Source organism: Lepidochelys kempii, chromosome 3 (assembly GCF_965140285.1).
Source record: "Lepidochelys kempii isolate rLepKem1 chromosome 3, rLepKem1.hap1, whole genome shotgun sequence".
NCBI lineage: Eukaryota > Metazoa > Chordata > Testudines > Cheloniidae > Lepidochelys > Lepidochelys kempii.
Window position 1 is genome coordinate 134,723,226 of NC_136382.1, and position 144,179 is coordinate 134,867,404.

At 41.9% G+C, this 144,179-nt stretch overlaps 2 protein-coding genes across 13 annotated transcripts; one reads left to right on the forward strand and one right to left on the reverse strand.

Annotated features, from left to right (window-relative positions):
• The first annotated feature begins 5,959 nt into the window (after positions 1–5,959).
• COA6 (cytochrome c oxidase assembly factor 6) lies at positions 5,960–9,597 on the forward strand. Its single transcript, XM_073338128.1, has 3 exons — positions 5,960–6,038; positions 6,935–7,086; positions 7,911–9,597. The coding sequence occupies exons 2-3, from the start codon at positions 6,943–6,945 to the stop codon at positions 7,998–8,000; spliced, it is 234 nt and encodes a 77-aa protein (XP_073194229.1). The 5' UTR covers positions 5,960–6,038; positions 6,935–6,942; the 3' UTR covers positions 8,001–9,597.
• TARBP1 (tRNA guanosine 2 -O-methyltransferase TARBP1) lies at positions 9,544–110,789 on the reverse strand. Of its 12 annotated transcripts, none has more exons than XM_073338120.2 (31): positions 109,877–110,789; positions 108,173–108,270; positions 105,472–105,538; positions 99,816–99,964; positions 97,779–97,831; positions 94,442–94,539; positions 85,203–85,338; positions 73,797–73,893; positions 71,443–71,532; positions 68,529–68,696; positions 67,938–68,076; positions 67,538–67,634; positions 67,122–67,297; positions 62,978–63,030; positions 58,196–58,357; positions 55,577–55,770; positions 54,888–55,149; positions 54,606–54,794; positions 46,653–46,852; positions 46,368–46,439; positions 43,874–43,994; positions 38,857–38,967; positions 37,406–37,555; positions 34,031–34,117; positions 31,991–32,187; positions 30,104–30,185; positions 25,946–26,117; positions 25,459–25,650; positions 19,229–19,353; positions 12,135–12,271; positions 9,544–9,943 (listed from the first exon to the last, which is right to left on the reverse strand). In XM_073338120.2, the coding sequence occupies exons 1-31, from the start codon at positions 110,772–110,774 to the stop codon at positions 9,778–9,780; spliced, it is 4,938 nt and encodes a 1,645-aa protein (XP_073194221.2). In that variant the 5' UTR covers positions 110,775–110,789; the 3' UTR covers positions 9,544–9,777. The 12 variants fall into 12 exon arrangements, 10 of the variants coding, with proteins under 10 accessions (XP_073194221.2, XP_073194219.2, XP_073194223.2 ...); XM_073338118.2 differs by having other exon boundaries at positions 62,978–63,075; XM_073338122.2 differs by lacking the exon at positions 68,529–68,696 and having other exon boundaries at positions 62,978–63,075.
• Positions 110,790–144,179: the final 33,390 nt, after the last annotated feature.

Here is a 144,179-nt window from a genome sequence, read left to right on the forward strand (position 1 = left end):
GCCTAAAGTGGTAGTTAGGCACCTAAGTCCTTTTGTGACTCTAGTATCAAGTGTCCCCAGTGGAGAAATGTAATGCTGTACTTGTAAATCTTAGACTCTGCTTTTAAGGTGTGGTGCTGAGGAGTGCTAGACACCTACCAGCTCCCACTCACATCATTCGGAGCTGCAAGTGCTCAGTATCTCTCAGGATCAGGCCCCTGTTACAAACTTGTCTCTTGCTGTCAAAATTCCAGACTGTTCAAAATTGCAGCTCTGTGGGTTCCCATGGAAACAAACTCCACTGCTTTTTAGGCTGCCACCAGTAAACAGCAAAAATGTTTAGAGTTTACAGGCTTCTGGTCTATAAAATGAAAGCCATGATTCTTCTGGGTACAAACATGGAACTCTGCTAGCTTATTCCCAAGCCAGAAATAAAACCATTAAATAGGATTTACTATTCTGTATTTCTCACTAGTATTTCCACTGTGATTGTGTTTTCAAGCTGAGCTGACCAGTCACCCGAATAACCAGATCTTAAACTAGATGTATTACCCTATAAAGGTGCTAAGGGTAAGTTCTCATCATACTAAAAAAATACTGTTTATTCATTCTTGTTTTGCACTGGTCACTGGCTTAAACCCACCCAGAAATCAGTAATGACAAAGATATTTGTGGTAATTATTTGAAGGCTGCTGGGGAGGTCTATGTGAAACGAGCTGGTGGGCTCAGTCAAGCTGCAATTCACAATTCACATAGGCACCAGCACACAAAAAACACTTCCCCAGTTGTTATTAATTGGCACCGTAGTGAACAGTCATAGCAAAGTAAGAACCCAAACTATTCTGTTACATTCGGAGATGGTTCCTTTCAGCTCAGGGTTAAGTTATAGTGGCAGGGCCTCATGGTGGAAGCTCGCTGCCCCTGGCAGTGCCCTACCAGTCCTATTTATAAGCACAGGTCTCAGAGCTGTCAATCAAACTCCCTTCCCAACTGCTATACGCATTCAAACCCCCACACAGACAGGGACTTCCTTCTCCTGTTCTTCACTCCTGATACATTTTGCAGACTGGATGAAGACAACAGAAACACAAAAAGAAAAGGAGTACTTGTGGCACCTTAGAGACTAACCAATTTATTTGAGGATGAGCTTTCGTGAGCTACAGCTCACTTCATCGGATGCATACCGTGGAAACTGCAGCAGACTTTATATACACACAGAGAATATGAAACAATACCTCCTCCCACCCCACTGTCCTGCTGGTAATAGCAGGACAGTGGGGTGGGAGGAGGTATTGTTTCATATTCTCTGTGTGTATATAAAGTCTGCTGCAGTTTCCACGGTATGCAGGACAGTGGGGTGGGAGGAGGTATTGTTTCATATTCTCTGTGTGTATATAAAGTCTGCTGCAGTTTCCACGGTATGCATCCGATGAAGTGAGCTGTAGCTCACGAAAGCTCATGCTCAAATAAATTGGTTAGTCTCTAAGGTGCCACAAGTACTCCTTTTCTTTTTGCGAATACAGACTAACACGGCTGTTACTCTGAAACCTAACAGAAACACAGACGAACAGGAACATAAAATGTTCTGTATCCATCTTGTGCAACAACAAAAACAAAACAACCCTCCAATATCACATAGAAACATTTAAATGAAAATGACATCCTGTGACCTACTTTAACCTTTTTTTAACTTAATATCCTCCAGGTTTTAAATATTCTCCCTTTAAAAATTCACTGATTCCCTGTAGATGAGAAAAATCAATGATATTGGTGCATATGTACAGGAAGGAAATTTAAGGAGCTATGTAAATTTTTACTCCACTGAAAATACAAGTGGGAAAAAAGTTGGCAAAATGAAGTTCTATACTGATATGCAACAACTACTGAGTGTGACCTGGGATGCCTGACGGAGCCATCATTGAAGAAGCAAAGGTCAGGGCAGGCTGCAAAAGGGAGAGCAAATACTCACAAAACTGGTGGTTAACACTAAAGTTAAACTCACCTACCAGCCAGACTGTACTTTTGATCTCTCACACTGGTTATCAAGAAGTTTAAAAAAAATCACACAGCCTCCTTTTACTGCATTCCAGTTCTCTTGCTCCTAATCAGCACGCAGGTCCAGTACAGTGAGAAGTGATTTAAAACACTCTGCTCACTATACAAAATGTTCTTCTGCACCCGAAAGGGCCAGCCACATTGCCAGGTCAATAATAGGTTGGATCTTACCCAAAATACCACGCTGCCAGCCAATCCTTTAGTATGTAAAACTAAAGGTTTATTATAAAGAAAAAAAGAAAGAACAAGAAGATAATTGTTAAATGGTAAAGCACTCAGATACAACAGAGACTTCAAAGTCCACCTATCAGGTTCTTAGCAATACTGGTGAGTCTGCTGACTTGAAAGTCCCTCTGGAACACGTCCACCGCTTGGATCAAATACAAAATGGAGATGATGCAGCTGCCCTTTACATTTCTCTTGCCATGTGGCTTGTACTTCCTGTGTCCCAAACACAAACTTTACAACACATGGGCATGGAAAAGGCTTTGAGTTTTCAGTCCATAGCCATGCCCCTACAAGTCACGCTGACTCATAAGGTGTATTCCCTGGCTCCTTTCAATGGGTTCATTGTACCGCTGACGACCCTTGATGGGCCATCAAGCAGGCTTACTGCTGATGCCAATCGGTCTAGGATGTCACCGAGAAACATAGCACAAGTTTGGAAACATAGATATACCATACATATCTATAGCTTACAATACAAGGTGATACAAACATATGAACAAGATTATCACGCTCGGCAAATTATAACATTTTCACAGATACCTCACTCGGCATACCTGGAATGATTCATCACACTTTTATAATATTGGTATCAACAATATCATAAAGTGTCCCACATATTCCATACCATACAGCGTCACAAGTATTACAAACAGAAGCACAAAGAATTAAAACTGACTGTCACAGTTAGACTGAAACAACTTAAAACCTGCTAGAACATATAGATTATAGTTGTGACCAGGTTTTTGAGCACCATACAAAGCAGTACTAATGTGTAAGCATATACATCAGAATTCATATATTCTACAGTGTATGTTTCTACATAATTATGATATTGCTTACTATGTGCTACACCTTCTAGGAGTCTGCTGTCTGCAGTCAGCGGCCATTTTTTGGCACTTAAACCACAGCCCTTGAGACCAGTGGAACTGAGCACGTTGGGCAGAAGCTAGAGGATGGGCACCACTGTTGCAGCCTGACGCTCTATGACTGCAGCCACCACCAGCCCGAGCGTGGAAAGGGCAGTTGAGGGACCTAATCCTCCTCTTTACCTCTGGGTCATCTTTCACTGTGACTGAGGAACAGCGGCTGTGCCATGTGGCCCCAGGTGGAGTGGGGAGGAGCAGGGGAGATATTTGGGTTGTTTTTTCTTGTCCCTGTCAGACATGGCCTGAGTTGGGGCCGGGGGACAGGTCTGTCCAAGCAATAATCCCCACTTCTGCATGGGAGATGAAGGGGTTCAGGAAGGGCGAGCTCCACGAAACCCCCTGGTCAGAAGGAGCCCAGGAATATTGGGTACAGTAACTCCTCACTTAACGTTGTCCCGGTTAACGTTGTTTCATTGTTGATCTATTAGAGAACATACTCATTTAAAGTTGTGCAATGTTTGCTTATAATGTTGTTTGGCTATGGGGGGTTGAAACCAGGATAGGCCGGCAGCACCCCATCAGTTCCCCTCCACCCACCCAGCGCCTCCGGCCCACCGGCAGCCCCACAGATCAGCAACTCCCCCCTCCCTCCCCACACCTCCCGCTCACAGCAATCAGCTGTTTCAGGATGGTCTGGGAGGGGAAGGGGGAGGAGCAAGGAGGCAGCGCACTTGGGTGGAAAGAGATGGGGTGGGGGTGGAGTGCAGGCAGGAAGAAGCGGGGTGGGGCCTTGGGGGAAGGGGTGAAGTGCGGGGCAGGCCTTGGCAGAGCCAGGGATTAAGAAACCCCCCCGGCACTTTGGAAAGAACAGCAAGAGGAGCAGCTGGATGATCCACCCTCTTTCACCCTCTGACTCCACCACCTCAATTAAGCTTCACAATCATCATTGCTGAGTACAGTATTAAATTGTTCATTTAAAACTTATATAGTATATGTATATAATGTCTTCTGTCTGGCAGAAGAATTTTCCCCGGAACCTAACCCCCCATTTACATTAATTCTTTAGGGAAACTGGATTTGCTTAACATTGTTTTGCTTAAAGTCGTATTTTTCAAGAACATAACTACAATGTTAAGCAAGGAGTTACTATATTTTGCTTTCAATAAGTAAAAATGTCTTTTCCTTTTCGGAAGGGGAAGGTGGTGGTGGTAGGGGACTTAGAAAAACTCCCCAAAGCTCTGTCAGAAGCAGAGGCTCTTGGTCCACTGCCCATGTATGTGTGGTGGTAGAAAAGTCCAGGAAGGGGTGGTTCCTAGCCCCTACAAACAGCCACATTTATTGGTAGGGCACTGCCAAATTCACGGCCATGAAAAACATGTCACAGACCATGAAAGCTGGTCTCCCCTGTGAGATCTGGCTATTGTAGGGGGGTCATGGTATTGCCACCCTTACTTCTGTGCTGCTTGAAGAGCTGGGCTGCCGGAGAGCAGTGGCTGCTGGGCACCTATCCCAGAAGCCTGCGCTGTTGCCTGCAGCAGTGCAGAAGGGTGACATGGTATGGTACTGCCACCCTTACTTCTTCACTAATGTTGGTGGCAGTGCTGGCTTCAGAGCTGGGCACCTGGCCAGCAGCTGCAGCTCTCTGACTGCCCAAGCTTTAAAGGCAGTGCCTCTGCCGGCAGCAGCACAGAAGTAAGGATGGCATGGTACGGTATTGCCATCCTCACTTCTCCACTGCTGCTGGTGTCAGCACTGCCTTCACAGCTGAGTTCTTGGCCAGTAGCTGCCAGCCTCCGGCCACCCAGCTCTGAAGGGAGTGCAGAAGTAAGGGCAGCAATACCATGACCCTCCTATAATAGCCTTTCGACCCTCCGCTATGACCCTCTTTTGGGTCCGGACCCGTACAGTTACACCACCATGAAATTTAAGATTTAAATATCCAAAACTGTGAAATTCAAGATTTTTAAAATACCATGACCATGACATTTACCAAAATGGACTGTGAATTTGGTAGGGCCCTAGTTATCCATCTGCCTCCACACTTCAGAACAGAGGGGAACACCCCTCGTTTGGACACTGGTCGCAGGTGTGTCACTCTAGCTCTCTACAGCTCGTCAGTATCTCCTGAGAGGTAACCGGGTTGCGACAGTAAACCTACATACTAGTACCTGTGCTCCTATCACGTGCCTACAGACCCCCAGCTTCTCCTCCACATGCCCGTGCTTGGCTGCCTCCTGAATCCCGCGCCCCAGCAGCGTTGGCTGGGAGAGACCAAAGACCAGCCTCGGCCCAGGAAGCGGCGACACGCGCCTGGCTCAGCACTGGCAGGGCCGGGTGCTGCGCCGTGTGTCAATGGGGCCAGCCGAGCAGCCTGAGAGGAGTCGATCGGGAGCAACAAAAAGCCACGTTCAGGATTCACACTTCGGCCCAGCCAGGTGCAACCTCCCCCCGGGGCTGCAGCCCGAGGCCAGGACTCGGCTGGGCACCAGCGAGCGGGGCTTTGCCGGACCCCAGCGCCCGGCCTGACGGCTGGGGAGCCCGCAGCGCCAACCTGGCTCCGGCTCCGCCCCCTCGCCTAAGAACCAGGATATCTGTGCCTGGGCCAGACGGGTCCGCTCCCACCCCGCCCCGGGCCCCAGCAGCCCCCGCGGGCCCTCAGCGCCCCCTGCCCAACGCTGCAGCCGGGAGCGAGAGTGACAGGAACAGGTGACGCTACTAGGCCCGGGCGTGTCTCCAAGCAACGCGGAAACGGCAGCCCCGCCCCCCCGCAGCCTTGCGCACGCGCCATCTCGGTCCCCCTCCAGGTGTTGTCTTTGCTACCGTCACTTCCGGCTCTGTGGATCTGTATCCGGTCCGGGTCGGGGTCACGGCCTCAGCTGGGCGGACGCTGGAGGGACGCGGCGGGGGCGGGTGAGTGAGTGAGTCAGGTGCCGGGGGACAGACGCCAGAATCCCCCCTTCCGGCTCTGCCGGAGGAGACGGCACCGGGCGCGGGGCTTGCCCCGATCCCGTGCGCGCGGCGGGGCCGTGGCCGGCCCCTCTCTGAGTTCTCCCGTCGCAACGCGGGGGCGGGGGCGGGGGCGGGGGCGGGGGTTAATCCGCCTCGTGGGGCCAGGGAGACGCTCCGAGCCCCCGTTTCCCTGCAGGCGCCCCCAGAGGGGTGGGCTGACTTCAGCCGCTCTCTCACGGGAGTGGTGGTTTCGCTGTGCAGGCGCCTCGTTTTCACCACCCGATCAGAGTTTCTGTCAGTTTGGGGCCTGCGGAAATAACTTCAGATTCCTGTTATTAAACTGTAGCATGTACCAGGGGGCCAGGGAAGGGGGGCGGGGGAGAGGATTAATGCAGTTTGTCATGTCACTAGACTGATTTAAAGTGTGGTTTGGTGTTTCCTCTTGCTATTTAAAAGGGAGCATATGCCCTGATTTGTAATTTGCGCTGGTATTCAGTGAAAGTGCAGACCCTTTCTGGTTCCTGTAAGTGGAAGCCGGCTGATGTGAAGCACCTGCCCTCTTTCTAAAATTAAATTTTGGTGGCTATAACTTGTATGGTTAAGCTTCTCAGACGTACAGCATCTGCATATCAGCAATATGATTCATTTTATTTAGCTCTCCAGTTAACTGTGGGACAAAATCAAGTGGCACACGCAAGGTTATTGAAGCCATTACAAATGAAGTCTCACACCTTGCCAGTTCTTGGACCTTTTTCACTAACCAGTGCAACATTTGTGTGTGAATAAACTTGAGGCAATAGGCAGATCAAAGTGTTTATCAGGGACAAGACATTTACAATTTTATTTTATTTTGCCAGTAATAAAAATGTCAGCACCATCAATGGAGGAAAGGAAGGCTTGCTGGGGAGCCAGGGATGAATACTGGAAATGCTTAGATGAAAATTTGGAAGATGCATCTAGGTGTCAGAAGCTTAGATGTTCTTTTGAATCTAGGTGTCCACAACAATGGGTGAGTGCTAGTAGTTTTTTCACCAGTCATAAGATGCAACCTGACAGTTGTGTTGTATCAAAAATGAATTTCTTCTGCAAATTAATTCATATAAGCATTCTCAAGTAATGCCACAATCTACATTATTCATAATGCCTTAATACCTTACAGTAATATTTTGTTTTTTCGTTTGACACTGCTTCCCTTTAATTTTTCCAGTTATGTAACTATCCAGAATATTTGTACACTGGCAAAAACACAAATGTAAGCAATGCCCTACAAATAGTTAACTTCTGCTGCACAGCGAGCAACGCGTTACTGCTGTAGATCCTCTTAAAGATTGGGTATTCGTTTCATGGAGTAGTACACCGAAAAAACAAAACAATGAGTATTAAATCCAGAAGACTGCCTAGCCAGATAATTGGTGAAGTAGATTTCACTCTATCTATCTAAGTTATGTTGCTATACCACTGGAAAGGTATTTGGGAAATGTCCTGTCAACTCCCAGAAACAGGGAAATTAATGGATAATATCGCAGAAGTGAAAACACAGATCTCAAGGGGAGAACGCTCATGTAATAGTGGCAGGGCTTGCAATTGCATGGCACTTTGAGACCAATATTACAATGTGCTACATCCCATTTTTTCTGCTCCAGTGACGGAGTTCACATTCTAAACCATTAACATACACAACTTCAGTATCAATCTGGTCAAGTGTGTATGTGATCGAAGACTGTTCTTTCCGTAATCCCGTTAGATGATGTGTGAATAAGAACATTTCATGTTGGAGTCCCATACTACACCAGTTTGCTTTGATGAACATAAAGTGATCTCTTTTTAAAACAGGTAAAATACTTTGACAAAAGAAGAGACTTTTTAAAATACAAAGAACAGCTTCAAGCAGGAGAATTTCCTGGGACTACTGAAAAGTCATAGCTACGCATCAATTTATGAAACACAATCAATGAAAGAATAATCTTATGGAAGAGAAGTACTGAAATGCAAGGAGAACTCCTTGAGTTAAAAGTAACTGGTAACTTACACTGTATCTCTAGAAATTCATGCTGCTTTCCTTGTTGCAATGTCTCACTTTTGTGCGAGAACAGTAATTAAATGAAAAAGACTGACTGTCTGTAAGACTGTATATCAACGAAATATGGTATATAATTTTTCCTATACCTGAATTTTTTTATTGTGTAACTAGGATGAAAAGCAGTGTTTCCCAGAAATTAATGCACTGAACTATACATCTATATTTTTGGGAGAATATTAAACTGTTTTCAAACTTGACAAGTTTTTCAATGCACGTGAACTAACTTTTCTAAAAAGCTCCTGCATCTTCCCCCCTTCTCTATGAAGATAATGTGTCAGTGTAAGTGAGCAGGTACACTCTATGCTATTTCTTTGAAAATTTTGTGAATCAATTAATTTCTGCTGTCTTACTGTATGGCCACGTTTTAGATAAAGATCAAGAGGTATAAATAACCACTGTATCTCATTTCTTATGTAGCTGGTTTTCATTTATGTATTTTTATAAATATCCGCACAATTATAGTTGAGATTCTTATGCCACTAATGTAGGTGAACAGTTTCTCAGTCATTAAGTATGTCACCAAAATATTTGAAAAATACAATGCTACAGGTATGATTTCTTATGTCCTTGTTTGTATAATTTGGTGGCAATGATATAACCAACTCCTGTATTATTCACAATGGATTTGCTTCAGTAAAGGTTTGTTTTACGTGAGGTAGTCCTTAGGCAAAATAGCAGCTGCTTTAAAAATGGCATTTTCCAAATTGTCAGTGAAAAAGGCTTAAGAAAGTGTTGTGTATTAGGACAGGGCCCTACACTGAACAATTCACCCTGATAAATTACCAAGCATAGAGTTTACTGGGATCAGCAAACATTGTTTAGGTGTTTAAAACCTGTGTTTTAAAAATGGGTTCACTAACATTTATAGACATGATTTATCCCATACTCCTAAACCACCACCTCATTTCCTGATGTAAAAGACCCTAACTGGTCCTCTGCCAAAACTTCCAGCTTCACTTCTAAAAATGTTATCAATTCAAAATCTGCAGTATGTTGAAAATTTAGGGGGAGTGTAAAAAACTGGATTTAATATGAAAATGACCATCATGAAGGAATAATAAGATATTTCATACTTAATGTCAGTTTTTAAATTCACCTAAGACAGCTGCAGAATTTCAGGTCTGCTGTACCTAGATGCTGCAGAAAACAAAGCATCTTACCACAGACTACACAAGGGTGTTAGGTGTGAGTATGGGCGATCAAATTAAAACCATTTTAACCTCAACTACAGCTGTTGTGATCCGAACAACTGCTATTGTAAAAACCCTACATTTTGAAGTACACTGTATGAAACAGTTAAATGTCACTGAATTGTGTGTTCAAGGGGAGAAGAGTCTATTAACTCTGGTTGCTTCCACTGCAATAAGAGAACTATACATACGTAAGCAATACAAACAAGACTATTTATTACCAATAAAACAGTTGTATATAATCAGATAATACGTTAAGGAATTTAAAAACAATTTTTGTACTACACAACACCATTGTATGACATGCAAAATTTAAAAACATCGTCATTCACCCTGAGTCTGTAATTATTCCATGTGTTTAAAAACATATTTTACAGCACCATAAAAAGCCATCCAGCTGCATTACAAATAAGGCACAAGACTCTTGCAGTTATTTCAGTTGTTTTTGCTTGATTAGTTGTTGCCTTGTATACTCCCAAATCAGCAGAGCTCCACTTACATGAACGTTCAGTGATCGAATGATACCCTGCTGAGGAATTTCTACACAAACATCCAGATGCTGAATCAGGTTTGCTGGGATTCCCTCATGTTCATTTCTAATAAGGAGGAAATTAAAAAGATGTAAGTCTTTTACACAGAAAAGAAGAAATAGAAGCAATATCACTTCATGCTGTCTCCAATATGCACCTGTCTGGAGAAACCTGAGTGTCCCATAACAGAAAAAAACAAGAAATGAGCTTCAGTAGCAAACACCACTCACAACACTACTTGCTGCCAGCTCCACCCATCATGGGATAAGTTTCTTATCCATGCAGTTGATGCTTACTTCTTCATACGTATAACTGATGAGCACAAAAAAAGAAAACCTAAAAATTCCATAGCATTGTAATCGAAAACTTACAAAATACTAGAACTAGTGTCTTGCTTCAGCAGCAAATGTTACAGAAACACTGAAGATAACGGAAACTAGACAGTGTAGTAGTTTAGTCCACTATCTTTTTGCTTTAAGAAAAGCTCAGATTTATATTTTGGTTAAGTCAAAACCAAAATGAACCAAACGGTCTTATCCTAATAGATGTTTTCCACATCTTAAACATGAGACTATGCAGGGATCCTTGTTTAATCTTTTTGCCATGGGAAAACATGGAATTTGCATTTTTACAGAGAATCTTCAGTTTTTACATTTTGTGAAAATAGTTAATATATGTTTTTATTTTAACTAAATTTTATTGAAAGTACCAGTATCACTTATTCAGTGTATGCAACCTCTCCACTCTTATGGTTGATTTTTGAATGGGCTTTAAATTTACATAGCTAAACATACCCCAATAAACTGCTTCTGGCATACAGAGGTTACTCAGTGGCCTATAGGAGTTCATGTTTTAATGCATCTCAAATTTCACTTCAGCCTCCAGATGTAATTAAAGTTATGAAAAGATGCCAAAAACTTTAAAACTCATCCGTAAAGATCAAGTCACTGAGTTTGGCTAGGACAAATTTCACATGGATGGTAAGCTTAGAATTTGTTTGCAAATGTAAATATATTAATAAAACATTGTGTTCACCTGATACCTATATACAGATAGTGTGGTTAGGGAAAGCTAAAGTTCAGCATTTCATTTTAATCACAGAAAAGTGTGGATTTTTATGGGGTTTTTTAAATCAGAGAAGTTTGTTTGTTTTTTTTTAATCAGGGAAAACTAGGATTCCTGCTGATAACACAAATGTTGCAGATCAAGACTGAAGTTTAACAGAACTGTAGCAAAGGTTGCACTAATCTCTTCCTATAACTTTAGCCAATGCTATTAGTTGCCCTGTCACAAAAACTTAAAATCACTCAGAAATGGAAGATGCTGAATTATAATAGCATACTCAACAGAAGGGGTGGTTCACATATAACAATTACTGATCATAGTATTTCCCCATTAATGCAGAAATAAAAGCAACAAAAAGCAAGGTATCAATTTCTTTACTTTTATGCAGAAATAGAAAGTCTGATCCTGGAGAGATTTCTGGGTTTCCATGGATGGGCCAGCTAGGGGATATCCAATCACTTAAATACTTGTGAATATCTTAAGTATTACCACACTGGTCATAGGCATCCAGGTCTGCTATTTCCAGTGACAGCACCTCAGTAAGTACTGCTTACACAGACTGTACCCCCTTCTGAATGAGGTCACTGAAAATAACATCACATAGCTATGCTGAAGATAAAATGGGTTAACCAAAGTGTGCAACATAGGAAAACAAAAGTGTGAAAAAGGAGGGTGAGTGAAAGAGAGGCTGTCACATTACAAAAGAGACTCAGGGCATTTATTACTATACTGTCATGTGAGAGACTTATTACTGGATTTAACTTTAGCTCACTGAAAAGGCAACGTCTATGAAGCTCTACATTACCACTGTATTCTGCTCATGAGAGATGAGGGCACTCTCTTTGCTCTGCAGTGATTTCTGTGGCTGAGCAAATGAATTAGCATTATTGGGCTCTAAAGTCCCATCAAGAAGCCCTAGCCAAGGAATAGTGCCATGGTGTGATTCTTGAGGTGAGCCACGGAGACCACAGTTACAAAGCCCTCGTTAAAGACAAAGATATTTGATCCATGGGGGTTCTATATTTTACATCTTTTATACCAAGTGGAAGAGAAATACTGTTATATACTATCTCTCTTCTTTCCTTCCACCAACATAGCTTGATTTTCTAATCATTAAACTGCTGCTTACGAGGAAGGGTGGCTTGATGGACCACAGTATGGAAACTACAGATACAGCTTGTTTGTAACTTACCCCAGCAATAACAAGGATTTCTCTGGAAAGCAGTATTCGGTCAAGTCAGAACTTTTAGCAGTTTGCTCCACACCTATGATAGTGTAGCCTTCAGTTTTCTTCTGCTGTAAATAATTAACAAGCTGAGATGGTTTCACCTGCATGTTAAGAATAGGGGAGAAATGTTACAAATATTTAAATATTTTCTATATAAAAATATATTACCACAAAAAACGTTTACACATTTCTAAAGTTGAGAATAGAACATTCTACAGAAGAAAAAAAAATTGATATTTTAAACTAGTTTTAAGATTTTTTTTTTTCAGACTGGTGGTAATTGGTAATATACAGAAATATACTAGGGCTCTGGGCTTCACAGATATTCGTATAACACAGATCATAAGTTTTACTGGATCTGTACACGATTATATCATATGGGAGTGTTACTGCAGATCAAGTGCAGGACATTTGGTGTTGCCCCAGCTTATGTTTACAATGACTCATTATAAATACCCTTTTTAGGAGGAAGTCAGTAAAAGAATGGAACTGTTACTAGATAATGTAGTGGATAAAGGAAAGATTATGTATTAATAGCCGTGGTTCTTTGAGAGTTTTGCCTTTTCATCACTTGTGGGATGTGGTCCAATCCCCTGGTATAGCTAACCTTTGAAAACCTGCTAGAAAAACACCACCCACTGGGACTACACAAGTATCCATTCACAGCAACAAATGCTCAGGAGCTGAGGTGACAAGAGGCAGTGAGGCACACAACTGCCTCATTTCTTATTGCTAACAGCTAAGTCCTTGTGAAGATGGACGTGTAGTGTGAATATGCAGATGCACTACTCTTGAAGAATCAGTTACGGGTAAGTAAAGAACAGTTACAATAACTTTTTCAAGCGATTGGCCTGTGGATTCCCCTCTTGGTGACTAACAAAAACAAGCAGTCTGTTTGCTTACAGACAGGTACAAGGAATCCTACATAAAGAATGACTGCAGGACAGCTCTACCAAAACAGGAATGAGATCTGGAAGCCTCTACTAAAGAACAGTGTCTTGAAATTGTGTGGACAAAGTATCAGAGGTGTAGCCACATCAGTCCGTATCCACAAAAACAATGAGGAGTCCAGTGGCACCTTAAAGACTAACACATTTATTTGGGCATACGCTTTCGTGGGTAAAAAACCCACAAAAGCTTATGCCCAAGTTTGCATCTGAAGAAGTGGTTTTTTTACCCACGAAAGCGTATGGCCAAATAAATCTGTTAGTCTTTAAGGTGCCACTGGACTCCTTGTTGTTTATGTGGAGCAAGGACCACATAGCTGCATTGCAGATTTGGTTACAGGTACATTCTTCAAACAAAGGCAGCAGAAGCTGCCTGAGCAGTAGTGGAATGAGCTCTAATGTGGCTAGGTGGATCTAGTCTACCTTGTAATATGTCCTTATACAGGTGAAGCCCCATTTTGATAATCAATGGGAGGTTATTGCCTGACCCTTAATCCTATCAGCAAAGATCACAAACTGGCTAGGTGTGTTACTGAAAGATGTTGTCTCGTTAAGGTAGTATGACAATGCCCTTACTAAATCAAGCATATGAAGTTTAGCTTCCCAGGGGATTGAGTGACACTTGGGGAAGTAAACTTGGTGATTAATAAATTGGTTCATATGGAATTCCAAAACCACTTTGGGCAGGAGCTTGGGATGAGGCCTCAGAGTAAGCCTGTCCTTATGAAACTGTGTATATAAGGAGAAGCCCCCCATGAAAAACAATCTCCGCTACCTGAGCTGATGTAATGGCTACTAAAAAGGCAGTCTTCAGTGATAGGTGGTATACAAGGTTCAAAGTGGGGGAGCAATCAACCTTGTTAATACTACACTGAGTTCCCAAGAGTGAGGGTCCCAGGGCAGCTCCTGAATTGGGTGAAAAAGCATGAATAAAGTCTGTAAGGAATATAGCCAGTGTAGGGTGAGAAAATACAGTGTGGCCTGACATGCAGATTTTACTGCTAGGTAGATCTTTATGGAGCTAACAGAGAGCCCCAGAATAGAGATATTATTGCTAGGTAGACAAAATGGGGCTGACAAAAAGCCCAGAATGTTTCTGTAATAGTATATAGTTCTGTATTGTTGAAATGGGTGGTGTTAGGGGAGATGCTGGTGCTCAGATGTGCAAACAGAAAACCACCACTTGGTTTTAGAAGTCATTCTAGTTGAGGCTTTTCTGCTTTAGAGCAGAATGTTCTGAACCTCAGGAGAACACCTTATGGTGTACATCAGCCAGCCAGCATCCACGCTGTCAAACATAAGGAGACTGAGTCTAGGGGTGGATCTAGCCTCCCGGGATGTTTTGTGAGACCATGTCATTCTCAGCAGGTAAGAGATTGGGGGCTGTATTGATGGTTCATCAGATCCAAATACCAGAACTGCTTGGCCCATCATGATAATCAGTCCAGCATCTTGCCTCATTTTCCTCAGGACCCTCAGTCTCACAGGAACCAGGAGCAAAGCATATATCAGTCCCTGCGTACAGAGAGTAAGAAAAGCATCTGACGGGGGCCTAGATTGGACCCATCTGTGGAGCAGAACACTTGGGATTTCTTGTTCTGGTCTGTGGCAAATATGCTATTGATTGGTATCCCCCCTTGCAAAAGATGCTCTGCAGCACCAGGTCCTTGACTGACCACATGTAGTTGTCTGAGAACCACTTGCTGAGGTGATCTACTAGTAATTTCTGTCTGAATGTCTGCCAGGGCTAGTGATATGAACCAGTGACAAATATGCACCATGTCAACAGCCAAATGGCCTGACAGAGCAGAAATGACTCGGCCCCACCCTGTCTGTTGACATAAAGTATAGCTGTACCTGGCCTACAGACAGGTCAGCTGGTACAAAATAGGCCAGAGGTACCGAAAACGACAGTACTGACATGCCGGCTACCAAGAGTGCCAAAGAGGTGTGTCAGAAAAAAGGAAGCCAGAGGATTTAGTCAGTACAACAAGCAATTTTTTTCATGGCCAGTAATCAGGTGCCAGAGGGACCCATCTTAGACTACTGGCTGCCCACAGACTCGTTTTAAGTTTTGCAGCCAAACATATGTGAATTCTTATTTCTCAGTCTAAAGGTCCTGGAGGGGGAGACCTTCATGTGTAGGCTCATCTCTAGAGTGATGCTCCTTCCTAAACCTGCTTGAAGAAGTCAACACATAGACTGAAGTTGACAACTGGGAGCTCACAGACATCTCAGCCCTGGAGCTCAAGGTGGAATCCCGGTGCGCGGGGACACCAGCCAGAAGGGACTGGAGGGAAGACTAGGCCTTAGCTACATCCTCCTCCATGCCCAAGGAAGGTGTCATAGAGCATTTCAGAAGTAGTGAAAAAGAGTGTCCACCACTGAGGGGCATAGAAGCAGCACAGGAGAGGCATGCCTTAAACCCTAAGGTGTTAGCTTCCATCATAAAGAGCTTGACTCTAGCCCTGCCTACTGGGGTGGGCCCTAGGCTCACCGGCAGCTGTCCCTGATCACACTAGCGTGTGCAAGCAGCTCACACGCTCCCAGACAGGAGTTCCTTCCACACAGAGGTCTGCATCTTGCACACACTAGCCCAACCAGGGCCAGCTACAGTTGCTAGGTGTCCGGTTTTTGACCGGCACATCCAGTCGAAAAGGGACCTTGGTGGCTCGAGTCAGCACTGCTGACTGGGCTGTTAAAAGTCTGGTTGGCGGAGCTGGCAGGCTCAGTACATGGCTGTGTGTGGCTCCCTGGAAGTGGTGACACGTCCTTTGGCTCCTAGGTGAAGACACGGTCAGGGGGGCTCCGCGATCTGCCCCCACCCTGAGCACCAGCTCTGCAGCTCCCATTGGCTGGGAATGACAGCCAGTGGCAGTTTTTGGAGCAGCACCTGCGGGCAGAGAAAGCACACAGAGTTGCCTGGCCACGCCTCCACCTAGGAACATGTTGCTGCTTCCAGGAGCCCCTCAAGGTAAGCGTCGCCCGGAGACTGCACCCCTCACCCCCTCCTGCACCCCAACCCCCTGCCCTAGCCCTGAGCCCCTCCTCCACACCCCAACTCCCTACCCCAGTCCTGATCCTCCTCCTGCACCCAAACTCCCTCCCAGAGCCTGTACTCCAACCCCCTGCCCCAGCCCAGAGCCCCTCCTACATCTTGAACCCCTCATTTCCGGCCCCACCCTGGAGCCGGCAGCCGGAGCCATCACCCCCTCCTGCGCCCCAACATCCTGCCTCAGCCCAGAGTAGTCTCCCACACTCCAAACCCCTCAGCTCCACCCCCCAGCCTGGAGCCCCCTCTTGCACCCTAAACCCCTCATCTTTGGCCTACCCAAGAGTCTGCACCCCAACCCCCTGCCCAGAGTCCCCTCCTCTACGGCTCCACACCAGAGCCCTCATCCCCTCCCACACTCCAATCCTCTACCCCAGCCCAGTGAAAATGAGTGAGTGAGGGTGGGGGAGAGAGAGCGACAGAGGGGTTACTGAGTAAGTGGGGGCAGGGCCTCAGAGAAGGGGCGGGGCAGGGGGCAAGGGTGTTCGGTTTTGTGCGATTAGAAAGTTGGCAAACCTAGGGACAGCTGCCAGTGGGTATGGCTGGGGACCGTACAGCCACACCGGAAGAGCTGTCCAGCTTGGGCGCTGGCTCCAGTGACCAGCAGCCCAACATCCTGTTGCTTTTGCCACTACGATTCCTGGTAGAGCTCTGCAGCTCCACGGATATCTGCTGTATATCTGCAGATATAAATTTTGTATCCACGCTGGCTCTACAGATGAGATTTAAGGGACAGAGACTGAGACAGTCTGGGAATCTAAATCAAACAATTACACAGAAAGTGCCTAAGATTAACTATTTATAATGTATTAACTATAACAATTTAAAAGGAGATTTTTCATTAAAACCAGGAAAGGTCCTTTTGACAGAGTGAAGGCCTTTTTTCTCACAACTAGTCACAGAAAGAAAGGAACAGAGGTGGCTGGGCAGAAGACTTCTTGTAACAACTCCAAATGTTCAGTGTTGCAAAGAGGCATGCTGCAATGGATATTTCTTTTTTATATAGTTCCCAAAGTTTAGCAGTACAAAGGGGTAGAGAAAGGCATCTCATAACTGGGAATATGCAGAGGCCACTTAAAATATAATGTTGTTCTACTGATAGAAAATACTAATCATTTTTGTAATCTTGATAGACAGCTAAATACATTTCCTGAGAACTGTGCTAGCCTAATGATTTTGAAGAGCAAAACCAAACAAAATATAAAGCTTTAGATTTATTCCCTCATGAACTTGTCTCTATATGAAAAAATCCTTTTTGCATATAATAATATGGGAAATTATTAGTATTTACCCTAAAATCCTTTTCTGGAACACACTGGTGATTAGCTGATGTGTAGATGGGCTTTCTTTCTACTTTATTCCTGTCTTTATAATCTCAATTTGTCAGAAACCTATCAGAAGCCAAGTCTCACAAGCAGTATAAATTTATCATTACTATCGTGTTCTGTATAGGCTGGGTGTAGAAAATGTTGTTTAAATGCAGATCTGTTATGTCAGTGAAATAGAGTATTGTATGGCTTTGTAATTTATTCTGAAAACAAAACTATTTTAAAGGATTGACAAAATTGTGTAAATACGGAGAATTTTACTCTTACATCAGAAATAAAATTTTCCAGAGATTAACTGTAAGTAGACTCAGACTGCTATGAAAATATACAAAGCTGACTTTGAAAACGTATATATCTATTAGGGCTGTCAAGAGATTAAAAAGATTAACCGCACTGTTAAACAATAATAGAATACTTATTTAAATATTTTGGATGTTTTCTACATTTTGAAATAGACTGATTTCAATTACAACACAGAATACAAAGTGTACCGTGCTCAAAAAAAAAAGTATTTTTCAATTCACCTAATATAAGTACCGTAGTGTAATCTCTTTATCATGAAAGTTGAACTTACAAATGTAGAATTATGTACAAAAAAAAAAACCTGCATTCAAAAAATAAAACAATGTATAATTGTAGAGCCTGCAAATCCCCTCAGTCCTACTTCTTGTTCAGCCAATCGCTCAGACAGACAAGAGGGCAGCATTATCTTCTGTAAATGTAAACAAACTTGTTTGTCTTAGCGATTGGCTGAACAAGCAGTAGGATTGAGTGGACTTGTGGGCTCTGAAGTTTTACAATGCTTTCTTTGAGTGCAGTTATGTAACAACAACAAAATCTACATTTGTAAGTTGCTCTTTCACAACAAAGACTGCACTACAATACTTGTATGAGGTGAACTAAAAATACTATTTCTTTTATCATTTTTACAGTGCATATATTTGAAATAAAAAATGATATACACTTTGATTTCAATTACAACACAGAATACAATATATATGAAAACGTAGAAAAATATCCAAAATATTTAATAAATTTCAATTGGTATTCTATTGTTTAACAGTGCTTTCAAACTGCGATTAATTTTTTAAACATGATTAATTTTTTTGAATTAATCGTGTGAGTTAACTGGGATTAATTAACAGCCCTAATATCTATACAAAACACTACAACCACAGGTTTGCATAGAGTGCTGAGTGTTAGACCTACAGTCTGAAGCAAGATGCCCTGATTTTGATAAAGTATAGAAAAGGCTCTGAAATCTACCTTGTAAATTAGTTTCAGACAAACTGTGTTATTAATTATTCTCATCATGTCACTAAAAGAATGGGCTAAACAAGATGAGATTAACAATATTTCAATGAATCACTAAGTTTTACAAAAGAATTTTAAATTTCAATGTACAACCATCAGCTGTAAAATACTACAATCAGAGTATGTTATAAAACAAGAGGCAACTAGTACAATCAGTTTCATTAACACAAAAAATAATCAACAAACCAACCTTTTAAAAACCGCAACAAGGATCTTCAAAAGCAGCAGGCTAATAATGCAAACATACCTTAATACTAGCATAAAACAGAGAAGCAGGTACTTGTGCCAAATGGGTAAAGCGGTTAATTTTCAGGAGAGGAAAAAAGAAAGTGAGACCCTTGACTTAGAGGGCATCAGTTTGAATGAATTTATATGTACAGTGCTCCTTTTAGCAGCTAAAATACTTTTTCCACCCACCTCGACAAGAGGAAGCCACTGTTCTGCAGAAACACTGAGATGCTGAAATTGCTTATCGTTTATATAATGAAGACTGCCAACAACTAAAGCAGATGCCCCAAATATTTCACTTGTACGACACAAACCTACAAATAAGCACAAGATTTAAAATATAAAGATTACTTTAAACAACAAAACTAAGATATTAAAGCACATGAAAAAGAGAAGACAATCTGAAAACAAATAATCTCCAGCAATATAAACATTTGTCTCTCTAGCCCTCTAGTTTTAGTCAACAGGGTTATTTCCACATGCTTTTCATGTATGTTCCAAGTCATGACTCTCGCAATGTCAGCAGAAAAAGGAAAATGCCTTCTATAAGCTATCAGTAGGTTAGAAATAGATAAATAAATAAATAAATAAAAACCAATCCCACCTTTACCACCATGTCCTATAAAGTATTCTGCAGTATTTACTTCCAATGATGTTACAGTGCAGTGGATCAGCATATATGTATGAGTTTTGGGTTACATACACACAAATGACACAAGGAGAAATCTCTGACCAGCAGGGTTAAGAACAATAAGGAGTTTTGTAACTATATTAGGAATAAACAGAATCCTCACAGTGGTATTGGTTCATTACTAGATGGAAATGGTATAATTATTAATAATAATTGCAGAAAAGGGCACTCTGAGTCCCAGTATGGGTCTCCAACCCTCTTTTTTTCTTCGGTAACTGGAAGTAACGAGAGTAGAAGCCTCTTAGAATTGTGGGCACTGGCTCTCTGGCTCCTATGCTGAGGAGATGGTTTATCTCTTGACATAGCAGCTCTTGTGAGAAGGGTCCCTGAAGAGGGTCCGGGAAGGATGTTTGGTAGGAGGAAGGAGGAGAAATGGATGGAGCGTCCATCCCAGTTGATCTCCAGCACCCATTTGTCGGAGATTATCCATTCCCAGATGCTGCGGAATGGGGTGAGATGGTCTCTCTGAAGGAATGTGGGTGGGGAGGGGCCGGGTTTCCAGTGTGAGATAACAATAAGTAGAATGTTCTACGGGCACCTCGACCAACCGTCAAAACTGTTTCTTTGAGGTGGAGGGTTGAGAGGAAATGGGCTGTGATCCTGACATCTTCCATCTGGGTAACCTGGGCTTCTTCATCTGGGGTTCATATGATCTCTGTGCTGAATATTGAGATGAATATTGTGATGAGTGGGCCTTGATTGGTGGCTGAGGACTATATCTGCTTTTGTACCCAGGTGTACAGATACTGTGAGATTGAAGAGTGGCCCTGGAATCTTTTACTTTGTGAAGGGAGGCGTTGGTCTTCTCGGCTAATAGCTTTATCCCTTCAAAAGGAAGGTCCTCCACAGTCCATTGGACCTCCTTTGGGAAGCCAGACAAAGGAAGCCATGAGGCTCATCTCAACACAATGGCAGTAGAGACTGAACATGCCACTGTGTCAGATGCATCAAGTGCAGACTCGAGAGATGTCTTAGCCAACAGTTAGCCTTCGTTGACTATGACTTTAAATTGCTCCTTATGAGAACTGGAATAAAAGAACTGAGTTTTGCATAGTTCTGATAGTCATATTTTGCCAGTAAGACTTGACAGCTTGCAACATGGAACTGGAAGATGGCCGAGGTGTATGCTTTCCTGCCAAAAAGGTCCAGATGCTTCCAGTCCTGGTCGTAAGGGGTGGAGTTAAACTGGTGTTGGCGGCCCTTAGAATTAACAGCGTCCACAATAATAAAATTTGGGAGGTGGGTGGAAGAAGAGAAACTCTGTCTCTTTTGCTGGCATGTAATATTTCTTGTCAGCGGGCTTGCATGTTGGTGGGACAGACGTGGAGGCCTGCCATATGACCTTGGCAGGATCCAGTAGCGCCTCATTAATAGGGAGGACCACTCCGGAGGATGTGGAGGGAAGAAGGAAGATCCTGGGAACTACAGGCCAGTCAGCCTCACCTCAGTCCCTGGAAAAATCTTGGAGCAGGTCCTCAAGGAATCAATTCTGAAGCACTTAGAGGAGAGGAAAGTGATCAGGAACAGTCAGCATGGATTCACCAAGGACAAGTCATGCCTGACAAATCTAATTGCCTTCTATGACGAGATAACTGGTTCTGTGGATGAAGGGAAAGCAGTGGACGTGTTGTTCCTTGACTTTAGCAAAGCTTTTGACACGATCTCCCACAGTATTCTTGCCAGCAAGTTAAAGAAGTATGGGCTGGATGAATGGACTATAGGGTGGATAGAAAGCTGGCTAGATTGTCGGGCTCAACGGGTAGTGATCAATGGCTCCATGTCTAGTTGGCAGCCGGTATCAAGTGGAGTGCCCCAAGGGTCGGTCCTGGGGCCGGTTTTGTTCAATATCTTCATAAATGATCTGGAGGATGGTGTGGATTGCACCCTCAGCAAGTTTGCAGATGACACTAAAGTGGGAAGAGAGGTAGAGACGCTGGAGGGAAGGGACAGGATACAGAGGGACGTAGACAAATTGGAGGATTGGGCCAAAAGAAATCTGATGAGGTTCAACAAGGACAAGTGCAGAGTCCTGCACTTAGGACGGAAGAATCCCATGCACCGCTACAGACTAGGGACCGAATGGCTTGGCAGCAGTTCTGCAGAAAAGGACCTAGGGGTTACAGTGGACGAGAAGCTGGATATGAGTCAACAGTGTGCCCTTGTTGCCAAGAAGGCCAATGGCATTTGGGGGTGTATAAGTAGGGGCATTGCCGGCAGATCGAGGGACGTGATCGTTCCCCTCTATTCGACACTGGTGAGGCCTCATCTGGAGCACTGTGTCCAGTTTTGGGCCCCAAACTACAAGAAGGATGTGGAAAAATTGGAAAGAGTCCAGTGGAAGGCAACAAAAATTATTAGGGGACTGGAACACATGAGTTATGAGGAGAGGCTGAGGGAACTGGGGATGTTTAGTCTATGGAAGAGAAGAATCAGGGGGGATTTGACAGCTGCTTTCAACTACCTGAAAGGGGTTCCAAAGAGGATGGCTCTAGACTGTTCTCAGTGGTAGCAGATGACAGAACAAGGAGTAATGGTCTCAAGTTGCAGTGGGAGAGATTTAGGTTGGATATTAGGAAAAACTTTTTCACTAGGAGGGTGGTGAAACACTGGAATGTGTTACCTAGGGAGGTGGTGGAATCTCCTTCCTTAGAAGTTTTTAAGGTCAGGCTTGACAAAGCCCTGGCTGGGATGATTTAATTGGGGATCGGTCCTGCTTTAAGCAGGGGGTTGGACTAGATGACCTCCTGAGGTCCCTTCCAACCCTGATATTCTATGATTCTATGAATGTAAAATGTTCACCAGCTTGTAGTGCGACTCGCTCACTTCTTGCAAAGGTATTGGCAATGTTTCTGCCATCCTCTGTGCCAAGTTCTGGCACAGTTTAAAATAATCTGCCATAGTTGGTGGAAGGGGTATCACTGTCTTGTTTAGCGGTGATGATGAGAAGCATGCTTGCCTTTTCAGGAGGTTCAGAAGCCCTCGAGGTAGCAGCTCGATGGTGTTTCCTCGGTTGCTGGTAGGTCATACTATAGCAGTGGTTCTCAAACTTTTGTACTGGTGACCCCTTTCACATAGCAAGCTACTGAGTGCGACCCCACCCTTATAAATTAAAAACACCTTTTTATATATTTAACATCGTTATAAATGCTGGAGGGAAAGCAGGGTTTAGGGTGGAGACTGACAGCTTACAACCCCCCATGTAATAACCTTGCGACCCCCTGAGGGGTCCCGACCCCTAGCTTGTGAACCCTTGCACTAGAGATAAGGGAGACCTGTTGTCTTTGAACCTGCCAAGGATCACGGTATGGCCATTGCGATGGGAAGGGGCCAGTGGTGGGTGCCACAACTGACCAAACCAGGGGGACAATATGCCTGATGTCCATAGTGAAACGGGGCCCCATACAGCGGGTGAGAAGAGTGGCGGGAAACCACGTCCTCTTGCTCACTTTCTGACTGCAACAATGAAAAGGGTGGTGCATGGTACGAAGTCAATGGCAAGTCAAGGGCTCTGGGTCCCCGGTAATGAGCAGAGGTAAGTCCGGTGCGTCAGACACCAAAAGATCCGTCGCGCACTGGAAGTCTGGCAGTGCAGAAGGCATCGGTACCAGCGGTGGTTGTCGATGCCAAGAGGCTTGTACCGACGGGATTAGAGATGTGGACCTGAGAGCAAGGTCTGTTGGTGCCCAGTGTACCACAGGTGGTACCGATGTTGACATCGGTACTGATGGAGCCTTCCCCAGGTCAGATCTTCTAGGTTTTTCATGCTCCCATGGTACCAGTGGTTTCTTGCCTGGGCCCACTGGGTCATTGGCTGGAGCAACCCAACTTACTCCATTGGTATGATACCATCCATGCCCTGGATACCAGATTTAGACAACTTCAGTGCCATTGGTCCTGATGATACTGATTGAGCCAGAGATTGTTTTTAGCTTGATCAGGGATTGCTATGGGGACTCACTGACCTTTTCTTAGAGGCCTTACGTGAGTGGCTCACAGGCAACTCCCTGGGCTCACCTCCCTTCAAAGTAGAAGGTTGCAGTGGGGGCTCCTGCCAGGACTCCAGAGGTTGAAGTGCTGACTCAGTGAAGTGGAATTTGAGCTTCAGTTCTCTGTCTTTTCTGGATCTGGGCTTCAGTTGCCGACACAAACCACACTTCTATGGAATGTGGTTCTCTCTTAGGCAGCGAACACATTGTGAGTGTCCATCAGTCACTGGGATAGACTCCTTGCAACTGAGGCGGTTTTTGAAGACTGGGGTGCAGGGCATATCTTTGTCTAGGGGGTTCCCCCCACCCCCTGGACAAGGGGTTGGCAGAAGACAGTCTTTTTTCTTCTTCTTCTTCTTTTTTTTAAAAGGCAAATGCCAAAATAAAATGTAAATGAAGTAAAGAAAGAAAAAGCGCTTTAATGGAAGCTAAAAATTAGCAATTCTAAAAGAGTTAATGATCTGCGAATGGACAGCTATAGCTCTGTCACTAGCCAGAGGCGGCTGAGAAGGAACTGAGGACGGTTCGCCTGCGTATGCTGGCTAGCCTTGTGGCCGGTGAGGAGCAGTGCATGAGCAGGCTGAACGGACACTGCTACTAAAGTTCTCTGATCGGCAGCGCGGGGATGCAGATACACGTACAATGGAGCCCCCACAGGGACACTACTTGAAGAAGCAGCAGTGATTTTTTTTTAATTTAATCAGATTTTTTAAAAAATTTAAATTAAAGAAATCTCTTTTCATAAATAAACAAAATTACATTTGATATGTAAAGGCCTAAACTTAGTATAATCTACTAAAATCATCTAAATAAAATACAAAAAATAATATTCAAGCACTACATGTTTGTTGTTAAAATTTTAAAAAAAGTCAAACTCCTGAACTGGTGGTAGACCCTGGCTAAGCACCTGGAACTAGAGCTTGTTGAAGTGCTAACTCAGTTTTTGACAGCAGTAGTTCCTTTGGCAGATGCAGAGTGAATATTTTCTTCATTTCAGTTTGTTCAACTAGTTCAGTTCAATGACTAATTCATTCAAAGTTGAGAAATGGCCTGGGAATTGAAAAAGCAGGAAAGCTTATTTTCCTCTTCCAATGTATGAATAAAAACTAGATGTGAAAAGATGTGATTACGAATTCTATACTCCTGAACGATATGAAGGCCAGAAACCATCAGTTCAATTCACTAGTTACAGATAATATTTACTTTGTTTAATAAATCAGTTGGTTTTAAAGGCAAAACATGTTTTGCTAAACATACTTTTATTTTTTATGTATCCAGCAGATTTAGGATTGTTTTTATTAGTTAAATAGAACTATTTGAAAACATTGTTTTCATAATTTATTTAATTCCAATTTCCAATCCAAATGCAGTTTAACACAAATCACAAGTAAAAAATTAATCTAAAAAATAAGAAATGTCATTTTTTCACCATTCTAACAACAAAAAATGTAAAGATTAAGAATCTGAATAAATATATGTTGAGCTATATAACTGCTTCAATAATGCCTATCTAGTGTATTTTCCTTTTTAGCAAAAAAAAGTACTAAATTATACCAACCAATAAGAACTAACTTTTCTAGGAAGATAAATAAAAAGTACAAATGCAAATAAGCTTTAAATTGATTATTTAAATCAAGATTTCCTGCTTACTGATTTAAATCATGAATAAAATCAGCTATTTAAATCACAAAGTCAATCCACCTTGCGCAAATAAAGAATTAAAAATATGCATTGAACCTTACCTCCTAAATTGGTGGGTTTATCAATAAGTGAGGCCACTACAATCAATCTACTGTTGGATTTACCAAGTTTAGCTGCACGGTCCTGAAATACCAATTCCAGGTCTAAATCAGGACTACTGTTTTTCCAAGGGATGATCTTTTTCTGAACATCTGTCCATTCTGTTTGGTTATCCGTTTCAACTAAATCTGAACCTAAGAAAAAGTGTTAGGTTTAAATTATTTAGATGTGGAAAATACTGACATGATAATGAAACTGTTTGGGAACCACTGTTTACTAGGACACCAAAGTGATACCCTTCTGAAACTATAAGGGTCACATATTATCATCAATCTCTATACATTATGCTAATAGCACAGCATAACTATATGCTCTACAGCAGTTTTTTAAAAATTATGTTTAGCAGAGCAAGTACTGACAAAATATATTGCAACTACCAAACCCAAATAATTAATCTCAGATCAAAACATATATGAATTTGTATTTTACCCATATCTTGCTGAGACCAGTCACTTGGTTTTAGATTAAGAAGTTCAGTTCGAGAATGCAACCAATGAAATGCTGCAGGCAAAGAAATGTCAGTATATCTGGTAAATTTATAGAGTGGGATCCATTCATCTTCAACAAGTTCTGAAAGGCGTGGAAGGGTGTAAAATATTGTCTGCAATGTAACACAGGACTTTTAGGATAATCTCAGAAAAAAAATAAACTTCAAAGAGATACTAAACTAACTTCAGCATAATTTTATATTACAAATATTTTATCTATCATAAGCTATAACTTACTGATCAATACATCTCCGAATACTCATAACCTGGTGCAATACAGGAACATATATTTAACATTATGGTCATTTTCCAGTTTTAAAGATAAAACCCATAAAACCCTACCAAAGCAACAATCTAAGAAAATCTAAATTACAAATATTATGCTGGAAAATGCCTCAAATGTACAACTTTTCTAATGTTAAAAATTGTTTGTTGAAGGGGCTAGAAGCAGCAAAGGAACTCGGACAAACACTGGAAGCTTATATGGTAACTCCTCACTTATCACCGTCCCGATTAAGGTTGTTTAGTTGGTGAGCAATTAGGGAACATGCTTGTTTAAAGTTATGCAATGCTCCGTTCCAAGGTCGTTTGGCAGCCGCCTGCTTTGTCCACTGATTGCAGGAAGAGCAGCCCCTTGCAGCTAGCTGGTGGAGGCTTCGAACCAGGGTGGACCGGCAGCCCCCCTATCAGCTCCCTATTCCCATAAGTTCCCTGTGTGGCAGCTGCTTAGCAGGCTATCAATTGCCAGCAGTTCAGCTGTCCCTCCCCCCACTGCCATGTGCTGCTCCTGCCCTCTGCCTTGGAGCTGCTCTCCAGAGCCTCCTGCTTGCTGGGGGAGGGGGAGAAGAGAGGAATGGGCGGCTAATGTCAGGGTGTCCCCTCCCCCCTGCTCCTGCACCCTGCTTACCCCACCTCCATAGAGCAGGGGGGACATACACAACAGGGCTCAGGACTGAGGGAGCTTCCTGGCAGCAGCTGCTGCAGTCTCAGCTTGCTGATTAACTTAACAAGGCAGTGTACTTAAGAGTGGTGTCAGTGTACTTAAAGGGGAAATGCGCATCTCTCTCTCTCACACACAGGGTGTGTGTCTCTGTCTGCAATGCTGACTTCCCTCCCTCCATTCCGGCTGCCTTGTAGAGCGTGAGGCTACAGTAACAACAATGAGTTAACCCTTGAGGGCTCAGCCAATTGCTAGTTCATCATTTAGCAGTAAGGCATTCCCTGGGAAACATCCCACCCTCTGACTTCACCACCTCAACCACGCTTCACAATCATCATCGCTGTGTACAGTATTAAATTGTTTGTTTAAAACTTACACGCTGTGTGTCTGGCAAAAAAAAAATTCCCTGGAACCTAACCCCCCCCCCTCCATTTACATTAATTCTTATAGGGAAATTGGATTTGCTTAACATTGTTTCACTTAAAGTTGCATTTTTCAGGAACATAAACTACAATGTTAAATGAGGAGTTACTGTACCTCAGAGCACAGAGTTTTGAAGGGCAATTATTTTTTAATCCTCATATTTCAACAAAATAAAAAAAACAATAAAAGATGTTAACTCCTAAAATAAGCCATAACTAACCCTAAATACAAAACATGCGGGTGGAAAGAGGAGGGGAAATCAGGAAAAAATAGAAAACCACAAATTGGAAATCCAGACCTTTTTTCAATTTCAATGGTTAGTTTTACTTAATCAGTGGAATGTTATGCCCCCCTCATATGTTGGTATAATCACTAAACTTCACAATAGTTTGGAACTAAAAAATGTATAAGTCTGAAAAAAACACAATCCTTTTGTGACGTTTCACTCTGTATTCTTTATGAAAATATGCTTTTGATATGAATATGACATAACTGAAATGTACTTCATGCAAGATGGATCTTGTAAGATATCATTGGAAAGGTTATAATTTATTGAATGTGATTATCCAATTTGTATGCCTGTATCATTTCTGTATCTGAAGTTAGGAATATGGATAATGTATCTGTATTTCAACTATACTACTTAGGGTGATGCCCACTGCTAACACTTCAGGTACAACAATGGAAATGCCAAAATAGGGCTGATGACCCTCAGCGAGGACAATGGACTGTGAAAAGGCTTGGCCTTCCTGCAGACACTCTATAGTTCCACTGACTCATGGATGCTGTGATACTACAGAATCAGCTGGTCTTATCACCTGATACTAAAGATTACTGGGATACTCGGACTCCTTGTAACTTTCCACTGGAAGGGAAGGGGGGGTCAAGTTTGGGAAACAAAGGATTCCCGCCTTATGTAAATCCTGTTTAAGGGTGGGGAGGAAGGCAAGCAGACTCCTCCTCTCCATGGCCTGTCTGCGCAAGGAGAAAGACTGCGAAAGCCACCTGAAGGGAAGGGGTGGGGTGAGTCCAGACTGAGACAGGGTCCAGTCTGAAAAGGAATATAACTGGAACTCTGAATCACAGAAACTTTGCAGCCTGCCCAAAATAACATTTAGGGTGAGAAGCATATTGGGCTTAGCTTGCATATTTTGCTTTATTTGGTCAGTAATCTGCTTTGTTCTGTCTGTTATCTCATATATTCACTTAAAATTCACCTTTTGTTATTAATAAACTTATTTCTTGTTTACAATATAACCCAGTTTATGTAATTTCTAATGGGGGGGCAAGAAGTTGTGCATAACTCCCTCCACATTGAGGGAGGTGGCGAATTTCATAAAACCTTTGGGTTTATACCCCTTAAAGGGAGTGGGCACCAGGGTGTTGGGGTGAGCCCCTAAGGCTGAATCTTTCCAGAGTGGACTTCTGTCTCTCTGTGCAGCTGGGTGCGGCCCTTCCTGTGCGCTTGACTGGAAAAGGCTTGTGAGCCTAGCCCAGCAAAGCCAGGTAAAGGGGATCCAGGCTGGCAGAATAGGTTGACTCAGTGGCATACTAGCACATCAGGTGACACCCCAAAGGGCCCAAACCCGTCACACCTTTCCTTTGAGAAATTTGTCAAAATTTAGTCTACAGGAAAACTAAGGAGGTGATCTTAAGCTGAATCTTCCCGAAAGAAACAAGCAGACACAATTTGGACTCCAAAGAAGCAAGAAATGTAGTTCATTCAATGACTTCCTGTTACTGTTTTAGAGCAACAGATTGCAATCCTAGCTCGAGTGATTTATAGAAATGTATTGGGCCATAACAAAAAAAATTAAGATATTTAGAAAACTAACTGATCACCAATAGCATGGATATAGCATCAATTGACTATATAAACTATTATTTTATCAATTGAGATGCTCAAGTATAGAAGATGCTCCAAATTCATATTCTTATGCAATACATCTGAAAACAGGTATTTTTCCCACAGTCAACAGCAAACAAATTTCAAATTCTGCGAGGATGTTCTGTTTTTGTCAAGATAGTTGTGCATTTTTCCTCATTCTTGCCTCTTTTCTGCTTTAGGCACTCTACTCATGTTTTTCATCTTCACCTTTATTTTGCCTTTTTTCTCTTCCCCTCTTGTTGATCACTCAGCTTCCAGTTATTCTGAGCCACAGTGATGAAACTGACCTGAAGGAGGAACTGATGTGTCTGACTTCAATGCATCTTTGTCTTTAACTCACAGAAAGTGTGTACTTTAGCTAAGCCACTTCAAAAAGCAGTTTACCAGCACATCATAGAACAAGTGCAAGAGTGACAGGAATGAAAATTCTGAAGGTGGGTCATAAAAGAAAAAAAAGTTGGGTCTTATTGGCTGCAACTGAGCTACTGCAAGCAATTGATCAAGCAACAAATACAAATATAACTAGGAAGGAGTTCACTTGTCTGTTTCCTCCAGATTAACCAGTAACAATTATAATACACGCCTACATTCCTGGGTTTTCAATTTAATTGATTTAGTTTTCTAGCCATGATTGCTATAAAAAAATAATTTTAAAAATCATTTGAGTCCAAATATATTTGTTTTGGTCTAAGATGCACCAAAATATTATGAAGTCATTTTTCATGATATCCAAAAATCAGTTACAACTGATCATTACTCATCATGCAGTAGAACAATGTCCAAATTACAAATATAGCAGCAAAGCAGTGAAAAATAATTGACCATTACATACAGTATTTTATACTTGCCTCTAGACTGTAATCCTTCAGGGGATGAAATGTTGCAAAAAAGAAATGATCTTGGATTCGTTGCCAATTCTTTCTAGCATTCCTATGTATTGCAAAAATACAGTAAGATATACAAAAATTCTACGTATTTACTTATTACAGTCTCACAGTAAAGAAGTCCAGTCTAAATGCATATATTATATATTGTGTTAATGGAAAAAGAGACTACTTTAAATATATATTCACCACTCACATTTATGAGACTCATTTATGAATACAATGAACTGGAAATAAATTCACTTTGTGCCCAGGAACTGGGAAGAAACATATCTCTATGAATTATGGTAACTAAGATAACTATGTTTGATAGAGAAAGGTATCATACCCTCTCAGAGAAGGGGAACAAAAGTTCTCTCAGGAACTCAGAATAAGAGGACTTATGAATGGTGACTATACAGATGAATAAAAAATTAAACAAACTAAACTGCTTAAGACCCCAAACCAGTAATAGGAGGAGTGTTCATGTTGAACTAATTACAAATAAATACAGTGCAAAAATAACAGATAATCAATTTCTCTATTATTTCAACCTTCTCTTTCTCTTGCCGTTGTTAGTGAAATTACGAACACCTAAAACAGTGCACAGAGTTGCATTCAACATTTTATTTCTTTGGATTTCAATGATACCACAAATATTTGCAGGAGGATCCTGATTCTCAAGTCTTGGCAGATAAAAAGATCCAAGTCTGCACACATTTGATCAGATGTGGAGTAGGGAGATAAATGAACAGATTATTAGCAGTGTTAGTAACATGTCAACATATTCACTGTAGATTTTCTGATGTGATCCCACACCCAGGAAGGGATTTGTAGTGCTCACTAAACACTACTCTTTGAACATGGATCTCCTATGTGAATGATCCTTTAAGCCAAGTACAGGTGAACCTCAATTTTATGAACACCAATCTTATGAATGGCCATTTATACGAACCATTTTTCCTCCACAGAAAAAAACAAAAGGTCACATAATGAGAGAAATGTTGATGAAAAATAAGTCAACATCCCTTCACATTCCAATGCTTTCAATGCACTGAAAATCACTTTGGAGTGGTTTGATTGACAAGATGACGGCTATGCAGTACACCATCTTGCAATTTATACACCATACCTACTGTAATGTTCAATGTTAGGAACTTTTGAATTTTACAAACTCATCAATCTATGATTAGTTCATAAAATAGGGGTTCTTCTGTAACTCCAAATGCAGGGGACACACAAGTACTGCCATTTCTTTATATATAGTTAAGAAATGCAAATCTTCTGGAAATCAATCTGTTAGCTTAAATATTTAAACACCAGTACTTTGTAAACATGTTATATTGACAAACTAGCCCCAATTCACAATGCAAGGAGAACAAATAAACATTTACTGTAGATTTATTAGCTAATAAGCTTTGTTCATTTTTCAATCTGGGAGGCAAGATGAGAAAATTCAGGACAGACTACAAAAAATTATAAGCCCTATTCCCCAAGCCACTAAACTCATCTCCATTGCACTGCTGATAGTCTGAATAACATAGTCTGCTCACATTCTCAGACAGGCACTGTAGTTATCAGATGAATGCAGAACTTTCTACTGAGGATTCATATTAAAGGAAACCTTTTAATTCTGAAACACAGAGAAGGAAGGAAGTTTTCTATAATTTCATTTTATCTGCTGATGACGTCTTTAAATTCCATTTTTAAGTGTTCTACTTAAATAGATGAAACACATCAAAATCACAAAGATTATCAAGTGCTACTTTACAAGATTAGACAAGTGGTTTAAGAAGGTCCTTAGACACTACAAATGATTCCAGCAAAGACAGATGGAAGAGCTGCATTCTAAATCAGAAGAATTTTACTAACCCTGTACCATGCATGTTTTCCACTTGATGAAGACTCGATTCAATAACTGGTGTCAAAGCTTCAAATTCTTCCACAAACAATGCTTTGCACATGCCCCAGATTTTCTTGAGAGCTACTAATGCATAAAGTCGAACACTGAAATTGTGGTTAAAACACCACTGTAGAACAACAAGAAGGGCTTTCTTCAAAATTGGTTTCTAGAAAGGGAAAAATATTCTTTAGTTTACATATTTGACTCATCACAGCATTTTTCCCCTGGAGAGCATAAGAAACAGTTTGGGATTGTGAGATAAGAACAGTGTTTTGCTAAAATGGTCAGCACTGAAATACCTAACACAGTTTCATTGAATTGCAATCTTTAGGTTTCAGACTTAACAACCCATTCACATGAATGGAACAGTTCACATCTCTCAGAACCAAAAGCTTGTCTGTACATGTAGTTATTCAGAAATGAATTAACTCCATATGTGGACACTTTTATTCCAGAAAGAGGGTGCCTTTCTCCTGTTTAGCTTAATTAGCTTATTAAAAAACAAATACAACTCTTATCTATAAATGTTTAAACTTCATGTTGGCTTTCATTTTTAAACACACCAAAATATTATTTACTATTTGTATTACCATGGTACCCAGAAGCCCTAGTCACGGGCCAGGAGCCCATTGTGTTAGATGCTTACACAGAAAGAATGTGCAACATAAGTATAAGACAACAGATAGATACATTCAGCTAGACAGGAAGTACCAGGAAACAATGAGACAATATTGGTCAGCATGATAGATAGGCTGTGATTTCAGCACACCACTGGCCTAACCATTGTCACGTTTCTTTGCAGACATCACAGGAAAGAAGAATTTTGAAGGAAAACAATGAGGTTGCTTTGAGGGTGATTATGGGGAACTCCTCACAAGCCTGCCATCTTCTCCTGGAGGTCTGCATCAAGCAATTAGTTAAATGGACAATGTCAACTTGAAATCTAATCAGTTTAAAAAAAATGAGTTAAAAATAGTCTCAGGTACTATACCATTCACTAAGTTCTCATGCGATTGTGGTTTTAAAAATCACCTTTTTCTATTTTTTAAATAAACGTATCTCTCTCCCCTCTTGCTGTGTGAAAACTCTCACACAAACTATAGAGGAAACCAACGTATTACTGAGGTGTGTGGAGGGGTGTGTATGAGAGTAAAACTGACTATACACAAAGTGACCAAACTGGAAAAAAAATACCCCAGAATGTATGTTTTTCCTTCAACCAGTTTCAGCTCAGTAATCTGAAATGCCAACTGTAATATTAGTTAATGTTTTTCAGACATAGGTGTGATTCTGAAGTTGACAATGTTCCTTTAATAAGCACAATTACTTTTACATATGGTCCAAAACAGAGAAGAGGACAGAAGGCAGAAGTGTGTGTAGGTTTCTGCTCCATAAGAAACACAAAAGGATGGGGTAGGGCAAATAGCTAAGCTAGGCTCAGAAATTTAATGGAACATCACACAATACTATCTAAAACATTAAACCATAAAACTGAAAGGGCACAATCAGATATTAACAACACACTAAACACACACGTTAAAAAAAAAAAAAAACTTTCACAACCATATCTTCAGGGTTGATTTCGTTTTTCTCTGATTTCCTTTGGCCATTTCTTCCTTAAATTTAATATTTAGGACAATAAGGGAAGAGCTTTATTTAAGTTTGATAGTCTAACACTGATTAACTTGATCCTGACAACTTATACAAACAGGCCACTGAAGACAGCAGGATTACTTATATGAGTAATGGTTTGCAGGGTTGGTCTGTACATGCATTTGGACTTTTATCCTGTACAAAAGACTCCAGAAGTCATCTAAACTAGTGTTACAATGAGCACAGGAAAAGTTAACATTTGACAATTTTAGAGAGAGACTGACTAAATTACTAGGGAAATAAACATTTCCAAGATTCCAATAAACTATTACAAACAATTTTTTAAAATCCCTATATAATGCAATTGTGAGCATCCCTTTAAATGTCTGTTCTGGTTTTCTGTAATTTGAACTTACCTTCTCAGAGGTATTTTCAAGAATAATGTCAAAGTGAGACAACACAGATAAAAATGTACAGATGCTAGTTTTAAGCTTTTCTTCACCCTGAAGTGAACACAATGTAATCAATGGAAAAACGTTATATCTGTACCTTTTTGTATTTCACGAAGTGTTCTATAGACTCCAATTATAGCTACAGGCTTTGTAGCCACAATGACCATTATACTGGAAAAACATGTTTCCATTAGCAACACTTATTACAAAAATTAAGTAATTTTGTACAAGAATATGGTTTTAGTTATTCATATTGTTATCACTTTTGTAAAATATCTTAAGCAATAGTAACTATACTATGGTATATATGAAATAGGCTGCATTCCCAGTTAAGTCTAGATAAAAAAATATCACATCAATTTGTCCCTCTGCAAAGAAAAGCAAAGAGTGAAAACAACTCATCGGAATTGAATGAGCTAGGAAACTGAACTGTTTTGTTACTTGCAGTGGTAGTTGCTGTGTAATAGGGTGGAAACACATTGATGAGACAGCATAGGAAAGCTTGCGCTACTGTTACTTTTGGTATACCTGTTCTGTGGAAAAATAAGGAGGATTTGGTTTCCTATGTGGTCATTCCAGTACCTTTCATATTCCACTAGTAAGGTCAATTTCAAAAAATAAATTAATTGAAAAACATTCAAAAAAAGAAAAATGCTCCCAAAGTTTACTTTGTCAAATTGGGAGTCTTGGAGAAGAACTACATCATGCTTCACAGATGTAAGTGATATACAGTGCTAATAATTCAGAGTTTAAGGCCAGAAGAGACCAGTAGATCCCCTAGCCTGACATCCTGTATATCAAAGTTCCCTACATTTCATCCAGTTACCCCTGTCTTGAGCCCAATAACTCATGTTTGAATAAAGTATTACTTATATTTTGCTAAAGCTTATCTTATAGAAAGGCATCCAGACTGGATCTGAAGACTTCAAGAGAAGGAGAATCTATTACTTCCTTTGGTAATTTGTTCCAAAGGTTAATCATCCTCACTGTTTAAAATTGTCTGGCTTCAGCTTCCAGCCACTGGTTCCTGCCTTACTCTGCTACATTAAAGAGCCTCATGGTACCTCATATTTTCTCCTGTAAAAGTACTTATACATAGTAATCAAGTTGCCTCTCAATTGCCTTACTGATAAATTAAACAGATTGAGGTCTTTAAGTCTCTCAGTGTGACGCATTTTCTCCAGTCCTCAAATAATTTTTGTGGTTCTTTTCTTTACCATCTCCAATTTTTCAACATCCTTTTTAAAATGTGGACACCAGAATAGCATACAGTATCACAGTATTGGGTTTTATCAGTATTGTGTACAGAAATAAAATCACCTGCATATTCCTACTCCCTGATTATACTTCCAAGGATCACATTAGCTCTTTTTGTCACAACGTCACATTGGGAGCTCATGTTGAGTTGTTTGTCCACTAAGACCCCTAAATCCTTTTCAGAGTCTCTGTTTTCCGGTCCCCCATTCTGTAGGTATGGCCTGCATTCCTTGTTTCTAAATGTACAACTCTGCATTTGGAGTATTCAAATATATTTTGTTTGAACAGGTCCAGTTTACCAAGCAATCCAGATCACTCTGTATGACTGCCCCACCCACATTATTTACAACTGTGCCAATCTTGCACATTTTATCAGCAATGATTTTATATGTATTTCTAGAGCACTGACTAAAATGTTGAGTAGTGTCACACATGCAAAAACCCACTAGAAACACCCCCTTTCAATGATGATTCCCCAATGACAACTACTTTTTGAGATCTCTCAGTGAGCCAGTTCTTAATCAATTTAACATGTGCTTATTGTATAATATTAATTTTTAAATTCAGAATGTCATGCAGTACTAAGTCAAATGCCTTAGAAAAGTCTATTATATCCACTCAGTTATGCAGCTACCATTGTCAACCAAGTTTGTAATTTCAAAGAGTGAAATCGGGTTTGTTTGACAAGCTCTATTTCCCATAGAAACATTGTGACTGGCATTAATTACAGGCCTAGTCTTTAATTCTTTGTCAGTTAAATCCTGTATGAACTTTTCCATTATTCTGCCTGGTATTGATGTCAAGCTAACCAACCTATGGGTTATCCCACTTTTCCTTTTTTATAATGGCACATTAGCACTCTTCCAGTTTTCTGGAATTTCTCTGGTACTCCACAATTTATTATAAGTTAACATCAGTAGTTCAGAGATCTCCTCAGTCAGCCTTTTGATGATTTTTGGATGCAAATTATCTGGGCCTACTAATTTAAAAATGTTTATCGCTAATAGATGTTATCTAACATCCCCTTCAGCGACGAATGGACTAGAAAGTATGTCTTCATCCCCATAGGATACAAGTACATCCTAAAGGTTTCAGAGTAACAGCCGTGTTAGTCTGTATTCGCAAAAAGAAAAGGAGTACTTGTGGCACCTTAGAGACTAACCAATTTATTTGAGCATGAGCTTTCGTGAGCTACAGCTCACTTCTGAGCTGTACATCCTACTTTTCCAAATATAGAACAGAAATATTTACTGAACACTTCTACCATAGATCTACCATCAAGATTAAAATAAATATTTACTTTATTTGTACATTTTGTTTGTTAACTGCTTTTTCCTTCCCTCAAGATGGTGAATTTTAAGAACTTTTTTAGCAACACATGAAAATGCAAAATATCTTGAAAGACAAAAAGTGAACAATATTCAAAATTGGTCTCCAAGACTCATAACTGGGTAACATGATGCTGAGCAAAAACAGCCACATTAAAAGCTGTAATTTATAAATGAGAATATTACTTATATGACACTTGCACTTCAGAGATGACACAACTTAGATGGGGAAACAAATTCGACTTTTTAACCCCTTTGTACTTCCAAGATTTGGGTCTTGTCCAAAGGCTGGCATGGCTCCCACAGTAAAACAGAGGCATGGCTCCCACAGTAAGACAGAGGAGTTCCTATGTCTGTTTTAATTTACAGTGCCTTCTATGACTTTTTGTGGAGCCATCCCACGTCCCGTCATACCCCTGAAAGCCCCTATGTTGGTGGCTGCCAGGAGGGGTGTTACTGGGCTGTTACACCAACACTAGTCTTCCTGGAGAACCACAGCGAGCATGGGGATTTCCAAGCTGGAGGCATCCATGCGAGTTACAGCCCCTTTCACACCAAAGTATCATATCAGAGTGCATCACAGAATCAGGTTCTGTGGGTTTGATCCTGTGTTCTTTAAGCACTCAAAACACGTACTGACTTTAAGGAAAATTATGGATGCACAAGAAATATTGCACTAGATCCCATGTATGTGAGAAGACATCTTATATTTGTTCAAATTAGACACATTATGAATGTCAAAATTCTTACTTACATGGCAGAAACAATTCCAGAATTTTTCAAGAAACTGGGGGTATCTGTTTAGAATCAAGATGATAATCCATTCTATTAAGTATTTTATGGATGCTTGATTGTTACCAAATCCAGCCTGAAAAATCTTGTCAAGAGTCCCAGTCAAAAAATTCTGAGCAAAATAAAATTAACCCCCCCATTGATTAGTCATCTAAAGTTTCATCAATAAATTTCAAAATCTTGCTAAACTACAAAAAACAAAAACTTTACTGTCATTTGTTCCTCAAATCTTGTTTGAAACACTTTGGAACAATCAAAGCAACAATATTTAATAGGTACATTTAATATATATATATATATGCTACATGTTCACCAATGTGGGAAAAACTCTACTTTGTAGGGAGATGCTGAAATATCTGGGGCCAAAAAGAAATACGCTGTAGAACTGCTGCTTTTGTCCCCCCCTGCCCTATCCTGCCAAACATGTTAATTTCAACACACAGCAGAAGGTGGTCCTTTATTTTTCACTGAGAGGTAGCAAGGAAGTGCTGTGGTTTTTTAAAAAAATTACTACTGTATTAACAAAATACCTTATTTTCAAAACAATTGTTTTAAATAACCAATTCATATGAAGTGGGAATAAAGAGAGAGTATCTTTTGAACTTTTATATTATTAAAGATTATATTGCTGTGCCAGAATTTAGGTCATCACTATAACTGTTCTAAGAATGAATATAACACCTGTACAATTCTTTCAATGGCTTCTTTCAATTCATTCCATGCCAGGCACTGTGTTTTTAAGTGCATTATGACAGATTATCCAAACAATGCAATAGATTCCATTAGGAAGAAAAATAAATGAAATTCAAACAAGCACCAAAGGTTTAGAAAAGTAAATCCTAAACATTCTGAATATTTTAAATAGTAATATTTTTATTAAATGAAAACTAGAATCAGCAATCTGTCCATGATATTTAAGGGCACAAATCACTATTGTATCTAGGTGTTGGCTAGACAGAATTTAAGGACTAAATGTTGCAAATGGATCCAACCTGTTCACATCCAGACCTACTGAAGTCAGTTGGGCTTTCATGTAGGCACAGGGGTGCACCCATGTGGATCCATTTGCAGGATCCAGCATTAAGACAGCACATACAGATAACTGTATTAGTCAGCCTTCATGTAAATAAATTAACAATCAAATCTGTTGTAAGGTACATAAGTGTTACAACTAATATTTTGTCTTTCTAGAAAAATTTATCTTACATGAGAGTTCACGTTGCAGGAATGAAGTTTATATTACACTGGACTTTTGGATGCCAAGTGCAAATATAGATCAAATATTTATGAAATTGCCTATTCCATTTAATATATTCAATTTTGTGTAACAAAATTCCTATTACATAATTAGATTCTATTAAAAATAAAAGCAATTATATAATTATATATATAATTATATAATAAAGGTAATACCTGATCAAGTTTTGGAAAAATAACTAGTAGCGTTTGCCACAACCGATTTTTAATTCTGTGTTGTAAAGAGTTCACATAGTAGCGTGTTCTAGATTTGGACACCAATTCATCCTGAAAACAAATTCAAAATACATGTAACAAGTCTTTAAACTTTTAAAATTTAAAAATGGATTAAATGGTAGGTATAAGTGGTCTCTTCAATAGCTCTTCAAGTATTATTCTGAAATGTATTGTTTTTTTAGAATTAATTTTGAAATCCACACACAAAAAGTAACTGAACTTAGCAAGGATACTAAGTAAAATTAGAAGGTCATTCTTATCTTAATGTACAAGCATACAAATCTTGTGTGTTGAGATGAGACTTCATTAACTTGAAAGAATGTGTCCAAAAGATTATCCAAAAACAGCACTTCCAGCATACAAGAAATTAACAGAAAATGCAGCATAAACAGAAACATGGATCCCAGTTTTCAAATTAGATTGCCTAAACTAGGGCATTCAAATTGACATTTAGTTGTATAAAATAAGTATTAAAGCTCCTACTTGCAGATATGAATATCCAAATGAAGAAACATATGCTCTAACTACTTAGTATCCAAATTGAAATTTGGGATTAGTGTTTTGATAATACTATAAACACTGCAATAATTCAGTTCTGGAGTTTGGCTCAGCTTGTAACTGCAGTTCTAGACAACAATAGATACAAATTGGAGTTCAGCAAAAGAAACATGTTTGTATGAGAGAAAACAGGTCAAAAAAATCAAATATTAAGCAGCTGTCAATACAACACACACTAATTTAACTTTAGATCAGGCAGGTATTTCCCTACATATTCTTCTTTCCACTTATCAAAATATTTGACTGCAAGTATTTCCTTAACTTTTTTGTTAGTGCGTGTAGTACTCTGGAGGTTCAATTTGGATGTTATTATCATAACATGAACAAACTCATAATTTATTTACGGTTTTGTTTGTTCGTTTTGTTCTATTTTAGATTTAAGAAATAAAGAATGCCTATATGAAATCTGTAGGCACCCTAGAGATTAAACTAATGTCATTAAACTCACAACAGAATTGTAATATGTGCCCCTTGGTGTGTCTACACAGCAAAGAAAAACCCATGGCTGGCCTGTACCAGCTGACTCAGGCTTGTGGGGCTCAGGTTGTGGGGCTGTTTCATTGTTGTGTAGTAGACTTACAGGCTCAGACTGGAGCCTGAGCCCTGGGACCTTCCCACCCTGCAGGGTTCTAGAGCTCCAGTCCAAGCCTGTAAGTTTACACAGCAATGAAAGAGCCCCACGAGCCCAAGTCAGCTTGCACGGGCCAGCCTCAGGTGTCTAGTTGCTGCACAGACATACCCTTAGTGGGTCACTGGCAGTAGGGATTGAATCTGACACACCTGTGGACCTAAATGCATGAGCAGCCTCTACTGTCTGAGCTGAAAGACCCATCTCTGTTAGCTCAAATTTCAGTGTGGTTCAGCCACTAGAAGTGGACACAGAGGCACACTATCAGTTATGTAATGACTACCATCCAGCAGCATTAAATATTCATACAAAATAAATTCAGCCAGCCAATAAATCAAAGGAACTGCCCCCACCCTCTTATGCCCTTAACTTTCTTCCCAATCCCTCTGTGTCAAATAAGTGGTTTTTCTGCATGTCCAGATGGTCATAAAATTTGGGCTCTTTCAGATTTTGGGAAGGAGCAAGCTGAGTCTTGAGACCCTCAAGCAGCAGCCCTCCTCTTTTATAGCAAGGGGAATCCAGGTCATGTGCCTCTGCTGACTGCAACTGTGGCAGTATGTCAGAAGAAGAGAGCTGTCTCTTCAGATAACATAAGAGTTGAATACAGACCAAATAAATACAAGCGAGCCCTATGCCAAATGGGATTTAATTCTGGCACAAGGGTCCTTGGAATCTGCGGCAAGTTCTTTTCATTTTCTATAAAACATAAAACTAATTGAATTAAATATGAAATTATGGAATACAACCAGGGCAGTAGCCTGTGTATTATTTATTTTGATATTAAATTCACTTTATTTTATACTGTGCTCCCATTTGCAGTTTTTAAGTTTCCATGCATTTTTGAATTCACAATGCATAATTGCTCTGCAGAAGTTGTCTATGGGGAAGGTGGTGACTTTGGCAGCTGGGTAAGGAACCGCCGAAGTTTCTGGCACGAGGAAGGAGGGGGTTTAGTACTGTGAGGTAAGTACATTAGCTGGACATGTCTCATAAAAGTGATCAGCAGTGAAATAATTAACAACTTTGACACTTAAGGCTGGGTTTTTCAAGAGACCTAAAGGGAGTTAAATGCTTAACTTCCTTGAATTTCAATGTGAATTTAACACCTAATTCCCTTAGGCTCTTTTGAAAATCCCAGCGTAAACTAACATCTTTAGATTTTATATTTAACCACCATTGAAATGAATAGGGCAACTAATATATCTCAGAACTAGTGTTTCAGCCTATCCCCAGGAAAGGAAGACAACACTGCATTGGTTGTACTTGATTTACATTTTCTTCACACAAGTGAGCAATATGATTTTTTTTAAATTGATGCTTAGATTATGGGGCACAATATTATGGCAAATATTGGATTGTTCAGCTATGTCCACAATGGTAAATGCACAGGGCTTGAGTTACAACCAAGTTAAACAAGTATTTTATGGATGAGAAAACCAGTACTTTCAGCATAAATTTTAAAATCTGAGGTCAGATTCTCAGCTGGAAGAAGTTGAAACACCTTCACTGAAGTCTCTGGAGTTATGCAGATTTCCACTAGCTGAGAATCTGCCTCTTGATTTGCAAAAATACTCACAAGCAACTTTGACATCTAGGCCAACTGCAGAAATGTTCATGCCAAGCAAATGTAAAAAGAGGCAGGATTATGGACAAAACGAGTTTATTTTAAAATCTGAATTAATATTAAGATAGTTTTTACTCTAGTAATTGAGGGGGCTAGAGGGACATTGGGACTGGAAGAAAGAAGTGGGGTTAGATGTCCCTGCCAAACGTCATTGAATTGGTAGATAAGTAATTTGTTCATAGAATCGGAAGGGACTTCGAGAGGTCTTCTAGTCCAGTCCCCTGAACTCAAAGCAGGACGAAGTACTATCTAGACCATCTCTGACAGGTGTTTGTCTAACCTGCTCTTAAAAATCTCCAGTGGTGGAGATTCCACAACCTCCCTAGCAATTTATTCCAGTGCTTAACTACCCCGACAGGAATTTTTCCCCAATGTCCAACCTAAACCGCCCTTGCTGAAATTAAGACCAATGCTTCTTGTGTTATCCTCAGAGGTTAACGAGAACAATTTTTCTCCCTCCTCTTTGAAACAATCTTTTATGTACTTGAAAACTGTTATCATGTCTTCCCCCAATCTTCTCTTCTCCAGACTAAACAAACCATATTTTTTCAATCTCATAGGTCATATTTTCTAGACCTTTAATCATTTTTGTTGCTCTTCTCTGGACTTTCTCCAATTTGTCCACATCTTTCCTGAAATGTGGAGCCCAGAACAGGACACAATACTCCAGTCGAGGCCTTATTAGCGCAGAGTAGAGCTGAAGAATTACTTCTCATGTCTTGTTTACAACACTCCTGCTAATACATACCAGAGTGACGTTTGCTTTTTTTGCAACAGTGTTGTTACACTGTTGACCCATATGTAGCTTGTGGTCCACTGTGACCCACAGAGACCTTTCCACAGTACTCCTTCCGTAGGCAGTCAATTCCCATTTTGTACATGTACAACTGATTGTTCGTTCCTAACTGGAGTATTTTGCATTTGTTCTTATTGAATTCCATCCTATTTACTTCAGACCATTTCTCCAGATCATTCTGAATTTTAATCCCATCCTCCAAAGCACTTGCAACCCCTCCCAGCTTGGTGTCATCTGCAAAATTTTCAAAGCGTACTCTCTATGCCATTATTTAAATCATTTATGAAGATATTGAACAGAACAGGACCAGAACTGATCCTTGAGGGACTCCCCACTGGATATTCCCTTCCAGCTTGACTTGAACCACTGATAACTACTCTCTGAAATTCATCTGGAATTTTAGTTTTTATGACAATTTTACAAAGCTGAAAAATAAAACAAGTGATAGTCCAAAATAACACCCCAAGGATTGCACAACAAAACTCAGGAATGGAGCTACCAAGCTGGCTTTCAATCACTTTTGCGCTGTTCTGATCTTGAACCAGCTGTGCGCTAGTCTAGTCACCTAACAGGACATAGAGCAGCTTAAAGTCTACTCTAAATTACACCAGCTGCCAATAACCCTAAAGGGATGTCTCAGTAGCCAAGGATTGCTGGAGTGCATGGAAGCCCTGGGCCAAGGCCCTACACCAGACACAGGAAAGGGATTGCCTTAGGAGCTTACATGTCCGTGGAGGATCTCCCTATGCATGGGCAGACGATCCTCTCATGACAGCTATGGAATACTTTGTGCCAGGACTGGAGGATAGAGTAACCATAGGATAGCTGAAGATGGGGCCTTCCACCCCCATCCTCCAAAACTTTATTTTTATAAGCCAAACCTCTTAGAAATGCTTACAAATAACCTAGAGTTTATTGGACATGAAATATATTAGGCAACACAGTAGAAGGCAAGGGAAACCCAGCATTTTCAACACCACCAAGCCAAATACAAATTCTCAAGACAATGATGCTTATGTTTTAAATATGTGCAATGAAAAAAACAGCCCAGCACAAATGGAGCAACAAACCTGAGACTTGCCACTGTTACTTCCTCAGTTCTGGCTGAATAAAACTCTAATCTCATCCTCAAGCAATAATATAGCCAGGAATATTCAAATCACACTGACAGGTCTTGTGGTGGTAAAAAGATATTATTTATTGGACAAGGAAGTCAAAGGTAGAGATGCTTTAAAAAAAAAAAAAAGATTTTGACCATTCTATAATACCCTTTTGAATGGTGAGTACCTTATATTTCAACTAATCAGTATGATACCAACATTGTGTATATTAAACAAAAATAAAAATTTACTTTATCAAGTAGTTTGATGACAAGGTCTTCCATAAACATCTTGTGCAATGTATTTGATCCATCCAACAAGCATAGGAATTTGACGGCACAAACTCGCACATAATGGTCATCTCTGTTTGTACTGTAAAGGCATGTTAATGATAGGTTATGTGACTACCCTGTCACTTCAGGAAATTAATTATGCCTGCAGAGTTGGGTAATAAATAGGTCCCTACCAAGTTCACAGCCATGAAAAATGCGTCACGGACCCTGAAATCCGGTCTCCCTCCACCCCACCCCACGCCGGTGAAATCTGGTCTTTTGTGTACTTTTACCCTATACTATACATATTTCATGGAGGAGACCAGCATTTCTCAAATTGAGGGTCCTGACCCAAAAGGGAGTTGCAGGGGGGTAGCAAGGTTATTTTAAGGGTTTGCGGTATTGCTACCCTTACTTCTGCACTGCCTTCAAAGCTGGGCAGCCAGAAAGCAGCGGCTGTTGGCCAGGCGCCCAGCTCTGAAGGTAGCACCCCGCCAACAGCAGCACAGAAGTAAGGGTGGCAATACCATACCATGCCACCATAGGTGTCAACTCCATGGGTGCTCCGGGGCTGGAGCACCCACGGGGAAAAATTGGTGTGTGCTCTGCACCCACTAGCAGCTCCCCGCCCTGCCCCAGCTCACCTCCGCTCTGCCTCCTCCCCTGAGCGCGCCGCATCCCCGTTTCTCCCCTTAGCTCCCAGTGCTTGCTGCCACGAAACAGCTGTTTCGCAGCAGCAAGCAGTGGGAGGGAGGGCGGAGGAGAGGGAATACGGCGTGCTCTGGAAAGAGGCGGGGCCGGGGTGGGGATTTGGGGAAGGAGTCCAACAGGGACACGGAGGGGGCAGAGTTGGGGGTAGAGACTTTGGGGAAGGGATTGGAATGGGGGCAGGGCAGGGGCAGAGTCGGCGTGGGGCCAGGGGCAAGCACCCACCGGCGCTGGGAAAAGTTGGCACCTATGCATGCCACCCGTACTTCTGCACTGCTGCCTTCAGAGCTGTGTGGCCGGAGAGTGGCAGCTGCTGACTGAGGGCCCAGCTCTGAAGGCAGCAGCGCAGAAGTAAGTGTGGCAATACCATACCATGCCACCCTTACTTCTGCGCTGCTGCCAGCCGTTGCTCTGCCTTCAGGGCTGGGCTCTTGGCCACAGCTGCTGCTCTCCAGCTGCCCAGGTCTGAAGGCAGCATCGCCACAAGCAGCTGCACAGAACTAGGGTAGCAGTACTGCAACCTTCCCTACAATAACCTTGCAACCCCCGCTCCACAGCTCCTTTTGGGTCAGGACCCCTACAATTACAACACCCTGACATTTCAGATTTAAATAGCTAAAATCATGAAATTTACAATTTTTTAAATCCTATGACTGTGAAATTGACCAAAATGGACTGTGAATTTGGTAGGACCCTAGTAATAAATTTCCATTTACAAAACAGTGACTATATATGAATTAGGGTACCCTGAGACGTTTTGAGTGAGTGATCTCAACTCCAGGTTTTCATTACATTACGGACAACCGAGTATCAGGCTGTACCAAGCACTTTGTAAACTGAGAACCTCATGGGTGAGAATGCTAAAGCAATAAGCCCCTGGAAGTGTCAAGTAAGGGCTGGTGATTGTCAATGAAGTTTTTAAGCAGCTATTGAAACTAGCTAGAAATGCTATTTGGGGGCGGAGGTGCTAGGGAGGAACCATTTCCTTGGGGCTGGGTGGAAGCGTGTGTCAAGCTGCACAAAGGATAAATGTTCTGGTGGCAATAGTTTTTCATTCAAATTCCCAGCTGCAGCAATGACGGGAGGCAGAACTTGCTGTTGAATTGTGGGTGTTAGACCAAACTGAAGAGTGGTCTACAACCAAAGGTGAACAGAGATCAAGACATACTGGTAATAATTAGGGCAGCCAAGAGATCAAAAAAATTAATCGCTATTAATCCCAGTTTTAATTGCATGTTCATCGGTGCAATTAAACTCCTGTTAAACAACTGTTACTAAGCTGGGTGCGCTCTCTTCAGCTGAGCGATCCCATGTTTGCAGAGGAGGGTGGATTTTACCTTAGGGACTCCACATGTGGCAAGAGAGGCGAGGCTGGTGCAGGGAGGCTGAGCTCAACAGGCCACTGTTCTCTATGGGATATCCCCAGAGGGGGATGGATGGGAACAATGAGGCACGGCACAAGGGGCAGGGCAGGGAGGGTCGGTTCCCGTCCCTGGAGCGAGGGGCCAGGTTGGGGGCATTGCGTGCACACGGGGGTTTGTCATCTAGTCGAGTCCCCTGCACTGATGGCAGGATTAAGTATTATCTAGGCAATCCCTGAATATGAACATAAATTAAAACATGTATGATTTACCAGTATTTGGGATAGAGTTTATGAACATGTTCATAAGAACTTGGCTTTGAAGAACATACAAATAATATAATTCCAACCCCCAGCAACTATGAAGGATGCAGTTACCATACATGTTAAATATTAAAAACATACCTTTCTGTGACAACATTGGCTGCACATTCATCTCCAAGATTTTCTACAAAGGCATGGACATCCTGAATGAGTCTTCTCATATGAAAAGTTATTCGAAAGAGGAAGAGAGAAAACACAATTAGGTGAATAAAATATGAAAAACAAACAGATTCTAAACAGTTCACTACTTCTACATTAATTCATAATCTCAAAAAATTTAACCGAGTAGCTAAAGAGCACAAAATCCTAACAAATATAATCACACATACAAAATGAAAATCTAATTAAATGCAGGGTATTTTATACCTTTGATCTCGCCTAAATACAGTTCCAAAGACACAGGCCTCCGTGATAAGTTCACTGTAATTTCCAGCATTTGAGAAGGGATTCTCTAAAGCACCTGTGTCATCAGATGTAGGAAATAACCACGACTGACAGCAATAACTAAGCACTATATTAAAGACTCCAGTTCTTGCAGTGGACATTTCAACTAGCTTGAGTATGATCTGAGGAGGAAAAAAAAGAGATTAAAATCCTAACTCCCAACAAAATATCTTATTGCAGCTATATTGGTCCCAGGATAGGAGAAAGATAAGGCAGAGGGTGAGGTAACTTATTTTATTGGAAGTTATATACATCTTTCATAGAGCAGTTGGTCCAATACAAGATATTACCTCACCTACTTTGTCTCTTTAGATTATTTAAATGTATTTGCAGTACTGCTTCAATATGTTGGGCTTGATTCCCGAGTCAGAGATTTGCTCAGCATTGTGAAGCTGAGGGTGTCTTAGAGCCAGTTACAATTCCCTAATTCTGAGGGCCAGTAGCTTGTCAACAATTCACCCATTATGTGCATTTACTTCAATATATAAGTAAGGCTACAATTTTATCACAGAGATTGTGGAAGTCACGGAATGTGTGACTTCCGAAAACCTCCATGACTTTAGCCCACAGGTGACTGCAGGGTCCCACCACCACCCAGGACAGCCAGGAGCTGCAGGGTACCTCTGCCACCCAAGACAATGGGAGCCCCAAGCTCTGAGGCGGTGGGGGTACCTTGCAGCTACTGGCTGCCGCAGGCAGCAGGGGGAACCCAGATGCCCCTGGCCACTGACGCCAGTGGGGTCCCCGCAGCTCCCCACCGCCGTGGGTGGCTGGGGGGATTCCCCCAGCTCCTGCCTGTTGTGGGTGCAGGGTACCCCACAGCTTCTAGCCACCATGGGTGCTGGGGGACTCAGAGTGGTCGCGGGGGGACCCCGCAGCTCCTGGCCAGCCTCCACAGCTCCTGGCCTCTGGCGCTGGGGGACCCCACAGCTCAGAGCTGTGGAGGAAGGGGACTCTGAAACTCTGAGCCCCCATGGCTGGTGCAAGCCCCTGGAGCTCCCAGCCAGGCCCCCACAACTGCCTAGCGGCTCCCCATTTTGTGATGGATATTTTTAGTAAGAGTCAGGGACAGGTCACGGGCTTCCATGAATTTTTCTTTATTGCCCATGACCTGTCCACGACTTTTACTAAAAATATCCATGAAAAAATCCTAGCCTTATATATAAGAAATGGTCACTCACTCTGTGCATTAACTGTGGTTCTTTGAGATGTGCCCCCTACGGCTGCTCCACTCTAGGCGCACTTGCACCCCCCTGCACCTTTGATCGGTGACTTCTCATAGCAGCATCTGTTCAGCCTGTGCGTGCGTATCACTCACGCCTCGTGCTCCGTGACATTGTTATACAGCCTGGGCAAACTGCAGTCAGTTCCTTCTCTACTGAGACGCTGCATAGCAGAGAACTCCGAAGTAGAGGGGAAGGAGGGCGGGTAGTGGAACATCCATAAGGACACACATCTCAAAGAATCGCAGTTACTGCACAGAGTGAACCACCATTTCTTCTCCTCCTTCTCCTCCTCCTCCTTCTAGAAGCGTCCCTTTGGGTGCCGCACACTAGATGAGTACTCAGCAGTTCCCGCTAAGGAGGAGGAGGGGGCTTTGGAGTTCAGTCCAATACTGATGAAAGTTTAGCCAAGCCAAATGCAACATCAGAAAGCAGAGTATTGAGTTACTGCATAGTGCTCAGCAGACACGGGTACAACGGTCCAAACTGCGGCTCTACATATTTCAATGATGGGAACATTTTTGAGAAAGGCTGTAGAGGTGGGAATAGCCCTCGTAGAGTGAGTTTGTATACCCCAGGGTGTTTGGAGATTAACAAATTATGCAGTCAGATGTCCACTTTGGAAGTCTTTCTTTAGAGAGTGCAGGCCCTCTTGAACAGTCTGAGATCAAGACAAATACTTCGGGAGTCTCTCTGAAAGGTTTAGTCTTGTCAATGTAGAAGACCAGGACGCCCCCGACATCAAGTGTATGTAATGGAGCCTCTTCTTTGCCTAGGTGAGGTTTCGGGTAGAAAATTGGAAGGGGAGTGGGTTGGTTTATATGGAACTCAGAAGAAATTTTTGGTAAAAACTTGGGATATGGTCGTAATATGATCTTGTCCTGTAAAAAGAGGATATACCATAAGGGACCTTATTTCCCCAACTTGTTGAGTCAACATGGTGGCTACCAGAAATGCTGTTTTCATGGATAAATGGAAGAGTGAGCAGGTAGCCATTGGTACAGACAGTGATCTTGTAAGGCATTTAAGAATCAGATTGGGGTCCCAAACTGGAGTAGGATGCTTAACTGGCAAAAGGAGAATTCCAAGCCCTCTAAGGAACCTCATTGTAGTTGGGTGGGTGTAATGAGAGTTGACGGTATTGTGAATCTTGACCACTCCTCGTGGAGTCCAGATGGAGCCCAAGTGGGTTTCTTCGGTAGTAGGTGAGAAGAGGTAGAGCTCTTCTTGCAACTATGGTCCACTGACAGTACCAATGATCTCTCAGAGCCAAAGACTTCACAGTCTTTAGGTTTGAGAGTTCCCTTGATACCTGAGGAACAAGCAGCCTCACTGGCACTGGGTCAAAGAGCAATGGGTGCCAAAGTGGATGGCGTTATCAGAGACCACAACTTCTTCAAGGTAGATTTCCTACCTGGAGAACTCGAGCGACCGTCTTTGGGAGTCTTATGGGTACTCCTCTGCGATGCCCTTGAGGAGTGCAGTTTGGAGAAAGTGGAGGCAGCAGACTTACTCAGAGGCTGGTGTATGGGGGATCCCCTGGCCTGCATCAGAGGCTGGGCGCAGCAACCTCTCCATCATGAGGAGATGAAGTATGATCTTCCTGTTTTTTTCTGGTTCTAGATTTTAATGTCAGACAGAAGTTGCTATTTGGGGAAATATGAGATTCTCTGAGGCAACTGATGCACTGGGAGTGTCATCGCTCTCAGGGATTGCCTCCCAACAAGACAGGAAATGTCTGAAACCAAAAGAACCAGGGACATCCTCCCAGTAACGTAAAACTCTGAGGAGTGTAGAAAAGCTATCTATCTATATATAAGTTTGAAATATATTTTTTAAAACTACTACAGCTAAACTAAACTACTACTAAGAACAACTAAACTAAGGTAAAACTCAATGCAGACAACTGTTAAGACACTGTCTCAGACCAAGGTGGCTGAGAAGGAACTCAGGGTGGTTCACTCACGCAGTGGTGTGGAGCACGAGACTGAGTAACATTCATGCGCAAGCCAAACAGACACTTCTATAAGAAATTTCTAATCAAAGGCACAAGTGCACCTAGGAAAGGAGCACCCACAGGGACACTACTCAAAGAAGAATACAACGATCCAGTGTTTTCACATGAGTAAAAATCCTTGCCTTTGTCTGACTCTCATATATTTGGAAAAAATGCATCTGTGTTTATTTTGATGGGTGTATATTTTTGGAGTTGTAGAAATGTTTCACAATTTAATGGAAAAAAATATAACTTCTATTTCCAAACTAAATTTCTTCATACATATGAAATGGTACTTTTTTAAATTTTCCCAACTGAGGATTAAGTCCATGGCAAATTTAAAGTTAAAATGGTTGTATTACCAAAGTGCAAAAGTGTGTCCGAACCATTTTTTTTAAGATGTGAAACCACCTTTCTTTGTCATTGTTCTGACCTTTCAAGTAGCTGAACAGATTTTTTTTTTTTTTTTTTTTTTAGTTTAAAAAGAACCCAACCCCAAAACCATAAATTCACTCAGCCCAAAGGGGCGTAAGTGTAAGAAATTGCAGGCCCAAAGTAGAAATGCTTCCAAAAAGTGGTAGTAAGCCTCTAAAAAACAGGGATTTAGAACACGAACAGTTCAGCTGTATTTTATACAATATCATTTGAAACAGAGTTTTAATTATGATTTCTTCTCAGAACAGTTTACTAAAGTAGAATCAAGCCCAGGGAAGGCAGAAGATTTTATGGAGTAAAATAATTTATTTCCAGAAAGATACTATTTTGCCACTATTATACAATTTTCTGACTGCCATGTGATCTGTCTTTGTAACCATAAAAAGTGCTGTGACTACTACAAACTAAAATACTCCTGGAAGAAGGATCTTTAACTGAAATTCTGGAACATATCTGATCTTTCAGATAAAAATAATTCTAGGAATATTTCTTAACATTCTTACAAAAAAATCAGACTCATGAAATTATTGTTATGAAATTCAAGGATGAGAGTTGGTAATACCACAATGAAGGAGGGACCTATACTGCTCTTCATCTATCTGTTTAACTTGCAGAGAACAAGCATGATACTTTCTGTACATTTCAACAAAATCCTAAAATCCTCTTCCACGGATTCCTTAACCAGTAGGGTAAAAATCCATCACATACAAAAAATAAATCTAAACTTGTGCAAGAGTGTGCATTAGTATGGATCCAGTGGAAAGGAGGAAAAAAGCAGATGAAATAAGACCATAAGCGCAGAGCTGTGGACACCTCTCTATGCATTCTATGGTGGGAGTACTCCATTTTTAGCTCAAAACTACCCTTGTGCCCACTTTTTGGCTAATGTTTTAAAGCTGGTACAGTCCACTGTGGTAGACAGCAGACACATTTTAGCTATATTTCTAAAGCAACTCAGTATCCCACAGTTCAATTTTTAATGTCTCTTAAGCTAAAAACTATAGGGACACTCTACAGGGGTCAATGGCAAGAGGTACTGCCACGGAGCGGGGTAAGTATGTACATAAGTAGACACCTGCTTATGAATTTTATCTTCATTTTCTTATGAAGGGACAGAAGGTAGGTTGGACTCTTAGTTGTGTATAGGAGACCTTCGTTACCTCCTTGATTCCTGCGGTCATGGTATGTCCCACTGCAGACAATGGGATAGCTGTCACAGAGACGCAAGACTCTCAACACTTGCACAAACATACCTTGGCATGAAAATATTTAAAATACCAACACTAACACAAAAACTACAAATATTTAAACAAACAGCAGCAAACAAACGATGGCTACAGCTCATACGTTCAAACAACACCGAGCATGTGATTGCCAGGTGTGGAGGTCTGTGAAGAGACAGACCAGACAGAGAGGTCAGGTACTGATTTCTACCACTTGGAATTATTTTACTTGTATATGCTAAGGCAACAACATGTCTTCTCTCAGCTGGGACACAAGCAAAGATTGCTACTGCTGAATCTGATGTAACTATTACTGAACGCAGATGCTGTTACATTTTAACATTTATTTGATGAAGTGGATTTCAAAGAGAATGCACTCAAAAAGAATGAACTGACAGAAAAGAAAATCAATGGATATTATTTTTTGAAAGCTCTAAAAAGAGGAGATTACTCACCTTGTGCAGTAACTGAGGTTCTTTGAGATATGCATCCCTGTGGGTCCACTTCAGGTGTCGGTGCGTCCCGGCGCCGTCGACTGGAGATTTACGGTAGCAGTGTCCACATGGGTCACGCATGTGCAGTAGGCATCTCGTGGTGCTGCGTCTAGCATGCACATGACCCAAGCCCTCCAGTTCCTTCTCTACTGCAGAGTCCTTACTGCGAACTCTGAAGTAGAGGGGAGGGGGTGTGAGTGCTGTCCCTGTGGGTGCTCCACTTCAGGTGAATGTAGAGCAGTGCCCCTCAGAAGACAGGAAGGACTTTGAGTTCATTTGAGTCATAGAGGTAGGTATGGTTAGGCCAACTGTGGCATCAGCCCTGGAGTCTTGAGTGATTGCATAGTGCTCAGTGAATGTGTGGACAGAGTCCCAAGTGGCCACCCTGCAAATCTCTAATATCAGAACAATGTTTAGGAACACTATCGAGGTTGAAACTGATCATGTGGGATGCACTCTGATGTGTGCAGGAGGGTCCACGTTCCAAATACGATAGCAATGTTGAATGCATGTGGAGATCCATTTAGAGAGTCTCTGAGTAGCTCAGTCTTCAGCCGAGGATGGTTGACAAGGAATTGGAGGGCTCAGGTCATGTGCGTGCTAGACATGGCACCAACAGCACCACGAGACACCTACTGCACATGTGAGGCCCGTGCGGATGCTGCTACCATAAATCTCTGATCGACAGTGTCGGGATACACCGACACTTGTCAGTGGAGCACCCACAGGGACAGCACTCGAAGAAAAATTAAGATTACACTGTTTTAAAACTCTTCCCAATATATATGGTTTTATCGGCCAAATACAAGCACAAAGCTTTTGAAAGATTATTTAGTTTCCCCATAAGAACTTCCTGTTTGTTATCTTGTAGCCTCTTAATGCAATTCACTCTTCACTATTGTCACAAAGGATATACTATCTTTCTATTGCACTGATCAAATATTTTTAAGGGGGAATATTTTTCCTCTTTAATCAGAAGTAGGAAGCCAGTGGAGTAAAAGCTTTTTCTTGTGTTGACATAAGTCAAGAGATCACACAAAGTCCTTCAAGTCCTTATCTGCTTAATACTGCTGTGGGTGTCATCAAAAACTCAATATTTACTAAGCTACTACAAGAAGTATCTGAGATACTACATTCATTTTCTATTCTAAACACAAATGAAAACAACAATATTCTCAGCTACCACTATGTGGTAACTGTTGGTAAACAGCGACTTTTTAAATTAATTTACTAGGTAACAGATTATGAAAAAAGTATTCATAAATTGGTCAAACATAAATACAAAGATGAAGAAAGGAGCTAAAGAAAATGCTACCATTTAGACCAAAATTGACTACCATTATTTGGTGCCAAAATACACCACAATAAACTTGCATGCTGGCATCAAGGATCTAACTGTAAAAATGATAAAAAAAAATCCATAAGCTTTATAACCAATACAAACATCCAAAAATGGTTTTACTAAAACCCAGGAAAATAGGAACTTTCACTCAATTACAAATTTTCCTGAAACCCCCTCTCCCTCTTCATCAAATGTAGCTGAAGCAACTGGACTCTTGGAGAACAGGAAATGACATACCTCAACAAAATCAGTAAAGATGGATTTCCTGTTTTCCAGAATGGCAAGTAAAAATATAATAGAACTAGCTCCAATGTTAATAAATTCGTCTTTCTTTAAGATGGTAAAATCTTTGTTTTACAGGTTACATTTTTTCTCAGCATTCTGGAATCCTGGGAAAAAACCTCTCTACAGCCGCAGCAAAAGTTGTCTGTTTTAATAGTGTCCTAACTTCAAGTCTAATAGCTCGTCAATGTTATCAAAAGACAGATCTATAAACCACTGGATAAAGATACAAGTAATAATGCATACAGTAGATATGAAATTACAGCAAAAAACTCACTAATCAGACCAAAGGAAACTGCAATCATATTCATGAATTCAGAAGATCTTGGATAGCCAGGGAAGTGAATAATTTACAAGTCAAAGGTACAGTATCTTTCATTACCTATATCACGGAACAAGTAAAGGGGAACTGGATGAGTGAAACAAATTGTAATGAGATATAAAGCCTATCTCTTGTAGGTCACCATTTTGAAGCCAGCACAGATTGGTAGCGACCAAAAGTCATTGCCATGTAATGATTTTTTGTGATCTACTAGAAATGTTTTTTTTCTTTGTAGTTCATAGTAGACAATTTTCCCTCCACCACTCCCTAGAGCCCTAGCTGGCAGGACCAGCAGAGACGGCATAGACTTAATGGACCTGAAAATTAAACAACCTTCTTACCCCTAGAGGCAGTCCCTCCTGAAAGGGTGGAATACACTGTACTGATGTTCTGAAGATAAACAAAAATGACTTTGGTTCTAGTGCTCTCAATCCAGCATCTTTTGTGAGGAGAAAAATTCACTGAGATAGCTGAGAGAGGAAAAAATCATCTATTAAGAAAAGATGTCTTCCGCTCAAGAATTTACATGCATTTACAAAAAAGAACACTAACACTTACCTCCTTTATTTTTGAATATGCTTGACCCTTGCTACTTGCAGCAACAGCAAGAACTTCAGTGTCAAAAACAAACCAAACAAAGGCTTTTAAATTAGACCAAAATATTAGCTGTGTGTTGCTCAAAGAGGACATAACTTTCCAAGCCATATCAAATGCATCTATGCAGAGAGATTCGGATGAGCCCAGAAGCTGAAAATAAAGGGAAGGAAAGCAGTGTTTCATTTCTGGGATGGAAAAATTTTCATTATTGTTATTGACCATAGGTTTGCTTTTGTCTCTTACCTTGGGAACAAGCACTTTCATGCAATGAAACACAGGTAAAACCTGGTCAGAAGGCAAAAGAGTTAGAGCTTCCAGTGCAGACTGTAGAGTTCTTATTGGCCTTTGGACTGCAAGCAAAGATAGTTCCAGAGTCTCATCATTTGACAATGGTATAAATTTATGATACTTATTTAAAATAAAATGAAGGCAAACCCACTGGTCATGTACATAGCTTGCAACGATTTTCCCCCATCCTTGAGAAGATGTTGATTCTTCAAATAAACTGTAACAGAGAAAATACTTTTAAGTCCACATTAATACTTAATACTTCAGTTTCTTTACATACAAACTATAGGCAATAATGTAATGTCCTAACAGAAAAAAGATTAGAATCAAAAGTCTAAATGTCAATTCAACTCCCAGTAAATTCAGTGGAAAGATATCTATTCACTTCAGGAAGAATCAATTGAGTCCTAATTCCCTGTCTACTACAGAAAGGGCTAAGATGAGCAAATCCATTTAGCTTCCATCATATTCTGGATCTGAAGAGTAAGACAAATTCATTTAGCTCCTTAGACAACCTGAATTCATTAAATTATCACTTATGAAACTTGTATCTTGTCAAAAATTACCAAAAAAGTTATCTTAGAGTTACTTTACCCTGTATTAAAGATTTATAGAGAGTGACTTGAACTGAAGCAGAGACATACCTATTTTTTCCCTCAATATAAGAAGGCTTCTTTAATACTTGATTAAGTTGAACAGAGGAAATAAAACCTTTTAGGGTTTCAACAGCGTGTAGAGATTTAAGTTGCAGTTCAGGTTTCCGATCAATAATCTCACAAACCACAGTCAGTGAGGCCATACTAACTACTTTTTGAATCTGTTCTCCAAGCTTTGGTTCCTAGTAATTAAAAATTAAAAATCAAAATCAACAGTATAACATACTAAGATTTCCCCTAATCAATTATGTATAATATACTGATGCATATTGAATACCCTTAAAATATACTATTACATATGAAAATCTGATTAGAAAGTACAATGTAGGGAAAAACGTGTGTGTGTGTGATCTTACAAATTACAAGCATTCCTTTATCAGCACCAGCCCTGTAGTTTGACTATGACATGACATTCATAGTTAACTGAGTGAGCAGAAATTAGCTTATGTACTTTTATTAACAATGGAAATGCTAAGAAATTAATTTCATTCTAGTATATTACAGCACTTGTGCCAGTACAGTTAAGGCTGAACAGCAACTGAGGTCAGTCTTAATTTCATATTTTCTGTTTTATGTCACCAACTTAGTGTTAAGCAAATATTCAAATGTATACCTGTCATAGGTATATTTTCCCCCAAATCAAATTCCTCACAAATTATAAGTTTGAATTCTATTATTTATGGAAATCTGGAAAAAAAAGTAAAATCCAGGCACGTGTAGCCAGAGTCCTCCAGGCCAGTAGAGAGAGTAGTTAAAGCAGTCTAGAAGGCAACAACAGTCACTTCAACTAAAGGAAAATTATTGTGTCTGAGAAGCAGAGCAAGCAGAAGAGACTATGCGATCTACAATAGTATAAAAGCTCACTCCCAACCAAATATATTAATTTGTGTGTAAAGATATACAGGAACAAATATGCAGGGGGAAGGAAGAGGGACAGAAGATTATATAAAAAATTACCTAGCACTGTCAATGTGTACAGCAATGTACAAAATGCAATATAATAACAGATTTTCTCACTGCCTCCAGCTATCAGAAACACAGAAAATGTTCCTAACCTCTGCCCACCTCCTCTATGAAGAATGGCTGTAAGAAACAGCTGCAATCTTTCCACAACACATAACTAACATAGAGCCCCTACTCAAACACTCATTAATCAGTTAAACCTCCTTCTGATTCAACTAAAGTATTGACTTGGGAAGAATTACTGAGTCAGGCCTCAATATACTGTTACAATATGCTACTAACCCACAAAAGTCATTTTTGTTTGATAATATAATAATTATGATAAAATCCCAAACAGAGGAAAAAAATCGAACTTGCTTTTCCACTTAGTCATGCAAAAATGATGCTAGTGTGTTTTAGCTCTCATTCTGCCCTCCATGTATGATTTAATTTCTTTACTTCTTTGAGCCTACTGATTTGTTCTGACAAGGATAGCATCGGAATATTAGAGGGTGCTTATCACTGCCACTGTAATTAAGGTTGAAAAACAGTTTCAAACATACAGTTCTGTTTTTACACAATTCATCACAACATTCACTTTGTGTACTAAAGATGACAGGTGATTTATGCTCTCCTCCCCCCACCAAAAAAGAAAAGAAAAAAAAAAAAGAAAGTGAGCAAAATCTGTCCATCCATTTTTCACTTTGTCAAGGCTGAAAATAACACATTTTTTCCATTTTAAAATTCTATCCTTTTAAAAAATATCAGGGGGCTACCATAAAATAAAAACAGATACAGATTTGGCATGAATATAATCCTCCTCTCTTTTTGAACTAATATCTTTGCTTTGCTTGGGGGAGAAAAATAATTTGATTTAAGAAAGAGATGAATGAATATTCTATAGTGGATATACCTTAAACCTAGACAACCAACTTAAAAATGTACTTTGCATGCATTCACAGCTCAGTTGAAGACATTTTGCTCCCACTGTAGTAATCATTAAACTTCCACTAACTTAAAAGGGAGCAAGAAAAACACACACGCACAGGAAATTAAATCCCCCCAAAATCGTTTTGACAGAGCATTAATGCTTCTAGATCAAGAACTCAAGTCTGGAAATTCCAAAAGTTAAAGTTCCTCTAGCAATATGAATTCAGCCATGTTTCACATCAAATATTTTATATTTCTCTTTCGCTGAAAAATGAAAATATTAACATATTACTCTACATAACACACATGTATAACTGTGGGATATAAAACATGGGGGAATGAATACTGCAACAGAAAATGTTAGCTTTTGGAATTTCTTGACCTTCAAATTTAACGCTGTATTAATACTAACATTTGGGGGATGGGGTTTCAACTTAATTCTATTTTCAAAGCTATCTAACATTTTACTGTATTTTAGGAAAAAGTCTTTGAGCACTACACAAACCATCTTATCTGAGAAAAATGTGTTTATTGCCACCAAGGCATTGTTTTAGCTATATAGCAACTGTATACCTTTAACAAAGAACTAGGGTACTAATAATGTCCTTTGGGAAACAAGAGTGTTTCACTGCAACATAACACTGCAGATGAATTACACAAGTGAGTTTTCTGTAAAGTAATATATTCATTAATATTTGTATCATATAGTTATGCCATTACCCCTTGTAAAATTACCTGTTCATTGCCCGTCTCCTGCAGATTTCGAATAGAGGCATTTATCAGAGAAGAGATGAAATTCCAAATGGAGGGCCCCTTTTTCCAGCCAGCTTTTGAGCATAAATTCACCAGGTCTGACAATAATGCTAAGTATAAATTACAACGATCCAGATCTGAAACCTAACATGAAGAAGGCAAGCAGAGTCACTAAAGAGGGAAAAAATTAAATTGAAAATGAGACAGCTAGAAAAAGGCAGGAGCAGCAGCAACAATTACAGTTGAACAGTCTTTTCTTCTTGTGGCTAAACACACTTTCTTCTCTCCCTTCCTGTCAGGTTCCCCCATTCCACCTCAGGGTTCACGGAGCAATCAACAGCAACTCTGGAACTATGAAAGGAATCTCCAGTCTTCTTTTTTTACTAGAAACTTCCTTCCCCTCCATTTGACCACAGGCTCTGCCCTTCTTCCTGTTGGGTCCATAGATCATTTCAAGCGGTCAGTGCAAAATCAACTGTTTGATAACTGGACCACTGCTTTTTCTTCTTCTGCAGATGTCTCACCACAGAGTCCTAAGAAAAGAGCGTACACGCTTCTCCCCACTCCTACTTCGCTTTCCCACTACGTCTCCTCTATTTGTTCTCTGGCTTCTAGCTTCTGTGCTCCCTTTCACATACTTCTCCTACTCCACACCACGTCATCCCAACACGACCTACTCTCTCTCCTCTCTTCACCCACTGTGTACTTTCATGAACTTTACTGCCTTCTCTACTCCCAGAGAGCTAAACACCTTCTCTTCTTTAGGAACTATTAGGAAAGGGACAGAAAATAAGACAGAAAATACCACAATGCACCACTATATAAATCCATAGACCACCCACATCTTGAACAGCGTGTCCAGTTCTGGTAGCCCCATTTCAAAAAGGATATAGTGGAACTGGACAAGGTTCAGAGAAGAGCAAAAAAGATGATCAAGGGTATGGAATGGCTTGAGGAGAGAGAGGAGAGACTAAAAAGATTAGGGCTGTCCATCTTAGAAAAGACAAAACTAAGGGGTGATATGATAGAGATCTATAAAATCATGAATGGTGTGGAAAAAGTGAATAAGTGTTATTTACCCTTTCCCACAATACCAAAACCAAGGGTCACCTAATGAAATTAATAGGCAACAGGTACAATACAAATAGGAGAAAGTACTTTTTTTTACACAGTGCACAATTAACTGTGGAACTCCTTGCCATGCAATGTTGTGATGACCACCAGTACAACTGGGTTCAAGAAAAGAACTATATAAATTAATGGAGAATAGGTCCATCAATGGCTATGAGCCTAGATAGTCAGGGATGAAACCCCAGACTTCGGGTGACCCTAAACTTCTGACTGCCAGAAGCCAGTAGGGGATGGATCAGGGGCAGATCACTCCAACTGGTCTGTTCTGTACACTGCCCCATAAGCTTTGGTATTGTCAGAGACAGAATACTGGACTAGATGGACCACCGGTTTGACCCAATATGGCCATTCTTATGTTCCTTTTCTCACTTTCACAAATCCTCTTCTCATTTCAGCCTTAGTCTTTGTCTCAGTTCAGGTCCCCTTTTCATCCCATCCTCTATTATGAACCCCTCTTGGACTCTTTCCATATCAGTTTTATTTCCATACTCCACACTCCCTCTCTGATTATGTTCCCTCTCAAACTCTCACTCCACTGCTGAAATGCTCACCCTGATCCACAACCTCTATTTTCCTGCTACCATCCACCTCTTCACTCTTGCTGAAACACAGCTCTTTTCTGATGCCTCAACCTCTGTTGCTACCTTCCTCTTACAAAGACCATCTTTTTGCACTCCCCCAAGTGTTATAAGTGACTATGAACTTCTCCCTCCCTCCCTGTTAGTCACTTCCTGTCCCTTCCTCCTTCCCATGCAACTTTCTTATTTGGAGTCTACACTGGCTAGTTTGGCCTAGATTCACAAAGGGACGTAGGCATTGTGACACTGAGTGTCACTTTTAGGAATCTAGAAAATGACAGGGACAAAACTGCGATTCACAAAGGCTGAGTTAAGCACCTTGGCTCCCCATACAACAAATGGGGAAAAATAGGCATCTCAGAATGAGATTTACAAAATCAAGCAAATTAGGCAAGAAAGTGCCTAAATTAGCCAATAGGAGACAGCAATGAGAAGAATGTGTGCTAAGTCCCACTCCTCTCAGAGAGGTAAGTGCTGAGACCAGGCTGCAGGGAAGTGCCTATCACTGCTAGCGATTTATAGCTGGGAACCCCTCTCATGGAGTCAGGTGGCATAAGCGCCTAACAGTGTTTCTTGTGAGAATGAGCTAGGCAGGTGCCTAACTCCACACAAAATGGCCAGAGGTGATATCCACCTTATAACTTTTAGCCGAATGGTTAGAGTACTCACCTGAGATGAGGGAGACCTGGGTTCAACTCCCCCCTGAAGCAGAGGGAGAGAAAGGATTCAAACTGGGGCCACCCACTGCTCAGCTGAGTGCAGTAACCACCGAGCTCTGGGATAGTCTCATGTGGGGCTCTCTCAATCTCGCTTGTTGAGGCTGTTCAATACTTAAATGGTCCCTGGGCCAGAGAGAGAGAAAGAATGACTCTGTAGCCTGGTGCTTCGGGCACTCTCCTGGGAGTTGGGAGACCCAGGGTCCAATGTTTTGTTCATTAGTTATCCACAGTGGAACAGCTGCAACAGGACAGACTGACAGAGCCCCATATCAAACTATCTCAGAGCTCAGGGGTTAGAGCACTCTCCTAAGAGGTGTTGGAAACCCCTGTTCATAACCTTTCTCCTACTCTGGCACAGAATGGGGAATTGAACCTGGGACTTAGACACTAAATGCTATTTTGAATCTGGACCTTTCTCCCTTTATCCTCTGAGTAGCCACTAACTACTGCTAAAATTCTTGCCCAGGTTCTCTCTCTCTCTCATCTTGTTTACAGTAACCTCCTTTCTGTCTTTCAACTTCTCACTTCTCCCCATCTAGTCTATCCAAATTGCATCTGCTGAAGTCACCGTCCTCTTGTCACACTGCTCACCTCCTTGTACTCACCTTAAAGGCCTTTAAATCTCTGATCTCATTTCCTCCTACACTTCTATTGCCACTCAACTCCCCACATTTCTCCCAACCCACTCATCTTTTTGCTTTATCTCCTTTCTCACTCTCTAGCTTTGTACTTTGTTATACTGCCTTCTATGCTTTGAATAGCCCTCCGTCAGCCAAGCCCCTCTCTTCTCCTGAAAACCTACCTCCTTCAGCAATACTACATTTCTTCTCATCACTATGTCTCATTTTACTCTTTCTCCCATGAACCGTTTATCACTAGTTTCGCCTTGTGTGTGTCTTGTAAGCTCCTTCGTAAAGCTCTCTGCTCAAGACCAACAGAGAGCTAGTACTCCTGGGGAAATTCTGCACCAAAAAATAAAAAAAATCTGTGCATACTATTTTAAAATTCTGCATATTTCAGTTGTCAAAAACAACACAATATAATCACTCCAGTTTCAATTATTTTGGGAATTTATTTTAAAGTACCTGTCAACAAGTATGTCAACAATACAGACAACAGCCAAAAAGATTCCCCCAGGAGCAGAGAGTTAAAGAAACCCCTACAACAACCCGGTTCCAGTTGGGGGGTGTTGGAGGGGGCTGTGTGGGGCACCCAGAGCCCAGACATTGCATCTCCCCAGAGCCCAGCTATGGAGCACACGCACCCCCCCGCCCCGGATCGGACACTCACACCTCCTTCCCCCCAGAGCCAAGCCACAGGGCACCCCCTAGCCTAGACACCAGCCCCACCCTTGCACAGAGCCCAGCCGCGTGGGGCACCCCCCCCAGCCTAGAACACTAGCACCCCCCCAAAACAGAGCCCAGCCACGGGGCAGCCCCCAGATACCAGCCCCGCCTTTCCCCACAGAGCCCAGCCAAAGGGCAGCCCCCAGCCCAGAAACCAGCCCCAACAGATCCTTTACTCCACCAAGCTTCTATACTGTTCCGCTGGAGGACATGGTGTAGTGCGGCCCCCTGCCCTTCCTCACCCTTTGCTAGAGCTGGCTCGGTCTCCCAAGCCCTCTCCCGTCCTGGGAGAATGACGATCAAAGAGCATGCAGCCTCCAGCACTCCCAGGCTGGGCGCTCCAGCGGCCCTTAGCGGCAGCCAGAAAGTCTGTATGGAAAATAGGGAATTCTGCATTCTGCAGTAACGCAGAATTCCCCCAGGAGTAAACTAGTTATTAGCAATTTTTTAAGAAGTCAAATATCACCAGCACCTCTCAGGTTTCATTTTAGGACTCTCAGTGAAACCCCAACATGAAAAACTGTTTAAATTTTAACTAGCCTTTTACTGAATACAGTAAAGAGCGAGAGGGAAAATAAAATAAAATGTTGACCAGTACTATAAAAACAAATTGTCAAGTAACTTTCTCTCAAAACCACCAGTTCAGTACCTCTGCTATAGGATTTCTTTAGACCAGAGCAGTGACAATTAATGTAGTGAACTGTTCCCACTGTGCCAAATTTCAAGTCAGTTTGATGGCTGAGGTAAACCAATCTTTGCTGAATACCCTTTACTGGAAGAAACTTCAGATATCTGTCTCAGCGGGCTTTTATCAAAAACCATTAAAGTATTTCTATCCAAGATGATTTTCTGCGTGTTGAAATATTTCATTTGGAAACATGTAAAAATATTGCCAATTCCATGTATAACAGATTAACAATCAGAACTGTAATTAAAAAAAAACAAGAAATCAGACAGTATGTCTTTCAAGTACCTACAGTAAATACTTACAGTATTCAACTCACTTGTAGTGAGTCTTCTGAGGACAAATTCCAGAATACTTTCTGCAGCAGTCATAACAGAATTAGAGAGAAAACTTAACACCACATCTATACAGAAAACAAAACAAACGCACTATTAAAACAATGTACTTTTTTGTGTTAGAGAGATACATGATATACAAAGTGGATTAAATCAGGTTACCATACAATGTCAAGCTATACAGGAATAAGCATTTACAGTTCTCTTAAGCCTCTGATCATTCAGTATAAATGACTGCTCACTGTTTTATTGTATACTATTCTATTTCAGTGGGTTCTACTTCTCTTTTTGAGGGGATCTTCATCTGTTTGGTTAGAGGGCTATAAAATGGTGCACAAAATATAAGAATATAACATTTTCAAGCAATGTTTGTGATTACCTTTTTAGGGTTAGGCATTCTATCTTAAAGGCCACACACAAAGCTCTGCTGCTTAAAAATGTATAAAAACTTGATGCTAAGAATCCCTCAAATCTTCTCAAGTGTTAATCAATAAATCTGGAGGGTATTCAGAGTTCCAGATCAAATCTCATAAACTAGTAGGTCCAATTTAATGGCCAAGTAAACCTGTAGTTCATTGGTTTGCTGTCTATATTTATCAGCAATCAATTTGACTGAATAAACACCAGAGAGATCTCAAAGTCAATGAGATTATTCAAGTGCTTAAAGTTAAAGCACATACTCGAATGCTTTGCTGGATCAGAGCCTAAAGTAATTAGAACGACTCTCAAACTTTATTATAGTATATTATGGTATTCTAATGCCCAGATTATGTGTGTGTGGTTGTTGACCTTTACTAAAAAAGTTTCTCGGTCTTGAATCAGCAATTTAAGTTATGGCTGCAAAACAGGTTCCATTCAAACCTAATTTTCACAGTTTCATAATTTTGTGAAATATTTATTACTGGTACTGAAATTTTCCATAATGAGCCTCTACACAAATATAACTTTTTTCTGAAAAACAAGCAAAATCCCTTCAACGGCTTTTAAAGCTGAGTGAAAGTGAAAAAAAAATACACCTTTCCTGTTTTAAACCAAAACTACTATGATCATATACATCACTGAGGAGGAGTATGCTTATATGGGAAAATTATATATATAATATTTGTTTAACACATTTATGGTTGGATGCAAATTGCAGAATGAGCATGCACATCAGAAAAGATCACCATGGGCAAGACTGTCATTTGCCCAATGCACCCATGCAGAAAAGTAAGGGGTTGGGCTACCTGGAACACCAGCGTATGTAACGAGGACAAGAGCAGGCATCACTGACACTAGCCCTCCTTTACCTCCACAAAAGTAACCAGGGAATGGATCGAGAGGGGCTGGGAATGAACACAGCCACTGGCTCTGTTCCCACAATATGCCAGTTAGCACAGCTGAACTGGCACAGCGGGAGAAGAATTTACTACTACAATAGCCGGTAGCAGATACTTTCTCCCTTAGAATAAAAACAAAGCAAGCTGAGAAAGGAACACTTTCCTCCTCAGAGTCAGAACTCTTTCCTTGCTGCACCACACTCAGGGATAGATGTAAGGTCACAATCTGGCCCAATGTCTCTCAATAGACACATAAAGATAGATCTATTTCATTTGTACACACAGCTAGTTAAAATGGGGTTCTAGTCAGAAAAGCAACTATGTGAAAATGACATGTTCTAACTCTTATCAATTTGCTCCTTGTTTCTATCTAGCATTGTATCTGCTCTTTTTAAATGATTAAAATAAGGGTACTTAAAACACTTTGTACTTTCATAGCATTGCAGAGTGAAGTGGGTCATATTCCTTCTTGTGAGTGATCAAAGTTTAGTGAAGTTTGCAAAGATGAAAGATAAAGAGCTGGACCGTTTTCAAATGTTCATAACATTATTGAATTCCCAAACCATTTTTTCCCAAACTTTGTCACGAGCTTACTCCTCAATGAGGACTATTTAGAATGCTCAGTTTCCAAATTCAGCCGCTAATATAATGTACAATGGGAAAAGTTTTTTGTTTTTTTCTTAAAAACATCTGCATACACAACAGCTAAAAGAGAAAAGGAGTACTTGTGGCACCCTAGAGACTAACCAATTTATTTGAGCATGAGCTTTTGTGAGCTACAGCTCACTTCATCGGATGATGCTCAAATAAATTGGTTAGTCTCTAAGGTGCCACAAGTACTCCTTTTCTTTTTGCGAATACAGACTAACACGGCTACTACTCTGAAACCAGCTAAAAGAGAGTTTCTTGACGCTTTCTAAAGTAGTTCACCTTTACGTAGAGACCAAGCATGGAAGATTTCAATAACTAAAATGTTATTTTCAGAAAGTTATAAACAAATGAGAGCACAAGATTATAATGGAAAATAGCATTTGTTACTTAGGGAAGGTTACAATAAAACATGCACAAGACATAGTGCCACACAATACATTTGTATGGCACTTAGTCATAGAAAATGACAGGTATGTTACTACTGTAGGGGCTGTAGTGGGTAAACGTGGCAAAATGTACTTCACCACCTACGTACCTCAATCTATATTTCAAGGGAGACCACAGTGGCACTGAAAGTCAGACGGATAATACATCAATAAGGAGATGGCACTGAAAGCCTCTGCATGCTCTTTTTGCACCAACATATAGGGAGTCAACAGAACACAGGGAGGATAACAAAGTATTAAAGTGGAGTCTATCTGATTGGACCTGCTGTGAAATAAACATCTATGAAGCACAGGTTGAGCTCCCAGCAGAGATTCTCAAAGAATACCTTTGAGGATTTCTTCAAGGTTTTCTGTGTCACCTTAGAATTACACCAAAGAGCAAGCTCAGAGGAAAGCTTGGTACCCTTCCTGGAGATTTAACAGCCAAATCTTGCGCTGATATTTAATTTTTGAAATCACAGTTTAATTAAATGGAAAACTGCCAAATGCCAGAAACAATATGGACATATTTCAAAACTATATTGTGCTTATTATCAATGTTCTCTATTTATTAACATGGCTGAAAATGGCTCAGCTGACTGCTTGTATAGGAGTGCACATCTCTAGTTTGTTCACAAGGTTAAACATTGTAATTTTGTTGCTACATCAAATTATTACAGTTATTGCACCATATCTCCCCCTTGCATGCTGTTTGGTTCATGCTTTACCTGTAATAACAATTCTGCAAAGGGAACTTAGAAATTATTTTGATAAACCATAATGCAGAACAGAATCCAGCTAACTCTCCCATAGTTCTGTTGGCCCTCAAAGGTTATCAAGAGTAATAATTAGTAAAAAGTTATTTTTCAACGCTAAAGTCTGCAGACTCAGTAAACACAGGTAGCAGATCTGTTGAGTAAGAAAATGCCAATAATGCAGCCACCTTTCGAAAGGAACATCAAGTACATTTTTGTACTTTTTTTAAACAAAGCATTCACCACTCTTAGTAACATCACTGTACAAGCTTGAAAAGCAGAACCTGTTTGTTTCAGTTTTCCCCTTTCAATACAGTGTGTCCCCCTCCCTTTTTTTTAAATGGTAAACATGCCAACCCAACTTGGACATTTACTGTATTTCCCTGTTCGTGAATCATCAGCAAATAGGTCAGTTCATAACACTGGCAATTAAGTTTATTACTTGGCTTTACTCTGCAGCAGAGAAGCATGAAAACACAGCAGGTCATACCTAAAGAGTGCCTTTTCTTTTCTTACATGTCTCGATACCAAAGCATTTAAAAGGAGAAAAGAAGTTTGGAATTCAATCCTGCAAGGTGAAAGCAGTCTCCTGGGAGATTCCACGGACTGCTAGGAACTCTGCAGGCTCAATTCCCAAAGAATGGGCTCATAGTTATTTGTAATATGTTCATGCTATCCAGGTTCTAAATACCTGTGGGTCCAATCCTGAAGGATGCCAAGTGCTTTCTTGGAAGCATTCTACATCCTCAACTCACAAGCAGTGGTGGGATACGCCAGAAGGGCTTCTGCACGATTGGGCCCACAGTTTCTGATTTGGAGGGCATGGCCCTGATTATAAACTTTTTTATGTACATTACTTACGAATGGACATTACTTGACAATATCCATTTACCGTAGTAAATATCCACAAGTTTAATTTGATTATAAATTATATAGGATGCAATATACTAAAGATATCACTAACCATCTTGTGGACTGGACTGTTTTAACAAACAGGTCTGTAATAGCTTCAACAGTAGCTGTAGACTTTTATCGGTTTTCAGTGTTGGTATGTAAGCATTAGTGCCAAGTTTCAACAAGACATCCAGAAGAGGGTGCAAGAAAGACTTTAGTTCATCCCGTTCAGTGTTGCTTTTTTTGCTGCACAAAACAAAAATTAAAAAATATTCTGTGAACTTTTCTTACATGTCTAAGTCACTTGAAAATCTAGGACTTAGACTCCAAAGTCATTTAGGCACTTTTGAAAATTTTACAAGACAAGTTCTAAGGCAATTGACTACGGATTGATCCAAAGCCACTGAAGTCAACTGGAGTCTTTGCACTGGCTTCAGTGGGCTTTGGAACAGGCCCAGAAAAAAATTTGATGAGATTCCTACTTGCCTGTGTTTATTCTTCACCTCCTCCACATCTGCAGCCAGAAGAATCATTGTAGCAACAAGCTTAGCTTCAAACCAGTCAGGCATAAAGCAGTTTTCTCCTGATTAAAGAGAATTTAAATTTTCCATTATATTTTTTTTAAAATCTCAGTATGGTAATTTTAACTGTTAATGTAGGTTTCCAATCCTATTAACAGCAGGCAGTGATACATAAATGATTCATGAATTCAATATAAAAAATATCAGCGTAAATATTAATAATGAACACTTTGCATTCTTGTATATAAATTTAAATTAAACCAGGTTCATTTTCATCCTCTACCTACTACATAAGAGAGCATCTACCAGCCTTTTGGTTTTTTGCATTTAGGAGCTATTAATTCATAAAGATTAACTGAACTTACTTTTGGATGTAGGTGCCTTAAGGTAATCTTCCACAAGAGTATGTACATATGCACTTAATGAAGATCTTTCTTGATACTCAACATGGCAGTTTATGGACTTTCTGAAGCATCTGTCATGAGTATACAGCCAATCGCAAAGCTAAATGAAATAAATGTTGCTATTTAAACACTTTTGCCAACTTAGGGTATATAGAAGAAAATAAGTTATCCGACACGATCCAATATGCTTAAATTCTCTAGAAGTGTGTATGGTGGTATACGTATTAATACACGTTTGATACATATGTAGAAAAGGGAAGAAATCTGCAGTATTTTTTTTTTTAAAAATCCTGTACTTGTTTAAGCTTTTCGTACTCATAACAAGAGTAGAACAGATGCTGAGCATAGTCATTACTTCATTAACCTGCTGTGCCATCGCATGCAGCTAGATCTACTTATTCAGTCAGAATGTTCTTAAGTCCAAAGATTACTCCTTCCATGTTTTTTCACTTAAATTTCTAATTCTGTGGCTGAATGTGCCCATTCAAGGTTGTGATATATGTGTATTTTGAGAGTTAAAATTCAAAATGGAAAGCAAAAATTTAATCTTACATGCAAATTTGTCTTCTTTTGGGAATGGAGTTCTGTTATTCTTGTAAATGCTGGGTTTTGCCACACAAACGAAAATGAGAGGCAATTCTCATGCAATTCTTTGGCACCCAAATACTGGCCCTTTAAGAGGTTCCCAGACACCCACTGCCTCAGAAAATACTTCCAAAACTATGAAAAAGGAAAGACAGGTACAGCAGATAATCATTCTGAAGAGAAGGCACATTTAAAGATAAGACAAAACAGTTTATTACTCCAGCAAACAAATCCTATATCCGCTAACCAGGGTGGATAAAAATCAATGATTTAAAAAAAAAAAAAAGATTTTTTTTTTTATTTAAATCGGATTTTTTTTTGAGGGAAAAAAACCTATCTAAAGATAGTTTTAATTAAGATACATTATAGCTAAAAGATATCTCATCATGGAATAGGGATTATAAATTCTAATTCCATAGCATGAGACAATATATTCCTGTAATGTTTAAGAAAAGTTTTGTAAATTAGCTCCAATATCTCATGAATTAGGGACCCAATCTTATGGGGTTCCAGGGGCTTCTGTATAGATTCTTTAGGTTAATCTTTCTATCTACACAATGGGACTCAGTGCTCAGTCAAGAAGATACCATCAGAGATGCTGAGTTTTGCAGTTCTCAAACTGTGGATTTGTGTCTCCAGAGATAACATGCTTGTTAATAGCAAAAATGTTTTTCAATAAAATAAATAATATACAGAGGTGAGAAATAACAGACCTCAATTCTATTGTCCCTCTGCAAATTTGTGTACACAGAGTCAATCCCTTACCTCTCTCTAAAAGTGAAAAGTTTCAAAAAGTTCAACAAATAGAAGATTGTTGGGGGCGGAATAGGTCTGGACAAGAAGAAGTCAGGAGATAAATGTGAGAAGGGTGGGACAGGCACAAAAAATGAAACTGTTTGGGCAGCACATTCCAGAAGTCTTGAGGTCTTTGAGTGTAGCTTTCCTTGATCTGAGATCTACCATACCATTCTCTCACTAGAAGGGAAAACCTATAATGGCAGCAGGCCGTAAAAGAGACTCAGTTTGGGAATATTTTAATGAAGTTTCTCTACCTGTGGGTAAGACAGGCATGCGTGCAAAATGCAAACAGTGCAACAAAGAAATGTAAGGCCTGGTTGCCCGAATGAAACAACATCATGAGAAGTGTTCCTTCTCAGGAGGAAGCTGTGTTGAAGATGATGAAAGGAACATGTCTGAACATGCAGGATCTTCGGGTTGGTAAACTATTTTTTATTTCATATTCCTTTCTTAAGGACTGCCTGTCTTCCTTCCGGACTATTCTTGAATTCTCATGTTTGAGCAAAAAATATAGTTGTTACTCTATGGTACTATCATTTTAGATGCAGTTGTGATAAAAAATAAATAGCTGAAATAGGTAGATCTTCCTTTTACAATTTCACCTTTAAAGTAGCACTGAGTGTCAGTGAATGCAATGAGTAATACTAAATGAGGAGTATGGTGGTAATAATTAAATAACTGCATTGACCTATTTGGTTTAGGAGAATCCACCCTCAACATACAGGATTCTGAAGACTATCCACCTTCAAGATCACCATCATTTTCTACAGTTTCAGAGTTATCTGCCAGGTAGGGTTTCACTCACATCATGTATGTCACATAGCCACAGTATATCACCTGGGGCAAGAAGGAAAAAAAATCTCCATCATCCAGAAACAACCATAGATAAGTTTGTGATAAGAACCAGCAGATTACAAAAAGAGGTAATTGATGAAAAAATTGCCCAGTTTATTTATGCAACAAACTCTCCTTTCTGGATGATTGAGAACCCACACTTCATTAACATGGTCCAGTCATTAAGACCAGGATTCAGTCCACCCAACAGAGCAGATGTCGCAGGCAAATTGCTGGATAAAGTGTATGAAAGAGAAATTGAGCAGCATGCAAAAGGTCTAGAGGGTAAAATGGTTAAACTGAGCTTTGATGGCTGGAGCAATGTCCGCAATGATCCTGTTGTATGTGCTTGTGTGACAACAGAAGAAGGGAATGTCTTCCTTACAGAAACAATTGATACATCAGGAAATGCACCCACAGCAGAATACTTACAAGAAGTAGCAGTAAAAACTATAACAAACTGTGAAAAAAAAATTCAAATGTCTAGTACACAGTTTGGTCAAAGACAATGCTGCAAATGTATCCAAGATGAGAAGAAATTATTTAGAAGAGAGTCCCAAGCTAATAACATACGGTTGCAGTGCTCATTTGATGCACCTCCTAGCCAAGGGAATGGCAAGGGAGAAAGCAGGCTGGCACTGTGGATACCTGGAAGTCTCTTATAGAACAAGCATTTGGGCACCAAAAGTCTGCATGAAGGAACTGATTCTGATTTGCACCAGGATATGGCTGAATACAAAAGTTACAAATTAGCTCATGTTCTCTCTCTGGAGAATGCTGTGGCAAAGCAGGGCATACAAGTCCGGTACGAGCTCAGCTCCAGCTCTTACACTGCTTTGAAGTGCAACAGAAGCTCTGCCCTCAGGAGAAAGCTGCTCTTGTGCAGAATTCAGGTGCTCTGCAGGAGAAAAGAAAAAAACAACCTACCCCTTCTTCCTTACCTTCTCACACAATGAAGGTGCATGTTAAAATCTTCTGACTAATTACCTGCTGGATAGCAGGTTGAGGGTTAAAATTAATCTCCTCCTTAGCGTTAAACGCGTTACAAGGTACAGATACAAAGCACAAATAAATTAGCACTCAGTACCAGAAGCTCCAGATGTGCCAGTACAAAAGGGACTGAAAATTAGTTCACATGCATAAAGTATTAGAGAATTAAAACATTAGCTATAACTAATACAATAGATCAGTACAGTCTATTACAGAACATTTTGATTAACACAAAACCAGCAGCAGTTTCAATTCTCACCTCCATCCATAGTATAGTCCCTCTGCTTAAGGACTCCTCTTGTCTAAGAGACATGAGAAAACTTGAAATCTCTGGAAGTGACACTTTCTCCTAAAGACATTATTTAAGCTTCATTAGTCCCCAACACACACACACACACACACACACACACACACACACACACTCTCCCACACACACGTAATATTTTAGTGTGAAACTGAGAAGAGTTTGCTTTCATCTGGCAAATGATTCAATAAGAAAATAATCTTTTCCCTCTCACCCTCAAGTTATTACAGGGATGTGAACTTTCCGAAGAGATTAATTTTTGCCTTTTTTCAGTTCCTAACATAACTTAATCAGGACACACAGCTCATTTTCCTACAGTCTGATGTATCCATATTGAGATGTACACTGAAGGTGAATGAATGGCTTGAAGCGAGGTATTCACTGATGGCTTTTTTTCTTTTTAAGTGGGGGCAGGGTGTGTAAATGGACAACCTCAGTTATATTAATTTTAGATATTTAGAAGCCCTTGACTAATTCTTCTGTTTCTGCCTTTTCACAGGAAGCCCTGCTCAGGTCAGCTCATGGTCAGCCACAGCAAAATCTGAGACAGCAAAGAGAAAAGGTAAGCAGCTGTATTAGCAGACAAAAGAAAATGGGGTGGAGAATATAAAAGAGAACCTTTGATGTAGCTATCAGACATAAGCAAGAGTAGTGTGTACTCCCCTTCCATTCAGTCACATGGACACCTCCATTCTCACTGATGATCATATGACATCCTTATGGCAACTACAGCAATTGCTTACTTGGAAATATATTAGGAAAGAAAGTAATTTTAGATTATTCTAAAGAGATTTAGAGGATTAAAAAAGGGCCAGCAACTATATGATAGTAAGTTCTCCAAATACCACTGGTTGGGAATTGATACTGAGCAGGAAATTGCTTATCACCTCACAGCTACGGTGGCAGGTAAATAATAAACAACAATGCATTGGTATTATTAATTAGTACTAGTCTTCACCATGTGCTATGCATTGTCCAAGCAAGAAGACATTCCCTACCCCAAAGAGTTTATAATCTAAAAGAGCAAGACACACATGAATGGTGGGAAAGAGGGATACAATCAAAGTATGTATTTATATCATGTAGGTTTTATATACATCAGGGTGTTTTTTTTAAATTAAAACATATAAATTGAACTCAATTACACCATCAGCCTATCCACTGTGAGATGGCCAATGTCTTGTAGGCTTCACAAAAGAAGTGAGTCCTGAGGAGAGGGCTTTATAAATCAGTTCAAGGAGAACACACACATTGCTGGTATAAGTGAAAAAGGCAGAGAAAGATTTGTCAGAGGGGTGAACAACAGGCAGTCAGAACTAGCATCACTTGATGGAAGAGGCAGGAGGATAATGCTATCAGAGACAAGAGCAGGTAAGGAACAGGAGCAGAGTCTTGAAGGTGAGGAGAAGCAGTTTCTACTTACATTTAGATTTCTTTTAAGTTTAACATTAACTCTGGATTTCCTGGGTTTCTATTGCTTTTTTTTGCAACAATTACAACATACCTGTAATACTTTTACCCTTAAGTTACTGATCTGTATTCAGCCTTAAGTGCAGTTAAATGTAGTTTTTATCCAGGAACTTTACTGAATTTCATCAAACAAGATAAAAGCATGAGTCCTTGTTTGATGTCAAGTTTGAAGTTTAAAAAGAAAGTTTATCCAAAGCACCAAAATCATTTGAAAATTTTTGAACCACATTTTATAGCTTAAAAGTGCCCAGACAAACTCTTGTGATATTATAGGGGAGAAAAAGGGGAAGGGTTTCCTTCTGGTTCAACACTAAGCATGAGAAATTTCAGTCCCACAAAATAATTTGAGAATTAGACAATTTATATTCAAGATTTTAAAATGAAAGTGATATTTTAACCTGACTATAAAGTCACCATGCTAACACTATAACTATAATTTTAAAATCTTTTATGTCATTTTGAAAGTCTCTTTAATATTAAATTTTCATTTTTAAAGAAGTGTTTGTATGGCACCTAAGAGCATAACAGGATCCTGAGCCCATGACTAGGGATTCTAAGCATTTCAGTAATACAAATATCATCATCAATAAAGTACTGCAAATGAAATGCGGAACAAAAAGGATCAAGTTGTTTCATATGAAAAAACAAAGTTAAAAGAATTACTAGTACAACTGAATACAGGAACTACATCACTCAAGCACATTTTTCAAATGGATATTGCCAAAACTACAAATTCAGTCAAATCAGCTACTCCAAGTTCTATTTGGCAGCACTTATATATAGCATCATCATCTCTGAAAAATAAAATATTACACTAGAAAAAAAAAAGAGGAACTTACCACATCTGTCAAATGCATAGCTGTTTGAAGAAGAAAACACTGAGCAGCTCCCCGCAACAAAATTTGATGCGTGATCATAGTGCACTGCAGGACATCTCTGCAAACGGATAAATATGCACCTTAAATTATAAACAGATTTAGTAGCTCTTAAAATACATATTTACCAACTATATTTTAACTGAAGTTGTCAATATATTAAGAATGCAGAAGCACTCAGAACATGAGCTGCACTTTCTAAACATACAAGATGATATAATTCCTGCCCTGAAGAGCATACAATCGAAAACAAGATGGGTTATGATTCTAAATAAACACAAATAACTTTTGTTTAGTGACAATTAAGGTTGCATAAGGACAAACTCCACCAACTCAAAATCTGAAAAGCATGGAAATGAAAAGCTAAGGGAAGTCTCTATTCCATGTCACAGTCATATTGCCTACAATACTGTTGGTAAAACACTCCAACAATTCATAAGGCTTTCATTCACTTACATCTCTAACAGATATTGAAAAGCAATAGTACCCAGAATTCATTAAATTCTCATTCTATCACAAAACCTTAACAGCGATCTCAGATGCTCCTGTGCCACCAGATTGACATCTGCCTGTCACACATTCCATGCTTTTGGGAAATCACTCTCTTAACATTGCTGAGGTCATCGATAAGATTTTGTGCTAGAATTCAAAAGTTGATTATGTTGGGATAAGCATTGCTTTTCAGTATCTGTTGGAGACAGAAGCAAAACCCTTACAGCTTGATGGAGTGTTTATTATTATTATTAAGTGTTGCAGGCAATGTGAATGCCAGAGACTTTTCCCTTAGTTTTTCATTTTCATGTGTTTCAGATTTTGAGTTGGTTGAGTGTGTCCTGACACAACTCTAACCGTCACTAAACTAAGTTTTTTGTATTCATTTCCTAGTTCATTTTATACAAGGTTGGTGTACCTCAGTGGGCAGGTTCCAGGATCAAGCAAGGAAGAGGAGCTGACAAATGACTGAAATGTGAAATATCTGTATTTTGACACACACATCTTGAATAACCGCAGTTCCTGCACAAAGTGATTAACCTCTTCTTCTTCGAATAGTGTCCCTATGGGTGTGCCATTTCAGATTATTTCCAAGCAATATCCCTAGATGGAAGAGGGAGCTTTGCAACAGTGCAGAATCAAGACAGTACTGCAGAACCAAAGTGTCACATCCGATCTGACTGCATGGATCAGAGAGTAATGTTTCAAAAACATATGTACTGAAGCCCATGTATCGGCCCTGCATACTTCAGACACAGGTACATTCTTTGTTAATGCCATAGATAGCACATTCAGCTAGATTGTAGGCATTATCACCCTTTGGAAGGGATGAATGCCCGCAGCATCATAACACGTGATAATACATCCAGATATCCATCTTGACAGTCTCTGAGTAGAGTTCGAGGACCATGCAGATCTATCCATGATGGAAATGAAGAGCCCAGGTGACTTCCTAAATTGCTTGGCCCTATTTAAGTAGAAGACCAATGCCCTTCTAACATCTAGGATATGTAAATTGGATTCCTGTAGAGAACTATGTGGCTTTGGGAATAACATTGGTAGATGAATGGATTAAGGTGGAATTCCGATATAACCTTAGGGGAGAATTTAGGGTGTGGATGTAAAGAGACCTTGTCCTTAAAGAACATCAGGGGGAGCAGGGGAGGATCTGCCATCAAGGCTCTAATCTACCTGACCCTACGGGCCAACAAGAATGGCTACTAAAAATGCTGTCTTCATAGATAAATGCAACGGAGAACAGCAAAAAGAAAAGGAGTACTTGTGGCACCTTAGAGACTAACAAATTTATTTGAACATAGTGTGCTGTAGCTCACGAAAGCTTATGCTCAAATAAATTTGTTAGTCTCTAAAGGTGCCAAAAGTACTCCTTTTCTTTTTGCGGATACAGACTAACACGGCTGCTACTCTGAAACAGAGAACAGGTTGCCACTGGTTTGAATGGTGGTCTCATAAGGTAACTGAGTACCAGGTTGAGGTCCCAGGTCGGGGTAGGGTCTCTAATCTGCAGGTTGTCACCTCCCAGAGCTTTAATAAATGTAGACTAAACCAGATGGGCAAACATGAAGAAACCATCTACCAGAGAATGAATGGCTGATATTGCAGCCAAATGGACCTTAATAGAACTGATAACCCCAATTTTCATAGATCCAAAAGACAATCCAGGATGACTGAAAGTAGCACCAAATCAGGCAGGAGGGAGTGACAACAACATTAATGGAAGAATCTCTTCTATTTCTGTAGGTAAGTAGTGCAGGTTGATCTCCTTCTACTAACACTTGTACTTCCATACAGCAGGAGGATTCTAACCACGTGAACTATCGGAGGAGCCATGCCCTGAAGTGGAGAACCACCGGTTGGGATGAAGCACAAAACCTGCATCCTGTGACAGGTGACGAGGAATGGTTGGGAGCCTGAACGAGATTTGGACACATACGTGTAGATGGTAAGGGTGCCAACCATCTCTCAGCCAGGTTGGCACTATACGCATAATTCTGGCTGGGCCTGGTCTGATCTTGTTCATCACTCTTGGTATCAGCAGCATTGGAGAAACACATAGAAGAGCCCTTTCTTCCAAGATAGAAGAAAGGCATCTTCCAATGACTAGTGGCCCAGACCCCCTCTTGAGCAGAAAAGACGACACCTCCTGTTCCTGGAGGTGGTGAAGACATCCACTTCTGGCAGTCCCCATTTTTGGACTATGCTGTGGAGACCTTGGGTGTCTAGATCCCATTCGTAATCCTGTGAGAAGTGTACGCTGAGGGAATTGGCTGTGGTGGTCTGAATACCTGAGAGGTAGACCAGTGAAATTTGGATTTGATGAACTGTGCACCAATTCCATAATTTTATGGCTTCGCCACAACAGGAAGGGGGATTTTGCTTGTTGATATAGAATGCATGATCTTGATTGATTTGCCTGTGATGAAGGATAGGAAATGAAAGCAAGAATTCCTGACAGCCCTATGCTTCAACAGATTGACATGGAGACTGATTTCTTGAGTTGTCCATTTGCCCTGAGTTGTGAGGGTATGGAGATGGGCTCCCCATCCCAACAGTGATAAATCTGTTGTTAAAGTTACTGATGGGGCTGCGCTACAGAAAGGAATGCCTGCACAGACACTGAGTTGATCCTCCCATAGTCTAAGGTGTTCCTCACGTGGCAGAGGAACTATCACCTGTCTACCCAAGGTGTCTTTGACTGGAGAACAGGTCATTCTGAGCCAACCCTGGAGGCAGTGGAGACACAGCTTTGTCTGATCGGTCACAAAGGTTCAAGCTGCCACGTGTCCCAGCTACTGAACACAGTTCCTCATAGATGATGCATAGGGGGGCATGCAGCATTAAGTGCCCCACACCCAGATTTCTGCTTGGCCTGCTGGGGTGCGAGGAAGAGGGGCTCTGTCCTCCGCTGCACCTGCCCCTGGCATGCTCAACTCCTGTCCCTGGCAGCCAGGCCTGGGCAGGGTGCAGAAGGGGCAGGACCAGCCACTTCTCATGATGGCTGCTCCAGGTCACTGCTCTGTGCAGAACAGCAGCTACTTGAGAGCCTGGCTGGGGAGATGGTGGCAGCAGCGGGCCGCCCCCGGCATGGGCTCAGTTGCCAGGGACAGAGGCTGAGTGAGCTGGACACCAGTGAGCTGGAAAATTGCTGTTGATGGGCAACCCGGGGTCCCAGTATGGTCATTGGAAGGGTCTGTAGTACAGAAGTGGCGATGGCATGCAGGATTGGTTCCACCACCCTCAATAATGAGTCCAATATTCCCTATGACTTTCAAAGAACATGTTTCTGAAAGAATATATTGGAGAACCATAAACAGAAATAGAGGAGGCTGACTGGAAGTCACTTTCATCCTCCTCCATCTCATCCAATGGAGGAGCACATGTAGAAAACAGTAGAGTCTCTTGTGGTCCAGATGACAGTAGGCCAAAGATCGGGATCTTAGTACCCACAGATTCTCAGTACCCACCAGGAGCAGGGACTCCGGTTCATCTGTTATTGAGAAATCCTGAGTATGTCTGAACTCCTGTGGTACTGACGCAGCATTCAAGGGCACAGTCACTGAAGCTGATAATTGATGTACTGAAATAGATGCCGACGGTGTCTAGCACCGCTGCTTAATGTAGACCTGAGGTTAAAAAGGATTCTAAAGGGAGCGGGAAAGAATCCCCTAATTATCCTTCATGTGGGAACAAATGATACGGCTAGATTCTCACTGGAAAGTATTAAGGGAGACTATGTTAGGCTGGGGAGGACGCTTAAGGAAATTGAGGCTCAGGTGATCTTTAGTGGGATTCTGCCTGTTCCTAGAGAAGGGCAACAAAGGTGTGACAAGATTATGACTATCAATAGATGGCTTAGGCAGTGGTGCTATAAGGAGGGCTTTGGGATGTATGGCCATTGGGAGGCATTCATGGATAGAGGACAGTTCTCTCGGGATGGACTTCATCTGAGTAGGGAAGGAAATAGACATCTAGGATGGAGGCTGGCACAACTGATTAAGAGAGCTTTAAACTAGGAATTTGGGGGAGATGGTTGGGAGATGTCCAGGTAATCTCCACGCCAGAATTTAGCATAGAGTGGAAAGAAAATGAAGTAAGAGTGGATACAGCTGTAGGTACGAGGAAGGGCAGTGTAGATACAAGTCTAATAGGTTATACTGGTAGTAAAATAACCGTGCCTAATAGGGTACAGAATGTGAGTGAGGCCAAACAGCAAAAATTAAGATGTTTGTACACTAATGCAAGGAGCCTAGGTAACAAAATGGAGGAACTAGAGTTACTGGTGCAGGAAGTGAAACCAGATATTATAGGGATAACAGAAACATGGCGGAATAGTCGTCATGACTGGACTACAGGTATTGAAGGGTATGTGCTGTTTAGGAAAGACCGAAATAAAGGTAAAGGTGGTGGAGTAGCACTGTATATCAATGATGAGATAGAATGTAAAGAAATAAGAAGCGATGAAATGGATATGACTGAGTCTGTCTGGGCAATAATTAAATTGGGGAAGAAAACTATTAGAGCCTCCCCTGGGATAGTGCTTGGGGTGTGCTATAGACCGCCGGGATCTAATTTGGATATGGATAGAGCCCTTTTTAATGTTTTTAATAAAGTAAATACTAATGGAAACTGTGTGATTATGGGAGACTTTAACTTCCCAGATATAGACTGGAGGATGAGTGCTAGTAATAATAATAGGGCTCAGATTTTCCTAGATGCGATAGCTGATGGATTCCTTCAACAAGTAGTTGCTGAACCGACTAGAGGGGATGCCATTTTAGATTTGGTCTTGGCGAGTAATGAGGATCTCATAGAGGAAATGGTTGTAGGGGATAATCTTGGCTCAAGTGATCATGAGCTAATTCAGTTCAAACTGAATGGAAGGATTAACAAAAATAAATCTGCAACTAGGGTTTTTGATTTCAAAAGGGCTGACTTTCAAAAATTAAGGAAATTAGTTAGGGAAGTGGATTGGACTGAAGAATTTATGGGTTTAAAGGTAGAGGAGGCCTGGGATTATTTTAAATTAAAGCTGCAGAAGCTATCGGAAGCCTGCATCCCAAGAAAGGGGAAAAAATTCATAGGCAGGAGTTGTAGACCAAGCTGGATGAGCAAGCATCTTAGAGAGGTAATTAAGAAAAAGCAGAAAGCATATAGGGAGTGGAAGAAGGGAGGGATCAGTAAGGAAAGTTACCTTATTGAGGTCAGAATATGTAGGGATAAAGTGAGACAGGCTAAAAGTCAAGTAGAGTTGGACCTTGCAAAGGGAATTAAAACCAATAGTAAAAGGTTCTATAGTCATATAAATAGGAAGAAAACAAAGAAAGAAGAAGTGGGACCGCTAAAAACTGAGGATGGAGTGGAGGTCAAGGATAATCTAGGCATGGCCCAATATCTAAACAAATACTTTGCCTCAGTCTTTAATAAGACTAAAGAGGATCTTAGGGATAATGGTAGCATGATAAATGGGAATGAGGATATGGAGGTAGACATCACCATATCTGAGGTAGAAGCGAAACTCAAACAGCTTAATGGGGCTAAATCGGGGGGCCCAGATAATCTTCATCCAAGAATATTAAAAGAATTGGCACAAGAAATTGCAAGCCCATTAGCAAGAATTTTTAATGAATCTGTAAATTCAGGGGTTGTACCGTATGATTGGAGAATTGCTAACATAGTTCCTATTTTTAAGAAAGGGAAAAAAAGTGATCCAAGTAATTATAGGCCTGTTAGTTTGACATCTGTAGTATGCAAGGTCTTGGAAAAATTTTTGAAGGAGAAGGTAGTTAAGGACATTGAAGTCAATGGTAAATGGGACAAAATACAACATGGTTTTACAAAAGGTAGATCGTGCCAAACCAACCTGATTTCCTTCTTTGAGAGAGTAACAGATTTTTTAGATAAAGGAAACGCAGTGGATCTAATTTATTTAGATTTTAGTAAGGCGTTTGATACTGTGCCACATGGGGAATTATTAGTTAAATTGGATAAGATGGGCATCAATAGGAAAATTGAAAGGTGGATAGGGAATTGGTTAAAGGGGAGACTACAACGGGTCCTACTGAAAGGTGAACTGTCAAGTTGGAGGGAGGTTACCAGTGGAGTTCCTCAAGGATCAGTTTTGGAACCAATCTTATTTAATCTTTTTATTACTGACCTGGGCACAAAAAGTGGGAGTGTGCTAATAAAGTTTGCAGATGATACAAAGCTGGGAGGTATTGCTAATTTAGAGAAGGACAGGGATACCCTACAGGAGGATCTGGATGACCTTGTAAACTGGAGTAATAGGAATAGGATGAAATTTAATAGTGAGAAGTGTAAGGTCATGCATTTAGGGATTAATAACAAGAATTTTAGTTATAAGCTAGGGACGCATCAACTAGAAGTAACGGAGGAGGAAAAGGACCTTGGAGTATTGGTTGATCATAGGTTGACTATGAGCTGCCAATGTGATATGGCTGTGAAAAAAGCTAATGTCGTCTTGGGATGCATCAGGAGAGGTATTTCCAGTAGGGATAAGGAGGTTTTAGTACCGTTATATAAGGCACTGGTGAGACCTCACCTGGAATACTGTGTGCAGTTCTGGTCTCCCATGTTTAAGAAGGATGAATTCAAACTGGAACAGGTACAGAGAAGGGCTACTAGGATGATCCGAGGAATGGAAAACTTGTCTTATGAAAGGAGACTCAGGGAGCTTGGCTTGTTTAGCCTAACTAAAAGAAGGTTGAGGGGAGATATGATTGCTCTCTATAAATATATCAGAGGGATAAATACCAGAGAGGGAGAGGAATTATTTAAACTCAATACCAATGTGGACACAAGAACAAATGGATATAAACTGGCCACTAGGAAATTTAGATTAGAAATTAGACGAAGGTTTCTAACCATCAGAGGAGTGAAGTTTTGGAATAGCCTTCCGAGGGAAGTAGTGGGGGCAAAAGATCTATCTTGCTTTAAGATTAAACTCGATAAGTTTATGGAGGAGATGGTATGATGGGATAACATGGTTTTGGTAATTAAATATTCATGGTAAATAGGCCCAATGGCCTGTGATGGGTTTTTAGATGGGGTAAGATCCAAGTTACCCGGGAAAGAATTTTCTGTAGTATCTGGCTGATGAATCTTGCCCATATGCTCAGGGTTTAGCTGATCGCCATATTTGGGGTTGGGAAGGAATTTTCCTCCAGGGCAGATTGGAAGGCCCTGGAGGTTTTTCGCCTTCCTCTGTAGCATGGGGCACGGGTCACTTGCTGGAGGATTCTCTGCTCCTTGAGGTCTTCAAACTACAATTTGAGGACTTCAATAGCACAGATATAGGTGTGAGGTCTTTTTTAGGAGTGGTGGGTGAAATTCTGTGGCCTGCATTGTGCAGGAGGTCAGACTAGATGATCATAATGGTCCCTTCTGACCTAAATATCTATGAATCTATGAATCTTAATCAGTGCTGAGGGTACCACATGCATGAGTACTGACAACTATGCTGAACTTGGTGGTGCCAGTCCAAAGTGTCTGTGCTCCCCTCCTTGCTGGTAGAAGGTACCCAGGCCATCCTGGAGCCATGTCTCTCTCCTTTGTGCTCTGGAACTTTATGGTCCCACTAGTACTGGAGGAGGAGTCCTTCAACTTAATGGTACCAAGTCAAGAGGTTGAAGCTTCAGAGACAGTGGATCTCACCTGGACCTTTTGGAGCTGGCTCCTTAAGCCCACTCCTCTTTGTGGAAGCCTTCCCCATCCTGGAAAGGAGAGGAGAGGGGGAAAAGGGCTTGGGGGGCAGGGGAGGGGGTCTCCCAACCTAACTCAGAAGCTGGCCAAAGGGCGCATTCCATCATTAGCAGTCTGTGTTTAATCTCCCTATTTTTCCTTGCCCTGGACTTGAGGGCCCGGCAGAAGTTGAACTACTGGGAGACATGGAACTCCCCTAAGCAATGGACACACTTTAAGGCCATTACTCACAGGTACAGCAGGAGAGACATCAGCTGAAACCTGGAGAGTCAGGCATTCCCTGCCTCAAAAAAACCTCTCTCTGAGGGGAAAGAGGAGTAAAACAATCCTCTCATTACTTATCTAACTCTAACTATCCTAACAACTAACTATAAAAACTATTTTACCCACTATAGAAATATTAGAAAAAAATCAATGCATGCTCAAGGCGGACATACTAGGGCTCCATCTCAGGCCAGAGCAGTTGAGAAGGAGCTGAGGGTGGTTTGCCCACATACCCCATACAGCCTCAGTATCTGGCACAAGGAGGCATAGGGCATCCATGCAGGCCAAATGGACACTGCTAACTGAAAATCTCCGATCAAGGGCTCATGTGGCACATGCACACCTGAAATGGAGCGCCCTTAGGGACACTATTTGAAGAATCCAGGGTTCTATCTCAGACTCTGGGAGAAGCATGAGGCTGAGCGGTTAGAGACTGGATGTGATTTGATTATCTGAAAGGCAATGCAGCCAAACAGCTAAGATCTGGGTCTACCACATTAGAATCCTATTCCTGCTATTAACTTATTTGCCAAATGCAGTGGCAGATTTTAATCGTCTACGTTCTAGGATCCACATTCATGCCTTTGGTCAACAATAAGAGTGGAGCTGCATGAGGCTCATGATTGTCTCTTGTCCAGCTCACAGAATTTCTCCTAGGTTATAGGGGTATTTGGTGGGTGGATTGGCTGATTGACTTTCCTCTGTCTCTCTCACCCACCCACAGATTATTTCATCAAAGTGGATGTATTACATCATCAGTGCTAAATATAGTGGGTTCATCTTGGTGCATTTCTTTTTCCATTTATGGAGAAAAAGTGAAAAGTCATAACAAACACAAGCACAATGTATTTGTAATTGATACTGTATTAATCAGCACACAAGGAGCAGCACATGGAGCAAAGCAAAGAGCTCAATGTCTTAGATGTCCTGCAAAAGAGAATCTAAGAAAGATGAAACAATCCATTGAAAAACTTCAAAAAGGGATGATTTTGGAATTATTCTTCTCTCTGAATCAATCCAATTTTCAAACCAACAAGAAAAATGCAAATTGTACTCAAAATTTACAATCTAGGTTTTGGCCATGTTAATAAAAGTTTAAAGTGCCTGTTGAAATGAAAACTGATTTAATCTTAACTATAAATTCATGACCAATGCCTCCATAATTAATGATAATGTAATATTGCCATGAGTACTGCAAAAGAACCTTCTAATGTTAAACACATAGGTTAAAGGCACTATCCCCCACTGAAGAGCTCTCCAATTAAATCAAAACAACAGTTTCCCCTAAAAACTAAAAATTGCAGTCTATGAGTTAATTCACCCCCATTCGGTGGGTAGAAGTTGGACTGCAAATTTTATGCCCTCTAAGCAAGCGGATATAGCTTTACCCAAAGAGGGGAATTCACCCCTAAAACAGGGTAAGCACCATTTGAAATATTGCTTTCACTTGGAAGTTCGCCAGAGGAGAGTAGCTTTACATTCCAGAGAGTTCTCCGTAAAATCCTTAGTGGTAAAGGAAACCAGGAAATGCACTGAATTAGCACATCATTCTTGTGCCCTGACCATAACCCCTTCCCAGACAGCCTCACGTGCTGAGGGTTGTGGGAAGTAGTTGCAAAAACAGTGCTGTGTCAGGGCTTACAAAAGGGTTGTGCTTGCTGCTAAAATCTCTTAAGACAGACTTTCTGCCACTAGACCTTGGCATATCCACTAGGGAACTAACCAAAGACCAACATGGGAGAAAAATTTGCCACAAGTTTCAGTTTGTCCCTCACATTCACGTGGATGAGGTAATATCTTTTATTGGACCAACTTCTGTTGGTGAGAGACAAGCTTTCACAGCGCTCTTCTTCAGGTCTGGGAAACTAAGGCCATGTCAACACTAGCACTGTCCGCAAAACTTTTGTTGCTCAGGGGTGTGGGGAAAAAAACAGCCACCTCAAGCGACAGTTTTGCCAGCATAAGCACCAGTCAACACACTCTCCCGTCAACATAGCTACCGCTGCTCATTGAGCTGGCTTTATTATGTCGACAGGAGAGCTCTCTCCTATCAACGTAATGCAGCTACTTGAGCAATCTTAGGGCTAGTCTACACTGACAGTGCTTTAACGTGCCTTGTGTGGTCGCAGCGCTGCTCTAAAAAACCACCTCCACGAGGGGCACGGCTCCCAGCACTGGGACACTGTTTACACTGGCGATTTACAGCGCTGCAACTTGCTGCGCTCAGGAGGGTGTTTTTTCACATCCCTGAGCGAGAAAGTTGCAGCGCTGTTAACTGCCAGTCAGCTGTGCCACTGTAAGCTTGTAAGTGTAGACATGGCCTAACTCAAAGTGTCACTGCCAAATACAAGATCTGAACTGACTGTGTGGCATAAGCAGTTAACACATATTTCAAGGGACCATTCAAGGTAAAGTGCCCCATTAAACACCTCTCCAGACACAGGGAGGAAAGGAAGAGCAGAGGGAGCAGCAGCTGGGAGAGGTTGTCAGTGAGTTCAGATTGTTGTAATAAGGCATAAATCCAATGTTTCTATTCGGTCCATGATTTTTAGTGTCTAGCAAAGCTATGAATTTAAGCTCCCAGGCACATCTTTTGAAAGTGTTGTGCAGGTTTCCTTTGAGGATAAGGACTGACAGGTCAGATACAGAGTGATCGCTTTGTGAAAAGTGAAAACTTTTCTATTGGACCATAGTAGAAGAGAGTGGGGAAGGATAGAGAAAAAGTTTCTTTACAAGTTTAAGCTTTCAGTCTTTCGACTGCATTTGATTATTTAAATTTTCCCAAAAAGAGTCAGTGCATTCCCCAGAACTGTTTTATTAGTCTCCCAGAACCTGTGCATAAGTAAGGGACATAAAACCGCTGAAGTGTGTTACCTTAGAGCATGAAGTCCTTCTGTACCCAGTGCTTTATATGATGGGATACATGCCAGTGCCATAGACAGAAACAAAATGGGAACAGCACACCAGTGCCTACTTGTCATCTTCTGAATAAACTTTAACAGGAAACTACCTTTAAATAAGAGCAAATAAAAAAAAAATTATTTTGTAGGTCAGCTGAAATACTACAATATGGAAACTACTGTATTTTGAAAGAATATCTTGACTGAGAAAGTAAGATTTTCAATGCAAACTTCCATTTTGTATAGCCAGAATCCATTTAAATGATGGAGGTGCAGGGAGAGGAAAGAGTCCTGGTGCTTTCATGATAAAGATTCAGGCTCAGTCCTACACTGCTTGAGCAAGAAAGCCAAAATCAAGCCCTTAAACAGCAAGGATTATCTGCTACTATTTGGTTTCAATGTTAATATTTAATGTGGTTTTAAATGATCTATTTTATAACGGTTTCTAACTGACTGTGCAGTGCTACCAGCACTGCCACAGAAAGGACAGTAGCTTTTCAGGAAAACTGAACTGCACAAGCGTGAGACACTTCGTTTTAAATAAATACTTTTCCATCGACAGTTACTGAAATACAACTTCCTAGAAAAGCTTATTGAGTGTCCATTACTTCTCTTCTAACTATGTTACTGTGCGACAGGAAATTCAATATTTAATTTTTTTAAATGAAAGAATAAAAACTAGAGAAAACAAAATGGACTGCTTAACTGCGGAAAGATAAATTGCTTTCTAAAAATATTACATTTGGGCCCTTCCTCCTACCTCCTTTTCTCTTCCTCATTTGCCTTCTCTCCTCCCTCTGATCTCCTTTCCCTATCTCCTTTTTCCTCTCAACAGGTCAGCAAGGCTCCTCCTTCTCCTGAAAATATCTGCCATACATTTGTAACACTGTTCCAGAACTGAATTTGGAAAGAAGATTTACCATGTGCAAGCAAACAAGAGAAACTAAAAACTCTAATATACAACGCTTATTGTGGAGACCAGACCCAGGGACTGTAGGAAGAGACGTGGAGGAAGAGAAATGGCTCAATCCTAGGTTCTGATTTTGAAATATGATCTATGTGATCCAAGAGTGAGATTGGGGCCCATCCCACCGAAATCAATGAATACCAGATGTATTTGCCAATTACTTCAATAGAAGGACTGAGTATGAATCATAAAATCATAAAAATGCAGGGCTGGAAGAGATCTCAAGAGGAGGAAAGTTAGTCAGTGGGTTCTTAAGCATTTTTAAAGTATTTTTTCTTTTGTTTGCTTTTGATTTATTTCGACGTTCTTTCTTGTAAACTTCTGACTTTTTGGTTCCTGCCAAAGAAAGCAAGAGGCTGAAGCGCTGTCTGCATTGCTGGAAAACAGCTTCAAAATTCTGAACCCAAAACCACTCAGAGCAGAAGAATTATCACAGAGACAACTGTACGTCTGAAGTACTGTCACTGAAAAATAACTCTACAGCAACTATACAAATCCCTGCATTATGACTGACCACTAAGACTGTAATCCAGAATCATATGCTGCATAGCTGAGAAATAACCATATGGTGTGTACACAGATCAGACACTTAGAACCAAAATGCCATCACTGAGAGAGAGGGGAAAGCTATTTCTCTGTTGTTCTCAGTGGGAATTACTGGGTGCGGAATATTTTTGTAAATCATAGAATTGTAGGACTGGAAGAGACCTCAAGAGGTCATCTAGTCCAGTTCCCTGCATCCATGGCAGGACTAAGTATTATTTAGACCAGAGGTTCTCAAACTGTGGTCCGCAGATAGTTCCCTCTAAGGTGCGCGCCTGGGCAACCGCACACAAGAGAATGAAAGGCCATCAACCTAATTAGTGGAGCCACGCCTGCCTGGACCCCGGAGAAGCAGCTCATGCAAGGTGAGGTGGTGGCCTTGGGGGGAATATGGGGTAAGCGGGAGGGGTGTGTGTAGAATTTGGGATGTGCAGGACTGCAGAGGCCAGAGAAAGAGGCAACTTTCCCCAGCTCCAGGGCTGCAGCTGCCAGGGAAAGAGGGCCCTCCTTCCCAGCCTCAGCTCTGTGGCTGCTTTGGTGGGAGAGAGACCCCCATTCCTTCCCAGCCCCAGCTTCGGGGCTGCCACAGCAGGTGAGAGAGGACACGTCCATCGCATTAGAAAGGTAAGATGACGGATATTAAAATATGAGTTGTGCGCTTTTATTTGTAGAACAAAAAAACATTAATGATTAAGGTTTTTTTAAACATATAGTGCTTTTTATCCAAAGCACTTTACAATAGTTAGCAAACGGTACAAACAACATTTGGAAAGATCATTAAGTGGTCTGCCAAGACCCTCAGCAATTTTCAAGTGATCCACAAAAAGAAAAGTTTGAGAATCACTGATCTAAACCATCTCTGACAGATGTTTGTCTAACCTGCTCTTAAAAATCTCCAATGATGATGGAAATTCCACAACCTCCCTAAGCAATTTATTCCACGGCTTAACCATCCTGACAGTCAGGAAGTTTTTCCTAATGTCCAACCTAAACCACCCTTGCTGCAATTTAAGCCCATTGCTTCTTGCCCTATCCTCAGAGGTTAAGGAGAACAATTTTTCACCCTCCTCCTTGTAACAACCTTTTATGTACTTGAAAACTTATGTCCCCCCTCACAGTCTTCTCTTCTCCAGATTAAATAAACCCAATTTTTTCAATCTTTCCTCACAGGTCATGTTTTCTAGACCTTTAAATCACTTTTGTTGCTCTTTTCTGGACTTTTTCCAATTTGTCTACATCTTTCCTGAAATGTGGTGCCCAGAACTGGACACAATACTCCATTTGAGGCCTAATCAGCGCAGAGTAGAACAGAAGAATTACTTCTTGTGTCTTGCTTACAGAGATACTGAATCTCTGGAGGTTTTGTGCCTCTTCCTTGGCACCAATGACAGTGATCAAGCGCTGGAGTCAGACAATACAGGAGGAGCACTGTGGACCAATACTGACATACCCAGCGCCCACTCCAAATTGGACAGCTCCAGGAGAGGATGAGTGCCACCTCCACAAGAATACACTTAAGCTTGGCCGCTCTGTACTTTTTTAAGCAAGGCTTATAACCTTTGCAAATGTGACATTTGTCACTAACATGGGACTCCCCCAAGTGATTAAGGCAGCTGGGGTGCAAGTCGCTCACCGGCATTAGTTTGCTGAATGAACAACATGATTTAATCCCGGAGATGGAGGTACAGTTCCAGTCCTGCTCCCAGTACTGAAAGCTGAACCTGGCAGTCTAAGACCTAAATCTGAAATTTATAAGTAGCTAATTATCTTAACTACAGATTCCCTAAATTCTATGAAACTTCACTAAGCAAAACTGGATATATTTTACAAAGAATGAGAGAAGAATTTGGAGCGATTACAGCCTTACAACTGCAACAACCATCATGGTTGGTAAGAAGGAACTGAGAGGGGCCAGCTCCACCCTTTATACCTGCATGCAGCAGCAGAGGATGCTCAAGCCACCCTAACAGGTTCTGCTGAGGGGAAAAAAAAATCTCCAGCAACCATGCATTGGGCATGCACTCACCTACAGTGAAATGGACATGTTCAGTCACTCAAAGAAATACTACTGCTCTTCCAAATTTGGTGTCTGCCCTGGTTGCCAAGTCAAAGAAATAATATTTCATGGAAGTCAGTGGGTTACTCCACATTGCAGCCTTGCAGTTTTCAGGGACTGGAAGGTTTCTGAGGCAGGCAATAGCTGCAGGCTATGCCCTGGTGGCATGTTCCTTGATATGCTGAGGGAAAGGTTCACCAGCCAACTGACAGCGGGTGGAAATGCACAGCATTTCCAACTGGATCATGCGACTGTTCCAGAACATGACATGCCAATATTACTGAAAGATAGACCAAGAGACCTGAATGTCAGGCCCATCTGCTTCAGGAGTTGCATACAGTCCAGGATCTTCAGAGGGTCAAATGGAGAATCTTTTCCACTTTGAGGAATAGGTCTTCCTGTGGACAAATCCCTAGTTTGTATGATAATTTTTTGAACCCGAAGAGAGGCATCTCTTCCAGTATTGCTAAAATAGCCAACACCCAAGCAGTCAGGTGTAATGACTGTGGATCTGAATGCATGATCTGATCTTAGCTCGAGATACGTCTGGGCAGGCTGGGAGATGAACAGGAGGTCATGCGGACATCTGCAGGAGTTCTGACACCCAAAATTGTCTCAGGGGCTATTAGGATAACTGTAGCTTTGTCCCTCCTGACTTCGAAGTTATCTTGAGGAGAAGGGAAAGTGGTGGGAAGGCATAGAGGAGTGCTCAAGACTACCGGAGGAGAAAGATGTCTGGCAAGGAACCTGGGTTCACATCTCTTCTGGAGCGGAACTTTGGGCATTTGGTGTTGTCCTCTGTCAATTCTATTATGGGGGTCATCCACTGGCAGAATATGATGAACTTCATAGCCCATTCACGGCTAGTCACTGCATGCTTGCTTAGAAAGCCAGCAAGTCATTACTGATCCCCAAGAGCTGTACTGCCAGTGGGGTTATCCCATGTTGATGACACCCCTTCTAGAGCTTGATGGCTTTCTTGTCAAAGAGAGGATGATCAGGTACCTCCCTGTTTGTAAATATAGGGCATAGGTGATATGTTGTATATGAGAATCCAAACTGTAGAGCTCCCCAGACCTGGCAGGAATGCTTCGCAGGCTAGTCTGATGACCCTCAGCTCCAGGATGTTCATGTATAGTCTTAAGTCATTTTAAAACCAGGTACCTTGCATCTGTAGTTGGTTCAGGTAAGCACCCCAACCTGTCCCTGAAGCATCTGTGATAACAGTCGTAGTTGGGAGGGGACAGAGAATGGCCCCTTTTTTATATACATACACTGGGTCCAGTCCTCAAATAGTATCTAGAAGGGCTGGGGGTGCCACTGTGACCCTTTGGTACCTGTGGTATCTGGACAGGGCATACATGGACCTCAACGTAGCTGCATGGGCGAATGGCACTCAATCAAAGCTCCTATGAATTCTATCATCTGTGATAGTGGGAGGAACAATTTTTTGTAGTTTAAGCTTAATCCTGGTTGGGAGAAAAGGATGTATTCCAAGGCTGTCCCCACTGGTACCTACCTCTGATCAGCCAACCGGGCAGACAGGAAATAGACATCATACCCTACCTCCTTAAATGTACCTACTACCAGACATTTTGTAAACACTTCTGGTGCCACTGAGAGTCTAAAGGGCAGAATCCTGTGCTGGTAGTGGTCAGGACCCACTGAGAGTCTAAGGTACTTCCTGTGCGCTAGATGGATTGCTTTATGGAAGTATGCATCCTATAAGTTGAGAGCCATGAATCAGTCTTGAGCCTGGAGACAAAATGATGGAAACAAGCATTACCTGAGATGCCATATGTATTTGCTAAGGCTTCTCATGTCTAGGTTAGGACAAAGACCCCCTTTCTTCTTTGGAATGAGATAATACTGGGAACAGAAGCCTCTTCTCCTGAACTCTACTGGTACCACCTCTGTGGCTCCCAGACAAAGCAATGAGGCCACTTCTGTTTGTAGTAGGCTATCTTAAGGAAGACATAGACAATGTCCTCTAACACCCATCTGACTGATGTCAAGGCAGACTATGTTTCGTAGAATAGAGTGAGGCAGTTTCTGAAGATGGCATTCTCTAGACTGGATCTGATGAGACTCTCACCTCATCACATCTGCTGACAAATCATAGGTGTAGGTCCTGTTGCTGATGAAGAGGAAGAATGATGCCCCTGTTGTATCTTGGATGTTTCTTAGCTTGATAGTCTGAGGTGGTAGGCAGTGTATGCTGTCTTGGTTGAGGCTGAGAACAATAGGTCTTGAGGTATGAAGCAGGGGTATTAATCACCAGAACGTGTAGGGTAGCTTTTGAGTTCTTTATGGAGTGAAGAGCACAGTCAGTCTGATTACTGAACAGCTCTGAGACCTCTAAAGGCAAGTCCTCAATTATGGCCTATACCTCTCCTGAGATGCCCGTTGCTTGAAGCCACAATGCCCGTCAAATAGTTACCAGAGTTGGCCATACACCTGGCCATGGTGTCTCAGACATCCATCACTATCCTGGACACCAGCTGGCCCTGCTTAATAATGTCCTTAAGGTCCTCTCTCCTGCCATGAGAGCTTACATTGACTTAACTACGTCAGTGTACAAGCTACAGTCTTGCTCCTGCCGACGTAAGTGCCCTACTACACCAACATAATTACTCCACCTCCACGAGAGGCATAAGGCTTATGTTGGTGTAGTTAGAGTGACAGAGTGTCCATGTAGACACTGCATTACTTACATCAGCTGTTGGCTGCTTGGAGTCAGACTGCACCCGTCTGGCTCCACACTGGATCCTGGGTGCTGCCTGGGTCAAAGATCCTGGGTGCTGCCCAGGCAGCTGCCCCACTCCCAGTGGGGACGCGAGAGGGTGGTGGGGGTCGCAGCCAGCCGGGAGCCCAGCAGGCAGCTGTGCCCCCAGCAGAGTACTGAGAGTCGGGGGGAGAGGGGAGGAAGAGCTGACGTGGAGCAGTGAGCTGAGAGCCCATGAAGCAGCCAGGCTCCTGGCAGGGAGCTGTGAGCAGAGCTGAGACTGGGCTCTCAGCTCCCCACACTGCCTCTCTTAGGTCAGTGGAAGTGCTCCTGGTGAGGACGCACACCACCAACCAAAGGAGGATAGTTTGGACGTGAACCACCACAGTAATTATTCCGGTGGCTGTAAGTCAATCTAACATAGGCTGACTTAAGTTTTTAGTGTATACGTGCCCTAAGTATACCTAGATCATCCCTGACAGATGTTTTTCTAACCAGTTCCTAAAAATTTCCAATGATTAGGATTCCACAACTTCCCTAGTTAACCTGTTTCAGAGCGTAAATACCCTTATAGTTAGAAAAAATCTCCTATTATCTAACCTAAATCTTCCTTGCTACAGACTAAGCCAATTACTTCTTGTCCCACCCTCAATGGACATGGAACCTATTGATCACCATCCATTTTATAACAAAACTTTTATATATTTGAAGATCATTACATCCTCCCACAGACTTCTCTTCTCCAGAGTACACATGCCCAATTCTTTCAATCTTTCCTCATAGGTCATGTTTTCTTAACCTTTTATTTTTGTTGCTCTTCTCTGGACTCTCTCCAATCTGTCCACATCTTTACTCTCGCTGAGTCCTCACCAGTGCCATTAGAGCAGATCAGTTACCTCCCATCTCTTACATATGACACTCCTTTTCATACATCAGAAAGTGACATTTGCCTTTTATGCAACAGCATTACATTGTAGATGAACATTCAATTTATGATCCGCTATTACCCCCAGATCCTTTTCTGCACTACTACTGCCCATTCAATTATTCCCCAATTTTGTACTTGTGCATTTGATTTTTCCTACCTAAGTGTCGTGCTTTGTATTTGTCTTTATTGAATTTCATCTTACTGAGGTCAGATCAATTCTCCACTTTATCATGATCATTTTGAATTTTAATTCTGTCCTCTAAAGTGCTTGCAACCCTTCCCAGCTGTGTGTCATCCATTAACTTTATGAATGTACTCTCTGCTCCATCATCCAAGTCATTAATGACAATGAATAATACAGATGCAGGACAGACTCCTGCAAGACCCCAATTGAGGAATCCTCCCAGTTTGACAGTGAACCATTGAAAACTGTTCTTTGAGTACATTTTTGTCAATCAGCTGTGCACCCACCCAATAGTATTTTCATCTAGAACATAGTTCCCTTGGTTGCTTTAGAGAATGTCTTGTGGGACTATGTCAAAAGCCTTTCTAAAGTCACCTGGCAACAAAGATGAGAGATCCCTTGGTGGCAAGATGGGGCACTGATATTGATTTGCACTCGGATCTGGCTCCTCCTGATATTCAGACATCAGTGGCCTGGTCACGGATGCCACTGGGGAAACAGACTTTTCTCAATTATGAAGGCTTATTTCTCAATGCCTGCAATGAAGAGTAGACTTCCTCTAGAGGCAGCACCAACATGAAAGGTGCTCTCAGCTCTAAGGTCCATACTGGTGCTGGTAGGTGTTTCAGCACCGATAACGGACCTGGTTTTTCCCTAGTCTCATGCTCAGAGGCCAGAGTCAACACCAAAGAGAACACTGTCGGAGCACCAGGATTAGTTCCAGAGGAGTCTGCTGTGTAACAGTTTGCTCCCTCTCTCTGGTCCTTGACACTCTGTGGGGTATGAAGAACTTCTCTCTGAAGGCCTTGCTGTCTGTCCTTATGGGAGGACACAGATCTCCTTCTTGTGCTTCTGCCTTAGAGCTTGGAGCAGCCTCTTTCAGTGCCTGACATCAACATGGGAGTTGTTGAGGTCAGCTTCTTTCCTTGGCACTCTTTTTTGCCCCAGTCTTAGGCGATGCCTGACTGCTCAGTGGGTCACTTGATAACACTGGTTTGTTCACTAGTAGGATTTTGGAACTTGGTTTCCTTTATGAACCGTTCCAAAAGGTGGTGTTTCAGCCTTGTCTTGTGCAACTTGCACATCCATATTGATCATCTGTTTAGAATGTGCAATTCACCCAGAGAACAGAGATACCCACTGCATCCATCCTTCAGAGGGAATAGTTCATTGCAGGATGGACAAGACTTGAAACCTGCAGGTTTCAAGTGCAACATGTTGATGAACCCTGTTAGGTCGGGGGTAAAAGGTCTGTACATGGGTGGGGAGGGGGGATAGATGTACAGAGAAGGGGCATATAGGGTCTCACCAGCAAAATTTGGTCCAGGCGGGTCAGCTCAGATCATGGCAGTTGAAAACAAGAGATAAACGGTTCTGAAGAAGTTAGTCTGAGCTACAAACTAGCAACTTCCGGCTCTGTCTTGCTGGCACAGTTAGTAAAAGAGAACTGAAGAGACGTTGCGACTGTTCTTCCTTTGATGCCCTCACATAGGAGCACAAGGAAGCACATGCACAGCTCCAACAGATACACTTGCTCAAAAATTTGAGGTCTCATGTGCACTGGGCACACATGCACCTACAGTGGGATCCACCCTGACACATACTCAAAGACGACGACATTTTTGTATGAAAACATTTTAAAAACCAGAGATAGACAGACGATGGAGAACTCTTGTGATTCAGTCTATGACAGGTGCAGTACACTAGCAGGGAGAGAACACACTCGTAAACATTTACATTAGATACTGGAAATGGATCCATTACCCTTACTTCCCTTATCTTTCGAAAGAAAAAAATAATTAAAACATACTTTTTTCTTCTTCTGGAAGGAGTGTGAGGTAAGTAGACAAAAACTTCTGTAACTTCATCCCTAAAGGAGGACAAGCTCCTATCAACTGGCCTGGTGACCTGTTTTTAATCAAACATAAAATTAACTTTATGCACATTAACTGCACTTTATAAAGAGGGATCTCAAAGCCCCTTATAAAACAAATTAATCAAAAACATTACCTAATTGTCTAACTCATTAGAATACAAACAGCCAATCAAAGTAAAGTGTTTCAATATGAAGAATTGGGGGAGAGGGGGATTTTTTTTTTTTAAGTACTTCTGATACTTTTAAAGGGTATTGAAAATGTAAATATTGAAACTGAAATACAGCAATTGCCATGATGAATCAGAACTGTGGTCCATCTAGTCCAGTCTCCTATCTCTGACAGCATCAGATGATTCCCAGACAGATACAAGAAACCCTGCAGTACCAGATGTGGGATAATGTAATCCCAATGCAGGTTTCATCTTAATCCCTAAAAGTTCAGGTTTAAGACCTGAAACATGAGGTTTTATATCCTTTCCAAAATGTATCAGCATTAACTATTTATGACTCTGGATATTCTTGGTATCCATATAAATGTCCAATCTCTGTCTATTTCTCTAACTTTTTAAAACACACCTATATCCACTCATCCAGTGCTCTGAGTGCCGATCCCACATGTTAAAAATTACAAGAAAAATATAGGTTTCAGAGTAACAGCCGTGTTAGTCTGTATTTGCAAAAAGAAAAGGAGTACTTGTGGCACCTTAGAGACTAACAAATTTATTTGAGCATAAGCTTTTGTGAGCTACAGCTCACTTCATCGGATGCGTACTGTGTGATACATGGTCTGTGTGTATAAAAACATCTTCTGTATTTTCCACAGTATGCATCTGTGGAAGTGAGCTGTAGCTCACAAAAGCTTATGCTCAAACAAATTGGTTAGTCTCTAAGGTGCCACAAGTCCTCCTTTTCTTTTTACGAAAAATATACACTGCTGTTGCAGCCATGTTGGTCCCAGGATATTAAAGAGACAAGGTGGGTGAAGTAATCTCTTTTTATTGGACCAACTTCTGTTGGTGAGAGAGACCATAAAAGGTATTACCTCGTCCACCTCGTCTCTCTCAGAAAAATACAGACAAAAAAGACTGCCCATAATATTTCCACCTCAACTCCTTCCCTGAACAGCCTTGACAAAGAGGGGAACAAGATGGGCTTTGTAGAGTGCTCAGAAGGCAAACAAATCCAACCTCTGGCAGACCAAGGAGAGGTGGAGCAATCTCCAAAACTGAGGATCTTTCATATAGAATGCACGGACAGCAGTTCCCTCTTATTTATATCGAGGGAGATCCAGATAGAATACCTCTGTTGATCTCAGTTACGACAGAATATCGTAAGAAGAGAGGCAAGCTCTCGGGTAATCAGGTTCCAAACCATTTACACTTTATGGGTTAAAAACAGCACCTTGAATTCTACACAGAAACATACCGAAAGTCAGCGGAGATCATGGAGATAAAGTGCTCCCAACATGCAACTCCACTTAATAAGCAGGCTACAGCATTTTGCACTACCTTCATCTTCTGAATATCCCAATACAGCTCCATGTATGACATTATAGCAATCTAATCTTGAAGTGACAAAGGCATAGATTTTTGTGGCAAGGGCCGTAGCAGAGAGAAAAGGTCACACTCTTCTTGCCAGGTGCAGAAAAACACTGTTGGTTTCAGCCCCAACCTGGGCATCCAGGAGCAGTTGGATCCAATGCTACCCCGAAACTGCACGTGTTTTACAAATGGTGGTTACATGTCCTTTATGAAGGGCACAGATGTAAGTTCTACCAACTCTTCCAGCTGCTCTCCCCAACCCACCAACACTATCTCAGGGCTGGTCTGCACTACAGAGTTAGGGTGGCTTAACTACATCGCTCAGGGCTGTGAAAAATTTCATCCCCTGTGCTACGTAATTAAGCTGTAATTAAGTCCCAGTGTACACACAGCGAGGCCAACTAGTGTAGACATCCTAGGTCTATTCCGGTTTGAGTTTGAACAGTAGGTCAACTAATACTTATCCAAACTCCAGGTTCACCGAGGGCGTTCAAAAATTAATTCTGCTGTTCTGGCTGGGTCGGATGTGATAGAAACCTAGAGCTGGATGTCATCAGCATACCAAGTGCACTACAACCCATGTCTCCTCACTACCCATTCTAGCAGACTCCAATACACATTGAACAAAAGAGGTCACCATAGATTCTTGGCCTCCAAGATACCCTGTAACAAAGCGTTTCAAAGTCTAATTACATAGAAATGTTATCAGTTTTGAATTTGCCACCTTTTGACTTCATTGACTGCTCCCTTGTTCTTGTGCTGTGAGACACAGAGAACAGAAGCTTCCTATCTTCACTATATTATTTTATATACTTTTATCATATCTACACTTATATTTCTCCTTTCTAAGATAAACAACCCCAATCTTTTCAATCTCTCTTCACATTAGAATTTTTCAATGCCCTTTTTATCACCCTCTCTGAACCCTCTACTTTTGCTGCATCCTTTCCGAGATAGGGTGGCCAGAACTACACACTTATTCCCAATGAGGATGTACCAATACCATTTATATAAGGGTATTATTATGTTTTTCAGATTATTCCTCATTTGTTCCTTATGCATTCTAACACTGTTTGCTTTTTAGACCACAGCTACACACCATGCCAAAGCCTTCACCGAGCTGTCCACAGTGATGCCAATTTTTTTTTTTTAAGTTGATACAGTTCGTTTTAGAACCCTATGAGATGTATAGTTAATTATTTTTTTCTCCTTGGGTGTGTATCACTTTGCATTTATGAACACTGAATTTCACTTGACATGTTGCCCATTCATCTAGATTGGTCCATTCCTTCTGAATTTCCTCCAGGCCTTCTTTAGATTCGATTAAGCTAAATAACTTTGTGTCTTCTGTAAATTTTGCTACCCAACTGCTCGTTCATCCCCCTTTCCAGACCATTAATAAATACAGTAAACGATATCAGACTTAATAAAGAACCTTGAGGCATCCTACTATGAAACTTCTGCAAGGATGAAAACTGAACATTTATTCCTATGCTTTGTTCCCTTCTCTTAGCCAGTTTTTGATCCATAAAATTTTTTTGCCTCTCACCCATGACAAAGTAAGTTTCTTGAGAAGCTTCTTGTCCAAGACCTTTTGAAAGTATAAAAAATTACGTCAACTGGTTCCCCTTGCTTGACTGACAAGTTTAAAGTGATATCAACCAATATCTTATGTCAAATGTAATGGCCCATTGTTCAATACTTACTAAACTAAATAACCAATGGTTTACCTGCCATAGAGAGAACTTTCTGAAAGTGCATCCATTAACGGTCCGATAATAAACTGGAGAGAGAAAAATTAAATTTACATTAAAACCATTTTATATACATTTATACATTTTACATTTTATACACGCACAAAGTAGATTTTACTTGTGATAAACAAGATAGAGAAAGGGTTCCTACTAATGAGAGAGACTTTTATCATTACTAACCTACAGCAGCAAAGGATTAAGCAGTGAGCTTTGTACAGTCAGTCATTTTTGCTAGAACAACAACACTAATAGAGCGGTGGTTTGCCTATTTGGTACAGAAGTTGGGCTATTGAGGAGAGGAAGTAAACTGATTCAAGGAACAAGAAAGGCATTAATATTAGTTGCACATGGAAGTTGAAAGGAGGAAGACAGTGAGTCTTCACTGATCACTAGTAAAAACAGTCAACTTTAAAAAACAAACAAACAAACAAGAACACACACAACTGTTCCTCACTACTGCATAAGTAGGGCCCTACCGAATTCGTGGATTGTTTTAAAAAATGCGTCATGGGCTGTGAAATCTGATCTCCGCCATGAAATCTGGCTATTGTAGGGGAGACCAGATTTCACAGAGTTGGGCGGCTGGACAGCAGCAGCTTCCGGTCATCAGCAGTGCTTTACTTCTGCGCTGCTGCTGGCGGTGGTGCTGCCTTCAGAGCAGGGCGCCCGGCTCCTAAGGCAGCAGCAAAGAAGAAGTAAGGGTGGCAATACCACAACCCCCCTACCATAGCCTTGCGACAGCCCCACGAGCCCCCTTGTGGGTTGTGACCCCTATGGTTACAATACCATGAAATTTCAGATTTAAACATCTGAAACCATTACATTTATTATTTTTAAAATCCTATGACAGTGAAATTGACCAAAATGGACCATGAATTTGGTAGGGTCCTATTCATAAGTAACCTTTAAGAGTACTATAACTGAAAAAGAAAAAAAAAATTCACTTTGTACATTTCACAACACTTTGTATATAGTCAGTTCCTCTACTACAATCCATTCCCATTTGGGTCTGTTTTGCATAAAACAAAAAGGAAGAAAACTATTTTTTACAAAACAAGAAAAAAAAAGATTAGAACCATAACATTGGCAGGAGGACTCAGAGGCATGTACTGTAATTGTAGCTACTTTTAACCTTTTTTTAAAAAAACTGACTATAAATCAAGTTGGTGTCACTTTAATGAGAGATTGACCTTAATTGTATAAATCAGAAATTTTGGCTTTTGAGGTACCTGCAAGCTGTTTCTTAGAAGTGGGGCTGGATGGTGTACAAAATAGATCATTCATACCCTGCGAGATGTAAGCTAACTACTAAATCTATGCAAATGCAATATGTTATTCCAACAGTAAAACAGAGTGTAGTTTTAACAACTACAATCTCTCTTTATCATATAGTAAGACAGACTTTTTTCATAATTTATTATAAGAGATACAGTAAAAAACTGATTATTCAACAGTCTCTAGAGATATCTGAACCTTCCCACAATAAGGGGAGATAACCATCAGGCTTCAAAGTCTGTCCTTAGAGTAGTGAAATGCTGAGCATGGACTTCAAAACCTTCTCAGTAATCTCCTTCACAACCAGATGGTTCTGCTGAACTGAGGTGCTCAACAGCTCCAGTTCTGAAAAAGCTTAGGAGCTCTATAGAACTGGAACATCAGCAACCCTCAGGGAGAAAGAGATCATATCCAACCTTCATATAAAAAGAATCCCAGTTAACTGGGATTCAACTAATTAAGGTTAGACTGTACTGGTCCCTGAAATAAGGATTTGTGGCTAAATGGCAAGGAACACTGCAATAGGCACTCTTTCTTTGACCAAGGTAATCTTAGTCCTGAGATCACTTCTAAATAATGTCATTACTATTGATGTAGCTATACTTGATACGGTTTTATAGAATCTGTCTAACTCCTCCTCATGATTTAGGTAATCAATTTAGGAAATGTTTCAGGTTAAAATATCTATTTATCCTAGAAAATAGTTGGGAGGGAGGTTGGTTAGGGGAATGCTCTTACCTCTGAAAATCCTGGTGAATTTGGAAGGCGTTTTGTTTCATAAAGCTCCAGAAATTGAGCAACGCCTTCCCTCGTCAAAGTTTTGTTTTCACTCTCAAACATCCTTTTGTAAATGCACATATGCCATGATGGGTGAAACAACCAACAACCTGGTACAAAAATGACAACTTTGACTGGTGTGTCAAAGGATAGTGACATCAGCACATAATCTGTCTAGTAGTAAATTTTAAAGAAGTGTATCAAACTAAAGCGTAAAAAATATTGAAGGTATCATGACATGATGGTTAGCCATTACAAAACACTATTTAGAAAGATGTTATACAGGTAGCTGTTTATCTGGTGTCTAAAATGTGCTTTTCTCTAAAAACACAATATAAACATTTATTAACATAGCTTGAAAAACTTACTTAATGCTTTCTAGCTTAAGGACTAAAACTAACAGCAAGAGGGAAAAATACTTGTTTCTTTTTCTCCTCCAAGCCACTCTCTCTGTAATTCAAAGCAATAAACAGCTATCTACTGTACTTACTTGTGACAAACTGACAGTCAACTATCTATTTAACAGATTACAATTTAACTTACTACTCATATTTTATTTTGGTTAGATCTTTTTTTCCTTCCTAGATTCACTCCATCATGGTGTATCTTTCCCAGTGTTGTCTATGGTATCCAGTTCCTTCCTCTCCTTTGTCTACTGCAATGTTGCCCAGACAGCCTGGCTCAGAACCTCCCTCCCCAGCATGTGAGCCAGGGAAAGAGGAACTTAAAACTGGCTTCATTGGGTCATATTCCTGGCTGCTGTTCTCCTGGCATCCTAGCTCCCGCTGCTATCTTAAGCAAAAGCTTAAGTGGAAATGGGCCTATTTGTGAGGTGGGAAAGATGAGAATTAAAGGAATTTCATGGTGATAGAATAAGTAACTTTGCTGCAGGTACTGGTCTAAATAGCTCTGACTGTCAACACTGAAATCAATGGCACCAGTAGGTCATGTCTCACTTCAGACAGTAGCAGGGAGAGTTGAGCCATAGTTCTCACTCTGATTTGGTACCACAGGACTCATGAGATGATTTGGGCGAGGAGTGACGATGACTCGAGTGCTTGAGTAGCCCTTCTTGGATCTTGATTCAAGTTTTTGTTCCTTGTGAGAAGATCCTAGCGAAGATGACATCTCTTCTCCTCATGTGATCTAGGAGTCTTTGCATCCTTGTAAGCAGATGCAGAGCTTCAGGGGCTCTTCTAGTCAGTATATACTCAGCTCTGCCAACTCCTGTATGGGCTAGATCAGGGGCTGGATGCACTGATTGTTCAATAAAAGTAGTCCCTCAAACATAACTACTGTTATTTCTGTGACCTCTTCTTGAATGATTTGCAGATGCTACATTTCTCTCTCACATGCCCCTCTCCCCAAGAATATGAGGGATCTGATGTAAGCATTGCTCACTCGTGGGCATAACAGCCCTGCAGGAAGGACAATGCTTGAAGGCCAGGGACTTCTCAATTTCAAAGCTAATGCTGGAGGGTTTGATAAAAATATCAAAGGAAGATCCCATCCAGAATGAAAGAATAATTAAAACTAGTAAGCTATCTCCTAACACTACTCTATTTACAATAATATTTACAAGACATTAAGTGATAAACATGTGAGAAAGAAAGGGGACCATGGGCACCAGACACACTGGGAGCTCCAACTCCTAGCCACAGGCAATGCAGTCAGAGCATGAATAATTCTGTGGGCAAGTTAATGACAGAAAGGTAAAGGAGGTGTCATTTGATTCATAAAAATCTATAGACTCCTCATTTCAGTGGTGTCACCCTATCTATCATGACAAGAAAGATCCGCTACTCTCCCAGCTCCAGGTCCTCCAATTGGTGGAAATTTTGCTAGTGCAATGTCATCAAAAATGGGTAGAATTGGGTATCCTTTGAAAGCCCTTTTTCCCCACAAACACAATGGTACCAAATATGACAAAATTAGAACAATTATGTAAATATATATTCAAGAAAGTGTTTAAAATCAGCTCTCTTTTATTATACTTTAGCACAAGCATATCAAAAATGCAGCCATCACAAAATTAAATTGTGGCTCTCAACTGACAGTACCAAGCTATCAGCTAACGCTCATAAAATGAGAGCTTATTCCAACATTGTCAGCCTTTAACTCGACACTACACAAGATGCCAGACTGAATCACCTGTGTACGAATCCTGCCAATCATAGCAGCTAGCCCCACTGATAGCTCAGTTCATTTAACATTCCTTATGCAGCTGGAATGCAAGAACAAATATATCTGCAGAATTGAATCAAAATGTGTCATGACACTAGAGGTGTGCCTTTAAAGGCCTGTTCAACAGGCTAACTAAAGTAGTCAAGAGTGCTAAACGAGGGAAGATATGAGCAACCAGCAGGTACAAAATCAAGATGTTGAGAACAAAATTAATCAAGAAACAAAGGGCATGCAGAGCAAAAATGCCTGAATTGCCTATGCGCTAATAGTAGGAGCCCAAGTAACTAACAGAATTGGAATTGCTCATTTATGAACATAAATTTGATTTAACTGGTGGGATGATTCAAATAACTGGAATGTTAACATCAATAGTTATAACCGATTTAGGAAGGACTGAGTAGGCAAAAGAGGAGAGAGGGAATGGCACTCTACATTAAATATGGCTTTATCTGTCTCCGAGTCACTGATAACGCAGAAGAAAATTATCTTGAATGCTTATGAATCAATAACCGCACAGATAAAGTACAAGATGAATGATCAGACACACACAGATCAAACACAATTTGTTGGGGAAAAGTCAACACACCTTTTGTAAAGGAAAATCCTGCCTCACAGATCTACAAGAATTCTTTGAGGACAGTCAACAAACATGTGGACAAAGGTGATACAATGGATATAGTGTAACTGGACTTTCAGAAAGCTTTAGACAAGGTCCCTCACTAAAGGCTCTTAAGCAAACTAAGCAGTCATGGGATAAGAGGGAAGGTCCTCTCATGGATCAGTAACTGGATAAAAGATAGGAAACAAAGGGTAGGTGTAAATGGTCAGTTTTCAGAATGGAGAGAGGTAAAATAGTGGTGTTCCCAGGGAACTGTACTGGGACCAGTCCAACTCAATATATTCATAAATGATCTGGAAAAAGGGGTAAACAGTGAGGTAGCAAAATTTGCAGACAGTACAAATTACTCAAGATAGTTAAATCCAAAGCAGACTGCAAAAAGTTACCAAGGGATCTCAGAAAGCTGGGTGACCGGGAAACAAAATGGCAGATGAAATTCAGTGTTGATATATGCAGAGTAAGGCACATTGGAAAACATAATCCCAACTATGCATAAAACGATGGGGTCTAAATTACTGTTACCACTCAAGAAAGATCTTGGAGTCACTGTGGATAGTTCTCTGAAAACATCCACTCAATGTGTATTGGTAGTCAAGGTCAAAAAGCCAACAGAATGTTAAGAACCATTAAGAAAGGGATAAATAAAAAGACAGAAAATATCAATGCCATTACAGAAATCCATGGTACTTTGAATACAGCATGCAGTTCTGGTTGCTCCATCTCAAAAAATATATAGATTAGAATTGGAAAAGGTACAAAGAAGGGCAACAAAAATGATTAAGAGTATGAAACAGCTTCCATATGAGGAGAGATTAAAAAGACTGGGACATTTCAGTTGGGAAGAGAGATAAGTAAGGGGGATGTCATAGAGATCTATAAAAACATGAATGGTGTGAAGAAAATGAATAAGGAAGCGTTATTTACTCCTTCACATAACACAAAGACCAGGCATCACCCAATGAAATTAAAAACCAGCAGGTTTAAAGCTCAGAAAAGAAAGTACTTATTCACACAACACAGTCAATCTGTGGAACTCAATCAATAAGCTGTCTCTCACTCGCAAGAAGGACAAGTTAACTGCATACTTTGCAGAGGAAATGCTACAGCAGGCAAAAAGCTGCTCGAAGAATTTTGTCATCACACGAAATAACAAAGCTGTTACCCCACACTGTTCAATGGAGTTTCTTCATTAAAAGGCTGACACTAAAATCATCTTGCATCAATGCCCTAGAGAGAGTTGCAACAAAACTCCAGATTTTTGCACAAGACTACCCAAGACTTCCACAAGATTCTCTTTTTGTGCCTTCTGCTAGGGATCAGAATCGCTGTATAATCCTCAGAAGTGTGTCCCTATCACACAAAGCATTAAAAGCCACTGCACTGTCAGGTGTCCACGCCCTTTTAGGATGTGACACTACTGGAAGGCTGGCATGAAAAACGAACTTATCTTACTGGAAAGCACCTGATTCAGCCTCCGAAGACTCTCTCCTTTCCCTGAAGGTGCTCAGAATGGCTGAGACATTCATAACACGCGTTTACCATTTGAAAACTAACCTTACAACACTTGCCAAAATACAATGGTGGATGTTTTCCATGAAACTGACAAACAAAGAAAAATATTGCCACTGATTAAGGGATGTATTTATACTTGCTATCAAGAAGGCAAATCATCAAGGAATGGAACGGCTCTGGGATGATCAAGCACATCCAAAGCAAGGCTCCCCTATCAGGCATTGATAGGTCTTGGAGAACAGACTGATCACATGAGTTATATGTGAAATACCACGCGCTCCCAAATCAATCCTTCAGCTAATCAAATGCTTGTTTGCAAAGACCAGATGCTTGCCACCTTACAAATTTATGGCCAGCAGCCTGCCCTGAATGAAGATGTATGAGCACGGCGCAAGCAATATCAGTGTGACATGTCTAGCAGTGGTAGCCAGAGACAATACTGATGACTTTGATGAATAAATGTTTCCAGTCCTACATGTCAAGGTTAACTTCCCCAGGATGACCAAAGATCAATGTCTTTTTCATGTACACAATACATACCTGTGTTGAAGTAAAATTTAAAAAGTTGCTTTTTAAACATTTTCGTGAATATATATATCTACATAATTGTTCTAGGTTTGTCTTGTTTGGTGCTTTGTATTTGTGGGAGAAAAGGCTTTTAACTGACACTCAACTCAATCCGTTTCCGACAACATTGTACTAGCAAATTTTCCAAAAACCGGAGGACCTGAAGCTGGCAGCAAATCCACCCACCACAATGCAAAGGGTGACACCACTGAAATTATGATTCTGTAGATTTTTACGAATCAAATGACACCTCCCCTGCCTTTCTACCATTAACTTGCCCATGGAATGAGGTTTTACTACATTATGCTCCCAGATACTGTAATAAGAAGGAACTGAAGTGGTGTGATTTCACCCTTTATACCCTCAACTGGAGGCACCAAGAAGCTCATGAAAACTCTCTGACTCAAGTGAACTCCACACACAGCGCTAAGAGAAACAGACACAAGTACTCAAAGAAGAATTAGGGGTTCTTGCCACGAAATTAGATTCCATCTTACTTCGGAGCACACTGGGCCCTGTCAACGTATGTTTGGTGGACAGTCTATAAATCAATATGGAAAGCAACCCTGGATAGGACACACAGCTAGCTAAAAGACAGTTGTTTCACGTGAATGGTAAGGAAAAAATATTACCATACAAATGAAAGTGTAGGTTAAAAAAACAAAACAAAAACCACACACACACATTGATACTTAACCATTACATTAAAATAATATCTGAAAACAATCACCTTACCTTTTTCCGATACTGCATATTCATACAAACTGTTTAACTTTGGTAAGACTGGCTTTATAACATGTATCTGAAATTAAAAAGCAGATTTTATGTAATTAATTTAGTTCAACACAAACCAAAAAGTTATTATAGCTATACTTATGGGTTAGAATTTGATCTCAGTCACACTAGTATAAAACTGGAATAACTTTATTTAATTTAAGTGAATCAGTACCTTTTGTAATTAATCCTAGGATCTGGTGCATGGTACTTAGGTAGTTTACAGGTTTCTTATTGAATTGCCTTCACTGTCATGCTGTTCTATCATACCAACCACTCACCCATTAGCAATTGACATTTTCATTCATGACTTAAAACAACTTGTAGATTTTCAATTCCATAAAATAGCACAATATATTTACTAAAATGTGAAATTTTAGTTAGCAAGACAAGTGTAGGAGTTATTTCTCTCAGTAAAGGCTATTTGTCGATACATTTCATTTTAGACAGTGAAGAGCAGCAAATGGTTTGACTACAGGTGATGGGTAGGACCCTATCAAATTCACAGCCATGAAAAACATATCACGGGCTATGAAACCAGACCTCCCCCATGAAATCTAGCTATTGGAGGGGTGGGAGATGGGCAGGGCTGGGAGCTCCTACCATCCACCAGGCTCCAGCTGCTAGCCCACCAGACTGGGGAGGGACGGGATTTTCTCTTCCTCTGCATGGCCACTCTCGGGGGGAGATCAGACCCACCTCTGGATACCTCCCCTTACTGCAGGAAACTCCACGGCTGCTGCTACCTCTGAAGGTTCTCAGCAGCACGGGTGAGATCAGACCCACCCCCATCTCCGGGAATCTCGTCTGGCGGCAGGAAGCTTCACAGCCCAGCTCCAAAGGCAGCACAGAAGTGAAGGTGGCAATCCCACAACTCCCCTTTATCCCCTTTGTGACCCCTCCATAACCTCTTTTTGGCTCAGGACCCCCATGGTTACAACACCATGAAATTTCAGATGTAAATATCTGAAAACCTGAACCTGACCAATTTAAAAACCCTCTGGCCGTGAAATTGATCAAAATGAACCATGAATTTGATAAGACCCTAGTGATGGGGTGTACAGATCCCACACTACGGATAAAAGGAGTAGTGAAACAGTACTGTGCCTAGAAGGCCCCACCTCTCAGCAGCTGCCAGGCATGTTCCCTATGGAGGGTCTGCTTAAACAGGAAGCTCTGGCAGTCAGCAGCGTGGGAGAGTGACGGAGAGACGGCTGCAAGAAGGCAAATAGAGAGTAGTTGCTGAAGCAGAGCAATATATAGGGGGAAGACTGGGACTGTAAGACATGGCCAGGAGACGGAGGGTCTGACCTTTCCCCCTCTTCTCCCTGACCCGAGAGAACAAGTGGACTCTGGGAGTGAGCTGGAAAGCTACCCCTGCATCTGGAGCTCTGTATTACTGAGACTGTGCAAGGAGAAGTCTGGGGCCATGATAAAACAGGGAAGGCTAATCTAGAGCAGCAACCAGAAGGAACTGAGCCACTCCTTGCCTCTCCCCCTCTTGAACCCTAAGCTGGACCTGCTGGCGAGGGAGGACCTGTGTCCCCTCCACCCCAAACACCTGAGAAATCCCAGAGGACTCAGGGCAGGAGCTGGCAAAGTGTGCCTTGGCCACAAGACTGCCCAGAAGAGTTATCCCAAGACTGAGAGACACAGTTTGGCTGCAGCCTGACCACTAGGCCTGCAGGCCACAGAGCGAAGCCCACTACAGTATGGAAAAACAAATCCTCAGAACAAGACAATACAGGTGATGAGACTGAGCTGGAAGAATGGGAAGGCTGGAAACTAGCAGATAAAATAATATGACTAGACCATGGAGTGTGGGAAGGGAAGTCTTCATGTCCCAAAATGAATGAGCAAATACTACCCCACTTTGAAATGAAATAGGGCTAAAGTCAATAGGAGTCTTTTCATTGAGTCCAATGGAAATCAGGTCCGTAGTGACTTTCATCCAAGGACCTTTTAGTGGTTTAAAGTGGTGTATTAGTCTCACAAAGAGAAAAGGAGTGCCACAAATACTCCTTTTCTCTTTGTGAGACTAATACACCACTTTAAACCACTGAAAGATCCTTGGATGAAAGTCACTATGAGCCTGATTTCCATTGGACTCAATGAAAAGACTCCTATTGACTTAGCTCACGAAAGCTTATGCTCAAATAAATTTGTTAGTCTCTAAGGTACCACAAGTACTCCTTTTCTCTTTGCAAATACAGACTAACACGGCTGCTACTCTGAAACCTATATTCGTCTCACTTTTCAGATGCGAAACTGAATGCAATAACGAAAGCTGATTTTCATCTTCAGCTAAGTGACTTACCCACAGTCTTTCAGCAAACTGAAACTTAGGTCTCCCAACTGCAATCCCCTGCTCTACCCACTAGATTGATTGTTGTCTCAAAGAAATTGAGAGTGGGTTTCTAACACCAAAAAAATTCCATCACACTAACTTATAAAAGCTACAAGTTAAACGTTTTGCATGTGAAAGCCAAAAACTCTAAGGCAAAAAGCTTATAAAGCTGTAACAGACTACTTAAACATGCTTGTTAAAGCAAGATTACTAGTTTGTGATATTTGAACAAAATGTGTGATCGACAATACTGTTCACCATGTGCACACATAATCAAAAATACTCGACATGTTAAAACAAACGAAGTACACTTACCTGATTTCCTTCCAGAGTCTCCATTATTAAAATGTAATTTTCCCAAAATTGCAAAAGTTTGTCATTCTTCTCCACAGACCACCAGAAAAGACTTGATTCTAATTGAAAATATTAAATTGTTTAAATTACAAAGATATTTCTGCTCCTATCCTTCAAGCAAAAAGTGATAAAATGTCATCTCCAGCATGAGTTATCACCTCATAAGTGATAACACAGCACTTGATCCTACAGTCTTGTCACGTACACAACTCCTACTGAAATCAACAGTTTTGCCTCGACAAGGGCTGAAAAAAAAAAATCTAACTTTGTAACCTACTGAATTTTAACAGCAATTTCCCATGTGGCTGAAGTGAAAATATATGAACATGCACATATTTTTCTGATAAACCCATTTAAGACTAGATAGAAAAATGTGACAGTGCTAATCACCTGTCAGCATTTGCTATCCTTTCCAGATCTCATCACTCGTTTTTCCAATAACAGTAACTCATATTTTGTTACCTGCTGTATAAATAGTAAACTGACATGAAAGTGACACTTCTCTGAATCTGCTTGAGAAATTGAGTGTTTTATCACTTTGTGGGGATGTTCGATTGCAGATTTTATTTTTTAATTAATATTTTGCACTCACTTAAGTAACTTGCCCACAATCACACAGGAAGGCAAAGAAAACAGAACCATGGTATACTCATGCCATGTGCTTTTAATGACAGTGCAACAATCTTTAGAGTTTCAAATATTCTGAGACATTAAATATTTGAAAGTGTAAAGAGAGAATCTTGCTCCTACCTCTTGAACACCAAGCCCTAAATTATGCCTCTCTGAGTGGGTGCGGCATAAGCAGGGCCAGCAACCCTTCCCCATGCCATTTCAAGCCAGCCCTCGATGGCCAGGCTTCCATCACTGGGGAATAGAAGGGGGAACCAGTTGGTACAATTGGCAACCCTAGCAGCCCTACAGAGCATGTTTCAAGTTGCACTCTTCCCAGTGATCCCCCAGACTTCTGAGTTAAGTCTTCCATAATAGTCCACAAGACTGACTAGTCATCATGTGAAGAGTGTGGGCATAGAAAGTATTCTGCAAAATGAACGATCGCTTGAGAGGCTACAAAGTGGGTCAAAATTTGGAATGCACTTTTGTCCACTGTCCACCTCCAGCTTTACTTAAGCCTCAGTCAGAGGTTCATTAGAAAGGTGCTTAGTTTCCTTAGCTATTTAGGGAGGGCCCAGGGCTTGTTGGTGCTGATTTTTACCAAGTCTGAAATGAGGTTGTAACATGGTGGACTCCATGAACTGTTTGTTTCCGTACTTTATGGTTAACACATGCTTCTGAGCCATGTAACTGCAGAGTTTCAACTCAGCTCATAACAAATGCCAGGGTGTAAGCAGATCCTAACATCATTTTTGTGCGTGTACCAGTTAACCAAATTTGCCTATCTTCCTACCTCCCAATGCCCAGTACAAGAGGACAGAAATACAATTATCTCCCGGACACCAACAACTCTGCAGGGTACCTATGAAACAACTATCATCTGGGTACCCAAGCACTGGCAGACCAGCCTGGCTGTGCAGATCGCCCCACAATGCGGCAAGGCACACACGGCCGCGCAGGGTGGCAGGCCGAGGCCCGGCTAAGCTGTGCGAGTCGCTGCTGTGTGGATGAGCCGCGCGGGGTTAGCTAGGGCAGTCGGGGGGGGCTATGTACCGTCTCCACTGTCCGGGGGGCAGGTGCAGTCCGTCCGCAGCTGATCGGACACCTCCACCGCTCGCTTCAGCAGGTAGCGGGCTCGTTTCCGGCACAGCCCGTCCCCGTCGGTGAGTCCCTTCTGCATCACTCGCCAGAAGCCCCCGCAGAGCCGGGCGTCCCGAGCTGGGCCCTCCCCGCCACCATCCCCCTCCAGGCCGGGGAACAGCAGGTCCGCCAGGGCGGTCAGGGCCAGCAGGGTCCGGCTCACCCGGAGGGCGGCAGCGCCCCCCTCCGCCCCGCGCCCCGGCGGCAGCAGCAGCCCCTCCCAGACCCGCCCCAGGGCGGCGCGGTTCCTGCTCAGCGCCGGCAGCAGCCGCCCGGCCACCAGCGCTGCCGCCACCTCCTCCCCGGCGTCGCGCCCGCCCGCCCGCACCAGCGCCAGCGCCGCGTCCACCGCCCGCTCCAGCAAGGCCGGCTCCTGCAGCTCGGGGGCCACGGCCACCAGCGCCTCCACCGCCGCCTCGGCGCCCAGCCCGGCCCCCGGCGGCTCGGCCCGCAGCGCCGCCAGCGCCTCCCCGGCCAGCCGCGCCGCCAGCGGGGCCCCGCAGAGCCGGGCGCAGAGCCGCAGCGCCCCGCAGGCGGCCCTCACCAGGCGGCGCCGCTCCGGGTCGTCCGCTCCCCCGCCGCCGCGCAGCAGGGGCCAGCAGCGCCCCAGCGCCACCTCCCCGGCCGCCCGCCGCAGCGCCTCCCCCCCGGCCCCGCCGGCCTCCAGCCACTGCAGCAGGAAGCGGAGGGTCTCCACGCGCTCCACGGAGAGCGGGGCGGGCCCATCGCCGCCGCACACCGCCCGCAGCAGCGCGCAGGGGTCCGGGCTGCGCGCGAGGCCCAGCAGCGCGTCCGCCAGCACCAGCTCCATGGGGGGGGGGGGGGGGGGAGGCTCCGCGAGGGGAAGGGGACGCGCGCGCGAGAGTTAGCCCGGCCGCGCGACCCAGCGGTCACCGCCCCCGCTGCCCCGCCCCTTTCCCCCCCAGCAGCCTGTGCGCTGCCGTGGGGCGCCCAATGGTCTCCGAAGGCGGGGACGTCTCCCCCCCCGCCCCCCCCAGTGTGGGAAGAGCCGAGGTGGAACCCCAGCTTCACAGCCCAAGCCTGGGCCGTTCCCTTGGCTGCAGGCCATGTACCTGTTATTGCGGGGATTGCTGCCTGTCTGGTCCGACGGTTCTGCTCGGATCGCGGTAACGTGGGTGACTTCGCCAGCAGTCAGTTGATGTTAACCCAAACTGGAGAAGGATTGTGGGCAAAATTACATGGCCTGGGACGTTATTACGCCTCCCCGCGACCCTCATTTCATGCAGTTTCCAAAAAATACACTGAGGTGAGGTGCTGCCCTAGATTGGTGACGTGGAAATAGTTCAAAAGGGATTACAACATTCAGAAGGAAAAAAGTGAAACATTGATGGTGTTTTGGGTTCAACAGAAACTTGTCCTCTCATGAAAAGGTATTTACACGCACACACACATGCTGTTTGCACAGATTCCTCTCCCCCATTCACATGAGAAGGGGCCTCAGATGCCTCTGTAGACACCATCCTTCCCCCCCTTGAGGCTTCTCTGCATATCTGAGATACCCAAGAGGGTGGGGGAGTGCATGTCATCTCCCCATCCAGCCCTAGTGTGGATGGCATTAAGGTACTCTGGATTCCTGCTGGAGGAAGGGCAAACTTCACCACGCTTCTCAGCAGGACTTAGTGGAAAAGATTGGGGAAGAGATCTCAGTGTAGGGGAGTCCTCCAGGAGATTTTCCATCAGAACCCTGTCCTACAGTAACATGGAACCTAATTACAGTACATGCTGAAATCCACAGATGTGCCCAAATATACTAGATGCCTCTCCTTGGTTTTCCCAGTGCTGCTATGCAACAAGTAGCAACCCCTACTGTTTGCACATTAATTGCCTTATGGGGCAGCCTTTGCAGTGAGAAAAATACAAGGAAAGAGGGAATTGGGTACTGTGGCTGATGTTCACATAAAGATCCAAAGTATGTGGCCATATGCATTGCAGAAGGTTACTTGAAGTTGGGTAGGACAGGGGAAAGAAAAATACAAAACAACAGAAAATGATTGCATATCAAGCCACAGAAAAGAAAAGATAGTAATAGATGTTGCCTACAATTTTGTGACTGAGCTTTTGTGAGGAAGAGAAATGAAAGAAAAACAGTGCAAGCCAGGATAAAGGATAAGCTCTAGAATACTTGTAGCTCTTCCACATGTCCATGCTATCCTGAATGCATCCAGTCTTGTGAACCAAGAAATTAGTCCAACCTGAATCACAAAATTCAGATCCAAATCCACACTTCTCCAAAGTTTGAGGCTGTTCAGATCAGATGTTCAAGCCCAATCTCTGGATGCCTGTAATGGAAAACTTGATTCCACAGGTTTTATGCTTCTCTCAGCAGGTGGTGCTGTTGTCATTGACATTTGTTTTTCCACTTTTTTCAGCTGTTTTGAATAAAAAAAACATGCAGCAAAAAGCAAATGTGTGGAAAGAAGAGTGAATATGATTGTATTAAAATGAGGAGTGCAGGGGAATGAGTGTTGATGTACAGAAAACAAAAAGGCATTTCAGAGAGAAAAGTCCTGAGATGAAATATTCATGGTATGTTTGCATGGAGAAAGGCAGACGAGAAATTATGGGAAGTAAAGGGACAATACAGAATAAGGCCCAAATTTTCAAAACTGACCCCAGGTTTTTAGGTGCCCAATCTGAAGTACTTGGGTGCTTAACACCTGCAGCTCCTCGATTTCAATTGGATCTGTAGATGATCAGCTCCTCTGAAAATCAGGCCCAGTGTGTCTCATGCCAGGCATCCAAAAACTGAGACACCCAGTTTGAACATTTTGTTCTTAAATATCTGAAGAAAATACAATCAGGCTGAGACTGGTGATTAGCAGCAGTGAATGAAGAAATCAAACTGATCAAGATCTGGCACTCCTGCACTGCACCATTGATTGCTTGTTCATGTTTCAGATATTACCACAGCTTGATTGCATCTTCATTTTTCAGATATTACTAGAGCTGATAGTGCCTAGCTTCCTTTCTTTGTCTAACTATATGCATGAAATATACACAAAGAGGAGTGCTCCTGGAAACCGCACTGATGCTGTTTTCACATAACAGAATCCATAAGTAATGCTTTCTTCCATCTCTTTCTACCACTGGCTAGGAGACTCTATCCCTGTGACCCCAGGAGACCTTCTATGCCACACTGTTGGAATTATTAATAATATTTGAAATTATTAATATGGGAAATCACCATACACTAATTTAACCATAAATTCCTTTATTAAATCCAAAGCCAAATGGTATTTATACAATTGCTCTAAACATACCTAAAAATCCTTAATAATAAGCAATTTACTACATCCCAACAGTAACAAAACATTTATAAACATTTGATCAAGATACTTACAAACAGGCTAAACCCAGGCATGCTTAGACCAATATTGGTTGGCTCCAGCGTGGTCTGGCAGGTATTAACAATGAATCCTTTAAGAGTTTACTTTTTATGCCTTTTAACAAACAAGGTATGTCATTGCCAATTACTGACTTCATCTAAAACCTATTTGGAGACAGTTTGCCCTTAATTCAGATGAGATTTATGACCTTTCTTCCCAGGGCTTTTCCCTCCCTCCTTCTTACTTCCCAACAGGTTTTCCTTTGCAGTTGAGTTCACATAGCTTTTAATACTGGTGTGTGGGTTGGGAAGGACCATGTTGGCTCATTTTAAGACAGATTCTCTTTGTGTTATTTAAAACCATCTGCAGTCATCCCTATTGGTCAGAGGCCATCTTTTTAGAAACTTCCTCTTATCTCATTAGTTATTCTTTAAACCAGACAGCCTCACAACTTCATTTCTTCTGGCGTTATAACTTACTGTTTTCAAGGCCTTCGTTCTTGCTCGTCAGGGCCTTTCTTTACAACATATATTCTTAACCAAACTTAAGCTAACTCTAATTCTTTAATTTTATATTTATTCTACACACACTCATTGCCAGAACACACTGTTGTTATAATCTACATCTCAAAGGTGTCATATAAGGTATCATATGTAAACTGGTGACTTGCTGCTCCTGCAAAACACTGCATGATGTATGTATGGGGTATGCACAAAGAGTTATACATGTGTCCTGCAAATATGTTCTCAAAATTTGTTTGGGAGGCAGCACATGAACCCAATCTGCCCAGTCAAAGGAATGTGTATTTACCTGTCTGACTAGCTTAGTTACAGACAGAGGACAATGTAAGTGCCTTTACCTATAAGGTAAATAAAGCCATCATGCTAAACAAGCAGGGGAATTGACCATTTACCAATCACCCCAGGGGACAGAATCTGCAGCCTAGGAAGCCTCCTGGCTCTTGAGGCAGAGACAGTGGATTTTGAGTAATATAAGTGGAGCAAAAAGACCTTTTAGTTATGCATCACTGAGGGGGACAAAGGGTGCAGCACCCTTCAAGCCTGTGAAAGTTGGATCCCCTAGTCTGGAGGGCTAGGGATGCTGGTAACTGGATGTAATTAAGAAAACTGCTTAGGCAAAGATTGTAACTTGCTAAAATTAAGTTTGAGGGCTTGGCTACACTTGTGACTTACAGCACAATAAAGAGGCCCGGGCGCACTAGCTCACTACCCGTCCACACTGGCAAGGCATGTAGAGCGCTCTGACTCCGCGGCTACAGCGCTGCTGGTACTCCACCTCGGCGAGTGGAATAACATTTGCTGCACCCCCGCTGGAGCGCCGTGGCGCCAGTGTGAACGAGGTGTTGCATTACTGCACTCTGATCAGCCTCCGGAAACGTCCTATAATCCCCTTAAGTCAAGTGGTCACTCTTGTCATTGTTTTTGAATCACTGCAGGAATGCGGATATGCCCTTTGAAAGCTCCATTTCTGACAGCCGGCTGCTTATCTGCTCTGAGACAAAGCAACCATTAGTGGGGAATGCTGTGTGTGAGAGAGAGAGACTGGGGGGAGGGGGGTCTGCTGCTCTCTGAACTTACAAGACAGCATGCTGACATGCTCTGAGCCCCCAAAAAACCCACTCTCTCTCCCCACACATACACACAACACACTCCCTGTCACACTCCACCCCCCCCCCATTTGAAAAGCACATTGCAGTCACTTGCATGCAGGGAGAGCTGCCCACAATGCACCGCTCCCAGTGCCGCTGCAAGTGCCGCAAATGTGGCCACGCCAGTGCGGTTGAAGCTGTCAGTGTGGACAGACTGCAGCGCTTTCCCTACTGTGCTTTCTGAAGGCTGGTTTAACTCAAAGCACTCCACATCTGCAAGTGTAGTCGTGCCCTCAGTCACTAGAAAGCATTTTGTTTTGTTTTATTTTTAACCATACTTGTCTCTTTTATGCTTGCTTAGTATCATTTAAAATCTCTGTTCTTTGTTAATAAACTTATTCTTGTATTCTTACAAAACCATCCCAATGCTGTGTGTTAAAGTGAAGTGTGGTCCTCAGCTAACCAATAACTTTGCTCCTCTGGCACAATGTCGCTTTCTATAAAGTTAAAACTCATCTGTGTGGGAGACGGAACCTTCTCAGAGGCTGGGCCAATGAATTCCCACAGCAACTAAAGACCATCACAAACCTCATCCCCTTCTGCTCTGAGTGTAAAGCACATTTCCTTGACATTGCCTTCTCTAACATAAACTTATAGCAACATTCCACACATGTAGCTACACATTATTCATTTTTTAAAATTCCAAAACAAAACACTTCCACGCACACACTTCTCCCCCAGAGAAAGGATGAGAGAAAAAACACGTGACAGATGTGTAGTCACATTGTTTAATGCACTATTGGAAGGCACTCAGATACTACAGTGATGAGCATAATATAAGTACCTGCACAGAACAGAATATACTTGGAAAATTACAAAATGTAAAATAAAAAGAGCCCCCACAAAAAACTCAAAATACCTGTAATATCCTAGTTATCACTTTGCAATGCAGCATTACTGAGACACCCACATTTGAATCACAGGCTCAAAGGCTAATGCTTCTTTGGTGAGCAAGGCTGGGAGCACTGCAGAAGTAGCTACATTCAACAGAAGCACCTGTTAGGATATTCTAGGAAGTTGATGATAATATAATATGTAAAGAAGGTTGTTCAAGATCTCGAAGGGGCACTGCTTTGTGGTATTTCGTACTCCCCTTGACAACACATTACATAAATATTGGTAAATATGTATAGAGTGAAGGCCAATTCTTTTTTAAAGAATAAGTGTAATATTGCTGCTATTTCCAACAATAAAAGAGCCTGCACAATATGCACTATTAATCTGAACAGGCAGGTTTCTTTTGCTGGTTAATTCAATTAAAAGTTCTCAAAACCTGAAGGCAATCCAGGTAATAAACTTTCTGCTCCTTCATCAGTTTAAAATAAAAATTAATCTACTTATTCACTTAGACCAAGAATTTTAACATCATCCAGAGTTTGATGCAAAATCTTTTCTCACTTGCGTCAGTGTAACTGAGTGGAAAATTTGTCCCTTTGTGTTTAAAGCAAAGCCGGAGTCCAACTGCTCTATTGCTGTCAAAAATCTTTCATTCTGCAGCTGAGAATCTAAATGGGTGGTTGGAAAATAGTGTTGTGTCTGACTTGGGCATTCCTAATGAATGAAAAGTTGCAAAGCTATAGTAGGTGGTATGTCACTGTGATCTGTAGAGGTGGAATTAAGCTGGTAAAGCTCTAGTTAGAGTGAGTGCAGTACAGTGGTCTGCAACAGCTATGTTCGGATGAAGAATTAGACTTAATCCTTCACCATCTGTCTTTATTTTGCAAACCTGAGTGGAGACCACAGAAAGCTCCACAAATCATGTTTTATCCCTTTCATGTGACTGAAGAGCATTTACCAGATAGTATGTAGAGGAACTATTATGTTCACCAGTAACAGTCTGCTTTCCCATTTATTAACCTGGATCACCTTCTTTGTAGGAATTTCCACTTAAAACTAGATAGGCTACAACATTAACTTTTAAACATTTATACGCACTTAGACTCAGAGCCAAGTTATTATGGTGAAGCTTAAATGGATGTCACCATTGGTTCACTAGGAAAGTGATAATGTTGTTAAGATGTGCATAGTCTAGATTTCTTTAGCTTTCAGCACTGAGAAGCTTATCTGAATTAGGCAGAAATATGATAATGGAGAACACAACTCTGAATGCCATCACTCTCCTTCTCATAAAATCAGCCTTCTTCATATAGGTCACCATGCATCAAATCATTTAAACATGTGCTTAGAGTTAAGCACATGCTTATGTGGTTTGCTGAATCAGGGATATAGAGTACAAGGAATCTACTGTCAATAAATTGGAAAGTAACTGTTCATAGTGAAGAAAGCACTATATTATTTCAGGGCATTATACTGTGCCAACTGCAATCCCTATTACAGTGACATTAATGGGAGCATAGCTTGAATAAAGATTGGGGATTTGGCCCATGGACTATAATAAAGTTATTGTTGGGGATTTGGCCCATGGACTAAAAACAGACCACAACTTCACTGCCATACTATGGGCCAGTCCAATTCCCATTGTCTTCAATGGGAGTTGGATCAAGCCCTCTTGGAGGTTTCCACTTCATTTTGACTCCTTGGTATTGTCTATCTGTGAACATAATATGTAGTTTTTCTTTTAAGAAGTAGGCAAAATATTTGAATTTTGAAGTTTCTTGGATTAAGAAAATAAATTACAGTTGAATAGTTTTTCGGTTACCTACTAGGCACAGGTCTTCTCTTCGGAAAGGCAGAGATAACATGCTACCTATGATAAAGTTATTTTTGACTTGGAAGACTGATGGAGACAACTAATTGAAACCATATTTGTCCTATGATTGTGAACTTAGTCTGAAGTTTAGGCACTGTGAGCTCAATTCACCATTGCTGTGCACCTTGTACAGTCATTTACACCAGTCCAAAGTGAGTGCAAGGTGGGTATAAAATGTTCTTCTTCAAATGACACCTCCAATCTAGAGTTTGTCAACTACCACCTTCCATCTTTTTCAGTCATGATGAAGTTGTAAAACTTCCACTCTCCTTTGGATACCATTCTCTCCGATGATATTTCTGACATAACTGGCTCTCTTTCTTCCTCTTCCTGATTTGCTTGCACTCTTGCCTGATAATATGAGTACTGGAAGCGAGCCGTTCTGTGATCGGCGAGCTACATGTCCACAAAAAGATGTTATTCTGTACAAAAATGTTACCATTCTTATCTGGTAGTATTTACATTCACCTTGAACTGTGTAAATGACTTCCCAAGGTGCAGAGTAACACTGAATTGGGCCCTCTGTGCCAACATCTCATTGTCACTTTTTGGCTTGCACATCAAACTATAGACTTCAAAGAGTTCCCTCTTAGTTTATTTTAGTGTGAGAAGTTTCAAAATAAAGACAGCATCTCATCAATTTGGTTGAGAACAGTACCCTTGAAAACATCAGCCAAGGGAAGCTCTAGTGTTTAGAAAATAGACCATAATGCAGTACGTTCTCTTTAATGAGTATGGCTAATCCTCTCAGTCTGCTCATATTCACAGCAGCGCCTTCTGAGCTGAGGTTTGCCAGTTACTTTGAAAACTCCTGACTCATTCCAATATCACTTAGGGCCTCCTTAATTGAGTGCAGAATATCTTCAGCATCAGAGGAGAGACCTTGTTTGATGTTGTAAAAGGCTTTCTTGGAGGTTACAATCTCTTCATTTTTTGTAATTTACTTTAATCATTCATGGATCAAAGAAGAGCCCCCAGATTAGCTCCCTTTTAGAAACACTCACCTCACTTATACCATCTAATTACAAAGGAAGATATTTGATTTTTTATTTTTAAACTCAGCTTCCAAGATACACCTTTAGACCTTTTCCTGTACTGTTTCACAGGATTTATTTCAACAATATTAACACCATGTTTTCCCTCTGCCCCACCCCTCATTTCTCAAACCTCTTCTATTTTAAAAATAAAATAATGCTTTGCATTTTCATAGCACCTTCCATTCAAGTTATTTCAATGCAATTTTTAAACATGAATGTATTAAGTTCAGAGCACACTTTTGAAGCAGGCATTACCCATTTTACAAATGGAGAAATTGAGTCCAGAGAAATTAAGTGATTTTCCCAAGGTCATACAGGTCAAACAAGGTCATACTGATTCCTAGTTCTGTGCTTTAGCCATCAGACTATTTTGTTTGGTTAAAAAAAATACACACAATTTGAAAGCCAAGATAACTAACTGATTTGGGGCTACCTTGATTTTTGGATGCTTAATTGGAGACACCTTAAAGGGATCATCTTTTTAGAAGCTGAGTGCTCAGAACTCTCTGAAAACCAGGCCCCTTTAAGGTGCCACAGGTTGGGCACCCAAAAATGGAAGCATCCAAAATCACTAAGCCCCTTCAAAAATCTTGGCTTCTGGTGTTTTGTTTCTTCCCACCACCCGCCTTAGTTCTCTGTTTAATCCGTCTCTTCCCTGACAGATCAGATACCTGCAATGAGTTTAGCAGCAAGAAGTTTTAACAAAGTTTTCCTCTTTTCACACTTTGTCATTTTGGGCCCATTGTAAGACATGCCCATTTGTTGCGAATCTTCAAAAGCAAGCCACTAGCACTATGCTCTGGAGAGCAAGTAAGACACCCAGAGAAATAGTGGCTACCCCACACATTGTACTGAATTGTATGAAGGTTACTTAGCCCTGCGTAGTCCCTTTGCAGCCCAGCTCACAAAGTTTGAAAAACCTGTTGGAGATAGAGATGGGGATACAACAGAGGATGAGTAGATACACTCATGCTGTATTCCCAGTGGCTCTAACATACGCAATGGGCTGTCCAGCAGTCACTTCACTCCCAGTTGTTGTTCCTATATAGTTAACTCCAGATGGTTTGCTAAAGAGAGACAGTGTATATTTTTATCTCCAACATCATTTATTACTTTGCTCCTCACTCCTTTACCTTCCTAGCACCTCATGTCTGAACACTCCCTTTTTTTAATCTCTCTTCCACCCTTGTCTCTGTGCCTTTTCCATGCTCTTCCTTAGGTCTGGAACACACTGTATGAGGCAGAAAACCCAGCTCCTCGTTGGTCTGAGATCCTCAGCAGCTGCAGACACAACAGCCTGTCTTGCCAGCCTGAGTCCAATACATTTGTCAAAGACTAATGCCTTATAGATTTATTTTAGCTGGTGTACATGGAAAGTCATCTTTCTAGACCCTGGCAATTCCAAATGTTGAAAAAGAAACATCCCCACATATACTGTTTAAAACAAAGCAAGCCTAAAACACTTATTTATTTATTTAATTATTTAAACAGTATGCACATGAGCTAATCCTTAACCCCAGTTCTGTGCTTCTCTCTGTCAGCAAAGGGCCTTCCAAGGGGAGATATGCATTAGTTATCTGCTTGTACCTGGATGCCCAAAAGTACCTAAATAATCTCATTGAAGCCAAGGGCTGCTGGATTGAGCCCCTTTACATTGTATGATCCACAAGGCAGGAACCAGTGTATTGTGTCTTGTACAGCATGAGTACTATCAGTTTTAAAAATAATAAAGACGTGATAAGAATGACAAGATTACTCCAACACACAGTGGTAGCCCTGTGATTTTACAGGCATATAGGATCAGGGCATTTGAAAGCATCACACATATATTCTAACAATACAGATGGTCTTTTATTTAAAAAAAAACAAAACATGTGGAGTGATATTTGCAAAAGCACTCAGCATTGACCTAACTCTCCTATTAAAGTCACCCTTGAACGTTTGATATATGCTTAATAAACATTTCTCCTTGGGGATCTGACAGTTTTTCTTTTAAATTTCAAACCAACTTTGCAACCCACAGCCACAGTAGTTATTATTGTAAGTCTGCAGTCTAGTTTCCCTCTAGATCTGCCAGAGCTACCTTACAATTATCTACCGTCTGTGCCTTTTAAAATGATATTTGCAGCTCCAGCTGCCAATTTTTACACACACACACACACACACACACACACACGAAAACCAAAACCCTCACAGACACATCTGAACTTCTAATGTTCAGTTAGCCCTATATATAAGTTCAACAATATGTAGCTGTTCTGGAGTGATCACAGTTACCAGGTTAAAATGTATGTACAAAAGTTTCCTCCTACTCTTCAGCTTAGATGCTTTCATGTACAAAGCTACTTCTTGGGACCTAAAGTCCTGAATGATATTGCTGCATATTTTTGGACAAAGAATATTTAAATACCAAACAGACACTCATGCTAGTGGAACTATAGGGCATTTTTTAAAGTGTGGTTCTACTCTGAAGAACAAATCTGTAAAAATGGCACTAAGGTTTGGAAAGGGTTCCATGTTTCTTCTCTCTCAATAGTTCCATATCAAATTTACCCCATTTCCATGATTCAACTCAACTTGGACTCTGAATACCAAGTCATGTTCTTTCTGACTTGTAGATCATCACTAATAATGAAGATACTGCAACTGGAGCTTAGTTAATAGTTCTGCTGATACGCAATGCAAGACAGAATCCAGCTCAAATAGTTGTGTTGGATCTACAGAGCTAATAAAAAATACAAATTAAAAAAAATCTTATTTTTGTCAGTAAAAGAAGCGGACTAAAAAAAAACCAAATTAGCAGATCTGGTGATTAACAGGGTGACGTTTTTACATACCCCTAAGCATGCCTTAAGTATTTCCCACAAAAAAGAAACCTCAGTATTACAGTCATGTAAAATATAGATGAGCTAGGGCACCTTCCACAAGAAGTAGGACTAGTTCTACATTATTCACTGTTCCTTTCATTTATGACTCCAAACTAGGGAGTCGCAAAATATATTTAAGAAATGGGGGATTAAGGGGGAAGAGATTAAAGGAAACAAACAAGTGCATGAAAAAGGGGCTCAGCCTACTACTGCAATTACAAGAAAACTCCTGCAGATGGCACATGAAAACCATCATGAGAGGTTATGTTCAGACTTCTGTTATGGATAATAGCCCTTAAGAAATATGTCCCAGGGTCTTATTACTTGCAGCACATAGTACATTTTAAACATAAATAGGATCAGAATTTCCTAGTCTTTAATTTTGTTAAAGTTTTCAAAAAGTAAAGTGAAATAATGCAAAAGCCATTTTGAATGAAAAGTCAAATTCACCCTATATTTTTAAAACTAAAATGTAGGGGATTTTGCTCCAAAGCCCATTGAAATCAGAGAGTCTTTGCAATAAAGATTACTTTGACCAGCCAAGGTACTGAAATGAGAATTTTTTCCAGTTATTTGGATTTATTGCCAGAACAAGTGGATAAGCAGCTGCACCTTCCAAGCATGCCCCAGCATGTTGCTTTGCTCAATTGCCTGGACATGATGGAGATAGGAGAAGGAACATTCCATATTTTTACCATACTGTGTCAAGTAACTTCTTTTTCAGGAGAATCAATGAGGACCCAGAATTCAGGGGTACATCAGCTTTGATCTCAAGTGATTTACGGTCATAGAGGTTGACATTTTGTTTTATCAGGTTTATCCTTAAAATACAGTTTTTACTTTTAAAGCCTTTCATATGGCAAGTCAAAACAGAAATTAAACAAGCAAGGGGACAGCCATACTGCATATCAGAGGGGTCCAACATTTTCATTCTGAGTGCCAAGATATTATAGCATCCAACTCCAATACAGGCTGCTAGTGTGAATTTTGTGGTACACTAGTCACACAGGCTGTGCAAGCACCAGGCTCTACAGATTCCAGGCCTTAGTGGGTTCCTGTACACACTCATATATTTCAAACAAGTAACAAGATGATTTTACTCAAGAGGACAGAAGATAAACTCACAATAACCTACGCACAATTACTTTCACAGTTGCACAAAGATCAACCCACCAGTTCCACACCCAATCCCTACGGGCAGTTCCGCATAAAGTTATAATAACTGTACCTCCTTCAGTTCCTCAAGCCTAGTGCCATGGATAGGTAATTCCATCTACCCTCTCCCAGAGGCAATGAAGCACTGGCCTGCAGAAAGGGTGAAAGTAACTTAAAGGACTTGCCGGTACTCCAGAGTCCCGAGGAGGGGGTGGAGGCTCAACCAGAAGAGGCGTGGCTTCTACCGGAAGAGGCGGGGCCTTTAAATCCCAGGCCCTTTAAATCAGGATTTAAAGGCCCGGGGCTAGGGCTGCGGTAGTAGCAGCTGGGAGCCCCAGGCCCTTTAAATCACTCCCTGAGCTCCCAGCTGTAGAGGTGGCTGGGAACCCTGGGCTCGGGGGCGATTTAAAGGGGGCAATTTAAAGGGCCCGGGGCTCTAGTTGCCGCTACTGCAGAGGAGCCCCGGGCCCTTTAAATTGCAGACGGAGCCCCGGGGGTCCAGCAGCAGGGCCTGGGGCTCCAGCTGCTGCTAGCATCCAGGGCCCTTTAAATCATCCCCGGAGCCCTGCTGCCAGAGCCCTGGGGTGTGGCGGTGGAGCTCTGGCGGCTATTTGAAGGGCCTGGGGGTAGTAGAGGCAGCAGGAGCCCCGGACCCTTTAAATAGCCGCCGGAGCTCCGCCGCCACTACCCCAGGGCTCCAGCAGGCTCCGCGGGCTATTTAAAGAGCCTGGGGCTCCCGCTGCCTCTACCGCCCTGGGCCCTTTAAACCATCCCCAGAGCCCTGGGGTAGCAGCAGTGGGGCTACAGCGGCGATTTAAAGGGCCTGGGGCTCCAGCCACTGCTGGGACCCCAAGGCCTTTTAAATTGCCATCTGGGGAAGCCGGTCCACCCCGGGACGGCGCACTGGCTCTTGCTGGCAGGGGTGGCAGGTTTGTAGAAATTTTGGTGGTGCCCAGAACCTGCCCCTGCCCAAACTCTGCCTCCGCAAACTCCATCCCCCCCCCACCTGTCCAAGGCTCTGGAAGGGAGTTTGGGTGAAGCTGGAGGTCTGGGGTGCAGGCCCTGGGCTGGGGCAGGAGATTGGGGTGCAGGAGGGGTGCAGGGTGCAAGGTCTGGGAGGAAGTTTGGGGATGGGAGGGAGTGCAGGGATGAGAGCTGTGGGGTGAGGCTGGGGATGGGTTTGAGGTGTGGGAAGGGATGAGGGCTTTGGCTGGGGCTGGAGATGAGGGGTTTGGGGTGTTGGAGAGGCTCAGGGCTAGGGCAGAGGGTTGGGGTGTGGGAGGATGAGGGTTCTGGCTGGGGGTATGGGTTCTGGGGTGGAGTGGGGCAGGGCTGGGGATGAGTTTCGGGTGCAGGCAGGCTGCCCTGGGACTGGAGCCAGGGAGGAGGACTCCCCCCAGCCCTCTCCCCACTGGCAGCAGCAAGCTCTGGGGGAGGGGACCCCCTCTCCCCGCTGGCAGCACACTGTCACTGCATGTGTTCCTAGGGCATGTGCATGTGTCAACCCGACACACTGTCACTGCATGTGCTCCTAGGGCCCCTCTCAGGTCCAGGAATCTCCCTCGCCTCCCCTGTGGTGGGTTTTGTGCGGGTGGGGGACTGCCATCACGTGTGCCTCCTCCCCTGCTGCTGCCCCTCACTGTAGCCTCACTGGGGGTGGGGGATGGGGCGGTGACTGCGGGCAGGGGGGCAGCTGTACTGGTGGAGGGTCCTGCCGGAAAATGAAAGGGTCTGAGGGGGAAGGGCAGCCTGCCCAGCCACTAGTTAATGGGGGGCACTAGGACCCCGTGGTGGCAGTTGATGCAGGGAGGCAGCATGGAGCTGCACGGGAGAGACAGGGACCTGGTGGAGCTGGGCCCAGAGGCCCTCAGCATTGCTGGAGCCATGAGCCCATATAACTCGCCTCTGCTGCTTGCCGGTACACTGTACCGGGGCATACCGGCTTACTTTCACCTCTGCCTGCAGACCCCATTGGCCAGAGTTCAGTACTTTTGTCTGTGGTCTCATTGGGGTCTATCCATACCATCCTCCCGAGTCCTGCCATGCGTATGCCGTTTAGGGTTGCCAACTTTCTACACGCACAAAACCGAATACCCTTGCCCGGCCCCTGCCCCGCCCCTTCTCTGAAGCCCCGCCCCTTGCTCACACTAGCCCCCCTCCTTCTGTCACTCACTCTCTCCACCCTCACTCACTCATTTTCACCAGGTTGGCTCAGGAGGTTGGGGTGCAGGAGGGGGTGAGGGCTCCGGCTGGGGGTGTGGGCTCCGGGGTGGGGCTAGAAATGAGGAATTCAGGATGCGGGAGGGGGCTCTGGGCTGAGGCAGCGGGTTGCAATGTGGGAGGGGTGAGGGCTCCGGCTGTGGGTGTGGGCTCTGAGGTGGAGCCAGGGATGAGGGGTTTAGGAGCAGGAGGGGGCTCTGGGCTGGGGGGTGGAGCCAAGGCATTCAGAGTACAGGAGGGAGCTCTGGGCTGAGACAGGGGGTTGGGGTGTGGGAGAGGGTACAGGCTCTGGGCTGGGAGTGTGGGCTCTGGTGTAGGGTTGGGGATGAGGGATTTTGGATGCAGGAGGTGGCTCCATGCTGGGGCTGAGGGGGTTGGAATGCAGGAGGGGGTGAGGATTCTAGCTGCGGGTGTGGGCTCTGAGGTGGGACCAGAAATTAGGGGTTCAGGGTGTGGGATGGGGCTCTAGACTGGGGCAGGGGGTTGGTGGGGTGGGGTGAGGGCTCCAGGTGGGGGTGCAGACTCTGGGGTGTGACTGGGGATGACTACCTGATTGGTCTGATGTGTTTTGCTCCTGTTCCCAAAATTCACACTGACATCCAGGGGAATTTTAGGTGAACAGGGAATGTAGGATGGGGTGCAATCACCTCTTTAATGGCCACAGAAGAGTTATCCCCACTGGCCTATTACACTCAAGGTAGCCCCAAAGCACTTTGTAAAATAATGAGTGAAATACTGGTAGTGATATGATTTCATAGGCAAACAAAGTAACCACTATTCACTCAACAATAACACACTTTGACACTAGAGACTGTGTATGCATATAGTTTACAAATATCCTCAGGGATCAGCAAGTCCCACAGCAGCCCTCCCCCATCATACCAACTACTGAACATACGTTTCCAATTGGAGACTTATTTCTCATACAGAAGTTGAGATCTATCATAATATTTTCTGGAACATTTTTGCCTGCTGGTCACACAACAGCATGTCTTTATGCACACACAGTTACGATCACTCAGCAGACATGTAAAAAAATTCTCAATTTTTTTCAACTAAAGGAAAATGTGAAGGCATAAATTCAAAAGTAAGTGATAAAGAGAAAAGAGAGAAAACCAAGATGCTGTGGTTGTGGCAGCATCTTGAAACAAAATAGGGAAGTGTTGATATATTGAATGTTGTTGGTCTTGAACAGGATTTAAAGTAACTTAAAGCTGCATGGATGGGGAAAATGACCAACATAAGATTCTGAAGATTCTCCTGTTAATTGAACTCTTTGAAGAGATTGCAAACCACTCAAAAACCTGGATTCTACTTGACATGCTTGCCTTAGAAATTCAGACCAAACCTTCCTCTCTATGGAATCTAAGGAACTAGAAATCCCATGGGCCAGATCGTCAGCTGTTGTAAATCTATTGACTGCAATGGAGCTACTCCAATTTATACCAGCAGAGAATCTGGCCCCATGAGTTTGGACTTGTGGAATTCCTACCTGGACATTTCCTAGGGGTTGCATTGTCCCTCTTCATTACAAGCAGAGTTCAAGGCCCCAAAATGGGACAAAGAAGTAAACGGAGGGATCCACCAAAGGCCAGAACTCAATGGCAAAAGCCCTGGTCCTCCACGCTACTTCCCAGCTGATGAGATCCTATTCCTGTAGGAGCAATATTTTCCCCACATCTACAAGCCCTTGTGGTGGGTGGCATGGGAAATGGCATATGTTAATACTGACCCCTTCAGCGTTAATTTACACCAGGAATGAGGGGGACAAGGCCAAAGAGAGCAGATGTCCCACCAACCTTTGTTCTGGACAACCCCCATCCCATCTGTAAAGCACCACACCTGGGGACCACCCACAGGAGGGCTTCCATAGGATCAGGGGAAGGACAAGTCATGCTTTGAAATGGCTACTTTCCCTCCCCCATCCCAGATGCCCTAGTTTGCTATTCATGATAGAGGAAAGAATTGTCTATGCTTCAGTAATGAGAATTAACGCTGTAAAATAAGATGTAGAATTTCTAGGGTGAATGACTGATGAAAATGAGTTTAGAAATTCTGTTGAATTTTCAAAGGATGAAATTCATCTCAATGCAAAGAGTTTGCAGCAGCCTCTATGCACCACTTAAACCCTATGCTAAGTTGGAAGTCATCCATATAGCCTTGTGTGGGCACTCGGGTAAAATTCACCTAAAAAGCAGAGTTAGGAAGGAGAACTTATGAAGGAGAATACTTATTACCTAAATATCTATCTTTGCAGAGGCATGAACTTAATTATTTAATAGTTCTTTTCCCCTGTTGACTACTGTGATATCATATGCTGTATATCATACTAACAAAATAAATGCTTTGGAGGATTTTTTTTTCTTAGCCTCTTTATGTCAGGACCCAAATCTAAACTATGTTTGGTTAGCATTTATCTGGATAATGAAAAAGAAATCTACTCTAAAATTAACTACGAATTATTGATGGGACACTCATCATGTCAATCTTCTACTCACTATCTCAATAGAATGACTCAATAAGGCAACACCTTGTGAGAAGATTCATTTGTCATAAACGTCCTTGTTTCTTTGTAAAACAACCTAAAGCCTAACAAGCAACATGACTGTGATTAAATTGCCTGGGGCATCCTTTGAAAGCAACAGCATGGGCTGGATTCTGAGCTCACTTACACTGAAGTGAATCAGGACTAATGCCGTGAAATCAATGGAGTTAGACCATTGCAAACAAGGGGAGAATCAGGCCCTAGGAATCTAATTCCATGATGAAATTACTCGTGTAAATAATGAGTGTTGCCGTTCAACCTTTTTCTTTTTCCAAAGTGCTTTTAATGAATAATGAATTTTATGAATAAGCTTTAATGAATGACTGAATACATTTTAATGACTAAACTAATAAGATCATAAGTTAGAGTGCTTTCCTTCTAGCTTTCCTCTCCTCCTTCATCCCCTCCCCTGCAAACACACACACAAGCACCCTTTTAAAACTTCATATCAATCAGAGGAACAAGCCGGGGGTGGTGACAAGGAGCTACCAAACTGCAAAGGTGCACATGATGCACTCAAGAAAAAGAACAGCCTCTGTTTACTGTAAGTATGTGAGATATTCTCCAAGACACAAGCATTTGAAGACACTGACATTTAAGCATTTATTTCATTGATGTTTTTTTCAGAGACATTAAAATCCATACATGTTAATGAAGCAAGCCAGAGGAGGGTTGTTTAATGACTCCTCTTACTGGCAGTTTAATATAGTGTATAAGGAATTCCTGCTGGAGGTCAGAGCGTCTTTTGTGAGCTTGTGTATTGTCAAATAATAATAGTATTTAAATAGAGTAACACTTTGTACTTCTATATTGCTTTCCATATGAGGACTTTAAAGCACTTCAAACATTAATGAATGAATCTCCTAGCACCCTGAATCATAGAATCATAGAATCATAGAATATCAGGGTTGGAAGGGATCTCAGGAGGTCATCTAGTCCAACCCCCTGCTCAAAGCAGGACCAATCCCCAATTAAATCATCCCAGCCAGGGCTTTGTCAAGCCTGACTTTAAAAACTTCTAAGGAAGGAGATTCTACCACCTCCCTAGGTAACGTATTCCAGTGTTTCACCACCCTCTTAGTGAAAAAGTTTTTCCTAATATCCAACCTAAACCTCCCCCACTGCAACTTGAGACCATTACTCCTTGTCCTGTCCTCTTCTACCACTGAGAATAGTCTAGAACCATCCTCTCTGGAACCACCTCTCAGGTAGTTGAAAGCAGCTATCAAATCCCCCCTCATTCTTCTCTTCTGCAGACTAAACAATCCCAGTTCCCTCAGCCTCTCCTCATAAGTCATGTGTTCCAGACCCCTAATCATTTTTGTTGCCCTTTGCTGGACTCTCTCCAATTTATCCATATCCTTCTTGTAGTGTGGGGCCCAAAACTGGACACAGTACTCCAGATGAGGCCTCACCAATGTCGAATAGAGGGGAACGATCACGTCCCTCGATCTGCTTGCTATGCTCCTACTTATACATCCCAAAATGCCATTGGCCTTCTTGGCAACAAGGGCACACTGCTGACTCATATCCAGCTTCTCGTCCACTGTCACCCCTAGGTCCTTTTCCGCAGAACTGCTGCCTAGCCATTCGTTCCCTAGTCTGTAGCTGTGCATTGGGTTCTTCCGTCCTAAGTGCAGGACCCTGCACTTATCCTTATTGAACCTCATCAGATTTCTTTTGGCCCAATCCTCCAATTTGTCTAGGTCCCTCTGTATCCTATCCTTGCCCTCCAGCGTATCTACCACTCCTCCCAGTTTAGTATCATCCGCAAATTTGCTGAGAGTGCAATCCACACCATCCTCCAGATCATTTATGAAGATATTGAACAAAACCGGCCCCAGGACCGACCCCTGGGGCACTCCACTTGACACCGGCTGCCAACTAGACATGGAGCCATTGATCACTACCCGTTGAGCCCGACAATCTAGCCAACTTTCTACCCACCTTATAGTGCATTCATACAGCCCATACTTCTTTAACTTGCTGACAAGAATACTGTGGGAGACCGTGTCAAAAGCTTTGCTAAAGTCAAGAAACAATACATCCACTGCTTTCCCTTCATCCACAGAACCAGTAATCTCATCATAGAAGGCGAGTAGATTAGTTAGGCATGACCTTCCCTTGGTGAATCCATGCTGACTGTTCCTGATCACTTTCCTCTCATGTAAGTGCTTCAGGATTGATTCTTTGAGGACCTGCTCCATGATTTTTCCGGGGACTGAGGTGAGGCTGACTGGCCTGTAGTTCCCAGGATCCTCCTTCTTCCCTTTTTTAAAGATTGGCACTACATTAGCCTTTTTCCAGTCATCCGGGACTTCCCCCGTTCGCCATGAGTTTTCAAAGATAATGGCCAATGGCTCTGCAATCACAGCCATTGAAGAGGTGGGTAAATACATTATACCAGGTGGAAGGAAACTGGGGCACAGGGAGATTCAGGGCCACATTTTCAAAGTGTTCACCAATTTCGAGTGACGAGAAGCAGCTTCTCGGAGCTGCTGACCACCTGCAGTTCCCATTGACTTCAAATAGAGGTGTGTGTTCAGGGCCTCTGAAAACTGTGCCCCTAGTTAACTCAAGCTGGGCACCTAAAAACAGAGGCACCCAAAATTAGCAGGCACTTCTGAAAGTCTGAACCCACGGGATCTGACTACACTGCAGCTGGGAGATGTGATTCCCAGCAAGGGTAGACAGACTAGCACCAGCTCTGCAGTGTGAATGTTGCAGCATAGGTGGCAGCTCGGGCCTAACACCTGAGTCCAAGCCCACCCAACCCTCTGGGTCCAAGCTCAGCAGTTCCACACTGCTATTTTTCACACACTAGCCTGAGCAGGACTAATGCAAGTGTGTCTACCCACACTGGGAATCACACCTCCCAGTTGCAACAGTGACATACCTTCAGTGACTTCACCAAAGTCACATAGATAATCAGTATCAGAACTGAGGGCAACTTCTCCAGGGGGAAATGTGGGCCCGATGGGGTGGCATGGGTGTGTCGTTTTAATTGCTGAGAAAATTAATGAAAACAAACAAATAAAAAAAAAAGTGAGACTAGAACAAGGAAGGCAGTCGAGCACGTGTGTCATTATCTGATGAACCTGACTATGTCTCTGCACCTAGTGGATCCTGTTTAATCCTGCTGGCCACCAGCTTCTACGCTATCCTGTTTGTATTTACATACTCCATAGGCTTTTAACAATGTTTTTGGGCTGGATCAGTCACATAATGCAAAAGGATTAGCCAGTTAGAAAGATTAACAAGAGACACTAACCACCAGATAATCGCCAGGGGGTAGGGAATGGGAGAGAGTCAACAATGCTCCAAAATGAAATCTCACTGTTCACTTAGCCTAGTAAATATACACTCAAACCCCATTCATCCAAAGCTCAGTTATATCAAATGATCATTCTTCTGAAAGAAGGTCACGCTCCAGCGACGTGGATCAAGCACAATGACACCATCCCATCCCCACCATGTAAGTAAAAAGGCATTGATCAAAATTACTTTCGTTTCCCCATCTCATTTGCATCTTATATCCATTTACCATTCCTGCAGGAAAGCCAGTATGGAACGCTATGTTTTGTCATGATAAAAATCACAGGTAAAGATGGTGAAAGGGGGAAAGGTCAGAGAAATATGCTTTGTATGTTGAAATCCTCAGGTTTTGTTCTGTTCCCCAGTCATCTAATTTTCCTGTGTTTGTTTTAGGGAAAACAACAAGAATAGAGCTTAACAGTGTGTATTTTTTGAACACAGGAGTTGCCATACCAGAGCTGATCTTTGCGAGACCAAACCAGCTCTTCATACTTTTGTCTGCAGAAACTTCCTGAAATAGCACAAGATCAAATCTGCACAGACACACCCCTGGAACCCCGACCTGGGATATTCTATCTACTACCCAAGATCCATAAACCTGGAAATCCTGGGCGCCCCATCATCTCAGGCATTGGCACCCTGACAGCAGGATTGTCTGGCTATGTAGACTCCCTCCTCAGGCCCTACGCTACCAGCACTCCCAGCTACCTTCGAGACACCACTGACTTCCTGAGGAAACTTCAATCCATCGGTGATCTTCCTGATAACACCATCCTGGCCACTATGGATGTAGAAGCCCTCTACACCAACATTCCACACAAAGATGGACTACAAGCCGTCAAGAACACTATCCCCGATAATGTCACGGCTAACCTGGTAGCTGAACTTTGTGACTTTGTCCTTACCCATAACTACTTCACATTTGGGGACAATGTATACCTTCAGATCAGCGGCACTGCTATGGGTACCCGCATGGCCCCACAGTATGCCAACATTTTTATGGCTGATTTAGAACAACGCTTCCTCAGCTCTCGTCCCCTAAAGCCCCTACTCTACTTGCGCTATATTGATGACATCTTCATCATCTGGACCTATGGAAAAGAAGCCCTTGAGGAATTCCACCATGATTTCAACAATTTCCATCCCACCACCAACCTCAGCCTGGTCCAGTCCACACAAGAGATCCACTTCCTGGACACTACAGTGCTAATAAACAATGGTCACATAAACACCACCCTATACCGGAAACCTACTGACCGCTATTCCTACCTGCATGCCTCCAGCTTTCACCCTGACCACACCACACGATCCATCGTCTACAGCCAAGCTCTGCGATACAACCGCATTTGCTCCAACCCCTCAGACAGAGACAAACACCTACAAGATCTCTGTCAAGCTTTCTTACAACTACAATACCCACCTGCAGAAGTAAAGAAACAGATTGATAGAGCCAGAAGAGTTCCCAGAAGTTACCTACTACAGGACAGGCCTAACAAAGAAAATAACAGAACGCCACTAGCTGTCACCTTCAGCCCCCAACTAAAACCCCTCCAACGCATTATTAAGGATCTACAACCTATCCTAAAGGATGACCCAACACTCTCACAAATCTTGGGAGACAGGCCAGTCCTTGCCTACAGACAGCCCCGCAACCTGAAGCAAATACTCACCAACAACCACATACCACACAACAGAACCACTAACCCAGGAACTTATCCTTGCAACAAAGCCCGTTGCCAATTGTGCCCACATATCTATTCAGGGGACACCATCACAGGGCCTAATAACATCAGCCACACTATCAGAGGCTCGTTCACCTGCACATCCACCAATGTGATATATGCCATCGTGTGCCAGCAATGCCCCTCTGCCATGTACATTGGTCAAACTGGACAGTCTCTACGTAAAAGAATAAATGGACACAAATCAGATGTCAAGAATTATAACATTCATAAACCAGTCGGAGAACACTTCAATCTCTCTGGTCACGCAATCACAGACATGAAGGTTGCTATCTTAAAACAAAAAAACTTCAAATCCAGACTTCAGCGAGAAACTGCTGAATTGGAATTCATTTGCAAATTGGATACTATTAATTTAGGCTTAAATAGAGACTGGGAGTGGCTAAGTCATTATGCAAGGTAGCCTGTTTCCTCTTGTTTTTTCCAACCCCCCCCCCCCAGATGTTCTGGTTTAACTTGGATTTAAACTTGAAGAGTGGTCAGTTTGGATGAGCTATTACCAGCAGGAGAGTGAGTTTGTGTGTGTATGGGGGTGGGGGGGATGTGAGAAAACCTGGATTTGTGCAGGAAATAGCCCAACTTGATTGTCATGCACATTGTGTAAAGAGTTGTCACTTTGGATGGGCTATCACCAGCAGGAGAGTGAATTTGTGTGGGGGGGTGGAGGGTGAGAAAACCTGGATTTGTGCTGGAAATGGCCCACCTGATGATCACTTTAGATAAGCTATTACCAGCAGGACAGTGGGGTGGGAGGAGGTATTGTTTCATATTCTCTGTGTATATATAAAGCCTGCTGCAGTTTCCACGATATGCATCTGAGGAAGTGAGCTGTAGCTCACGAAAGCTTATGCTCTAATAAATTGGTTAGTCTCTAAGGTGCCACAAGTACTCCTTTTCTTTTTGTCTGCAATTGTCTTCCTTTCTTTCTTTCGCCTGGGGGGAAACATGAACTTCACAATGAGGACCAGTGGAAAATATAGGGGATCTTTTTACAGCACATTGTGATGGTCACATAGATATTTAAAGTTACCTAAGTCAAGTTGTTGCGAAGTTACTCGTTAAAATTGCCTGAACAGGTACACTTGGGTATAAAAAAGATTTAAAATATACAGCTTAGCAAAGCAGCAGGGATCTTTCTGAAGCTACAGTGGGAGATGGACACTTCAACTTGGACTGATTCTTCTACTCCCAAGGTTTGGGCAATAAAACCCAGTATCTGCTGAGTTCCCAGGGGTAAGGTGCAGGCCTTGTGACTCCATAGCAGCCCCTTTCCAGCTGATTTATGCAGCAGTTTAAAGAGCCATGTGCCAACCTCTTACTGTGATTGCTACAGAACAGTGATTGAGAAATAAAAGGAAACATTCCAGTTTTTCTAGTATCCCACTTATTGCCCCTTGAGGACTAAATGCCCTCAGCAAGATTCTACTTCTTTGACCCTCTGTGTTACTACAATGTTGTCCCTGAGTTCCTGCTCTCTTCTAACCTCTCAGGCCCCCCAAGAATTCCACCTTGCAGCTCCTAAGGCTCCCAGTAAAGCGTCTTCATCACAACCAGTCACACACAAAAAATTACAACATGCAGATATTTCATTTATTTTCATATGTTTAAAAATTGCCCATCACAACATCCTCGGCTCCCTGTAAAAACATCCTAACAGTGCACAAAACACATGGACTGAAGCCCCTATATAATTAAACAGACTCAGCACAGGGTTAAACTATGCAAAAACTCCAGAATCATCCTTTCCAACCAGAGCCTCAGCCAACAGATGGGCCTTACACTGTGCTCTGAGAGCCAGCAACTTGGAAGCAAATTCCAGACTCAACAATCCTCCACTGAGATGGTCACGTGTAGGGACTGGTCACAAAAGCTGCCCCAGTGGATTTCAGTGGTCATGGCATAGCATGGGGAAAGATGCAATCTAGGATGCAAATTATATAGGGCTTTATAAATCACTATCTACACCTTGGGGCCTCCTCCTACCTCCATTAAAGTCAATGGCCACGCTCACACTGACTTCCATGGGAGCAAGGTGAAATGAAAAAGAAACCTATGCTTCATTGGGAGAATTGATGTGACAGGCTCGCTGCAGGAAATGCCACTGAGCAAGATGGCAACTACACGCACCATTTGTAGGTGGTCAGTGGTCGTCTGTGATAGCCGCATGCGGAACACGTTACCATACCTCAAAAGCCATTGATATGTTCAAAGTCCTCTGCTTTTTGTGTACAACTGACCCCAATTCTAGCGCTAGCAGACAGTTCTGTGACAGCACCAGATAAAGGCAAACCCATTCCCAAGCAGAGTTTCATGCAGTTAAATATTAGGATAATAAAACAGTCAATCACAATACAGTGATTGTGTTTCAATTTCTCTGTTTTTAAGGCTTTGCTCCCTATTTCACATTTGCACAGAAATGTCAGTATGCAGCAGATTTTAGTAGTGACAATATAGAATTGCACTACAATAATAGGCAGTGGAAGCCAAAGTATTTGGCAACAGAGAAGGACTGGGACTTTTGACCGGAAAGTGTAAGACTTGGGGCTTCTATGCATGGCCTAGGTGTACACAAGATATCTCTCTCCAAAAGTGGACGTATGTGAATCTTTTGCTCTCACTCTGGAGGAACCAGAGCCATCCACATGGCTAGATCAGTTTACTCAGTGCTCCCCTGTCCTGCAGCAATCCTATAACTGGTGATGATCTGTTGGCTATGCCCAAGCACCCCAGCCAGCATATTCGCTGTTCTGCCACGTTATTTCAGGAAACAACTCTCTGCGGGGTCCTGTGCAGGAGGCAAATTCCACAACCAAGGTCAAATTCCATGGCCACAGAACTCACAAAGCCTTCAATATTTGATAAAAACATGAAAATAATAGAACTCGTGATTCCCAGGACAAAATTCCAGTTTTAACTGACAGAGGGTTTTTTCAACTTGACTGCCACAGTCAGTTGATTGTGTAAAATGCACTGTGACAGTTATAAATCATCAGGTACATTTAATAATGCCCCTTCACCAAAATTAAGTTAGTTATCAATTAATTTCTTAGACTGACTTCTTTAGCTTGTTCTTCTCAAACTATTAAATTACAAGCACATGATTAACTATTATAGCAACTGCATTGCATCTTAAGATTGTCACATAAGAACAAAAAGACACCAAGAGAAGAGGTTTACCTTTAAGCTAGAAGGAATATTTTCTAATTTGGTAAAGTTTATCCATTTGTATTTTCAAATAAAAACAGAAACAAGAGAGAACACAACCAGTTATGTGGAAAGGCAGAAAGTGAGACAGTTAAAAATGAGCTCTGTTATTTCTCACAGTTTTAACTAAAAAGGAGGACTTGTGGCACCTTAGAGACTAACCAATTTATTTGAGCATGAGCTTTCGTGAACTACAGCTCACTGCATCGGATGCATACACTTAAATAAATAAATACATAAATAAATAAATTGGTTAGTCTCTAAGGTGCCACAAGTACTTCTTTTCTTTTTGCGAATACAGACTAACAAGGCTGTTACTCTGAAACCTATAATTATTTATTGAAGCTAGAGGTCACTGCGCACACAGTTCTAGAGCTTTCAGGCTTTAACCTGAAGTTATTGCATTTAACTTGCACTCCTGAAACAATGTCAGATAGTGTATCCCAACTGTTAGCAAATTCCAGCATCTAATCTAACACACACAGTTTCATTTTCTACAATGTGCTGTTTCAAAAGGATAAATAGGGTGCCTTTGTCAAGGAATGTTGCTTTCCTTAAGAATATAAACAACAGTCAACCTACAGATAGACTATCCACTTCATTCAAACCTGAATGTAAACACTTTGACTCCCAAGAAGGTATTAAGCATAGTCTGTTTTTTAAAATGGTTTACAGCAATGAGATACACTAGATACTCTGTCACTAAGTGTTTTTGGAAGAGGAAAAGAACTATTCAGCATTAAAGATTCAGGAATGTCTGTTGACATATTAAGGAAACAACCTCAGGGGACAGCTGACAAGGCTCCAAGAAGCATTACCAAGGGAACAGTGACGCAAATGTGTTCCATTTTTACAGGCTGGCAATTTGCCAGATTCTCTCGCCTGATGTCTGATGTAATGCTAATCCCTATCTGGGTTAGTGCTTAGATATCAACCATAGCAGCTCACTCTGCAGCAATCAATATAGGGCACTTTTTATAGAAGATAGTAAAAAAAATATTCTGTTCCTAATATACTAGGGACATGCACATTATAACAACAATGATAATGGGGAAACTAAAATGTCACATGAAATCCAGTAATCTTCATAAGTATCTGTGTGCATAAATACGTTTCACACACATATATATTCACACATATTAATGCCAGCCCTAATTTATGGCCGGATTCAAAACCATTGACTTCAATGGGGTGTAGATCAGACCTAAGAGAAACTAGGAATCTAATATTAAATTACATATAAATGGAAGAAAACGTACAGCATGAAGCTGGCAAATAATATTTATGATCAATTAAGGCATAGTTAAAAGGTTTCTTTATGTAATAATGTTAATATTTTGCACTTATAGCACCATTCATCTGTGTATATCACAATGTTTTATAACACATTAATTAAGCCTCACAATACCCTTATGGGCTGCTAAGGGCCTATGTAGCATGGTGAATTGTCCCTAAACTGATAGGTAAAGGATACATAAAGAATTACTTCATTCAGGCCTGGAGTACAGTCCCCCCTGAGGTTTGATGGAACAGCTTTTTTATTAGTTCATAGCAACACTGCAGCGGCTAAGGACAGGAAGTGAAGATAACTGTACATAATAGAAATTTCCGGGGAATTTAGGGATTCTAAATCATTGAATCACCTGAGCAGGAATTTGTCTTGCTCTTAGGGAAAGCATAAATGAGCTCTCTAATGACCTCAAGGGGTTAGGGCCTTAGTTTTACATCTCGTGTAAAGGACAGACCGACACTCCAGTTGTACAGCATGCTCACCAACATTTTACATTCATTTCAGGGAGACTGGTGGTGGTCCTTAATTTGCTAATAAAGCCTATCTCAGTAGACACACAATGAAAGTTCCCTTATGTTACTTTGATGTATAGTAACATAAAAACACACATTAAGACTCTTGCTGAACATCAGTGAATGTAACACTTTGCCTTCTGTAGCGTCTCCTTGCTCGGACTGAGCTGGTAACAGTCCTATTTGCACTCCCCAAGATGTTCTCTGATTCAGCTGGTGAGCCCCAAGTAAAGTCTTGCTCTCAGGAAGCAAGATGTATGTGACTTTCCATTGTGGCAACCCCAAAATGCTGCCGATCATCTACAGAAGCCTGCACTTAGAGACAATTAGGACCAGCCCTGGAGTCCAGTCCCTTGTCTAGGATGCCGTACCTCCTGACCTCTGCACACAGTGCAGCGGGAAAGCATGCTCCAGCGTAGAGAACATTCTGTAGAGCTCCTCCGTCATGACGGGGTCGCTGCTGGGCCAAACCTCAGTGCAGCTGTGACCCAAGTGGCAATGCCCAGAGCAGGAAGCCAGTGCCAGACCCACAGGACACAAGAGCAACCGCTGCAGGGTACATGCAGGGCAGGCTTTCTCTCTGACATGCCGCCACCACCACCACCGGGACCTCCCTTCACACCGGGCTGGTAGCGCGACCCACCTAGTGACTTCCCATACAGAAGTGATGGACACATAAAGAAGTCACAGTAGCCATGACTTTTTCACCATCATTACAAACCTGCAACCCTAATAATAATATACACGAGTCCCAACTTGTATCCAGAGTATCAGCACACATTATGGCTTGCACCTTTGTTGGCAAACTTAATTTCTTCTTCTATTCATCCAATTCTATTAAACAAAATATAGGAGGAGTTTCAGGAAAACAGAGGTTAAAACAGAAATTAATGCATCAGTAATAAGAGTTCATGGATTTATTTCTAGTGGATATGAAAAGAACTTAAATAACTTCATAATTCAGGGGACCCTTAATGGGGCCTGCTTCACAGAACAGCTTCACTATAGGTGACATTTCATGCATCAGAGTTTACAAAAGAGTGAGTTCCACTGTAATGCAATGCTTATACTAACCAGGCAACTGTCTTTAGCTTTCCAGAGAATTTGTTTAATGTGAATTGACATTCTTACTGCAACAGCCTCCTGAAATAGTCAAGTAGACTAGGAAACTAGTAAAATGTGGATTAAGCTCACCTTGCGTGTGAAGATTTAGGAAGTTGTGAAAACTTAGGAAGTTTAAGTATTGAGGAGTCTCTATTCTTACAGAAATCACTTTACTGTGTTTTTGCTTACATGTAAGAAGGAGTCAGAGAATATTTCTTTATAAACTAAGTAAGGAGATAGAAAAACTACTTACCATCTTGTACGCACCAGAAGATAGGGTATATTATATGATATTATTCCAAATGTGCCATTAGTTTGTAGCAAATTCCTGCATGATAGAGAAAGAAACATATGGGCCCAATTCTCCTCATTTAAAGTAAATCCGGAGTAACGCCATGGAATTGCACTCATGTGAGGGGAAAATCAGAGCCGTTTACATCTAATACCTAGTCAACGTGCATGATTTTGTTTGTACATATTTCTGCTTATATTTAGGATTTTATTACATGTTCAAGAACATGCATTTTTGCAAAACATTGATGTAAATGTAGCTGGTTGTGTTTGACTTTCCTCTGAAATAGAGTCATCTGCATTTGTTATTTTTTCCACATGTTTATATGTACATTATATTAAATACATATTCTACCCACACAGACACACATTGTGTGTTTTATAAATATTTTGCACAGTTGGAAATATGTTGTTCATATTTTAGCATGTTTTCCCACGTGCAGTATATTTGGACCTAATTCTGCTCTCCACTACACCAATATAAAAGCAGAATAACTCCACTGAAGTCCGTGGTCCAAATTCTGATCACTGAAGTCAGTAGGGTCACAAGGGTATAAGTTAATACAGAATTTGACCCAATCAATTTACTCTAGATTTACAGAGAGAGCAGAATTTGGCCACTTATCTTGCTCACAGCACTGCACAGTTAAACAGTAGGGTCTCCTCATCAGAGGTCCTGTCTGAAAGATTCCAAACAAGTTCATAGTGCAGTTTAGATAGTGACGTGTGCTCTAATACTAAACACAAGAGATAGATTTCTTAGCATCAGTGCCCTGCAGGGTTTACTGCCGTCCTAGTTTCTCTTTCTCTCTCTCACACACACACTGCTCCAACAGTCTCTGATGAGCCAATTACTCTGAGTCAGGTATTATCATGCATCCTTTCTTACTCAGATCACCCCGCCTTCTTACTGTAGTTCTGATGTTACTTATAAAGAGACAATTCAAAAGAGATGATCCCATAGAAATTAAAAAATATTGTATTGATATAATCTTAATGCAAAGGCTCATGTGTATAATTCCTAGGAATCAATTAATAAAACTTGGCGATTTTAAGGATAATCCTTCTGTGAAATTCAGAGGGACTTAAAATGGCAGCTTTTTATTTTCAGGGCAGGAATTGTCCTCTAATTTCAGTGCAGAAATCATCTTTTCCCAGTCCATTCCATTATTCCTATGCACAAAGAAAATAAATTAGGGTGTGGTTTGGCTTAGCTGTTCCAAATCCTCTGATTCCATTCCAAAATGAAGGCCCTGTTAGGTACAAAATATATTCCACCTCCAGATTAGAATGACTGGTCCACTAAAGCTACTGCAGAGGCTAAGTAGGTGGATAGACATATGCTATATGCATGTTTATAGAAAGGTCACAAAGCAAATATTAGCAATCAAGAACATTAAGGGGACACTCCCTTTAGGATACATCTTTCTACACCCCATAACTAAATTTGCTGCTTCAGAGAGGCACAAGCCAGCTATTATGCTTTAATGTATGACAACATCTTGGTTTGACAACAACTTGGTTTAAGAAAATTCAGGAAATACCAGTGATAGATGGGTTTTTCCGTAAACAAAACAATGCCCCTCACCCTACACACACACAATAAAACCCCACACCAAATTTTGAAAAGACTTTGGAAATGTGGTTGCTTTTTAATGAATTCACAGGAAAAAATAGCTCATCAGAAATCAAGCCCATAACATTCATTTTTTATTTACTAATAAATGACAGAGGGATAACAATTGTGATTTAGGTCTTGTTTAGTGAATGTGCTTCTTTTGTGTTGTTAACTGCCAATTGTTATTTGTCTTGACATAAATCCTCGCTTCGATTTGTTTGAAGCTGCACTGACTCGTGTATGTGTACCACTGCCCTGTACTGGGTGGAGTGTCAGACCTGTCCAAGCATGAGTGACCATGTCACACTGTAATAGGTGGGCTGCAGAGGATAAGACTCCTGTTAATACAACTGATGAAGAGTCTCATTTAGCTCAAGGTGTAGAGGCCTGTGTTTCATTTCCCTAGGCTGCCCGTGTGTGATTTAGCTAGAGATGGACTGTCAATTGTTTGTGGCCACTGCTTTGTTGAAATAGGCTTTATGCACAATTAAAGAAAAGTGTACCCACGGTCCTAACATTAGTACTCCAGAATATCCAAAGATTCATGTCTTGGCACGAAGACACTTGTGAAGAACAGTACATAGCATTATCCCTTGAAAAAAATGCACAACTTGCTGAGGAGTTGAAGAGGAAACAGTTGAACAACACGTGTCAGGGAGCCATAGGAAATGATACTTCGCTATCCTCAACATTATACATTCCTTCTACATCCTGCTGTATGTGACTGTATGACAATCACAGGAACTGAACATGGGTCAGACTAGTTGGCAGGGCTGGATTAAGGCATAGCCCTGGTCTACACTAAGACTTTAGGTCGAATTTAGCAACGTTAAATCGATTTAAAGCTGCACCCGTCCACACAGTGAAGCCCTTTATTTCGACTTAAAGGGCTCTTAAAATCGATTTCCTTACTCCACCCCTGACAAGTGGATTAGCGCTTAAATCGACGTTCCGAGCTCGAATTTGGGGTACTGTGGACACAATTCGATGGTATTGGCCTCCGGGAGCTATCCCAGAGTGCTCCATTCTGACCGCTCTGGACAGCACTCTCAACTCAGATGCACTGGCCAGGTAGACAGGAAAAGAACCGCGAACTTTTGAATCTCATTTCCTGTTTGGCCAGCGTGGCAAGCTGCAGGTGACCATGCAGAGCTCATCAGCACAGGTGACCATGATGGAGTCCCAGAATTGCAAAAGAGCTCCAGCATGGACCGAACGGGAGGTACGGGATCTGATCGCTGTTTGGGGAGAGGAATCCGTGCTATCAGAACTCTGTTCCAGTTTTCGAAATGCCAAAACCTTTGTGAAAATCTCCCAGGGCATGAAGGACAGAGGCCATAACAGGGACCCGAAGCAGTGCCGCGTGAAACTGAAGGAGCTGAGGCAAGCCTACCAGAAAACCAGAGAGGCGAACAGCCGCTCTGGGTCAGAGCCCCAAACATGCCGCTTCTATGATGAGCTGCATGCCATTTTAGGGGGTTCAGCCACCACTACCCCAGCCGTGTTGTTTGACTCCTTCAATGGAGGCAATACGGAAGCAGGTTTTGGGGACGAAGAAGATGATGATGAGGAGGAGGTTGTAGATAGCTCACAGCAAGCAAGCGGAGAAACCGGTTTTCCCGACAGCCAGGAACTGTTTCTCACCCTAGACCTGGAGCCAGTACCCCCCGAACCCACCCAAGGCTGCCTCCTGGACCCAGCAGGTGGAGAAGGGACCTCTGGTGAGTGTACCTTTTAAAATGCTATACATGGTTTAAAAGCAAGCATGTGAAAGGATTACTTTGCCCTGGCATTTGCGGTTCTCCTAGATGTAGTCCTAAAGCCTTTGCAAAAGGTTTCTGGGGAGGGCAGCCTTATTTCGTCCTTCATGGTAGGACACTTTATCACTCCAGGCCAGTAACACATACTCGGGAATCACTGTAGAACAAAGCATTGCAGTGTATGTTTGCTGGCATTCAACCAAAATCCGTTCTTTCTCTCTCTGTGTTATCCTCAGGAGAGTGAGATATAATTCATGGTCACCTGGTTGAAATAGGGTGCTTTTCTTCAGGGACACTCAGTATAGCCCATTCCTGCTGGGCTGTTTGCCTGTGGCTGAACAGAAATGTTCCCCGCTGTTAGCCACAGGGAGGGGGGAAGGTTGAGGGGGTAGTCACGCGGTGGGAGGAGGCAAAATGTGACCTTGTAACGAAAGCACATGTGCTATGTATGTAATGTTAACAGCAAGGTTTACCCTGAAAGAGTGTAGCGACTGTTTTATAAAATGTGTCTTTTTAAATACCGCTGTCCCTTTTTTTTTCTCCACCAGCTGTATGTGTTTCAATGATCACAGGATCTTCTCCTTCCCAGAGGCTAGTGAAGCTTAGAAAGAAAAAAAAACGCACTCGCGATGAAATGTTCTCCAAGCTCATGCTGTCCTCCCACACTGACAGAGCACAGACGAATGCGTGGTGGCAAATAATGTCAGAGTGCAGGAAAGCACAAAATGACCGGGAGGAGAGGTGGAGGGCTGAAGAGAGTAAGTGGCGGGCTGAAGAGAGTAAGTGGCGGGCTGAAGACAGGGCTGAAGCTCAAATGTGGCGGCAGCGTGATGAGAGGAGGCAGGATTCAATGCTGAGGCTGCTGCAGGACCAAACCAGAATGCTCCAGTGTATGGTTGAGCTGCAGCAAAGGCAGCTGGAGCACAGACTGCCACTGCTGCCCCTCTGTAACCAACCGCCCTCCTCCCCAAGTTCCATAGCCTCCACACCCAGACGCCCAAGAACGCGGTGGGGGGGCCTCCGGCCAACCAGCCACTCCACAACAGAGGATTGCCCAAAAAAAAGAAGGCTGTCATTCAATAAATTTTAAAGTTGTAAACTTTTAAAGTGCTGTGCTTAAAGTGCTGTGTGGCATTTTCCTTCCCTCCTCCACCACCCCTCCTGGGATACCTTGGTAGTCATCTCCCTATTTGTGTGATGAATGAATAACGAATGCATGGCTGTGAAGCAGCAATGACTTTATTGCCTCTGCAAGCGGTGATTAAAGGGAGGAGGGGAGGGTGGTTAGCTTACAGGGAAGTAGAGTGAACCAAGGGGCGGGGGGTTTCATCAAGGAGAAACAAACAGAACTTTCACACCGTAGCCTGGCCAGTCATGAAACTGGTTTTCAAAGCTTCTCTGATGCGTACCGCGCCCTCCTGAGCTCTTCTAACCGCCCTGGTGTCTGGCTGCGCGTAACCAGCAGCCAGGCGATTTGCCTCAATCTCCCACCCCGCCATAAACGTCTCCCCCTTACTCTCACAGATATTGTGGAGCACACAGCAAGCAGTAATAACAGTGGGAATATTGGTTTCGCTGAGGTCTAAGCGAGTCAGTAAACTGCGCCAGCGCGCCTTTAAACATCCAAATGCACATTCTACCACCATTCTGCACTTGCTCAGCCTGTAGTTGAACAGCTCCTGACCACTGTCCAGGCTGCCTGTGTACGGCTTCATGAGCCATGGCATTAAGGGGTAGGCTGGGTCCCCAAGGATACATATAGGCATTTCAACATCCCCAACAGTTATTTTCTGGTCTGGGAAGAAAGTCCCTTCCTGCAGCTTTTGAAA

Coding starts and splice junctions, on each gene's coding strand:
- COA6 (XM_073338128.1), top strand. CDS start 6,943: ATGTCAGCACCATCAATGGAGGAAAGGAAGGCTTGCTGGGGAGCCAGG. Junction 7,087..7,910: donor CTAGGTGTCCACAACAATGG/GTGAGTGCTAGT, acceptor TTTTTAAAACAG/GTAAAATACTTTGACAAAAG.
- TARBP1 (XM_073338118.2), bottom strand. CDS start 110,774: ATGGAGCTGGTGCTGGCGGACGCGCTGCTGGGCCTCGCGCGCAGCCCG. Junction 12,272..19,228: donor AGTGGCTTCCTCTTGTCGAG/GTGGGTGGAAAA, acceptor CTTAACATGCAG/GTGAAACCATCTCAGCTTGT. Junction 9,944..12,134: donor AAATCCTTGTTATTGCTGGG/GTAAGTTACAAA, acceptor CCTCCTTATTAG/AAATGAACATGAGGGAATCC.